Source organism: Sorghum bicolor, chromosome 1, assembly GCF_000003195.3.
Source record: "Sorghum bicolor cultivar BTx623 chromosome 1, Sorghum_bicolor_NCBIv3, whole genome shotgun sequence".
NCBI lineage: Eukaryota > Viridiplantae > Streptophyta > Magnoliopsida > Poales > Poaceae > Sorghum > Sorghum bicolor.
In genome coordinates, this window is record NC_012870.2 from 79606599 (window position 1) to 79746966 (window position 140368).

General features: G+C 43.0%; 15 protein-coding genes, 1 long non-coding RNA gene and 1 pseudogene across 29 annotated transcripts; 8 read left to right on the forward strand and 9 right to left on the reverse strand.

Moving 5' to 3' along the window:
• LOC8059482 (serine/arginine-rich splicing factor RS31) lies at positions 15499-21084 on the forward strand. 3 transcript variants are annotated; one of them, XM_021447457.1, is made up of 6 exons: positions 15499-15649; positions 15771-15977; positions 18900-19012; positions 19131-19360; positions 20144-20495; positions 20684-21084. In XM_021447457.1, exons 2-5 carry the CDS (start codon positions 15872-15874, stop codon positions 20493-20495), a joined length of 801 nt encoding a protein of 266 aa, XP_021303132.1. In that variant the 5' UTR covers positions 15499-15649; positions 15771-15871; the 3' UTR covers positions 20684-21084. The 3 variants fall into 3 exon arrangements, with proteins under 3 accessions (XP_021303132.1, XP_021303143.1, XP_002465986.1); XM_021447468.1 differs by having other exon boundaries at positions 15536-15649; positions 15774-15977; XM_002465941.2 differs by lacking the exon at positions 15499-15649 and having other exon boundaries at positions 15657-15977.
• On the forward strand, positions 21326-23858 carry LOC8059483 (pentatricopeptide repeat-containing protein At3g53170). 2 transcript variants are annotated; one of them, XM_021447452.1, is made up of 4 exons: positions 21326-21835; positions 21942-22548; positions 22639-23039; positions 23128-23858. In XM_021447452.1, the coding sequence occupies exons 1-4, from the start codon at positions 21503-21505 to the stop codon at positions 23155-23157; spliced, it is 1371 nt and encodes a 456-aa protein (XP_021303127.1). In that variant the 5' UTR covers positions 21326-21502; the 3' UTR covers positions 23158-23858. The 2 variants fall into 2 exon arrangements, with proteins under 2 accessions (XP_021303127.1, XP_021303123.1); XM_021447448.1 differs by having other exon boundaries at positions 21331-21835; positions 21942-23039.
• On the reverse strand, positions 24099-26140 carry LOC8059484. Its single transcript, XM_002468604.2, has one exon. It carries the CDS (start codon positions 25993-25995, stop codon positions 24481-24483), a length of 1515 nt encoding a protein of 504 aa, XP_002468649.1. The 5' UTR covers positions 25996-26140; the 3' UTR covers positions 24099-24480.
• Positions 36603-41814, forward strand: LOC8078003 (bifunctional fucokinase/fucose pyrophosphorylase). The gene is made up of 7 exons (XM_002465943.2): positions 36603-37077; positions 37184-37466; positions 37574-37944; positions 38612-38738; positions 38922-39914; positions 40106-40800; positions 41163-41814. Exons 1-7 carry the CDS (start codon positions 36760-36762, stop codon positions 41559-41561), a joined length of 3186 nt encoding a protein of 1061 aa, XP_002465988.1. The 5' UTR covers positions 36603-36759; the 3' UTR covers positions 41562-41814.
• LOC8059485 (early nodulin-like protein 1) lies at positions 42727-43944 on the reverse strand. The gene is made up of 2 exons (XM_002468605.2): positions 43485-43944; positions 42727-43408 (listed from the first exon to the last, which is right to left on the reverse strand). Exons 1-2 carry the CDS (start codon positions 43681-43683, stop codon positions 43005-43007), a joined length of 603 nt encoding a protein of 200 aa, XP_002468650.1. The 5' UTR covers positions 43684-43944; the 3' UTR covers positions 42727-43004.
• Positions 45843-46955, forward strand: LOC8078004 (mitochondrial import inner membrane translocase subunit TIM23-2). The gene has a single exon (XM_002465944.2). It carries the CDS (start codon positions 45951-45953, stop codon positions 46542-46544), a length of 594 nt encoding a protein of 197 aa, XP_002465989.1. The 5' UTR covers positions 45843-45950; the 3' UTR covers positions 46545-46955.
• Positions 49386-52970, reverse strand: LOC110430271 (molybdate-anion transporter-like). Of its 2 annotated transcripts, none has more exons than XM_021447650.1 (8): positions 52622-52970; positions 52360-52504; positions 52073-52241; positions 50803-51073; positions 50458-50720; positions 50154-50369; positions 49925-50039; positions 49386-49797 (listed from the first exon to the last, which is right to left on the reverse strand). In XM_021447650.1, the coding sequence occupies exons 1-8, from the start codon at positions 52770-52772 to the stop codon at positions 49757-49759; spliced, it is 1371 nt and encodes a 456-aa protein (XP_021303325.1). In that variant the 5' UTR covers positions 52773-52970; the 3' UTR covers positions 49386-49756. The 2 variants fall into 2 exon arrangements, with proteins under 2 accessions (XP_021303325.1, XP_021303322.1); XM_021447647.1 differs by having other exon boundaries at positions 49386-49800.
• Positions 57724-59354, reverse strand: LOC8059486 (annotated as a pseudogene).
• Positions 59051-61212, forward strand: LOC8078005 (mitochondrial import inner membrane translocase subunit Tim9). The gene is made up of 3 exons (XM_002465945.2): positions 59051-59209; positions 59327-59447; positions 60713-61212. The coding sequence occupies exons 2-3, from the start codon at positions 59353-59355 to the stop codon at positions 60897-60899; spliced, it is 282 nt and encodes a 93-aa protein (XP_002465990.1). The 5' UTR covers positions 59051-59209; positions 59327-59352; the 3' UTR covers positions 60900-61212.
• LOC8059487 (AAA-ATPase At2g46620) lies at positions 66452-68695 on the forward strand. Its single transcript, XM_002465946.2, has one exon. It carries the CDS (start codon positions 67025-67027, stop codon positions 68600-68602), a length of 1578 nt encoding a protein of 525 aa, XP_002465991.1. The 5' UTR covers positions 66452-67024; the 3' UTR covers positions 68603-68695.
• Positions 71572-80001, reverse strand: LOC110430056 (serine/threonine-protein kinase OSR1-like). Of its 2 annotated transcripts, none has more exons than XM_021446921.1 (22): positions 79622-80001; positions 78740-78994; positions 78547-78671; positions 78397-78441; positions 77922-78003; positions 77345-77413; positions 77086-77256; positions 76934-76999; positions 76023-76091; positions 75850-75918; positions 75328-75386; positions 74883-75161; positions 74430-74632; positions 74203-74297; positions 74085-74129; positions 73933-73992; positions 73629-73730; positions 73498-73549; positions 73381-73421; positions 73224-73288; positions 72537-72588; positions 71572-72222 (listed from the first exon to the last, which is right to left on the reverse strand). In XM_021446921.1, exons 1-22 carry the CDS (start codon positions 79829-79831, stop codon positions 72145-72147), a joined length of 2292 nt encoding a protein of 763 aa, XP_021302596.1. In that variant the 5' UTR covers positions 79832-80001; the 3' UTR covers positions 71572-72144. The 2 variants fall into 2 exon arrangements, with proteins under 2 accessions (XP_021302596.1, XP_021302598.1); XM_021446923.1 differs by having other exon boundaries at positions 73381-73418; positions 79622-79831.
• Positions 88563-90734, forward strand: LOC8059488 (probable RNA-binding protein EIF1AD). The gene is made up of 4 exons (XM_002465947.2): positions 88563-88841; positions 88933-89008; positions 89103-89229; positions 90322-90734. The coding sequence occupies exons 1-4, from the start codon at positions 88725-88727 to the stop codon at positions 90506-90508; spliced, it is 507 nt and encodes a 168-aa protein (XP_002465992.1). The 5' UTR covers positions 88563-88724; the 3' UTR covers positions 90509-90734.
• On the reverse strand, positions 92308-93525 carry LOC8059489. The gene has a single exon (XM_002468607.2). It carries the CDS (start codon positions 93298-93300, stop codon positions 92536-92538), a length of 765 nt encoding a protein of 254 aa, XP_002468652.1. The 5' UTR covers positions 93301-93525; the 3' UTR covers positions 92308-92535.
• LOC8078006 (kinesin-like protein KIN-14E) lies at positions 94177-101109 on the reverse strand. The gene is made up of 22 exons (XM_021456294.1): positions 100693-101109; positions 99424-99722; positions 99160-99331; positions 99031-99089; positions 98775-98952; positions 98583-98692; positions 98405-98504; positions 98240-98326; positions 97957-98133; positions 97313-97583; positions 97069-97230; positions 96758-96973; positions 96636-96673; positions 96364-96527; positions 96140-96265; positions 95907-96032; positions 95718-95789; positions 95568-95630; positions 95423-95485; positions 95210-95272; positions 95043-95105; positions 94177-94938 (listed from the first exon to the last, which is right to left on the reverse strand). The coding sequence occupies exons 1-22, from the start codon at positions 100943-100945 to the stop codon at positions 94405-94407; spliced, it is 3396 nt and encodes a 1131-aa protein (XP_021311969.1). The 5' UTR covers positions 100946-101109; the 3' UTR covers positions 94177-94404.
• LOC8059490 lies at positions 102775-110963 on the forward strand. Of its 9 annotated transcripts, XM_021451080.1 has the most exons (12): positions 106049-106279; positions 106375-106489; positions 106578-106749; positions 106859-107008; positions 107635-107855; positions 107949-108075; positions 108163-108261; positions 108345-108607; positions 108695-108907; positions 109000-109092; positions 110079-110180; positions 110265-110963. In XM_021451080.1, the coding sequence occupies exons 4-12, from the start codon at positions 106903-106905 to the stop codon at positions 110655-110657; spliced, it is 1617 nt and encodes a 538-aa protein (XP_021306755.1). In that variant the 5' UTR covers positions 106049-106279; positions 106375-106489; positions 106578-106749; positions 106859-106902; the 3' UTR covers positions 110658-110963. The 9 variants fall into 9 exon arrangements, 4 of the variants coding, with proteins under 4 accessions (XP_021306757.1, XP_021306755.1, XP_021306754.1 ...); XM_021451079.1 differs by having other exon boundaries at positions 106578-107008; XM_021451081.1 differs by having other exon boundaries at positions 106578-107008; positions 107635-107831.
• Positions 115714-116749, reverse strand: LOC8059491. Its single transcript, XM_021462776.1, has one exon. It carries the CDS (start codon positions 116559-116561, stop codon positions 115968-115970), a length of 594 nt encoding a protein of 197 aa, XP_021318451.1. The 5' UTR covers positions 116562-116749; the 3' UTR covers positions 115714-115967.
• LOC110434672 lies at positions 120437-121260 on the reverse strand. Its single transcript, XR_002452293.1, has 3 exons — positions 121085-121260; positions 120966-121005; positions 120437-120636 (listed from the first exon to the last, which is right to left on the reverse strand). It is a non-coding gene; the product is annotated as an uncharacterized LOC110434672 (long non-coding RNA).

Sequence of the window (140368 nt, forward strand, 5' to 3'; positions counted from 1 at the left end):
GAGCATGAGCTTGGCATTTCTCGAGACACGCCAGCCCTGTTGGACGGACTCCTTGCTCTGGCTGAGAATGAAGCGCAGATGGATTTGTTCCTTTCGTCAAGTGAGACAGTGAGGATACGAATCATCCAGAAGCTCGCCAGCAACCCTCCGCCGGTGGACCCCTAGAACACCTTCCATCTAATGCATGTAGCAATGGTGCCGTAGTTCCACTGACAGTAGTTGCACTGACAGTGTAGAACCTTTTGCTGGAGATACGTTCCAGCTGCTTTTGGTTGTGATGTATGCTGTAGTGCGTACGTGTGTGTGGTTTTATTTCTTTCTTTTGAAGAACTCTGAACTCTATGTTGTGATTGATTTGGAAAGACCTTTGAATGTACTAATTTGTTTGATCACCAATCTTTGTTGCATTATGAATGTGTATGTGGTACTATGGTACTTTTGGGGCATTCTGATAACCTTGATTGTGTTGTACCATATGCTGACTACTTTGTGGTGTAATTGTGGCAGGCTAAGAATTCTTGGTACCATGCACGAAGGGAGGAGTTGCTGCAGTAGTTGGAGAAGGAAGAAGATGAGTTGCTGGATGAGATGATGGAAGATGCTGAGGAGGATGAGTTCATCTTCGGTATGTACCAATATACAATGCACATTGACAAGTACATGTGTAGAGCTGACTATAGAGTTCCTAAAATGAGTGGCATTGAATGGGTTCATGCTAAGACGGCCAGTGAGAAGTCATGTTACAACATGTTTAGAATGACCCCTACAATGTTCTTTACCTTGCATGAGCTTTTATGTGATAAGTACGGTCTCAAATCAACTACCAAGTCGACTTCTTTTGAGGCTCTAGGCATGTTCTTATGGATGGTTGGGGCACCACAGTCTGTTAGGCAAGCTGAGGACAGATTTGAGAGGTCTTTGGGGACTGTGTCAAAAATGTTCAACAGAGTCTTGAATAGCCTTGTGCAGCTAGCAGCAGACATCATTAAGCCAGTTGACCCAGAGTTTAGAACACTGCATCCAAGGCTTAGAAATCCTAGGTTTTATCCACATTTCAAGGACTGCATAGGGGCTATAGATGGGACTCATGTCCAATGTGTAGTGCCAAATGACATGTTTGTTCAGCACTTGTGCCGCAAGGGGATCACCACACAAAATGTCATGGCTTGTTGTGACTTCGACATGAGATTCACCTTTGTGAATGCTGGTTGGCCTGGATCTGTTCATGACATGAGAGTGTTCAATGACTCGACAACAACATATAGTGCTGTGTTCCCACATCCACCTCAAGGTACTGACTAATTGATACAGATGACTGATTGTAACAGTTGATGACATTATGGCTAACTGGTTGTTTGTGGATGCAGGGAAATACTATCTCGTGGACTCGGGCTATGCGAACAAGCAGGGGTACCTAGCTCCTTACAAAGGTAACAAGTACCATCTGCAGGAGTTCCGTGACGGGCCCGAGCCACAAGGTAAAGAGGAAATCTTCAATTATGCGCACTCTAGCCTTAGAAATGTTATTGAGCGGGCATTTGGAGTTTTGAACATGAAGTGGCGCATGTTGCAAAAGATCCCTCCATACGCACCTCACAAGCAATCCAAAATCATTGTTGCATGTATGGCACTGCATAATTTTATGAGAAGCAGTGGCATAGCAGATAAGCACTTCCATAGGTGTGACAATAATGAGAACTATGTGCCGCGAGAAGCGTATGAGAATCAGCCACCTCCTGAGGTTGTGGAAGATGGTCCAAACCTGATGGCTGCATTCCGTGACTCGCTTGCTTATGCTATGTCAACTGGTTCGTAAAAGTGTTGTGATTCTTCACAGGTTTGTTTATTTGATTCCTGCGGTTTGTGAGTATTTTTTTACGACAGTTTTGAATTCATGCGAGTATCTGTGAATGTTTGAGGACATATATGAGTTGTGATGTTTACTGTAACATTGTTGAGCCCATTATGTGGTTGTAATAGCAAATAAATGTTGTAATAGGATGAATACAGTTTTATTGTAATAAAGTGTGTATGAACAGTGCCTCTGATTTTGTGTGTACTTGATCCTATGCATGTTGTGCATGGTGGCCAAGCAGCATTAACGGCATGCTGCATGTGCATGGGGTTGCATGGCAACCATTTAATGCAGTTGCATGACTTGCAGTTTTGCAAAAAATTTTGGTAAGTAAACAGCAAAAGCAAAATACAAAATGTCAGTATTTTGGTGTGCTGAACATTCTGTTTGGGATTTTGCAATTTTGCAAAATAGTTCAGGAACTAAACAAGGCCTATGCAGAAACTTGTGTAAATCCTAGGAAAATAATCATAGATCCAAAGAGTGTGAAATTGATTTTTTTAGATCCATAACTTAATTCTCTACCCATGGAAAATATGTTTGCATATGTACTCGAGCTAGAGTTTCTTTATTTATTATAATGTGCAAAATTTGATAAATGGAAATAAATTTCCTAGGGCTCTACAAATTGCAACACCTATTTTATTGGATCTGTTGTGATGTGGTGGCAACACCAATTTTATTGGATCTGTTGTGATGTGGCCTTACCTTGAGAAATGCATATGCACAACCATCTTTGCGTTATAATGATTCATATGCTTTAGTTGCCTTATACAGTGAAAAATATTAAATTTTTATAGACATTAAATACTATCTTTGCATTATGTCCTATTGAATAGTTTGACAGAGGACCACATGTAGTCCTGTACCTATGGCTATCATGATCTGGGGTTCTCCAGCCTCGGCCTCTGTTTCGTCTCCGAATACTACTATTTCTAGCAGTTTTCAGACATATTAGTGTGGCAAACAAAAGACCATTCTACACTCAAATAATTTAGGTTCCACCATTTAATCATGTACGTTAAGCCATGGTTCTCTGGTTTCAGCGAGCTGCATTTAATGTCAACTAAACCGACTCAAACAATTACCATGCGCCAAAGTACTACTCTCTGTAAGAAATTAAATGGGCTCGTGGACCACGGAAGTTCCGAGGAGAAATTAAATGGGCTGGTGGACCGAGTATGCTAGTAGAAATAGCATTATTTGTGGACAAAATTTTCTCCTAGAAATAGCAGTATTTAGAGACGGAGGGTACAACGCAATGGAGCTATGAATTGGATTTCTAGGTTTAGTGGAGGCTTTGTAAACCTATGTTGATTGGACTATAAAATTTGAAGTTTGCCCTTAGCTCATAATTTATATATCATGTGGTGCTGTTATGCATTATCTTCACTATTTCGGTCTGTCGTTTTGACTAGCCTCCCTAGTAGCTTAGAATTCCTGTTATCTAGATGTTGCTTAATCTCGTTTCAATAAAAGCCGAGTAATGTTGTTTTTGAAAACAGAGTGAAAGAGCTGAAGCTAGATAGCTGCATTAAAACGGATTGGTATGCTGTGCATGATTAATTCTGGAAAAAATCCATAGGACCTGTGTACCCTCTTCCAAGTTTATAGTGTCTTTTTTTGACATAGAGTTTGGATACAGTTACTAACATGTGACATCTGGTTCCTTCAAGCAAACAATGAATTAAGTAGTCCTATTATATTTAAAGTTAAATTTTACTCCAATCTAAAAAGAAAGTTTCTGTAAATGTATCATTCACCTCATAAAAGTTTAAGCTTCTTAATTCCGAGACTAGATGACTTGTGTGTAAAGTGTAAATACTAAAATATATGACTATCACTCTTTCAAGTTCATTGAACTCACCACAAATATCACGGTTGAAGTTGTTTAGTTCTCAATGACTTTCTTTGATTTGTTGTAGCAGCCAATTTTTTTCTGAGATTTAACAAACTAAAAAGTTTAGTCTTGATATCAGATTTTGATCACATGGAGCGATCTGATCTCTATTTTTAATTTCCTTTGTCACAACCACCCGACAACCATGGATGCCTGCCCCTGCGCAGGGCTCTCGCACAAAGACCTTTGCGCAGCACCAGTGGCAGGGGTTATGGCACCTGGCACCCTACGCGTGGCTCCTCAGCTTGACTGGCCACCATCGTCTGCCTTGACGAGCCCCCCCCCCCCCCCCCCCGTGCGGCTAGCCGTCACTCCTAAACGCGGCAGAAGTGCATAATTTGCCCATTGGCGAACAATTCCAGCCATGCTGAGCTGCTGCTTTGATTCAATCAATAATATCAGGCTGACTGAAAACAATTTTCACTGTAGTTTTTGATCTTAGTTGAGTCAATGAAATCAAGTTCACTAAAACAAATATCATTTTTAGTCAATGTTTAGAGACCGATATCAGGGTACATCAAATGTTTAGATGAGCTAAATTTCTGAAACAATGTTCTGATGATATGAGGTTTGAACATCCGAAACCTTTTCAAGATACGGTTGTTATATCTAACCATTAGCAAACTGCACTTCGTCAATAGTAGCACACTTTTGTTTTATACTCATATATATCGACCACATTTTCTAAAACAAATGTTTTGAGCTTTTTATGCTCTTACTTGTATATAACGTTTTCTGTTATCATTCAGCCTGAATGTTATTCAATAGTGCTAAAACATATGTTGATCTCTTCACATTGAGACAATTTGTAGTTTCCACCTTGATACAACATACAAGGTCTGCACTAGGTTACCTCAATGGCTTCCCACTGGGCAAGCTCAAGGTGGCGCGGCAACGCCGCGCAAGTTTTCTAGTATGTATACTATATGTCTACTTTAAACCCCGGCCGGCCGCCCGTTCGCGAAAAAAAAACTATATGTCTACTTTAAATAAATTATTTGTCAAATAGTATCTCATCTGGATTTAATCGATCTACCAAAGGAGTGGATATATATATGTATGTATGCCTTGAGACCCTAGCTTAAAGAATTGTACATTTGAATCGCATTCCTGATTCTAATGAAGCTACTATAAACTGAAACATTCGCATTATTAGTTACTTGCATTTGTTATTGTTGTCCAAGGCCAGTAAACAAAACTTGATGTCTGTTCCAGGTTGTATACCTAACTACTAACAGTATAGTACTCCCCAGATAAGTAACCTAGCCAATTCAACTAACGCATGCAGCTGGTGCTTCCACAAATTTTATCCTATCTCCCTCCAACGCGTACGGCGTCCTGTCTTATAGCTAGCCAGTATAGTTTGCCGGTGAGTAGAGAGCGAGGCTGCACACATCTCTTTGTCATCGATCAGCTGTTATTTGCTAAGAAAAATGGGCATGTTGATACGAGATCTTGTGTAGATACAACTAGCTAGGTATAAGTACCCAAGAATACCCATTGCCAATATATATTCAGCATCAGGCTAGCTGGCAGCCTAATTAATTTGCTAGCTGCTATTTATATGACGTACGGCGGTGTTAGTCGGTAAGCAGCACTGTCAGTTGCTCTGGCTCTTTCTTTCAATAAGGGCCCGGCGAGATTGATAGCGAGGCTCGCTTGCATTGCATTGTTAGTTAGTAGGTGTTATTTAGGAGGACGCTAACATTGATGATTAATTTGTAGAGCTCATATATATATATATATATATATATATATATAGGCAGATCACTGACTGATTAATGCGATAATTAAGCAGCAAGCATTAGCTAAGGCATGACCACATGAGAGTCACATGGAGCCAAATATATAAACTGTTCTCTTCTTTCTCAGCTGGGGCGCGCGCACCCACACAGCTGAAAGCTGCTGATTGATCAAACAAGCTAGAAATAAAGCTGATAGAAATTCAGGTTGGTGGGATTGGATATGAAATGCGTGCCACGCATAGCTGGACGTACTACCTCTGCCCTGGTGTTGTTCAAGCTGGTATTTTCTTTTTCTTTTCTTTTTTTGAAAAGTATGTGTTTGCTCTAGGTAGCTAGTTGCCATGGTGAGCTGAGATACATGTGGCACTGCGACTCTTGCTGTCACTCGTATATAGTAGAATGTGCAGGTTCTGTTCCATCGCATCGTGCATAGTACGATTAATCAAACATAGGCCTTGTTTAGATGTGATTTCGCTACCGTAGCACTTTCGTTTGTTTGTGGTAAATATTGTCCAATCATAGACTAACTAAGGTCAAAAGATTCGTCTCGCGATTTACAGTCAAACTGTATGATTAGTTTTTATTTTCGTCTATATTTAATACTTCATGCATGTGCCGCAAGATTCGATGTGACAGAAAATTTTGAAAATTCGAGATGAACTAAACAAGGCCATAGTATGTAATAATATTCGTAGAGCATCAGAGAGTCAAATTCAACTGTATATGAAAGATTAACAGATTGCAGCAAGGGCCGGGTCAGCCGGGGTGAAATTAAAGAAGAGAGACGATTTGTTGGATCCGGAAATTAAGAAGAGAACACAAGATGAAAAATACAATGATCGAGTATACGATCGTCGATGCATCTATGCAGGATGTGGTACATGCATGATCGATCGATGATCCTGTTGCCCTTGTGACGAGACAAGCACCTGCGTCTGCGTGTGTCATTGATCTCCTGAACGAAGAATATATATATATATTGCCTGGTTAATATATGCTCTCTTGCTACTAACTAAATTTTAATTATTTTAGTAGCTAAAGTTCTAAACACACTAATTAAAAAAGCTAAAATAATTTAATTTCACTAGTCATTCGAAAATAGATAAAATTATTTTAGCTAGCTAAAATTTAACAAGTAGAACTAATAGAGACCACAATGTTGAATTGACTAACGCCTTGTTTAGTTGGCAAAAATTTGGGTTTTTGGCTACTGTAGCATTTTCGTTTTTATTTGACAAATATTATCCAATCATAGAGTAACTAGGCTCAAAAGATTTATCTCACAAATTACAGGTAAACTGTGCAGTTAGTTTTTATTTTCGTCTATATTTAATGCTCCATGCATACGACCAAAGATTCGATGTGACGGGGAATCTTGAAAATTTTTGCGAACTATAACTTGGGGTCAAGAGCGAGGGGCTCGCGGCCGGACACACGGTGGAGCTAGATGACCACCGGGGGGGATACCGTGTCGACGAGGGCATGATGACCAAGCAAGAGCAACGACACGCCTGCTACTACGACCTGCATGCGTGCTTTCGTTGCCGAAACCATCGTACGCTCGCGCTGATGGGGTCTGATGCATGATGTGTGCTGGTGCGCTGCGCTGCGCGCGCGCGTCCACGCGCACTAGCATGCCGCGTGGTGGTGGTCCATTCATGCATGGTCGTGGTCAGCCACGGCCGATCGCTCTCGCAGAGTCGCAGCGAGTCTCGATCGGTAGCACTCGCTGTGGACTCGCGGGTGCGGTTTGGTTTTGGTCAGCGGTCACCGGTCAGCCGCGGTCGTCCGGGCTGTCCGGCTCCGGCCGGCCAAGCTCGTGCCTAGGAGGGTTAGGTTATTAGGCCACCAATTATCTACAGTAAGGCCTTGTTTAGATCCAAAAACTTTTTGAATTTTGACACTGTAGCAATTTTGTTTTTATTTGACAAACATTATCCAATCATAGAGCAACTAGGCTTAAAAGATTCGTCTCGTGATTTACAGGTAAACTATGCAATTAGTTATCTTTTTTATCTATATTTAGTGTTCCATGCATGTGCTACAAGATTCGATGTGATGGGGAATCTTGTAATGCCTTGTTTAGTTCCAAAAAATTTTGCAAAACAGGTACTGTAGCACTTTCGTTTGTTTGTGACAAATATTGTCCAATCATGGACTAACGAGATTCAAAAGATTCATCTCATCAATTCCGACCAAACTATGCAATTAGTTTTTATTTTCGTCTATATTTAATACTCCATGCATGCATCTAAAGATTCGATGTGACGGAAAATCTGAAAAATTTTGTAAAATTTTTTGGGAACTAAACAAGGTCTAAAGTTTTGGGGTTTTGGGTGTAGGCCTAAGTACACCGCTCCTACTAGCTACCTACCTGCGGACCGGCCGGATCGCATGCAGTCTCTCACTGATGCATACCACCACCCCCCGCATGCAGCTGGCCGGCCGGCCGTCTTTCACCGTACCATCCATCCATGCATGGAGAGAAAGCAAGCGCAACCAGAGGCAGCTAGGTAGCTACGCCATGCACGCGACTGGATGGCCTGCTTGTTTCGTGCCCGTGCGACACGAGCTTTCATGTGGTCACATCCGCCATCCGCTCTACCTGCTACACAATATATCCGTATGGAGTAGCTCTGCCGTAGTACGTACGTGTTCGTCCGCGAGCTGATCAGGCCACTGCAGCAGACATCGTCGTCACCACGTTGCTAGCTTTAGCTTTAGTACAGCTTAGCTGGAGATTCTTCTCGATCACTTCGCCTTTCCATGGCGTCTCTCTGGCCATCCACCCAACATATGCATGCTGGGCAAAAGTACGTAGCTACAACAAGACGACTTAGGGGTCAAATGCATAGTATGACCGACCGATCCGCCACTGCTAATCCTATCCTTGCCTATACATGCATGTAGGAGTAGGATCTATATCTATCTATTGATACGTTTAATCAACTTTGGCTTCATGCTTGATATGGCTTCACTTTTATACTATAGCATCGATCTCCATCGATTTTAAGCAATTCATATGCTTGCATGACACTACGGCCCATTTTAACGCGGCTCCACTTCACTGAGCTAGGCCATTTTTTTAGATTTAGCTTCACAAATAGCTCCATTTGTGAAAGTTGAAGCCGTTTCAATGAACCATTTAGCAAAACAATTTGACACGTAGAATTCTTTTAAAATATGTTGTTAGGGCACTCCTAATACCGAAATCACTCTAGTTTCTATGCACATTAGTTGTATTGTCACCTAAGCGTTTTGTTGATGTGGCAAGATAATTATCGAGGATAGAGAGCAAAAATCGTAGAAACCGAGTCTAAGTTAAAAATCATGTCTACACAAAAACCAAGACATGAAAAGATGTGTTTGGTAGAGATTGGTTAGAGAATCTATATGATTGGATAAAAAATTGTTTTGTAAAAACTATCCATTAAGACTATGTTTCTATATGCAGTGTCTATAGAAAATAATAGATATAGAAATTATATGTAGTTTGTACCCCTTATAGAACTCCATGTATGACCTATCCGAACGAATTGAAGTCGGATGAAGTTAATATTTTTTTGGCTCTGTGTCCCACCTCTAACAACTGTGAGAGCACAGTTTAAGGGGTTTTCTAAATGAAGCTGTTTTGTTTTATTCTATTTGGTATAAAATGGTTCTGAAGCTGAAGCTGTGTCAACGAGACATATTGATAGCTAGTACTACTTGTCTGTTTATTTGTATACATGTGCAGCAACGGCAATTCAGGAGGCACAAGCAGGAAGCAGGAAAAGCGCAAGCGCGCGCGTTTACATCATGCAAGACGACAGCTAACTTTGAAGTCGCCGCGTGCGCGCGAGATATGGTCGTTTGAAAAGGCGTTGTAGACATGGTGTGAAACCACTGCTCTTCTTTGGAAGCACGCAGGTGGTTAGCTACCTGTTTCCTCTAGCTCCCTCTCACTGCTGCTGTTTGGTCATCAGACTTTTGTTTGAGCTTTGACAAAACAGATTAACAGTCGAATGTAGTAGGAGTAGCTAGGAGCTCTAGCATGCATGATGCATGCGGCCAAAGACAGTACCCAGGATTAGAGGGATCTTACGATCAATGATCAGTGATGTGATTTGACCGCAAGCTGCTCTGCTCCCCCTCTCCCCTAGCTCCCAATAATACACATACTCCTACAGGTTATATACTAATTAAATTAATAATTATAGCACTAGTAGCACGCAGCAGCTATGATCATGCATGCGGTCAGCAGCAGACCAGCAGGACGGCAAGCCTTCGTCATCGATTATTCAACAGTAGCCCTGAATCCTGATGATGCATGGCTGCATTTGACTCATCTGAATAATAATCCAGCAGAGGATAGCGCGGCTGCTTAATTCCGGCGACGTATATATATACATTTTGTTCCATCTGCGCGTCTCGTCTGCCTGCTGCAATTTCATATACATATATGGTACGCTACGGTAGTTAACGACACATGAGAAGCATAATTAGCCTTTTTAACCAACCAAACAATTGTGTCTGAGAAACTTCCTGCACCTAGTAGCTAGCTATAGCTATATATATAGATAGGTCTCCTGTGTCAACAGTTACAGTAAAAAAACGTGCACCTTGATTATTATTCGTGTCGTCACCGCGGATCGGATGTTGATTTGGGTTACAAATTTTTTTGCAAAATAAGAATATTAGCATTTTCGTTTGTATTTGATAAATATTATCTAATTATGGACTAACTAGGATCAAAAGATTTGTCTCGTCAATTCCGACCAAACTGTGCAATTAGTTTTTATTTTTATCTATATTTAATACTATATGCATACGTTTAAAGATTTGATGTGACGAGAAATCTGAAAAATTTTGTAAAATTTTTGGGTAACTAAACAAGGCCTTGATCTTTCTTTGAGCACACATTAGCCTACTTCTTGGTATGGTTTCCTGCTTTCCCACCGGAAGTATCCGAGCCAGACTATTCTGCCAAATTAATACTAGCTAACGACAAACTGATTTCTGGGGTTGACTACACACACATCTCCCTTCTTTTGTGTCGTTTCTCCCATGCACTTTTGTATAGTAAATTAATTAAGAAGCTTTGACGATGATATACAGCGGTAGCGCTATCATATGCCGCGCGCATCCTAAACTATACTTCCAATCTTCCATATGTGCCATGCTCTGACGATTCAGTTGCAAACGTACGTACACTAGCTGGCTATAGTACTTGTTCTCCCCCAAACGGCAAACAGAATTTGATCAGCACATGACATTCTTCATTCACCTCCATGTGTGAAAACAGTTCTTTAATTTAATTTTAATTTGCCACGATTTATATTAGGCCATTCATGATGCTAGGTTTATTGCACTGTTTCAAAGAGCAAGACATGGGTGATGAAAATATTAAATACCGAATAGTAAACAGTTTTATTTCACAGCTTCATTGGCTTATGAAGTTAAAGGTTAAATGGTGTTACTGTTAGAGAAATGCTCATACCTCACAGTGGAGTTTCACTTAGTTTCCAACACGTGATGATGCATGGTGCAAAACGCTCCTAATCGAGTTTCATTCTGTTTCCAAAATGTTAGAAACGTGTGTGTTAGGTGTTTTGTCTAGATGAAACTCAACTTCTCTCTCCTTATAATTTATTTATGTGCCACATGGTCATTTTTAGTGACATACCACTGCATTAAATAGGAACAAAACTCGTACAGGCATTGTCATAGGCCTAAATTAAATTGACCGATCTGGAGTACCACCTTATTTTTAGAGTTGTGTTAAATCAAACTTCTTTTTAAGGTTGACCCAACTTATAGGAAAAATGCAAAGATTTAGGGTGCCAAATTGGTATCATTAGATACAATCGTAAAAATATTTATATAATATATTTATTTGGTTTCATAAATATTCATATTATTTTCTATATATAAATTTGACCAAACATAAATAAAGTTTATCTTAAAACTACATTAGGAATTGATTTATTCATGGAGGGAGTAAATCATACCATGTGAAAGATTGTACTGGTGCCACCTAATTAATAGAGAGACATGTAAAAACACACGCTCTCAGTAATCACCGGCATTCACGTTTCTAATGAGGTGGGTCCTGGTACTTTTGTCTGCGAGATTAATTATTCCCTAGCTCATGGAGCAGTCATACGATGCATAGTACAGTACTAGCTATGTTTTTTCCCCAAGAAAATAAAACACTCCTAATCAGGCCTTGTTTAGATGCAAAAAAATTGAAGTTTGATACTGTAGCATTTTCATTTGTATTTGACGAACATTGTCCAACCATGGACTAACTAGGATCAAAAGATTCGTCTCATGATTTACAGATAAACTATGTAATTAGTTATTTTTTATCTATATTTAATACTTAATGCATGTGCCCAAAGATTCGTTATGATGGAGAATCTTGTAAAGATTTGAAATTTTGGGTGCATCTAAACAAGGCCTCAGTAGTGCCTTGCACCCTAATCAAGGTAGTGTGGCACAAGGTAGTGTCATGTTAACTAGAGTGTGAGCGAGATAATTAATTAATTAGGAACAAACCAGGTTTGTGATGTAACATGGCACCTTCCTTGGCCGGTGAAATTAGCTTAATAACTAAGCTTTGCAGCAGGGAATATAAAATAGTAACGAGATGTGCTAGCTAATAATGCTAAAGAAAAGTTTGGGTGGTGGGAACACAAGTACAGAATCGTCGTTAGCTTTGGTTCCCAAACAAAACAATATTAATTACAAACGCAAGTGCTGCAAGAGTGGCTTTCGGTTCCTCGGATCATTAAAGAAGTCGCTTAGGAGCTACTCCCTCCGTCCACGAAAGAGTCAATTTCTAGAGTTGTCCTAAGTCAAACTTTTTAAACTTTGACCAAATTTCTAGAAAAAAATACTAAGATTTATAGTATCAAATTAGTATTATTAGATTCATCATAGAATATATTTTCATATAATGTGTATTTTATATTATAGATGTTGTTACTCTTTTCTATAAAGTTAGTCAAACTTTAAAAAGTTTGACTGGCACGGATTCTAGGAATTGATTCTTTCGGGGACGGAGGGAGTATAAGCAGCTGACAGCTGGCGGTACTATACTAGGAGGCACAGTACTACTGTAGTACGTAGTGATCGATGCCGATGATCTGCTGTTATCATGGGCAAGCACATGCATGAGTTTAGCAGCTAGCGCTAGCTGCTAATCACATGCATTATACTGAGGCCTCTTGTTAAATAACAAAGCTAATAAGAGAATCACTCTCGCTATACGCGGAAGCTAGTAGGGAAGGAGATGGAGCTCATGTTGATGTGTTGCTTGTAGCATCTGCTGCCACATGCCATGCGTTTTTTATTTATCGCCGCGCAGTACGGGACGGCGAGCTCTCTCTCTCTCCTGCATCTGCATCTGCAATTCTGCATGAATGTGGGTTGTTGCATTGCTGCATTGCAGGGTGTAGAACTGTAGACCACCAATTACTGCACATGCGACCCTTGTATTATTGGGGGTAATCAGGGATACGTACACGTGTACTCTCCTGGTTGGGGGATCTGCAAGAGATTATTGAGCTGCGTGCCTGAATATGCATCTTCGTCTCGATCCCAAGCTTGTACTACTACAGTATACGTGGAATCATGTTTGTATCCTGCTGGCTGCTACCTGGGCCTTGTTTAGTTGTGGAAAATTTTTGGATTTTGCCACTGTAGCACTTTCGTTTGTTTGTGACAAATATTATCTAATCATAGACTAACTAGGATCAAAAGATTCGTCTCGTGATTTACAGGTAAACTACGTAATTAGTTTTTGTTTTCGTCTATATTTAATGCTTCATGCATGTGCCGTAAGATTCGATGTGATGGAGAATCTTGAAAATTTTTGGGAACTAAACAAGTCTACCGCCTTGTTTTTAGATGAAAAAAAAACCTAAAACTTTACAAGATTCTCCGTCACATCGAATCTTGCGGCATATACATGAAACATTAAATATAGATAAAAAAATAACCAATTGCACAGTTTACCTGTAAATCACGAGACAAATCTTTTAAGTCTAATTACTTCATGGTTGGACAATGTTGTCAAATAAAAACGAAAATACTATAGTGTTAAAATTCAAAAAAAATTTGGATCTAAACAAGACCTACATCATGTAGCTAACAAACACACTGTCGCTCACTTGCATCGATCTTGTATATATGGCTGCTCACTCTATAGGATGAGCGCAGCAGACCGGCCGACGATCGATCAAACACGTTGGAGCTATCATCGAGGCCCCAGCAGCATGCAGTACTGTTGCTGCGACTGTTCACTGCTCCCATGTGCCTAATGCCGTAAATTCGTTCTCTCGTGGAGGGCAGGCCATCGATCCATCATCTCATGCAACTGCATGCTGCATGGCAGTATAGCTACTGGTATAGCTGCATGCACTTCCTGCTAGGTGCATGCACGACCGCGGCGTGTTTCCTGAACTCCCTGGGTTTTCAGCTCATCTGGTTGCAGGGACACAAAGATGAGCTAATTAAGCTAGGATCAGAAGACGATATATCCATCTTGATCTGTGTGTGGCGCCTGTGGACAAGCATGCATGCCCATGCCCTAGCAAATCATTTTTCTTTCCTTTTCTCGTGCACATTTTAATTTGTTCGTTGTTAAGACAACATCACGTAGTCTTATGATTATCTGGTTATATAAAAAATACAAATTATCTTTTACGACTTGATATTTTAATTATACTAATTAGCTGTATAGGATTATTATCTGAAAAATCCAAGAATCTGAAAGACTTGAAATATAGTCTCTCTCTCTCTCTCTCTCTCTCTCTCTCTGAACAGATGCAATTAAGCTCCGGCCGCAAGGCGCCGGTGGTGGTGGATTATTGGTACACCAGTACACTACAGCACGACCACACGCACGCTGGGAGACGTACGTACGGTGGATCCTTGTTATGTTAGGACGACAGACTGACAGGTGTTACAAGCTAGCACAATGCAAATGCTCTTTCGATCGTCTTCCTTTACACCAGCCTCATCAACTGCCGACGATCCTACTACTCGCTACCTGCTCAGACACCTCGATACTATCATGCATTTGCATGCATGGATCATCTTTATTTATTCTTATATTATATTACTACTACCGTACCGTACCTAATAAGCAGGCGGGATGGATACACACAGTACTCGCAGTACCCAGTGAGCCAGCTACTACGCAGTGGCGACGAAATTGGAGCGACGTGCAACCTTTTTCAGGTGTCACGAATTGTTTAGCCCAAGTCCGGGCACATGTGTGTCCGCCCACCACGTACTACTACTAGACTAGATACCACTCCCACACCGTACCAGATGACGATCAATCATGCATGCAGAGATGATCATGCACACTGATGCAGCGCGTGGAGAAAAAAAATCATGCACTCTGTGTGAGTGTGTGGCCTTGGTCTAACTAGCTAGTTTGGAATATTTCTACAGTAGTTATTATTTGAAGAATATTTGAAGGTGAGGACAAGTGCTAGCAGCTAGGAGTAGCTAGGTTGTACGTAGGCCGCGGCCGGTGACTCCATCATCGTCTTTCAGTTCAAGCTTGGAAATTGGAACCACTTCCGAGTTCCAACACTCGGCACCTAGCTACAATGTGCTGTGCATGCATGCCCATACAAACGCAAGAACAAACAATCAAACCCTAATAATAAATATAATGATTTTTTTCTGGGTGAATGAAAGGGAAAAAACCGTGGGTAATTGCTGGGGATTGATGCTTATACAATTGAGAGTGCATATGCAGTAGCAAATAATCAGCAGAAATAGAGTTTTACAGAAAAACAAACAAACAAATAAATAAATAGTAAATATTGATTGATGAAAAGATGTCTGGAGGTGCCGGAAAGATTGGGTTTGGGCTGGTTCAAGATCTTGAATTTGGCCCAGATCCTACCGAGCTGCAAGGCCCGGCAGACATGGGCCCTATAAACCCGGGGACAGTAACCTGAGCCAGACGGGCCTGTTTCCCTCGCTCACATCACAATCCCATCGCTGCCAAGTTAATTTTTCACCGCTGCTTCTACCGTCGCGTCGTCCCTTCCGACCGCTCGCTCCCTGGCCCTGCGCCCCTGTCTCTCCCTCCCCCTAGGGTTTTTACCGCACCCGCTTCCGACCCGTCGGCGTCAGCCGCAGGTCGGTGCTCATCGCCCTTCCGAACCTGACGCTTTCCCGGTGTTCTCGATTCCTCTCCATTGGAGTTATTAGTCCTCTCGATCGATTGATTACCCGGGGGGCGCCCTTTCGATTTTTGCAGCGGTAGCGTAGCCGGGCTGCAAGGGGACAACGAGGGTTTTGGGACGGACGGCGGGAGATTCAAAGTGCTGTCACGAAGGAGGCAGCGGAGAGCCGGAGACCATGAGGCCGGTGTTCTGCGGCAACTTCGACCACGACACCCGCCAGTATGACCTCGAGCGCCTCTTCTCCAAGTACGGCTCCATCAGCCGGATCGACATGAAGACAGGTACTCGATCTCTCTTCTTTACTTGCCTGGCGCTTAAATTCAATAGAGAGGGAATGCCGCTTGTGTCTGATAATAATCAATGTACTAATTCTGCATGTCCTGAATCCAATCCAATGCTAAATGCAGTACCTGGAGCCTGGAGCGATAGTTTTTTTTTTGTGTGTGTGTTTTTTAGTGCGCTATGAATATCTGTATCCTACCAGCACCCCCAGCTAGTCTTAACCAATCTGTCCGCACTTGCACGGCAGTATAAGGGGAATGCAGCATGTCTGGTCATCAATGCAAATGCCTATTTAATGAAATCCTAATTCTGCTTGTCCTGAATCTAATCTGAAATGCTGAACCTGGAGTCAGGAGCACTAGTTTGTATTTGTGTTAATGAGTGTGCTGTGAACATTTGTATGCTAGTAGAATCCCCCAGCCAGTATTGCGCTAGATCTTGCTTGTCCTGAATCTAATCATAAATGCAAAACCTGGAGTGAGGAGCAATAATTTGTATTGAGAAAATTTGTTCTATGCCGTTCAAACTTGTACTTGTGTCTTATGTGCCGTTGAAAAATATGAGTTTCCTTCTATGCCATGGCTTTTAAATTTTGCCGTTGCCATTAAATTCTGTCCAAATTCTCAGTTACTGCATCTGCATGCCTGTTTATTTCCTCCGTGTAACTTCCGTGCCCGTACGCTGCACGTGTTCCTTCAAGAAAAAAAAAACTAGCCATCCATTCACATGCCCGGGGCTCCTATGCCGCACCCATAGGCCTCCCGCTCCACACCGCTGTAACCCTCCCGCGCCGTGCGCCCACGAATTACCACACCACGTTTGGCCAATGGAATTAATCTACTTGCTTGTCTATACAGCTACTTGAACACTGACAGCGGCAGCATGCACCCTGCTGCATGCGCAGTCATGCCGGCGCTGCTGCTGTTGCCATTGCCAGCCACTTCTTCGTGGTTGCTCTGTACCAGGTTGAATAAACTCGTGCAGGAACTACGAGTGTGGTGTGGGAATGGGATGAAGCGGTGCTGGTGCTGGTGCCCGGTGTCCTGCACATGTGCCCGCACGTCATCCCTCTCGGTCTGCGACCAACAGGGCCTGCAAGGAGGCAGGAGCGGCCTGCTGCGACTACTAGGACGAGGCAGACGGCGCTTTCCGGCACTTCTATGCCTGGCTGTGGTAGAACCCGTGGAGGTAGAGGCATACAGAGCGGGCGCCAGAGGGGTTGAGGGAGACGAAGATAGTGTCCACCTGTAAGGGCCCTCTTCCTTGGGGCTGGTTGGTGGCGGCGGCTAGGGTTGCAGGGGATGATGGCGTCGGGCTAGGGGGGAGTGGGCGGCGGCAGGGGGCGCAGAGAGAGAGAGAGAGAGAGGAGATAGGAAAGCCTGAGGCTATTCTTTTCTTGCCTTCGGATGGTTACAATGCTCCTATATTTAATTATTTATAGTCCTGGATAGACTTGCATCTCAAGTAAATTACTATCAAATCCCATCTAATATTATTTCCTAGGTTGATCCTTTTTCTATTCTTTAATATATTCTAGATTCTCCGAGATGTGGGTGTTGGCGGCGTGGCGGTTGGCCACCCCACCCCTGGGCGCACCCCTCTAGAGGCGCGGTTGGCAAGGGTGTGGCCGGCTTGGACCCCTCCTGGGCCTGTAGCACCTCCTGGGCCTTCCATTAGGTGTATGACACCACTGGCTGGTCACGCGTTCGATTTGCCGGTCGCGCACGCACCATCATGTGGGCTACCTCCGTTGGCCTCATGTTCACCGCCAACATGCACACGCCACGCTTTTGAGCACACCGGTTGCCTCTCCTCACCACACGCCCACACACGCACACCGCGCATGCCACCACTGCAGTCCACCTCTTTTCCCTGCACGTTGGCCACCCACCTGCGCGCGCATGGCACCACCGCTGATCACCTCACGTCCTCACCTCTCCCATGCATTCGCCGGCTGGCCCGCTTTGCCGGCGTGCTGCTCAGTGCTTAGCGTCCACCTCCAACATTCTAGGCTGGAACAGGCCACAGTGCTCCCCCACTTAACGGTATCTATTGCACATAAGGTGTTTGTGCTATTGCTCTGGGGGAGACTCAACAGTGAGGACAGGGTTTTAACAGAAATTTGGTAATAGTGGCACACAGGAGAAGCAAAATTAGATACTGATGGCAATGAAGGGAATGCATAATTTTCAGTGGCATTGAAGGGCTTATAAATTCCAGTGGCATTGAAGAAATTTTCCCCGGAACCCGACGGAGGTGGCACCCATGGCGGTGGCAGCTTGGTCGACGGCGGCATCTACGACAATGGTGGCAGCTTGGCCGACGGCGGCATCTACGACAACGACAAGCAGTGCACCGCTGCAGTAGCCAGTGTTTCTGCAGCCGGCGGCATCGTCGCTGCAGGCTGCGCACCTGCCGTCCAGCAGCAGCCTGGAGTAGAGACGAGACGGAGGGAGGGGCTGGGTCGTCGTTATCAGTATTCAGTGGGGGTCACACGGCGGTGTGGCCCTATGGCTGAGAGCCGCAAAGATGACGGCTCCGATTAGGTGATTACGCAGGGATGGCAGGGGTATCAATTTTGTATGGTAGTGTATCCGATTACATGGGACCTGATTACGGTGAAGGTGGAAACAGACGTGATTTTACGTAATCGCTTAACACCGTAAATAGATTATGTTACATGGAACCGACCCAAACACTTTCTTATATGGTACATGTGCATAGTGCAGTTATCTCCTTGGTCCTTGCTATACCACAACACCTAATCATCCAGTGCACATGTTTTCATGGGGCATGTGCATGTTTGCAAATTTGTTTTGTTTTTTTTACTTTTTATTGTGTTATGTACTAGTAGTTGTGGTGGGGCCAAGGGAAATCCTGGAAGTCACTTCTCAATTTCTCTTTCAATATATCTGTTGTAGGCTATGCTTTCATTTACTTTGAAGATGAGCGTGATGCAGAGGATGCTATAAGGCGCCTCGACAACGTGTCTTTTGGTTATGACAGGCGCAAACTCTCTGTAGAATGGTCCAGGGTAATTTCTTGTCTATGGCTCTATGCCTGGATATATATTTTTGTCACTTCCATTTTCTTTATGAGCAACATTTCGTAAATTTATTATTCGCAACCATTCATTTCTTTGATTTGTTCAGCAAGTTGAACCAGTGCCAAAGAGCCGTGATAGACCTACTGGGGATGTAAAGCCAACGAGAACCCTCTTTGTTATCAATTTTGACCCCATGCGCACTAAGGTTCAAGATATCGAGAGGCATTTCGAACCTTACGGCAAGATTGCCAACATTCGCATTCGAAGGAACTTTGCGTTCGTACAGTATGAGACACAAGAGGAAGCTAGTGCTGCTGTCAAGAACACTGACAAGAGGTATTATTATCTTACCACTAGGCATCCTTCTGTCGTTAGTGTGTTGTTGAGTTGCTGCTGCTCCCAGTCCCATGACAATTATGTTTCATGCCTCACATGTATCTGCTTCTGCTTCTAGATTATAACCAGGCATTCTTTATTTCTTTTCTTTTCAATATAACAGATTGTATCCCTTGCTCCTGGAAATGTTTTACTTACCTTTGATGATGGTTTATTGGTTTCTTATGCGTAAATACCACATTAAGTTATGCACTTACCTTAATGGTTTCTTACTTAGTTGTTTGACAGATCTGATTTATTTAGTAAGTTAGGTTAGTGTCAACATGGAAGTGATAAATACATAGCATCGGCCTATGCCCTGCAGGATATCTGCATTTGTGGCCATCTTGAAGTGATATTGTTCTTCTTTTGCATCTTTTCACTCGATTCTGATAGCCATTTGAGATATTGCACATGAGTTGTTTCCTTTTAATGGAATTCAGTTTGTAGGGTCTAAGATTTCTAGAAGTTTTCACAGAAGTGCCTCCATTTTGTTTCTTTTGTCTCACGTCAGCAGTAAGATAGATTTAGTAGACATAGTGTTTCTTTCAGGAATATTCTGCTTTTTGTCCCTATAGTTATGGTTACTTCCCTAGCTTGATATATCTAAAATTGACTAGTACCAAATTTTTTAAGTGGCGCCTTGTCATGAATTCCTTGCCACAAGAGTTTAGCTGAACTGATTTTATTTACATTTAAAAGAATTCTCCTAATTGGGTGTTATTCGTTTTTGGTTGTCCACAGCACCATATTGGACAGGGTAGTGACTGTTGAATATGCCTTCCGGGATGATGACAGCGAGAGAGATGACAGATACGGCAGCCCCAAGCGAGGTGCTTATGACAGGCGTCGTGGTAACCCCTACTTGCGCTCACCTAGCCCAAGGTACCGAAGGGAGTACAGTCCAGATTATGATCGGCGTGGGCGTTATCCTGGGTATGATCGCCGTGACGGAGCAATGTATGAAAGGCGAAGCCCTGTATATGATCGCTACAATAGGGGCAGAAGCCCTGTATATGATCGCTACAACAGGGGCAGAAGCCCTGTTTATGATGGCTATGATAGGAGAGGAAGCCCTGGCTATGATCAATATTAGGTAAGCAAATTCCATGAAGTTATACGCTTTAATTGCAGAGTTAATATGCCGAAAGGCGAAGTAAAATGTGTTTGGTTTCAGTGGCATAACTTGAAAAGCGCATACTTCTTATCAGCTTGCTACATCTGATTCTCAATCATCTTTGAATTTTGCTTATAATTATAACCAGTGCTTGAAATCTTTTGTAGTCTGTGAGATTCGGAAGAACCTGTAAGAGGAAGAAGTGGTAAGCAACATGATTTTGCCATGCCAAGTATACCTGGATCAGCCGTGGTGTCGTGAGTGGTGTGGTGAAAGAGTTACTGTTCCAAGTATATCCGAGTGTTGTCATGTAACGTGATGCTGGTTTCCTGGTTCCCGTTGTTGATTGCAACAAAATCCCGCATCTCAAAGAAATTGGATGCATGGATTGCTTGCCATTGCCACCTTGGCTGCTTTTAAGTATAACCTGTGCTGCTGAAACTTGAAATGTAATGGTAGTCGACTGACTTATACACCGAACTTTTGCATTCCCAGTTTTTAGGGAATCCCCAGTTTTTAGGCTTGTGAACTGTTAACTAGTGGCGGGCATTCAGCTGTGTTCAGCGTACTCCTATTTTGGTTTTGTTTAGTTTCTTCCCCGTCACATCAAATTTTACACACATGTATGGAGCATTAAATATAAATAAAAACAAAAACTAATTATACAGTTTATCTATAATTTGTGAGATGAATCTTTTGAGCTTAGTTAGTTTGTGATTGAACAATATTTGTCAAATAAAAATGAAAGTGCTACGTTACCCGAAAACATAAAATTTTGGAACTGAACAAGGCCTTTGTAGAATGAGATTTGAATATTTGATGCCCAAACCAAACAAGTACGGAGAGTTAACATTTTGCGCGTAGAGCTTCGATCTGACGGCACACATCTCTCCGGCGTCCAGCAAATCCACGGTCCTGCTGAATTTGGCGTCGCGCCGGCGTCCGACCCTTATCGCCGTTTCGTTCGCGCACGTCAAGCTAGCGCCATGATGAACCTGCAGACGCCGCTCCCGCCCACCAGCTCGCCGGCCCCGGCTCCCCGCGCCAGCCGTGCGCCTGTCGTGCCTGCTGCCCGACGCGGCACCGGCCGCCGGCGTCAGCGGCGGAAACCGTCTTCGTCCCCGTCCACCCGCGTCGGCGAGGCCGAGCACGAGCAGCCGGACGCCCTCGCCCGCATCCTCCGCACCGAGGCCGCCGTCTCGGGCGTCTCCCGCAAGGCCGCGGCCGCGCGGCAGCAGTCCACAAACCTCTGGCCCCGCGCCGTCCTCGAGGCCCTCGACTCCGCCGTCGCCGCATGCCGCTGGGAGTCTGCCCTCGAGGTCCCCTCCTTCCCTGCGCTTTTCCCCCCCTTCTTCCCCGCGGAGGATCTTCTTCTCTCCTCTCCTCAACGATGCTTACCGTGTCTCTTGCTTTGCTTGCCGCTAGATCTTCGAGCTGCTGCGGAAGCAGCACTGGTACGAGCCGAGGTCGCAGACCTACGCGCGGCTGCTGATGATGCTCGGCAAGTGCCGGCAGCCCGGTCCCGCCGCCGCCCTCTTCAAGGCGATGCTCTCGGAGCGGCTCCGGCCGACGGCGGACGTGTACACGGCGCTCGTCGGCGCGTACGGCTACAGCGGCTTGCTGGACGAGGCGCTGGCTGCCGTCGAGCAGATGAAAGGCGCCGCCGACTGCAAGCCGGACGGGTACACCTTCTCCGTCCTCATCAATTGCTGCGCCAAGTCGCGCCGCTTCGATCTGATCCCTGCTGTTCTCGACGAGATGTCATACCTGGGGATCGAGTGCAATTCGGTTATCCACAACGCGATAATTGATGGGTACGGCAAGGCTGCCATGTTTGAGGAGATGGAGGGTGCGCTCTCCGCCATGCTTGAGAGTGGGAGCAATGTGCCGGACATTTACACCATGAACTCTGTCATCGGGGCATATGGCAACCATGGAAGAACAGATGAAATGGAGAAGAGTTACAGTGAGTTTCAGCTGATGGGTGTTGAACCAGATACCAAGACGTTCAACATCATGATCAAGTCCTACGGTAAGGCTGGCATGTATGACAAGATGATGTCGATATTCAGATACATGAAGAAACGGTTCTTCTCACCGACTGCGGTTACCTTCAACACAGTGATAGAGTGTTTTGGACGTGCTGGAAACATAGAAAAGATGGAGTACTATTTCCGGCTTATGAAGATTCAGGGTGTCAAACCCAACCCCATCACCTACTGCTCGCTAGTTAACGGGTACAGTAAAGCTGGGCTACTTGACAAGGTTCCAGGGATTATTCGACAGACCGAGAACACCAATGTTGTCTTAGATACTCCATTCTTCAACTGTGTGATAAGCGCATATGCGAAGTCTGGAGATATCAAAATCATGGAGGAGATGCTGCAGCTTATGAAGGAGAAGAAATGCAAGCCTGACAAAATAACTTATGCCACCATGATTCAGGCGTACACTGCACAGGGGATGGATGAAGCTGCTAGATTGCTGGAGATGGAAGCTGAAAGATTTGATAAAAGGTTGCTGGTAAGTTCCTTTCAAGTTTGACTGTGTTTTTAAGAGCTCATACTGATTATCCCATGTTGATTCACTAGTTATCATGTCCTTGGATCAGGGACCAGTTTCTGAGGTTGATGGCGAATAATGCATACAATAACTCCTCTGTGGACTAGTACTAATCCAAGGATGGAGAAAGATGTTGCGGTGCAAGAGGTGCTATGGGAGAACATAGCTGGGAATCCACAACAGGATCTGACCAAAAGGGTCGTGCCAATTGGATGCAGTCATGCAGACGGCAATGAAACCAGAAGTCCAAAACCCTTTCTAAATTCCTGTCCTGATAATTAGTTCTTTGGTCAGATAATCCATCTGTTTGGGGCTCATATTTAGGGTCGCCGAATTCGGTCACTATGTTGTCAGTTGTCACCAAGGCGACACATGCCGCTGTGCTGATCGCCCGACTCTTCTCGACATATTGGCATATTGCAAGTTGTAGCAGCTTCCAAGTGGGACTGACGAGGCTGGGGATCCTGAGAGCCTGAAGCGGCATGGATGACACTCAGATCATGAATAAATCGCGGAGGAGGCACTCGCAGGTCACGGGAGTTGCGTTGCAGACTTCGGTTGCTGATGAAGTGGTAAAACCGTAAAACCCTGCAAGGATCTCAGTTTGGAGTCATCACATTTGTCCATACTCACTGAAGGTGCTGATGAAGTGGTAAAACCCTGCAAAATGTAGTGTGCGCACAACCTTATGCGCTTTCAGCTTCATCAGGCTGTAAAAAAAAGGATGCATTCTTGTACGTTGTTGATCCATTATGTATTCAGATTTGTTTTTCACGTTTACTTTGGCCTTGTTTAGTTCGTAAAAAATTTCAAGATTTCCCGTCACATCGAATCTTTGGTCGCGTGTATAGAACATTAAATATAAACAAAAATAAAAACTAATTGCATAATTTACATGTAATTTGTGAGATGAATCTTTTGAAATTAGTTACTCCGTGGACAATGTTTGTCAAATAAAAACGAAAGTGGTACAGTAACTAAAAACCAAAATTTTTGCGAACTAAACAAGGCTTTGCAATGTAAAATAAGCAGAGTTCAAGCCATCTGATCAATGCATATTAACATGAACAGAGCAATGAAGTTGACATGGCCAGAGCCAGAGAAATCCCTGAACTAAACCTGGTCATTCCATCCAGGTTTATGAGTTTATTATCCCTCTGTACTCAAACCAATAACTTAAAACGAAAAGGGGAACATATATAAATAATAAATGTAGAAAAGGAAAAAAGAAAAATCACAGCTTGTCTCCCTTCTTCTTTTACTTTTATATCCTCCTTTTCTTCCTAAATTCTGGGCCTTCTTACACTCACGCCATTGGGCTTCCGCCATATTGGGATTTCCTTTCAGAAAAGTCCCTCCCAAATTCTGATCTAGCCATGTTTCCCGAGAGGAGATGAGCAGCTCAGCTCTTCTTCCACTCCTCGGCGGCGCCGTCGGTGCCCGCGAGGTAGGCCTTCTTCCTCCTCTCGGCGCGCGCGCAGGCGCAGACGATCGCAAAGCAGGCCGCGTACACGGCGTAGACACGCCAGTTGGCACGGGGCGCCTCCCCCGCCGCGGCGCGGTGGAAGACAGCGGCGTAGTAGTGCAGGCCGACGGCGAGGCCCACCACCATCTGCGCGAGGCCGAGCGCCTTGGCGGCGTCCCCATTGCCGTCGTCCTCGGGGGAGGCGGCGCCGGAGAAGACGGCGACGAGGTCCACCATCTGTAGCACGAGGTAGCCCATGAAGCCGAGGGACTGCGCGGCCTGCGTCCAGGCGTAGGCGGCCGGGGAGGCCGCGTGGAAGAAGCGCAGTGGCTCCAGCCCCGTGGCGGCCGCGGCGAGCGCGAGCGTGGCGAAGTAGATGGCGAGGTACGCCTGCGCCAGCAGCAGCGCACGGTGGAGGAGAGGCAGGTACGGGCCCATGCGCCGCACCAGCGCGGTGAGCATGAAGAGCGGCAGCAGGAGCACCGCCACCGACGCCGCGGAGGCGGCCACTGCCGCCCACCGGCCGCCAAGGATCGGGCGCACGCCGTCGGCGATCCCGGCGTTCGCCGCTGACAGGTACGCCTTGGAGTGGTGCGAGAGGCGCGCCAGGTCGGGCATCAGCGTCTCCTGCAGCCGACTGGGCAGGTCCCGGAACTCGGAGATGAGGTCGTCCGTGCCCTCCTCCGCCTCCTTGGCGAACACCACGTCCTCCTCAACCTCCACCTCCGCCGTTTCCGTCGCCGCCGACTCCTCCTTGCTCACGACGGTGGCATTCACCTTCGGCTTCGCGTCGGCAACCACCTGCGCCGCCTTCTTGCCGGATTTGACCGGCTTGGCACCGGCATCCGCGGTCGAATTGGCCGCTGCCGGTTTCTTCGCCTTCCCAGCCACGGCGGCAACCTCAGATTTGGCGCCCGTCTTGGGTGGCTTTACCGCCTTGGCGCCCGTCTTGGAAACCTTGGCAGGCTTGGTTGAATCGGCGCCCTTGGCCTTGGCACCAGCAGCCGCCGCCGCAGCCTTGTCCGGCTTCGGGACCTTGGCCTTATCCGCCTTTTCCGCCTTAGGGACCTTGGGGGCCTTGGAGACCTTGGCAATGGCGGCATCCCCACCCGCAGCCGCTTTGCCAGCAGGCTTCTTGGTGGTCCCTTTCGCCGCGGCGGCAGCGGCTGACTCTGGCTTCTTAGCCTTGGCAACCTTGGTCTGGTTCTTGGAAGCGGCGTCGCCGGCGAGCAGCTTCTTCTTGGTCTTCCCTGCCGCGGCCGTCTTGGCCGGCTTGGCGGCGGGCACCTCCTCGCCGTCGTCGTCCGCCAGCAGCGCCTTGCGGCCGCCGGAGACCTTGGGCTTGGGCTTTGGCTTCCCCGGCTCGGCGGAGGAGCAGAGCGCGACGTGGGAGCAGAGAAGCGCGAGCAGCAGGAGCAGCACCAGCACGGGCCGGCGCGGCGAAGGCGCCATTTTTGCTTTTGGGCAGGCACAGGCTGGCAGGCGGCGGGGACTTTGGGGGTGAAGAGAAAGAGAGGGAGAGTGCGGCGGCGCGGCGGTGGATCCGGAGTCCGGAGCCCGGACGGACGGGGCGGCGGCTTGCTATATATGGAGAATCGGGGCGGAAGTGTGTGCGACAGAGTGAGTGAGGAGTGAGTGAGTGGGAGGCGAACCACACCACCGGCAGGGGAGAAGAGGGATGGTCTTGGTTTGGTCCAGTTCCAGTCCCTCCCACTCCCACCCAGCCCAGCAGCTGGTAGCGTGAGTGGGAGGCGAACCACAGCACCGACGGCAAGGGAGACGATCTGGTGGTACAGCTGGTACAAAACACGTTCACGTGGTGCGTCTCCGTCTGCCATCGGCAAATGTCAAGCGGCCAAACTCTACCGTACCGCCCCGCGTATCCGTAGGGTACTAGCGTGGTAGGAGTAGGACGACGGGGGTTGAAAAATTGATTTAACTCAGGTCTTGTTTAGGCATTGTTTACTTCCACCAAAAAAAACCCAAAATTTTTCAAGATTTCCTGTCACAGCAAATCTCTAGACATATGCATGGAGTATTAAATATAGACAAAAATAAAAACTAATTGCACAGTTTGGTCGAAATTGACGAGACGAATCTTTTGAACCTAGTTAGTCCATAATTAGACAATAATTACCACAAACAAACGAAAGTGCTATCGTGTCACGAAATTTTTTCCTTCGCGAAGTAAACAAGGCCTTAGTTACTCTCAAAAAAAATTCCCGTCACATAAAAATATTATATATATAGATAAAAAATAATTATACAGTTTATTTTTAATTTGTGAGATGAATCTTTTGAGTCTAATTAGTTTATAATTAGACAATAATTGTTAAATATAAATGAAAGTGTTATAGTATCAAAATAATTTATAAATTATGAAATAAATAAATAAATATTAAAGTATACTTGATGATAAAATAAGTCATAACAAAATAGATCATATTTAGACAAAAAAGTTTGAATAAAATGGATGGCCAAATAAGATATCTAAAAGTAAAAAAACGACACTTTTTTTTAGGACAGAGCAAGTATATTGTTAGATAATAGACTTTTTTTTGCGAACAGATAATAGACAAAATATAAATTAATTAAATTTTTCTCTAATAAATTGTACTACTTATAAATTAGCCTTTATTAGTTTTTGTCAGATCATAATTAGTTAATGTTTTGTATCTTCAATAGGCCCTCATGTCTGTACTAACATGGTGTAATTTTAGAAGTACATTTTCATTTATGTTCCTTTGAAACAAAGGATCAGAAGAACCTATTATATTTCTATGGATTCCTATTTCCTAAGCGGTGTATAAAGCCACAAAAAATTTGGGGAAAAACTAACATCAGGTTTGACCTCATAGAAACTTTTCTTTTATGTGTAACCCTCTCTTGAAATTCCTGTATTTTTTATATCTAAAGATCACAATAAAAACGTTTCTACATTTTTAATTGGTAAGATACATGTGAAATCCTGTGCCTTTTCTAATCCATGTGTTTGAAAATCCTGCATTCCAAAAAGTCCTCGACAACGGTACTAGCAGTAGAAAATGGGAGATACTAATAGACAATTTATCACTAGCTAAAGAGGTACTCCCTCCGTCCTCGAAAGAATCAATTCCTAGGATCCGTATCAGTCAAACTTTTTAAAGTTTGACTAACTTTATAGAAAAGAGTAACAACATCTATAATATAAAATACATATTATATGAAAATATATTCTATGATGAATCTAATAATACTAATTTGATACTATAAATCTTAGCATTTTTTTCTAGAAATTTGGTCAAAGTCTAAAAAGTTTGACTTAGGACAACTCTAGAAATTGACTCTTTCGTGGACGGAGGGAGTACCGTTACGAATAGATAGCTCGTGGTCCACAACAATCATATCTGGTGGTTGATTGGTGATGATGGGATACATACATACATATATGTTGATTGGTAGTGACGCTGGTGATGGTATACACCATCAAGCCAGAGGCGGAGATGTGGGCGCAAGCCGGTGCGACTCTATCATGGAGTCTAAAATTATTTATTACCTCGAATAATGTGGATTTGAAGTCTAAATAAGACTTGGAATTTTATTTTTTCTACCTCTTTCTTCAATAAATATGCTGTCACATCAGTAAAATACCATAAATAATATGTACTCCCTCCGTACCTCAATTTGTTGACGTTCTGAGAGGAAGGTGCGTTTGCGTTTTAGTTGACGTCCTGGCTGGCTGCCGATGAGTGAAGAATGACCCGCTGCCCGCTTAGCTAAAAGCACAACGACCTGGCCATCCTAGCATTGCCTCAATTGTTGTATACAAAATACCCGCAGCCCTATTTAATAGGGATAAACATGGAAGAATAGCCTCTAATTAATGACTCCTTGGTAAACACAATCATATCTTAAACGTCAACTAATTCAGGTATGGAGGTAGTAATTAATTGTCTTGGACTCTGTGATAGAGTCTTGCATTGGAAGTGCCCTTAGTGAGTAGTAGCTTAGAACATCATGTAATCTAGGGAGGGTTGAGGCTTAGGCCTTGTTTAGTTCACCCCAAAAACCAAAAGTTTTCAAGATTCACTACCACATCGAATCTTTCGACACATGCATGAAGCATTAAATATAGACGAAAATAAAAACTAATTGCACAGTTTAACTGTAAATCACGAGACGAATCTTTTGATCCTAGTTAGTCCGTGATTGAACAATATTTGCCACAAACAAACGAAAGTGCTACAGTAACGAAATTCAAAATCTTTTCGCATCTAAACAAGGCCTTATATGTAATTCAATCTTGCCCCCTAGAGCGCCTAAAGGGCATGGTGTAAACAATTCTCCCTTTCTTAAATACAAATACGTGAAGATCTTTTGCGTGACCGAGAAAAAAAATGCTAGTGGTGATATACATATTTAGAGTACCATTACACGACTATACAAATAGTTAACAAGTCCTGGTCACGGCTTCAATTTGGCTTCAGTTTGGCTTCAGCTTCATGTTGTATTGTTTGAAGCAGCTAAATGCTGAAGCCAATGAAACTAAAAGAAACTACCTTCACAACTTCACAAGCTTGATGTTTATTTGAAAATATTTAATACTCCGTGCATGTGCCGCAAGATTTAATGTGATGAGGAATTTTGAAAAGTTTTTAGCTTTTTGGTGAAATTAAACAAGGCCTATATATTGTTTCTTTTCATTCTTCATTCTCTTTTCCACACCGACTAGTTGGACAAATTTCAAACTTCAAATGTTGCAGCGGCCGGTTAATTGCGACAATTTTGTACCTAGGCTCCATTTCGTTTTCCTTGCTAAATTTTAGCTACCTAATATTATTTTAGCTACTCTTAAATAATTAATAGAATTAAACTATTTTAGCTTTTTTTTAATCAATGTGTTTGGAACTTTAGCTACTAATAACTAAAATTTAGTAAAGGGAACAAACAGGCCCCTGGTGAAGCAGCAGATAATTGAATTCGTGCTGCTGCAAGATGTCCGAGGAAACGAAGGACAATCAGTGGTGAAGCAAGGCCTTAGTTCATCCTCAAAATCAAAAAGTTTTCAAGATTCTCTGTCACATCAAATCTTGTGACACATGCATGAAACATTAAATATAGACGAAAACAAAAACTAATTACACAGTTTAGCTGTAAATCACGAGACGAATCTTTTAATCCTAGTTAGTCTATGATTGGATAATATTTGTCACAAACAAACGAAAGTGCTATAGTATCGAAAACTTTTCACTTTTCGAAAATAAACGAGGCCCAAGGAAAAAAGACAGGCTATAACCATGAAGTGTAATGGTTGGCACCTACAAAATCAGCGTCACAAAGGAGTAGGCACCCACTCTCACATACTCCCTCCGTCCCAAAATAAGTGTCGTTTTCGCTTCCCGAGAAATAACTTTAACTAAATGTATAGTAAAAAATATTAATATTTATAGAACATAATTAGTATCATTGGAAAGATCTTTAAGTCAAGTTTTTTAACAAATTTATTTCGAGATATACATATTGCATGTATTTTCTACAAATTGAGTCAAACTTGTGGCACAAAAACCTAAAACGACACTCTTTTTAGGGCCTGTTTAGATTGGGGATGAAAATTTTTTGGGTGTCACATTGAATGTGTCGGAAGGATGTCGGGAGGGTTTTTTAAGAAACTAATAAAAAACAAATTACATAACTCGTCAGGAAACTGCAAGACAAATTTATTAAGCATAATTAATCTTCATTAGCATATGTGGGTTACTGTAGCACTTAAGGCTAATCATGGAGTAACTAGGCTTAAAAGATTCGTCTCGCGATTCTCAACTTAACTGTGTAATTAGTTTATTTTTTTATCTACATTTAATGTTCTATGCATGTGTCCAAAGATTCGATGAGATAGATGAAAATTTTTTGGGTGTGGAACTAAACAGGCCCTTAGGACGGAGGGAGTAGTCACATGGAAATGCAATGGCAATTTAGCCCAAACAGACCACGTGTCTCCGGTGCTAGGAGAAGCTCGGTCAGCCCCGGCCCTGAGTTTTTAGGCCCGGGCCCTTTATAATCTCGTAAATTAACAGTAATTATCGTAAGTTAAAGTAGCTACAGAATAAATTATTTTATAGTCAGCTATAGAGTAATAGTTCTATATATAAGTATTTACGAGTATCTATATATAAGTATTTATACCGTAGGTTGAGTACTGAGCAGAAAAATACTACACCTAAAACTACAAAATACTAAGCAATACTAAGACGAAAATTCTAAACGATATTGAATTCTGTTCAGTATAACAGTTCGGCGTAGAATAGTATTCTACACCTAGATGTAAAATGACACTTATATATAGATACTCATAAATACTTAACTATGCATGTAAAAAGCAATATTCATATGCAATAATTCATAAATGTATAAATACCTTAAAAATCATTGCAGGGTTGCATACTTCTAAAGGTGGGGGCCTATCTAAAGGAGGACCAAGGCGGCCACCCCGCTTGCCCGTGTCCTGGGGCCGAGCCTGAGCTCGGTGACATATCTCATCATTTGTTATAACACACAAAATTTGAGCAAAAAACAAAGTCTAACAACAACACAAGATCCCCAAGCATAGCCTGTTGTCTTCCCTCCTGGCCATATATAAATTATGAATTTTGTGACAAGACAAGCACACCATAAAACGAGAAGTTTTAACCAATGCTATCATTTGTTGTCTCTAGAGAAATAGTCCAGAGGCATGAGACCAACAGAAACTGAAACATACCCGGCCGGCATGAGTCATATTTTTGTGGCATTTTCCTATGGCGTCTATACTATAGTACTGGACATGCATTGCCTCATCACCTGACGTCACCGCCCCCGACACAACACACCCATAAGTCCAGAGACGAGGCCATCGCCCCACCCCGCTGAAAGCATTCCGTCGAGCACCGGTCGTGCCACAAAGCTGCCGTGCCGTGCGTGTCCATCTGCTGCATATATACTGCTATCCCACTACGGAACATCCAGACTACAAGAGTGTCATCAGTTGGACCTGCAAAAGAGAAGAGCATCGAGGACTCGAGGGCTCGAGGCGAGGTAGATGGAGTCTGGAGTAATGGCAGGGCAGGGTGTCGGTGACGGATCGGGCGGACGGATGCCGGCGTGCCGCTGCAGCCTGCAGTACCGCCGCCCAGGCCCAGAAGAGAAAGCGCGTGGGTTTCGGCTGCCCCCACGTACGGTGGCGACTGGCGACAAGCCGACGACGGACGCTGCTTCGTCGCGTCCGGACTCCGGACGTGCGCCCGTGAACAACAGCGGCAGCGCCACCATCCCTTCCCTTCCATGCGAATCTTTTCCTCGCCGACTCGACGTCGATTCGGGCAATAAAACCAACGACGTTGTCACGTGGCTCCCACGCGTTGAGAGTATGGCCTTGTTTAGTTCGCAAAAATTTTCAAGATTTTCCGTCACATCGAATCTTTGGTCGCATGCATGGAGTATTAAATATAAATAAAAATAAAAACTAATTGCACAGTTTACTTGTAATTTGTGAGATGAATCTTTTGAGCCTAGTTACTCTATGATTGGACAATGTTTGTCAAATAAAAACGAAAGTGCTACAGTAGGCAAAAACCAAAGTTTTTGCCAACTAAACAAGGCCTATATTGACCGCTGTCGATCGTGTTTGGTGGATGGTGGCGCGGGTCACGAAGCACTGACGACTCGCCCGCCCCGCGGTGAATTTTTGTCGTTGGTGCTGTGCTAGTGGTAGTGCCACACCACACGCGCGTCTTTGGTTGGCCTGTCTTTTTGCTAATGGCGGTTGCCCAGATTTCGGGCCGATCACCAGCGGTGAAACATCCGTCAACTCTAGAAATATATATATTTTTTCAATTCAATCGCACTAGCTTCAAATTACTAACTCCCTTCGTATAAAAAAATTAAAGTCGTTTTAGGGGTTAGATGTTGATTTCACATGCATTAGTAAAAGTGTGTTTGGACGAAGATTACACACGAACGTTTCTTATCCCATCGCCGAGTACCAGGAGGTTAACATATAATCACACCAATTGCGCCCTCGCTTGCCGTTCAGTGTGCATGCAGCCATCTGCGCCAACGCGAGCGTCTGGAAAAAATAGGGGGAAAATCACGCTACACACAGTGCTGAGGGATCAAACCATGCCCACTTGCTTCCAGCCTCACCACGCTAACCAGTCGTGCTGTGAATATTTAACATAATTACTCCTTAGTATGCCAAATTATGTCTAAAATGACTTTATTTTTTTAGTATAGAGGGATTATATGATGTATTGTTAGAAACCGTTTGGATACATATAGTTAATTACTAGCTGGGCCAAAATTTAGCTCGGATTAGCTATAGTTGTCTAGCTAAGGCCTTGTTTAATTTAGAATTTTTTTTGGTTTTAGGTATTGTAGTATTTGGCAATTCATCTCGCGATTATAGACAAACTGTGCAATTAGTTTTATTTTTGTCTATATTTAATCCTCCATGTATGTGTCGTAAGATTTGATGAAAAATCTTGAAAATTTTTTAGTTTTTGGGTAAGTGTCTGCCTATTAGTTCTCTTGTTTAGATGCACTAGAGCTAGTTTTAATTTATTTTTAGCCAGCTCCCAATTAACTCTCGTAACATGTCCATCGTCAAGACAAGTGTCCCACTTAGGCACCTTAGTTTTTTGTTTGAGGACGAAATAGGAAATAAGTAGAACATTTTATTTCTTTTCGGTGGTTCGGTAGGAGATATACTCTACTTGTCAGTAACCATCCCAGCTTTACTATTCTCCAACCAAATATAAATTAGAGACATGTCCATCTCCTTATCAAGGACGGGACCATCTGGCCTGTGTTGAAACCAAATTAATGTGATCCGGCGGACATTCATGCTCTGCAGTTAGAGCACATGCACGCATGATCCAAGCCTAAAGTTGATCACAAATTGAATGGACAAGCCAATAACAACGAAGGAGTACGTTGAGACTTGAGAGGCAGCTACTTGCTAATGAGGCCAACACGTCCTGTTCCTTTGTCGTCCTCAGCCGGCCGGTTGGCCCAAGATAGCACTAGGATCCAACGTACTCCAACACCACCTTTCTCTCTGTCGTTGCAGTCTCATGCAAAACGCACCGCACCGTAGAGCCCTAGACAAAGACGAGGCAGGCAAGCCAGCGAACTTGGAAAGGTGACCGTACGTGCGCGCCAACCGGTTACCGTCATACTCATTTGTGATGTGCATATCCGTACGTACGTAAGTTTTTAATATACCGCTCGGTTCTAAATTACTTAGAGAGTCATTTTTAAAAAAATTTGACCAAAATTATAGAAAGATATACTAAAATTTGTAACATAAAATGGATACTATGAAAATATAATTAGAGAAAAATCTAATAATACTTAGTTGATATCATAATTATTATTATCTTATTATACAAATTTGATCAAACCTGAGATGTTTTGACTCTCCAAGATTCTTGGAATGACTTATAATTTAGAATGAAGAGGTAGATACGATCGACTCATCCCTGTACCAGTCTATTCTTTTTCTTTTACAACAGTGCCATTCTATTATTTGAACAAAGCACATGAATAATTGTGGGTTCAACTAATAATAATAAATAAATAGATATAGGTCGCCAATAATACAGATTTACAGAGTAATTTAGGGGAGCACGTAGGACTGCACGACGATGCATCCTGCGGTTGAGGGCTGAGCTGCCTGTCACCGTACCGCAGGGTTTCGTAGGCCTTGTTTAGTTCACCACGTCGAATCTTATGACACATGCATGAAACATTAAATATAAACGAAAACAAAAACTAAGTATACAGTTTAGCTGGAAATCACGAGACGAATCTTTTGATTCTAGTTAGTCCATGGTTGGATAATATTTGTCACAAACAAACGAAAGTGCTACAGTACCGAAAACTTTTCACTTTTCGGAACTAAACAAGACCGTAATTGCTCGGAGTAGTAAACGGGGTCCATGTCAATTACTCCTTCCGTCCCAAAAAGAGTATCGTTTTAGAATTTCAGACATCTTATTTGATCATCCGTCTTATTCAAAATTTTTACATAAATATTATATATTTTGTTAAGATCTATTTTACCATCAGAGATGCTTTACTAATGATTTATTTATTTTATAATTTACATAAAATTTTTGAATAAGACGAACGGTCAAACACGATTTCTAAAAGTCAAAAACGTCACTCTTTTTGGGACGGAGGGAGTAGGCCTTGTTTAGTTCCGAAAAATTTTGCAAAATCGATACCGTAGCACTTTCGTTTGTATTTGACAAATATTGTCCAATCATAGATTAACTAGGCTCAAAAGATTCGTTTCGTCAATTCCGACCAAACTGTGCAATTAGTTTTTATTTTCGTCTATATTTAATACTCCATGCATACGTCTAAAGATTCGATGTGACGGAGAATGTGAAAAATTTTGCAAATTTTTCTTGGAACTAAACAAGACCTTACTCGATTCAGACGCGGTACACCTTGCACTAATGAAATCTGGTGCGCCACAAGCCCACAACTACGAGATGAGCTACAGTAGCTACTTGTACCAGGAGTACCGTACCTGATCGAGTACAGACGTGTCGCGGACGCGAACCCCTGTTCGACTCATATACTCCCTTCCTATATGGTATTTAGAAGTCGTTTAGGATAATTTTTATAGTATTTAAAAGTTATTTAGAATAGCAATATAATTATTTTTTAAGATAAATCTATTCATATAATTTTTATATTTACAAAATTCAACAATTTAAAAATTATTAATAATTTATATTTCTAATATTTAATCAAAATCTTATTCACTTTACGGAAGGAGTACTGTTTTGTGGCCAACGGCTGTGGGATCAAACCAGGCTGAAGGTTCTAGCTTTGCTGAAGGCCGTAGGCCGTAGCAGTCGGTCTGTTTGGCTGCAAGGCTCCCGGAAAGCAGACAACCAAGACGGCATTTTTGTTGTCCAAAATTAGACATTTGGGATGTTCCCTGAGCCAGGCAAAGCGATGAAGTACGTCCGGCCGGCAATTTACATTTAGCTTAGGGATTGATAATTAGTGAGTTGGCCTTCTCTCTCTTTTTGTTAGTTGTCTGTGCACGTTTAGGTCAGAAAATGCCTTTTCAATATACCATATCTTAATAAAAGCGATTGAAATTACAATAAAAATTTTCATTATAAAAAATGCTCCCTCCATCCACAAAAGAATATAATTATAAGATTTATAACGGTCAAATAGTTTAAATTTGAGTGAGTTTATAGTAAATATAATTAACGTTCATGTCTCTAAATTTATTTATTATAAAAATATATTTTATAACTAATCTAGTGGTGTTTATTTCGTATCATGAATGTTAGTATATTTTTGTACAACTTTAATCAAAATTTAAATTGGTTGTTTTTTTGAAAAACAAAAATTGTATTTTTTGTGGATAGAGTGAGTATGTATTTACATGGACATGCTCCAAATTTCTTTAGCTCTGCCCCTAGAACAGCAAGTGCGGATTAGTGAGTGGCCGGCCTTGTTTAGTTCCGAAAATATTTTGGATTTCGGTATTATAGCATTTTTGTTTTTATTTGACAAATATTATCTAATCATGGAAGATTCATCTCGTGATTTATAGGTAAACTGTGCAATTAATTTTTATTTTTGTCTATATCTAATGCTCCATGCATTTACCGTAAGATTCGATGTGATAGGAAATCTTAAAAAGTTTTTGGTTTTTGGATGAACTAAACAAGGCCACTATCTCTCCTCTGCAAACTGCATGACCTGCCGCCGAGCTGATGAACCTTCACCATGGGCTTTGATCCACGGCTCCTGTTGGCCACAAAATAGTGTTGTATCAGCCGAGTATCTTGATGCTTTTTTTCTTCTAAAGTGCAGGGGTACAACATTGGCCTTTTTTTTTTTGTGGTGCATCGGTGCTCTCACAAAACAACGGACATAATGAGCAAATGGAGATTGGAATTTTTGCAGTAACATCACCAGCTTGTATAGCCTTCTTTCCCTTTGCTGTGCCACTTGAAGATGCACGGAGAATACAGAGGCTTGGGCAAGGCAACTCCTTGACGGTGTCACACACACTACTGAATGCCAGGCTTGCCACCAGCTTCCGCACGCAGTCAATTCTTCATCAGTTAGAGGGGGAAAAGAAAAACAAACAGCCAGTGGCTACTACGCCCCAGGCTGCTGCCCGATCCGAGTCCGAGGGCCGAAGGCGCGGCAGGCGAGGCGATGGACGCGCGCCCGCGACGGCGGAGGCCGCGCACGGCGGAGGAGGCGGCGGCGACGCTGCGGAAGGCGTGGTGCCGGCTGCGGCTGTCCGCGCGCGACCCGGCACGCGTGCCGCCCTGGGACGCCGTCGTGCTCACGGCCGCCAGCCCCCAGCAGGCCGCGCTCTACAACCGCCAGCTCGAGCGCGCCCGCGCCCTCGGCCGCTTTCCCGCATCCACCGCGGCCATCGCCGTCCCTGACCCAGACGGCGCTCGCATCGGCTCCGGCGCCGCCACGCTCCACGCCGTCGCCGCCCTCGCCCGCCAACTCGCCGCCCAGGTCACGACCCACCTACCCTCTGCCCTACCTACTATCGCTACCTTGCTTTACTCTACTCGACCCGTGGTTCTGATGGCGTATTGGGATGTCGGGATTTTCTTCGCAGGCTTCCAAGGAAGAGATCGGCGAATTCCTTCTCGAAGCAGCAAATGGTGGTTCGGGGGATGAGGCCGCGATCGCCGCGGCATCGAGCATCATGGCGAAGAAGCACGTGCTCTTGCTTCACGCCGGGGGCGACAGCAAGAGGGTTCCCTGGGCGAACCCCATGGGGAAGGCGTTTCTCCCTCTGCCTTACTTGGCCGGAGACAATCCCGATGGACCTGTTCCGCTTTTGTTCGATCACATTCTTGCCATCTCCTCCAGTGCAAGGCAAGCTTTCAACAACCAAGGTTGTAGCTCAGACAAAATTCACAGATTAGCGCACTTATATATAGTAATGTCTGAAAGAAGGGACCCTCGCTTTTATTTCCATTTCTAATTGCCCGTGGATGACCAGGAGGGATCTTCATAATGACCGGGGATGTTCTCCCGTGCTTTGATGCCTCCAACCTATATCTTCCTGACGATGCTGCTTGTATTGTGACGGTGCCCACCACTCTGGATGTGGCTGCTAATCATGGAGTGGTTGTAGCATCAAAGGACGGTGGGATTGATCAGGAGACCTATTCGCTATGTTTGGTTGATGATCTCCTGCAGAAGCCGACAGTGAGCGAGCTTGTAGAGGGCCATGCCATCCTAGATGATGGGAGAGCATTGCTTGACACAGGAATAATAGCAGCAAGGGGTAAAGCGTGGCAGGACCTTGTTACCCTTGCACTCTCATCTAGCCATACTGTGATTAAGGAGCTCATGACTAGTAACAAAGAGGCAAGCTACCATTTCCAGCATTTGAGCTATAACATTTAACAAACATTATTAATTTCCTGTCTCATAGTTTCTTAAGATGCTTTTGGATGTTGCCAAGCAGGTGATTTCATTTCTTTTGAAACCATGCTCACTAAATTAACAAAATATTATTATTCTGCAAAAAATATTTACTGTATTTTAGCAATTAGAACTTGGATCTTTGACACCTTGTTGAAGGAATGATTACTGTGAATGCTCAATTCCTGTCCAGGATGCTCCTGATTGTACATTCTGAATAGCTTTCTAACCCTTAATCCGTAATTTGATACCAACACTATGTTTCAGTTTCTACTTTCTACTTTGATATGCTAGTAACTAAACAAGTTAGGTGATAGAAACTGAATATATAGTTAGGTGATAGAAACTGAATATATATTCTTGATCAGATACAGTTCTTTTGTCCTTAAGAAATTGCTAGTATTCACTCTTTGTTCCATGTTGAAAGTGGATTTACAGAACTTCATTAATCTATCTTCTAGTAACATATTTAATTTAGACTTGAAATGTCATAAGTGTGTTCCAAACTCCACTCCTTATGCTCCATTGCTTCCTGCTAGGCATATTTCTCTAATTGCATATGCATCTTTTGAGCTTTCGATTTGTGATCATGCTTGCCAATATACTGCAGCTCAGCTTGTATGAGGATCTTGTGGCGGCATGGGTACCAGCCAAGCATGAATGGTTGCGAAACCGTCCATTGGGGAAGGAACTGATTTCTGCTTTAGGAAAACAAAGGATTTTCAGCTTTTGTTCATGTATGTTCCTACTGATCATTCAGTTATCATTGCTTTGGGCTAGTGCATTATCCTGGTTTTCTATCTAGAGGTTATGCCTTTAAGTTTTTTTTTTTTCCTGATCAGGTGTGAGATATTATTCCTATCATCTTTCGTGTCAGTTGCCCAGTTCAAATGCTTAATTCGGATGGTTTACCTTTTCAGATAACTTCTCATTTTTACATTTTGGCACATCCGTGGAGGTTCTTGATCACCTGGCGGGTTCCTATTCTGGACTTGTAGGTCGAAGGCATATGTGCTCACTACCAGAGACCACTGCTTGTGATATTGCAGCGACAGCTATTATTTTGTCTACCAAGATTTCTTCTGGGGTCTCAATAGGAGAGGATTCATTGGTTTATGATTCAGTACTTTGCGGTAGAATACGGATTGGCTCACAATGTATTGTTGTCACGGTGAATATACGTGAGTTTCATAGTAGCACTTGTTTCACATTACCTGATCGACATTGCCTCTGGGAAGTACCTTTGGTAAACTCTGCAGAAAGAGTTTTGGTTTACTGTGGTCTTCACGATAATCCAAAAGTTTCTATTAAGATGGATGGGACATTCTGTGGCAAGCCATGGATAAATGTCTTGGAAGATCTTAGAATCCAGGTTGTGGATCTGTGGGATTCAACCAGCCAGGACAAATGCTTATGGACTGCAAAGCTTTTTCCTGTCATGTCTCTCCCAGAAATGCTTAATGTTGGCATGTGGCTTATGGGATCAGTATGTGACCCAGATGGGAAAATAGCTTCCTTGTGGAGAAAATCACAGAGGATCAGCTTGGACGAGCTGCATCGTGCTATTGATTACAGACAACTTTGCACCGATTCGAGCAAGCATCAGGCAGATCTTGCAGCTGACATAGCCAAGGCTTGCATGAACTATGGCTTACTTGGGCGTAATCTGTTTCAACTTTGTGAGGAAATGTTACAAAAGGATACATGTTTAGCGGTCTATGAAGAATTACTTTCGTTTTTTCCAAGTCACAGGGATCAGTATCCTGGGGTTCTTCCTCAGAGCAGAGAATATCAGGTCAAGATGGATCTGCTTAGAGCTTCTGGAGATCTTTCCACTGCATGTATGGTGGAAGAGAAAGTGTGGGCTTCCATAGCAAGCGAAACTGCGTCGGCAATAAAATATGGATCGAAAGGTGTGTATTAGTCATCACAACATTTAGTCATTTACAATAACTAAAGACCTTGCATTTCCAAAACTAACTGCTGTGCTTATAGTGACTTTACTCAAAATTCCATGGTTCCGCCACGAGCTAATTGCGGTCGTTTTTTACCATTTGAACCATCGATATTGCTATTAGACAGTTAACAGATTTCATTCTTTTAGAGCCATCGAGTGGCAAGATGTCTTCAAACCATGGAAACTTGCATCCCAGGAAGGCTGTTGTAGAATTACCAGTCCGTGTGGATTTTGTTGGGGGTTGGAGTGATACACCTCCGTGGAGCTTGGAGCGTCCAGGTTGTGTTTTGAATATGGCAATATGCTTGCAAGGAAGCCTTCCAGTTGGTGCTATGATAGAGACAACAGAAGACCACCTTGGAGTAAGAATCGAAGATGATGCTGGTAGAAATGTTTATATTGATAATCTGTCATGTATTTCTCCTCCATTCAAAGAAAGTGATCCATTCCGTCTTGTTAAGTCTGCTCTTATTGTTACTGGAATCCTTGGCCACAAGATATTGTCAAAATCAGGTCTGAACATTAGGACATGGGCAAATGTTCCTCGTGGAAGTGGGCTGGGAACTTCTAGCATATTAGCTGCTGCTGTTGTTAAGGGACTATTTCAAGTAATGGAAGACGATGAAAGTGATGATAATGTTGCTAGAGCTGTGCTAGTGGTGGAGCAAATAATGGGCACAGGTGGTGGGTGGCAAGACCAAATTGGTGGCCTATATCCTGGGATCAAGTGCGCCCAGAGTTTTCCAGGACAACCATTACGGTTGCAAGTTGTTCCAGTGTTGACCACTCCTCAGTTGATTCAGGAATTAGAAGAACGTCTCCTGGTTGTATTCACTGGCCAAGTAAGTTCATCCTTTCTGCTTGAAGCATAAAATTCCTTTTTTTCTTTTACTCCATTGCTTGTGCCCTTGCATGCACTATGTCTAAAAGCAATGGACTAATAACACACTTGCGATCTTTCTCGATTTTGTACCTAGCATAGTGAGATCCTAGGTATTAGGCATTCACAATTATCATATAATAACATCCCATGACGTTAAATGCCTGAATGTTGAAAACGCAAAACAACATCTTCTTGGTCCAGTTATACTAGATCACAGTGCACCCAACAGTTTTCATTGATGGCCATGCTATCCATGTGCCGGTTATGTTTTGTTTAGCAGTTTTCCACATTGCTGTTCCTCCCTAAAATGAATCTGTACAGGTAAGGCTTGCCCACCAAGTCCTGCAGAAAGTTGTGACCCGGTACCTCCGTCGCGACAATATCTTGATATCTAGCATCAAGAGGCTTGCCGAATTAGCTAAGATCGGGAGAGAAGCCCTGATGAATGGTGAATTGGACGAGCTCGGCGGAATATTGCTGGAGGCCTGGAGGCTGCACCAGGAGCTAGACCCTTTCTGCAGCAACAAGCTCGTGGACAAGCTGTTTGCTTTCGCTGGCCCTTACTGCTGTGGTTACAAGCTGGTCGGAGCCGGTGGCGGTGGCTTTGCGTTGCTGCTTGCCAAGAATGTGAGCTGCGCTAAAGAACTTAGACGGGCACTTGAAGAGTCTGCCACCTTCGATGTGAAGGTGTACGATTGGAACGTCGCCATGCCACGGTGACGAGGTGATGCTAGACAGAAGAGAGCCATGCCACGGTCTTCGTTTTTCCATTCTGGTTGATAGATGCCTCTGCGGAGCCGTATTTTTTCTGCCAGCCAGTAGTGTTTTTCTCACAATAAATCAGCCAACAGTAATTTCAGCTATGACTTTCCAGCCACAATATTGCTAAGTAACGAGTAGGAATATTGTTAAGTAATGTGACCATTGTGGTTTTGAGTTTGCCAACAAATAGTTTTAAGTTTGATCAAACCTACTGGAATCTATGATACTAAACAAATATCATTAGACTAGTTATAAACTACTCCCTCTATCCCAATTTATAAGTCATCCCAAAAATATATGAGAATCAAAGCATCTCAAGTTTGACCGATATTATAGAAAAAATTAGAAAGGTTTATAATATCAAATAGATATTACTGTGAAAATATAATTAATGAAGAACCTAACAATACTTAGATGATATCGTAAATGTTATTATGTTAGTCAAACTTGAGATGCTTTGACTCTTTAAAATTTTTAGAATAACTTTATTTGGGATGGAGGGAGTATATATTTTATAGTAAACATATTTAGAGATATAAATGTTGAATCTATTTTCTTTTTTATAATAGATGCTGTTAGCCTGTTATCATTATTTTGTATAAAGTTGGCCAAACGACTTTAAGGGTGATTTTATGACATGATTATTTTGTGACGGAGGAGCATTCTGCTGTACTGACGATTAAACCGGGCATTCTGCGATGAGCCGATGAGTGCGATCCGTGCTTTCCCCTCGCCTTTTCCAACGCCACAACACGGTCATGCCGTACCCTATTGCTCCCACTGGTTGGTGGCTGAATGCCCAATATCGCTGATCTAATGTTTCCTGAAACAGTTCCCGTTTCGTCCAGGCAGATGGATGGCCGACACGAACACCATGGTACCACGGTACTGTTGCGGATCGATCGCGATACGTGTCAATTCCCGGCCACCCCGTCCTTTTTGTGCACACCGACACGATCCAGCACCTGTTCTAGTGTTCTGTTCATCACGAGTCGTCTCGTCTACCGCCACCGCATGTGGGTTGATCTGCCCCACTAGCTAGTCGATCCATCCGCTAAGCTGATCATGGAGCCAGACGATTCAATTACTTGTCGGCGATGCTGTAACGCAAGGAGATCGATGCTAAAATGATCCGTGTCATCAATTGATTATATTTTACAATGGAATTAATTAAATTAATGGAACAAGATGTAGATACTACAGTAGAAACAAACCAGATTTTTTTTTTTTTGCCTCCGATCAATTCAACCGAAGAAATAACTGCACTCACTTCTCATTCATTCGGCGAAAAATTCAATTCAACCCAAGAAAAAACTGGACTAACTCTCATTCCGCAAAAAGTGGAGATCCCAAAACTACAACGAGGTAGCTAATCAGCTAGCTACACATCAAATGTCATCATCAGTGGAGGAGGATTTGGAGGGCGAAGCAGAGGAGGGCGACGACGGATCCAGCGGCGGCGACGGCGGCGCGGGGCGCGGGCGAGGCGCTGGCGCCCTCTGGCGCGGACGCGGATGCGAACCCGGCGGGCGGGTCGGCGGCGGGTGTGGGCGCGAGCGCGGCGAGGTCGGTGGCGGAGGGCTGGAGGTAGGTGCCGTTGGCCATGGGGACGTCGACCCAGAGCTTCTGGCCCTTGCGGCAGTGACCCGGCGCGCCGCTGGCGTAGTAGGCGCGGCCCGGCGTGGTGAGGTTGAAGAAGGAGTTGCCGTCGGCGAGCCTGGCCACGGGGCGCGACAGGTCGCAGGACGCGAAGGCCTCCGGCGTCACCTGCAGCACCGAGTCCTGGCTCGGCGGGTACAGGAACCCTGCGATGCGAGTGAGTGAGTACGGCGGCGGCGGTGGATGAGATGCATGGGTTGGTTGGTTGGTTGGTTTGCTTACAGATGGAGTCGCCGAGCGCGAAGTGGATGGACTTGGCCCAGCGCTTGTAGACGTCGGGCTTGGACGGCGGCGGCACGCCCCAGGCGTCCAGGTCGCCCACCTTGTACACGGCGCCGGCGGAGCCGCCCACCAGGAGCAGGAGGAGCAGCAGCACCGACGCCGACGCCGATGGCAATGCCGCCCGCGCACGCATCCTCATCCTGTGCTCGTGGGTGGGGTAAGCAGCTGCTTTGCTTCGCGAGCGCCGCTGTCCTCTGGCTGCCGCTGCTGCTTTGCAACGTGCAACCGGAAAACCTCTGCTTGCTTGTGGTTGCGGTGCGGGCTTGTGGGTTGTTTATTTATGAGAGCAGAGCAGAGTGCGTGCAACGGGGATTCGGATTTGGCACCACACCATGGCATGGCATGGCATGGTCCGTGCCCGGTTGTCGCGGCTCGGGCCATGTGTCCGGCCGGAATCTCCGGTGCCTACCGCCGCCGTCTCATTAACCAACGGCTAATCACGTCGACGGACGGCGTGGCGTGGGCTGGTGGGCAGTGGAAAATGGAGGTAGAGGTGGACGTGGGGTGGACTCCAGTCCAGACTCCAGAGGCGGCACGTGGGACTGTAGGGGCGACCACGTGAACAGAAGCCGAGCGGGGCGAGTGGCCGCCGAGTTGGCGAGTTCTTTTCTATCCTCCTTTCCCGGCCGGGGTGGGGGCGGGCGGCTGTGCGGCCTGCCGGTGGAGCTCGTGCAGGCTCAACAGTTGCTCGCTACGATCTCGCGCTGTCCACGTAGAGTTTGGGATTGGAGATGAAATTTTTTTAGGCGTATACGTCGGAAGGATGTCGGAAGAGATTTTTAGAAACTAATAAAAAAATAAATTACATAACTCGTCAGGAAACTGCAAGACAAATCTATTAAGCATAATTAATCTATCATTAGCACATGTGGGTTACTGTAGCACTAAAGGCTAATTATAGACTAACTAGGCTTAAAAAATTCGTCTCGTGATTTTTAACCAAACTGTGTAATTAGTTTATTTTTTTATCTATATTTAATGTTCTATATATGTGTCTAAAGATTCGATGGGATGGATGAAAAATTTTTAGATAGGGAACTAAACAGGGTTGTAGACCAGCAGATGCCACCGACTGCGCGCCAACACGTCCCTCACTCATGTTTTTCAGAGTTTCAGCCCCGGTTCGTGCAACCTCCCGTTCCAGGCGGCCGACTCGTGTGTTGATGGAAGGTGTTAAAGTTTAATGGATATTATAACCTTTTGTTTTATTTAATAATTATAATTAAGTGTCTAATTATAGACTAATTAGGTTTAAAAGATTTGTTTCGTAAATTACTCTCTAGCTGTGTTTTTTTGTTTTATAATATTAGGTCTATATTTAGTGAAAGCGTATGCTATGAAAACCAACTGCAAACTATGCAAACTCTAATTAAGCGCACACGATTTTAATCCGATGGCTTCCGATGAAGGTGGGATAATTAACCACTTAAACCCTCCCACCAATCCAATTTTATTTATTTTTTTCAATTCACCCCCACCATAGAGATTATATTCATGTTTGGATCAGGAGATCATCTCATATTTCGGACGTCATTGGTTGTGACGTTGTGTTAATCTGAACATGCATGGAAAAGTGCTACTTGTCTGAAAAATCACTTGTGAAGACTATCTACTGTTTTGATCAGGAGAAAGCTGCAGTAGAGCTCCAGTAATTTTGCACGGCTGGATCGAACAGTTACATTCTCGGGTTGCATGGTCATTTTCTACGTTTGATGGCAAAGAACATCCGCATATATCGCATCCTGCATAACAGTGTTTGCAATAAGATGCCATTTGCTTCAAAATAACAAAGCTCTCTGGACAGAGTGCCAAAATAACGCGAATCAAAGCAGACTCGGAGGAGACTAGTTTTCTTTTGTTTGTCCGTTAGACTGGCAGCATCCTCGTCCTCGCTCAGCTGGGCCCAAATTAAAACACAGGCCTCCAAACTTCGAAAAACTCGGCCCATAGTCTCGACCCTTCGTCCAAGTTGTAGGTCGGCTCCTCTCAAAAAAAAAAAAAAAGTTGCAGGGCCTTGTTTAGTTCCGAAAAAATTTCGGATTTCGCTACCGTAACACTTTCGTTTTTATTTGACAAATATTATCCAATCATGAACTAACTAGGATCAAAAAATTCGTCTCGCGATTTACAGACAAACTGTGTAATTAGTTTTTGTTTTCGTCTATATTTAATGCTTCATGTATGTGCCGCAAGATTCAATGTGACGGGAAATCTTGAAAACTTTTTTGATTTCAGGGTGAACTAAACAACGCCTAGGTCGGCGGCGCTAAAAAGTATCAGACGCGACGGGGGACCTCTTCGCAAATATAACCCGCACCGAATATACGCGGCGCGGCCAAGCTGCCGTGCGCGACCCAAACCCTCCTCTTGCCTCCCACGCCACCGCCGCCGCCGCCGGATCACGCGATGGCCGACCCGCGGCTGTACCCTACGGGGTCCGGGTCCGACGACCGCCGCGACGCCGCCTACCCCGGCTCCGAGCGCCGCCTCTACAACCCGTACCAGGACCTCAACCTCCCCTACCGGCAGCTCTACGACCTTCCCACCTCCCCGGAGTTCCTCTTCCAGGAGGAGGCCGTCGCGCAGCGCCGGTCCTGGGGCGAGAACCTCACCTACTACACGGGCGTCGGCTACCTCGGCGGCGCCGTGGCCGGGGCCGCGATGGGGCTCCGCGACGCCGCCCGCGGCGCCGAGCCCGGGGAGCCCGCCAAGATCCGGGCCAACCGCGTCCTCAACTCCTGCGGCAGCTCGGGGCGCCGCGTCGGCAACACGCTCGGGGTCATCGGCCTCATGTACGCTGGGATCGAGAGCGCCATGGTCGCCGCGCGAGACCGCGACGACTGGATCAACAGCGTCACGGCCGGGCTCGGCACCGGCGCGCTCTTCCGCGCCGCTAACGGGCCGCGCTCGGCGGTCGTCGCCGGGGCCGTCGGTGGGGTTCTTGCTGGCGCCGCCGCGGCTGCCAAGCAGGTTGGGAAGAGATACGTCCCTGCCCTCTGAATCTGATTCCGGTACTTCCCCCTGCCTTGCCGTGATCAAAGTCAAAATCAATTCGTCGCGTGGATGTCATTTCTTCGTTTTCGTTAATTATTTGGGAAGAGTCTCTTCTCAACATTCCTATATATTGTTGACAGCCATATGCTGGTACTATATATGTCAATGATCTGGTCTCATCAGATCACAAAATTTTTGGTCTGCCTTGCAATGTAACATTAGCTGCTAGCTGGTATCGACACAATAATACTGCTTATTGCATTATGCTGGAGAACCCATGACATTGTGAAATGTAATTTTGAGTGTAGTGTAGTTTTGCTACATTGTCGCTGTTTTCCTATCTCTAAAGATGGAATTCTTCGCCAGCCTGGCATGTTTTGATCTGTCAGTGAATTGTTTTAGAAGACAAATCTTGTACTTCTTGAGTCCATGCATAGTTTGGTACTCCCTCTGATCCAAAAATCGGTCATTTTTACTTTTGTTCTAAGTGAAAGTTCTCTAACTCTGAACGAGTTTTACTTGGAACATGTGCTGACATCTACAACATCAAACAATTTCATTAGATCCGACTTTAAATGCCTTGATGGTCAATTTATCTGATATTGTAGGTGTTAATATATTTTTCTGAAAACTTGGTCAGAGTTATAGAAGTTTGGCTTAAGACAGAACTAAAAAACACACATTTTGGAACAAACGGAATAGTAATTTGTTGAATTCCAATCACAGGATATCATCCAGAAGTGATTCATTTCGATAAATATGATCTTCACTTTTTCATCCTGACCTTTCTAGTTGGACCTGCGCATACAGACTTGGTGTATCCTGGTGCTCTGAATATGATAAAAGTGATGTGATGTTCATAAACAGTTTCATAACATCCTGGTCACAGGATATCATTCAGAAGTGATTCATATTCATAAACATGATCTTCATTTTGCATCCTGACCTTTCTAGTTGGACTTGTGCATACAGCCTTGGTTTATACTGGTGCTCTGAATATGATAAACAGTGACGTGATGTTCATATGGTTTTACAACATAGCGGTCGCAAGATAAAAGTGATTCATATTGAATTATATTGATAAAAATATGATCTTTTATTATTCATTTTGGATCCTGACCATTATTGTGGGACTTGCAAATAAAGCTGTGTAACCTGATGGTCTGAATATAATAAAACAGTGATGTGATTTTGATATGATTTACCAGTATCTGGGTCTTGCTCCAGTTTGAGAAAAGTGTTGGGTTGGACTTGAGTTTGACTTGTGAGGTGCAGCATATGAGCTTTATTTGCACACAATCGTGTATCTTCATGGTCTGAATTATGATAAAACAGTGATGTGATTTTCATATGATTTCTCAGTATCTGGATCTTGCTTCAGTTTGAGAAACCCATTGGGTTGCACCTGAGTTCTGAGGTGCTGTTGCGTATGAGCTTTATTTGCAAATGTCGTGTATCCTGATTGGTCTGAATATGATATAACATTGTGTGATTTTCAATATCTGTGTCTCGGTTCAGTTTAGAAACCCATCTGGGTGGAATTGAGTTGGGTGCTGTTGCATATGAGCTTTCTCTTTAAGTCTCTGCATCAATGTTTAAGGTATCTTCTTGTTCGGTGGTATTATTTGTCCATCTCTTGCCTACCGAAACACTGTTTTATGTTGTATGGCTGCTGCAGCTGCAGGTATCTACCGCTTGCAAAGTTGCAATTGAACACTACTATGTGACTGCCCATGCCTGTCTTCGTTCCTCTGCAGTTCCAACTTTCTGGGTCCAGAATTAGTATTTGATGCGTACAAAACTGAAATGAGCAATAGCTTCATTATTCACTGGACACTGTTTTTCGAAAAAGGACTGGCGTTATGCCAACGGAAAGATGAAATGAGCGATAGCTTTCAGTATTTCAGCGCGGCCAGTTTGTTTTCACCTCGTGTAGATCTATTTTCGAATGGAAATTGGTCTCGGTACGCATGTAAATAATTTTTGTGATCACCAATTCACCATTGCGCCGAGGCAATTTCTTTTTTTTTTCGACAACTAGATACTGCAACTGTGATGGAGCGCGTAATGATTCTTGTAACTGGAGCCATGTCATCAGAATATTTTTTTAAAAAAAATTGAGATGCTTATTGCAAACGAATAATCAGAGCAAAATTACCATATCCTGTGAAATAGCTATCTGTGACCTATATCCGTAGTCTACAACTCCATATGCATTAGGTACACAACTTTTTCAAAGAATATGTGGAGCTTGTTTTTCATTAAGAAGCAATAGTTCTTACAACGACCAAAGAGAATCTACTACTCCTGCCCAAAATAATATTGTTTTAACTTTCTATACTTGTCCCAAAATAGATGTCATTACCAATTTACCATTTCTCAATGCACATTTCTCCTCTTCCGATATATGATATCTCTATCTCACCTTTTTTGATTCCTGTGGTACACCACACCTTTTTCATCTTTCTTCAATCGGTAATCTCCGTGCCTAGAGCTAAACGCCACTTGTTACGCGGCACCTTATCTCTGTCTCTTTCCTTCTCGATTCCTTGGGTGCACCGCACTTTTTTCTTTAATCCCCGTGCCTAGAGCTAAAACAACACTTGTTATGCGACGGCGGGAGTATGAGCAACCTCCTCTCAAATCTCATCGGACAAAGGACTAACTAACCACATTGTAACCATGGGCGAGGGAGCAATGGCCATAAGCGGCGTGAGGCTGTTCATACTGATTTGGCTGGTAAGCTCAAACAAATTGTCATTGGTCATCAAAGCAGCCGCCATAAAGTACGCAATTCAAAGATATCCACACTAGTTCACAACACACTTTTCTCATGCTACATGTACATCAGCCAGAATTGTTATCAAATGCAGTAATATAACACTTTCAAGAATATATATACCGTGTATTGTTTAAACTTTAAAGCCAACATTTTTTCAAAATAATTGCAAGAAACAACAGCGCCAACTCATCTAATCTTCTCGGGACATAGGTATAGTTCAATACTTGCTGAACTATATATTGCCCTGTGGATATAAGCAGACCCGAGGTGCAAACTAACAGCCTGGTCACATCTACACTACAGAAACGAAATTACAAACAAAAACAACTGGACTCTACTACATGGTTCTGACGTCCATCTTATTGCGCAGGTGGTAATGAATTGCAGTATGGATGCCGTCTTCATATCTGATTTGAACGTATGATTCTGTCGACACCTAAGGATTTAGTGGCTCATCTTCCTCGATCATTTCTTGTGCTTCTGCAACGAATGTTACCCTATGGTTAGCATTGAAAATGAACTAGGGCAGTGGAGTTTATCAGAGATAACAATTTAGGCCTTCATTGGCACAGGATTGCTGGAATAGAAGAAATATATCACATACTAGTTGATGATTTGTGTAGATCAGAGACAACCATCAGCCGTCTCTGCAAGATCGCTGCCATGAAGAGGAAGATAGAACACATCCCAAACATGACAGTGATAGGGAATGCATTCACCTGCAAAGACAATGTCCACAGGCAAAGTGTTACTTGTGTGCTGACATTTCTGTATAATTCTTGCCGGCTCAATTGAAGAGACCATAATAGTTGGATGAGGAAATGACTCCTTACATTGTAAAGCACCACACAAACAAATAAGTTGAGTGGTATGCGGAAGAAATTCATGATTGTGCTTCTTGCTTCCTCGGGAATGTACTGAGATCTCATCTTCATGATTGATGGCCAGAATATGCCAACACATGCCTCAAAGGTGCAGAAACCAAGAAGCTGAAGAGAACCTCCAACTGATATGCTGCCTCCTTTCACAGAAGATGTCGGCACTAGGATCTGTTTGGGCATTATCAGCAAATAGACATTAGCAATGTTTCAAAGGCAGAGAATACCCAAGGAGTAGTGACTGACAGCACAATCTTACGTTGGTGACAACAGGGAGGACAAGGGTGACAGCCGATATTGAGAACACAATCTGCATATAACCTTCAACCTTGAGCTTTCGGGCTAATAGACGTGACGCAATGGAGCTACCCAACATAGATGACAACATGAATGTAGCAAATATAAAACCATGAGGAATGTCTTCTTCATTTGGACTCAATGCTGGAGTCCATAGGAAGACAAATGTGTACATCGAGCCCTCAAACAATGACTGTATTGCTCCCAGCAATGCAATCTTCTCATCTGAAGATCCAGCGGACAATGTTAGAATGATTTCATATGTATATCTGGTTCTCTGCAGTCTGATGAGATGGGTTAAGCATACCTGAAGCAATTGCCTTAGCTGCAACCTTGAACTGGGCCATCAGGTCCTTACTTTCAGATGGATCTCCATAGTTTTCACTCCATGAGGACATTATGATAGCCATGCCAATCGCTAGAAAGCATGCAGCCGCATCAAATGGAGCCACAGGACCAAAACCCAAGTTCTCAGCAAGAAGGTTCGCGAATAGCCCAGATACAATGGCAATTAAGCCATTCCCAAGGAAGATGGCTTTGGAGAATGTTATGGACAGCCACTGCGGGTCAAAGCCTCTCTGCAAAAGATCAAAGAAAGGTAAATATTCAGATTCAGTAGCGTAGGGCCTCCCCCCTTGTTCGTGTAAAAAAGAAGGTAAATATTCAGTGTCTGTACAAACCAAAATGTCCATCCCCAGAATTCACAAATGTAAGATCATGTGGTATTACTAAAGATTTTGCCGCAAGTGGAAGAGCATGGCATTTTGTATCACAGGCAGCAGCTACTGCACTAGATCCTTTGGATTCTATTGATAATTTATTATCTGCGAATGAGACTAATGCCGCCAGGACATGGCCGAATAAAAGGACAATTCTCAATAAGACCATCCGTGATGGCTTTTTATTAGGACTGGGCCATGCTTGTTAAATGCTCGTCCTCTTGGCCACGTCAGGTGTCAACCACCTGATCCACCGACACAAGTAGCAGAAATCAAACAAAACATAACATGGTGGATTTCAGCTTGAATCCAGCAAGATTTCCCTCAGTCTTTTCTGATCCTGACAAAGCCACATTTTACTGGGCTTATTAGCAGTGAAACATAACATGGACATCTTTTTATTCTCGAAACTTCAAACTATCATACTACTACGTCCGTTCAATGTTCATTATTTTTAATCGTAAGTCAGTCAGCTCATTATATAAGTGTCCTATTGCATTAGCAGTCAAACATCCAAGATCCAATACACTTAGCTAGCTTCAATGACAAGCATGTGATGAATGAATCTAATCTAAGGGTCCTCCCACTATATTAATTTATTAACGACAAGGATTAGGAAAAGGCATAACTTAAGAGCAACACATTCCAAATACGCGTTAGTCTATGCATCTTCTCCTACGTGGCTTACGGATAGAGGCGCTTGGAAAGGAAACCTTTGAATTAAAGGCAAAGGCAGAGCAGTTCTAAAGCAGCAGTAATTCAGTGATGGAGACAGCAGCGGTAATTCAGCGATGGAGACAAACAGACAGTGATAGGCAGATCTGGGGGGCAACTGGCAAGGCAATGGCGATGGGTTACCTTGTTGTGCTCGGCGACGAGCCAGGACTCGAAGGCGGAGAAGAGTAGGGAGGTGGCGATGCCGCCGAGAATGCGGCCGATCATGAGGACCCTGTACTCGGGGGAGTGCTTGGTGATGCAGCTGAGGATGTAGCTGATGCAGTAGGTGATGCAGGCCCTCTTGCGGCCCCTAGAGGAGGCACACCACAAGCGATTCGTCAGTGAGAAGGCAAGCCACATTGGATTGGGACTGGAATACGGAAAAGAAATCGCGGGGGGAAGACAGGCGGGCGGGCGGGCGGGCGTACTGTTTGTCGGCGAGCGAGCCGACGATGGTGCCGAAGAGCATGGAGGATCCAAAGCCGGCGATGAAGAGGCGGCCGATGTCGCCCTTGTCGAAGCCGTACTGGCTGTAGAGGTAGTACACGTAGGGGCCCTGCAGCCAGTCCCCGGCTGCACGAATCCATCCCATGCCATTGGAGGCAAGGGCAACAAGCAACCATCAGAACCACAACAACATTCGCAGATCTAATCTAAACAAGGGAAGGAGAGGGAACGAGGGGGGCGTACACATCATGAGGGAGTAGACGAGGACGTAGTTGTTCTTGAAGGAGTTGAAGGCGGAGGTGGTGGCGACGCGGTCCTTGCCGCTCTTGCCGAGCTCTAGCCCCGCCACGACGGCGGCTAGCGCGCCGAACACGACGTAGTAGAACACCTCCATGGCCGCGCCCGCGCCGCCGCTCACCGGAGGGAGGGAGACCGGGGGGGAATGGATCGGTGGCGCGGAGCGGTGCGCCTGGCCCTGGTGAATTAGGGGCTCGTCCCCCTCGCGGCGTCGATTTATACGGGCTGGTGGTGCGCCGAGCCGAGCCGAGCCGAGCGCGTCTCGTGTGCAGTGGAGACTGGAGGGGAAGGGGAGAGTGCGGTGCGGTGCGGTGCGGCGTGCGCGTGAAAATTCCTCGTCGGGCAGTGGAGCCACTAGGGGGACTGGACTGAGTGTGCGTGCGCCAAATCTTCGGCCGGGCCGCACCTCACCTGCGCCCGCTGGCTGGCTGCTGCTCGGGGTGGTGGACTGGTGGTGCGCCACCGGGCCACGGCCACCGCCGGGTCCGTGCTGGTGGGGATGGAAATCGAGTTGTTTACTCTTGGCGTGTTCTTGAGGGGTCCAATGGTGGGTGAGATTTTTATCTTGTTGTTTGTTGCAGCAATTTTGCTTTCTTGGGTTTCAGAATTCAATATAGGCCATGTTTAGTTCACCCCGAAATCCAAAAAGTTTTCAAGATTCTCTGTCACATCGAATCTTGCGGTACATGCATGAAGCATTAAATATAGACGAAAACAAAAACTAATCATACAGTTTGACTGTAAATCACGAGACGAATCTTTTGACTCTAGTTAGTCTATGATTGGACAATATTTACCACAAACAAACGAAAGTGCTACAGTTGCGAAAACTTTTCAGTTTTCGGAACTAAACAAGGCCATAGATGTAGTAGTAGAATAGAATTATGGATGTGACGAAACTGGTTGCCTAACCGGCTACTCTACATTAGGGCTACCTAGTGCATCTTTCTCCTACAAATAACTACACATTTGTACCTTAATTGCAACCTCGTGCTGCTGATTTAATAAATTTGCTATTTGTTAAAAAAACTACACAACCCAAAGTTTCAAGGAGTCAACTAGAAATATATAAAGGAGAACTAATACCTATATGATGTGTTAATATGTATTGTTTTTTATAACAAGATATATTTTCGTAAAAATATATTAGAATATGCAGATTTTGATAAAATTTTTGTATAAATCTAGCTTATCTCCTCGAAAATTCAGACGTGTAGTTATTTGAATTTTACAATTCAAATTCAAAATAGGAATTCATAACTCCTCATGTCACAAAAAAAACGTCATTGATGGTGAGATTTGATTTGGAAAAATCTTAAATAATGGTTGTATCTTTTAGTTAGGAGACATGTATGATACACTATTTGCATCGAAAAATACTTGAAAATATTACAAATTCAAAAGTCTTCAAGACTTCATTAGCCCTATATGATAATTATCTGTGATTGAAGGTAGTACAATGCAATGTCATAATGGACGAAACACAAATGCCCGTCGATTTCATTGTAATATGACTAGCTTGTAGGCATAAAAGTGCCAAGAACATTGTTCTCATCTACTCCTTCAGTGCCAAAAAAGTGTTACCAACTAGTAGTTGTTTCATGTTCATCACACTAACTTGTAGCAAGATGGCTCTGATTTAACTCTAGAGTTCTCATAATATTCTCCAACAACCCCAAGATTTTCTCATACGAACCAAATTTTCAAAGTCTAGTAACTATGTAGTTTGGGCTCATAGATATGATGCCCCAAAAGACAAGGATAACATCGTTGCCCCTCCCCCCTTTCACCCTCTCTTCATTTCTTAGTTTTTGCTTGTAGTATTTGCCCTTCATCCTTTACTCTAGACCACCCGTAATGTAAATTCTTTAGCAAGATTTACTCGCCATTTTATAAGCAATTGTGTTCTCCTCATACACTCCCTCGTCTTCTCATATGATGTTCTAAGATTTTCAAGATCTTCTCATATGATGCTCCTAATAAAGTTCAGTCAACCTAGCTAGATTGTCATAGTTTCCCTAAAAAAAGGTCTTCCTCTAACGTCATCTTTGTGCCACTCTTCAACATTTGTTGACTATATAACAGTAAATGGACAATACGATCCCATGCTCCGCATGCCTCATCATGCGTGACTCTATGTGAAATTCGAATGGAGGATTTTCTTAAAAGATATTCTAGACGAATTTAGTGGTCAGATATACAAATCAGATATGGTGAAAGATCGAATACGAAAAATATCTTTTACTCCCTCTTTTTCTCAATCATAAGTCAGCCTTTTTTTGACCATATATCTCTTGCTATATATTTAGATATATATTATGTTTGAACAATTTTGAATATACATGTAAAAAATTTAGAATGACATAATGTTTAGTTGGCACATTTTTTGGATTTTGGGTACTATATCACTTTTGATTGTATTTGGTAATTATTGTCCAATTATGTACTAACTGGGCTCAAAAGATTTGTCTCGCAAATTACAGACAAACTATGTAATTAACTATTTTTTAAATCTATATTAATGCTTCATGCATGTGCCGCAAGATTCGATGTGACGGTAAATCTTAAAAAAATTTGGGAACTAAGGCCTTGTTTAGATGCACTCAAAAACTCAAAAGTTTACAAGATTCTCCATCACATCGAATCTTACGGCACAAGCATTAAATATAAATAAAAAGTAACTAATTACAAAGTTTATCTGTAAATCATGAGACAAATCTTTTAAACCTAATTAGCTCATCATTGGACAATGTTTATCAAATAAAAACAAAAGTATTACGGTGTCAAAATCCAAAAAAAAAACATCTAAACAAGGCCTAAACAGGCCTTAGATATGAAGCGATTGAGTGGCATAACCTTATCAGATGAAAACAGAGTTACTCAAGGGAGTGTCGGCCGAGCAGCCAATGCCAGGACCACGCAATGGGCCGGCGGATCTACCTTGCTTTGATGCTGGCACAGTTGCATGGAGACAAAGGCCCTCGGAACCTTCGATAATTAGACGCGGTCCTGGGCCCATTGACCCATAGCGATAGCGTCACTGACTACTGTTGCATGCTCAGATAAGAACTGCCCACTCGGCTCTTGGATGCTGACTTGATCGAGTGCCTCGTATCTGATATTCATTTGAAAGACAAATGATAATCTGACACAAAAAGGTCTTTAAAAATAAGAGTACATCAAACGCTAGCTAATTTGACTGTCTTCTTTGTTTGGTCATTGATCGTCTGTTGGAGCTTAAAAATCACACTAAAAACTGACATGTCGACGAGTACAATAATTACACAACTACAAAATACAGCAGACCTTGGAATTGGCCGTATCCTATAACTACCCATCGTGTTCGGCCGTAGGCCACATCCACCCACTGCCTGCCCTGCAGCGAAATTCAACCGTGGACTTGGGTTTTGCTTTTGCCCTTTGCCGACTGGTTGACAGGCAGGCAGGCTCACAAGCACTCCTCAGACAGTCGATCTGCAGTGCAGGTCGGCAAGCCGCACTCTGTCCAAGTGAGATCAAGGAACAAAGAACACAAGCTACCGGTTCAACCAACACAACTAATATATACCATAACCCCTGCATTTTCCTGAAAAATGATAGTCTCTTTAGTAGTAATTTAAAATAGCGTAAAATAACACCCTTTCGTGCAAATTCGATCTCTTTTTAGTAACTTATTACTTGGTTTCTTCACTATTATCGAATCTGACCTTATGACCTGAATGCATGTTCTCAAGGGCAGAAAGTTGCACATTAGCCATTAGCTAGGTGCAGTGTAGGTCTCTTTCACAGCAATCCTGTATATGATGTGATGCAAGTATTTTAGAAACTAAAGATGGAAGCAACACGGTGCATAGATTGCACGGACACGGACACAACAATGACACAAAAGCTAAAACGACAATATGGGATTCAACAAATCAATTCTTATGGCAACACAATCCAGCTGATAGTAAAACAATCAAAAGTACTGGATGTTTACGACAGGTTCAATCCCTTCAATATGCCAAGTGTTTCCTTAGAAGATTGGTGCAACTGCAAACCCAAAACTAACGATGCAGCTATATCATAAAAACATCGGCACACACAATTTCTCATTTCTAAACTTCAAACTTTAAAATGTATCGTTTTCATTTGTACAAGAAATGGATTCTCGAATGCATAAAAGAAATGTTGCGAATAAGCCTCCAGCGACGTGTCCTATATGTTAGAAGAAACTGATTCGGCGTGTTTCTAGATCTTCTAACTTTTGGAAAGGAAGACATGAAGATGTTACCTAAGCCTTCTTCATAAGCTTGCAATGGACCAGCCTAGTCACCACAGGAACCAAGAACATTGCCAATGTCCACTTTTGCTAATGCTTGTCCCTCAAAGAGGACATCCCAGATGAAAACAATTTAAAATTAGAGGCATCAAGGTAAACGAGTAGAACGGAAAGGTGGTCATACTAGGTAGACAATGACTCACCTCAAAGTTTGCAATCGACCGGTATATGTTCCAACTTTTCATGTACAGTACCATTCAATAGAAGTTTAGGGTTTTATTAGAGTTTCATGCACATTAAATATGCTGATGTGGCGCTATATTAATGAAGAGAGATGATAAGAGTTTCATGGGAGTAGAGAGAGTTTCCTCCTCATGAAACTCTTATGCACTGTTTCCAAAATATTGATGTGTTGGAAACTGTGACATGAAACTCCCATTGAGGATGGCCTAAGCTTTTGGTATGATTCTCCTAATATTAGAAACTTTCTGTTGAATGGTACATGAAAAGTTGGAACATATAGGGAATAATGGTACAGAAAGCGGATCTCGTGGGTTCTGATGTTTCATTTTCTAAGGGCTTCTAAACTGTGCTGCTACCAGCTATCTAGGATAGAGAACACTGTATAATTAAAACAAAGATGCTTGTATACAGATCTTAAAGAGAATACATGCGGCATCATCGACCATCTGTTTAAGCTAGGAGTCTAGATATACAATGAAGATGTCCAATCTATAGATGCTAAAATAGCTTGCTAGCAAGTTGAACTGACACCTTTTTAAGCATTCTAGGTACTTGAATATACCGACTTGAATCCATGTATGTCAGAAAAAAGGAGTTTAGCGCATCTATACCAACTCCATTTTTCTCAAACAACTCCTCCACGTCCTCCCAGTAGATGATGCTTGTGTTGTTGCGCACAGCCAGCAGTAGTGCCTGGTAAGTGTCTTCATTAGGTACAAGCTGATCATGTGATTTCATCTGGCGATACAACAAGAATGCTCCTTGGAGTTCCCTAATCTTGCAATACCCGTCAATAAGAGTGTTGTACATCTCTGTTGTTGTGACCAACCCAGCTTTGGAAAATGTCTGCAACACCTTTTCTGCACTTGAAACCTTATCAATCCTGCAAAGCTCCTTCAACAAGGTAACACAACCATTATCCGCTGCAGAAACACTGTTCTTTGCAGATTCTTCAATGATGCTCAGTAACTGGTCTTCATTGATTCTACATAGGAACTCCAACAGGCTGCTATGAACGATCTTATGTAATGTCGTCCCTTGTATCAGCATCTCGTGGAATAAAGCTGTAACTTCTCCCAGCCGTTCAGCCGAGCAGAGTTCTGCCATCAGCAAATGGTAGGTGCATTCATCTGGCTTGAAGGTTGAAGCCTGCCTGCTCCATCTGAGCCTTCAACTGGAGTGCAGCCTCCAAATCTCCATTCTCACTCTGTCTTTTCAAGTGACCATTTATCATGACAGTATATGGTCTTGTTTGACAAGTAGAGCTGTTTTTTTAGAAAATAATTTTATAAATAATTTTTTAGATAGCTGAGCTGTTTTGAAATAAGTATTTGGTAAAATAGCTTCACCAACTACTTAATGTATAGTTAAGAGAGAGAAATAAGGGAGAGAGCTGTAATAAGCTATTTTTTTTAGTTTTATCCCAACTCATGACTTTATGAGAGGAGAGGAAAAACAACTTCGTCCATGAAGCTGTTTTGAAAATAAGTATTTAGTAAAATAAAAAAACAGCACTGAAGCACAGAAATTCCGGTCGGAGAAGAGCGAGCAACTCCAACGGCTTGTCTATTTTTATGGTGGAGGCTATTTTAGAATTTACATGATAAAATGTAGATTTCAACGGATGTGCTATTTAGTTTTATAAAAATAAAAAGTTGACTATCCCTAAATTTTCGATGGCCATATATATAGCAACACTGTTGTGGACATTTTTTTTAGAAAAAAGTTTTTTATTTTATAAAATAGATAAATAATAAAATTTCACTACTAATTTTAATTTTAGCAGCAACCCCATCATGTCCGCCCGTGCTTCGTGGTCGGGAGCCCATCATGTCCGCCCGTCCAGATCGCACGGGCCGTGGCGCCATCCAACCCCACGCGGCCCACCTGCAGCGAGCTGTTCTCTCCGTTAAACCCTACCGCTGCTCGCGTCACCATCTCTCCGACTCACCTCTCTGTCCTCTCCCTGTGCAAGCCGTCGCTAGCGCCTGCCGCCGGCGAAGCTTCTGCGGGTCCTCGTCGTCGGCCAGGTAGATCTGCCTGCTCCTTCTCCTTACCCCCTCCGTACTCCCGGTGTGGATCTCGGCTCTCGACGAGTTTCAGGGGGGTGTTCGTAAGATTTGCTAAGATCCGTGGCGGTTTTTTAGGTGCTGGATCCGTGGCAGCGGCGGCCATGGACAAGAGCATGCTCGGCGACCTGGACGGCCTCCCCGAGGAGGACAAGATGCGGATGGCCGGCATGATCGACCAGCTCCAGATCCGCGACAGGTTCGTGCCTTACGAACGCCTTCTGATTCCTGAATCCTGATGTTTACCGGTCCCTGCCAGTCTAGTTTCGGTTAAGTTGAAACAGAACGCGCCCCTGTTGCTCGCGTGTAATAAGATTTGGAAGCGTAAATAGGGCTTTGTGCTCTCCTACCGCTGGTTTTCACTTTTCAGTGAAAAGTATTGCAAGTGATTGGCACACTTGTGCGGCGCACTGCAACATAAGCGTTTCAATAGGTACCCACTAGATTTGTGATATTGCAGTTTGCACCTTGTACGTCGCAAATCATGCGATATGATTTCTTTCGTTGATTGAAATATAAGCATTGGTTTCGTAGGCGTCTGGCTGTGTATGACAAGCTGCTCAGTGATAAATCTTTAGTTTGTCCCAGTATTATCGGAATGAGCAACTGTGGTTGGGAATGGGAAGCCTAGTCGAGTAGTCATGGAAGCTAACTGCTTTCATTAGATTCAGAAGGTGCCAAACCGTCCCGTGAATTGGTGCCCAGAGTTCGTGGACCTAAAATTTTGAATTACTTGGTACCCTTAGCTACTCCGGTTGTAAACAAGGTTCATGTGGGTCAGAATCAATAGTTTCAAGGCTTTATCTCTTTCGTTTGTCTGTGATATCAGTTTTGTATATTCTGTATGCAAAGTTCTGAGTTCTGACACATGGATTTGTTGGTTGGTGGTTCTAGGCTCAAGCCAAAACCTTTTATAGTTTACATTTATTCTAGTTTCCAGCATTTTAGATACTTGGAAAGGGATGGATTTTTTCAAGGTGCAGATGCTGGAGCCAGAAATGCTAGTGTTGATATTTTGTTGTTTAAGGGTAGGAGTAGGACTAGGTGTGTCATAATGCGAAGCTATTCGAAAGTGTGGAGAAATAAGGATGTGATGGTGGAAAAGGATAATATTTCCTGTAGAATTAATGAATGATCCTTGATTTTGATTGTAGCAAATATTGTAATGCTTGACTTAACTTAATTGTTGTTTCCTGCAAACACTGAAATGTGACTTAATTTTAAGTGGTGTTTCCTAGTAAATTTAGTCTTGCCATTTGTCTAAAAACTTCTGCAGATCCTGTTATGCTTGACTTTAATTTCAAGTGGTGTTTCCTCATAAATTTGGATTTACCTTTTTGTCTAATTAATTAAAACCTCCTGCAAATGCCTGATGGTTGGCTTCATTGGTCTTTCATGCCTTGTGCATATATCTGTCAAATTGCATATCAAGAATAATCAAATCTTTGCTCTATCACTTTGCAGTCTAAGAATGTACAATTCCCTGGTGGAGAGGTGCTTCACAGACTGTGTGGACACATTCCGCCGCAAGACCCTGGACAAGCAAGAGGAGTCATGCGTCCGCCGCTGCGCAGAGAAGTTCCTGAAGCACTCCATGAGGGTTGGCATGAGATTCGCCGAGCTTAACCAGGGTGTGGCCACGCCTGACTAATAGTCCCATGCTGGTTTCATTGCACCTGCCAAGTTTCTAACCTTGGGGATTTTGTTAGCACAGATTTGTAATCCAAAAATGATTTCGGCACTTCACTACCTGAGATATGTGACCGACCGAGTTAGGTTGTGTCTTGAACCAAATGCTGGGTATCTGAATAAAATTGCCTTGAGTCGGGTTAGATGCTTCGTATCGTGGACTCGTGGTTGATCATGTATCATTGATAGCTTTTCAGAAGTGTTGTACTTCGATTCATACTTGAACCAGCGGTTTATTTGAGCCAGATAAGTGCATGTTATTGCTTCTACGGTCAGATATTCTTTGTACTGTAGACATCGCGATACAGGATTTGTTAAGGGACCTTTCTTCATTCCGACTCTTGAGACACGTGCTTTCTTCGACAGCAAATAATACAGGGCTACTATGCACATGAGCTAATCAAGCCATTCTCGGTGCAAGTTTCATGTGGTAAATACTTTTGGTTGCCATGTAAAACTGAGAGATGAACTGCAACGAAAGATATTGTTTCGATCATCATTCTAAACCGCGTAACGAAACACTCCACTGCACGAAGAATGTCCTCGTGTCATGAACTGATGCACATGGAATTGGAATTTAGAAGAGCCATGTCATGACATTGTCTGCCTACCCATGCCACTGGAGGTTGAAGATGGTTTGGAGTTTGGTTGGACCAAGGTCACGTTGGCATTTCATGGTTTGGAGCTTCTCCATTGGCATGTGGGCAGTGCGGCATGTCGCTGCTGTCTGTAGCACTGTAGCCTAACCTGCTACTGAAACCGATGCTTGTGTTTGGTTCAGACTTGAGAGCTCACACGGCCTCGTGCCCTCGTCGACGCGTCAGCCGTCAGTACAATGTTTGGTCGAGCATTATATCGTCATATGCCATGATGTATGCAGAGAGCATCTTGAGCTCTCTTTAGCTTGTTTTTGGCTCTTTGATTGATCACTACTGTTGGCATCATAGGAGTCAAGTTCAGTCGTTCGGTGTGGACGACCAAAAATGCTCCCCAACAAAATTCAGCTTTGGTGAGGTTTGGAGATGAAGTGAAGCAAGGTTAGGATAGGAATCAAGTTCAGTTCAGTCATTGTGGACGATCGATGCAGCCTGCTGGTAGGGTAGCGACGGAGCAGCAGCTACTAGCAGCTATTTTTCTCCCAATCACCAAGCACCAAGGCAGCAGTAGGTGAATCTGCCGACGAGAGTGTCAGGCTGCGGTACAGCAGCTGTTTCAGTTGCATGCATCAAGTGATCTGAAGAAGGTTCAGTTCTAAAGCATGCATGCGCTCTCTTCCTCTTCCTTTAGTGACAGACAGTTTCCAGCATCGAATGCTAGGACAGAGTGACAAACTGACAAGAGAAGGCTTGACGTCGATCGAAGCCTTCTATTTATTTTTTTTTTCTGAAAAAAAAAGCTGGCTGATTTCTTAAGATTTAAGTAAGGTTCAGAGATACCCTGCTCATGCTGTTGTTGTTCGAGCGAAGGCGATGGATGTGGCGCTGTCAGCACTCAGCACCCAACTAAAGCACACTGAAATGGATCGAAGCATGATGAAGACAGGCAATTCAGTACCTGTATTGTATAGATGATCTCTGCATCGTCATGGTGCTCATCGAATAAGGTACCATGTCTCGATCGTATGGCGTTTGCAAAGGGATTTCTACTTGACGCTGTGTGCCCTCCCCCTCATGACATGACAGCAACCGCCTCTGCCATCTTGGCGGCAGTTTATTCAGTCAAACCTCGTGCAGAACCTTCTAATCCGTGTTTCTGACCCTGTAATAAAAGCCATTCACTAGATTTGCTTTACGTATTATACTAGTAGTATTATCTGACTGGGGAATTCCAGGCGTGTGTGCTTGAATAGAATTCACAGCGGCCAGATTAGACTTGCTTGTGTCACATTCTGCCTAATTTAATTCCGGAATACGTCCCTGAATATGTTGTCCTATGTCAAACTTTTTATATTGACCAAATTTATGTTAAAAAAAGCATGAATAATGTAAGTCGTTGTGTCTTTTCTAAATATACATAATGTCTCTAGAGAAACAAAAATAACATGCAATTTAAAATAGAGATGATGTATGATTATAATATCAAGTTTGTATTATAATAGTTATGCCCCTCTCTAGAACAAAAGATTTACAAAACACAAGGACACGAAAAACATAGGAATAAAAATGCCTTAACACTTCAAATCCTATAGAAGTTTAGAGCAGAGGAAAGTTCACAAAGATGCCTTTCGAAACAGCGTAGGAAACAAAACAATGAGGTTAGACTGTTAGAGCTTATCAAGTTCCTTTCATAGGAATTTCAAAGAAATTGCAAGGAAACATTCCTTCGTTTCAAAGGGCGTCATAGAAATTGTTACTGTAGAATTTGGATCCTTCACAACTCCTCTATTTTTTGTTCCCTTCAAAGGGGGTATGTTGGCTATAATTATTGACCAATCAACAATCAAAACAAAGATTGTAAAGTCTGAATCTTAATATGCGTACGTTTGCAGCTTATGGACCCGGACCGGAGGGAGTAGCCATTTCCATGCTCCTTGCCAATTGCTACAGCAGCTGGTGTACGTCGTCCCAATCGGGCGGCGCTAAACCAATGCGACGCCGTGGGGGCACGCATCTGCTGCCTCTGCTACTGTGCACCAGCGTTGGCACGCCGCCGCAGCTACGACCCGGCCGTTGGCTTCCCTTCCTCGTGATGATACGGCACGGCGGTAGGCCGGCGCCGACGCCGGCGGGCCATCGATTGTCCTCGGAGATCGACATCGACATCTTCGATGGGACCTCCGATCCGGCCTCGATCGCAATCGCAACGCTGGTGCACACTAGCAGAGGGCAGAGGCTAGTGCGTTGAATGTATGTACAAAAAGAATACACAATTAGTTTAAAACTTAATCAAATTTATATATAAAAAAAATAAAATTTATTATTCAGCGTCATCAGAAGATACAATTAGTTAAAATTTTAGAAATTTGGGATAGTACAAAACAAGAATTATATCTTTTAGTGACGGATCGAGGTGGTAACACGGTAGTGCTCATACCATTTTCATCGGCTAGTCGGCTTGACAAGTGACAGAGAGCTAGCGGGGGTCGAAATGGCATCTCTCCATCATCTAGATGTGCCAATGTCAATGCATTTTTGCATAACAAATATTATTAATTAAAGTCAGCGGCACATTGGAGACCGGAAGACGACTGCTCCTATCCTACCTCTACCTGATGGCCGATGCCAAAAGCCAAAGCGGCTGATTACTCTGAGTAGTACGTACAGTATATCTCAAGCCTGAACGGCATGCATGTCACTCATGTCATAATCAACAAACGGATTCATTCAGTAGTACACTGCTAGTAAAATTAAGACTGTTCCCATCGACGACGGTTCTTGTACAGTGAAGAAGTACTATACAAGAGAATTAAACTCGGTTATGGAATTCCCGGACGCCATCTTCATGTCCTTTCTTCCGGTATCTCCCGCGATGGATTGGCGCAGCTCCAGTACTGCCACCGGCCAGATTAGATACGGTGTGAATTGATGATTCATCCATCAGTCTCTCTGTACCGATGTACTAGTAGTAATAACAACAAACTGCTCTTCTATTTGGGACTGTTATTATATGTATATAACCTGCAGTATGTACTCCCTATACCATTTTGATTTTTTTTTGTATAACCAGTAAATACTCCCTATACCATTTTTTTTTAAAAAAAAAACGGCCTATCGAGGGCCTGGATTGCTAGCTGCTGACAATAAACAAAACAGTCATTTTGACTAGATCGAATGTCAATAGAGAGCTGCGCCGAAATAATGTTGACATATATACAAGTGCCGGTACCGGTAGCAGGTTAATTAGTTGCTGATTAAATTGTGCTGCGACTTAATTTGAGCATGCAATTGCTGTTTGACTTGCACAACCATGGCTAGCTAGCGGCACCTTGTGACCATTGAACGGAGGAAGAGAACGGCTAATACACAAAGATGGAGATGGATAGCAACGGGAGAAGGAAGAATCTGTCATATATACTACTAGTAGTGTGTGGCAGCACCCAGCAGCCAAGCAAGGAAGAGAAGAGGTCTAGCCTGACGACCTGGCCAGGCAGGCTTTGTTTGAACTGATGTCAACCTGGTTCATGTAGAAAAACAACCATGCATATGCATGGCTTGCTTGTTTCAAGTTACACCCTCCACCTCCAGCAAGATGATGTAGCGTTTCAAAATGGAACTTTGACCGATATTTTCAGCTGATATGTCTCTGTGTCTTGTGATGCGCAGAAAAAGTATGATGCAGTGTCATACTTTTCAACGTTAATTTACAAGTATAGTTTTTTGAAACATATAAACTAAACACAGTAAAAAAAATTGCCTACCACAATAATTTTGTCATGCATGGGTTACATTCATACAAGAAATAAAACATCCTAATAATTCGTGACTGGAGAGAGGGAGGAAACAGGATATTTTACCTACCACAAGCCCAAGAGGAACTTTAAGTTCACTATAAATATTGTCCTCTTATAGTCCTATTAGTACTCCCTCTCCGTTTTCATAAAGTTTATAAGTGAATTAGATTTTTACGGCACAATTTTACCACAGTTGCCTTCATATACAGAACCAAAAACAAAAACAGATTCATGATTGGAGGGAGGGAAAAACATATTACTGTTCGCTTGGCTGATAAGTCATGACTGAAAATATTTTCCCTAGATTCACAGATAAGCTCAAGCGAATTATTAGTGCCCCCCTTATTAGTGTCTATAAAAGGTTAAATTTGTCGCATGCATGTAATAATTAAGCACGTAAAGTAAAAAGTGAAAGATACAGGGAAGAACAGACACATTGTGTAGATTGGAACATGAGTCTTGTACTATTGACTAAGACTAAGGCCTCGTTTAGTTCACCTGAAAACCAAAAAGTTTTCAAGATTCCCCGTCACATCGAATCTTATGGCACATGCATGAAACATTAAATATAGACGAAAATAAAAACTAATTACACAGTTTAGCTGGAAATCACGAGACGAATCTTTTAATCCTAGTTAGTCCATGATTGGATAATATTTGTCACAAACAAACCAAAGTGCTACAGTTCCGAAAAGTTTTCACTTTTCGGAACTAAACAAGGCCTAACAGTGTATACTTTTCCATTTTCAAATGGAGCGAGGTGTATAGCTTGGTTATTATCGCACAACATGGAATGGAGGAAACGGGTTTTCCAGCAAAATTCATGGGTTCAAATACACGTATGAGCTAAAGTTCGGGCCACGTGGCGCCGTCCACTGACTAAACACACCCATCACCACCACGTACGGTGCCTTATTTGAATGAACTTCTTGCCTAGCACGTACGTACTGGCAGTTGGTGAGTGGTCGCTTTGCTGGCAAGAGGAGAGGCCAAAATGTTTTGGGGGTTTTTGCTGTCATGGGATTGTTTCCGTCCAACTGTCTTCTCCACACCTGCGGTTAAAAAAAAAAACTCCTCGACGGCTTGAACATTTTTTAGGGAACGTGTCTTAGCACGTGCTCTCTCCATGTTTTTGTCCAGATTCATATAAAAAACGATGTTTTTATTCACAGTAAAAACAACATTTTTATTGAAGTCTTGAACTGCCTCTCTAAAAAAAAACTTGAAGACTTGAACTCAATTTATATTTCTTTGTTAACCAGCTATCATCATAACTTTGAAACTGTAACTGCATCACGGCGAGGTTTGTCTACAGTCGACTTCAAATCTGTCACCGACGGATAAAAAAAATTGTATCTTTTTGTCAATTCTGCGCGAACGGTACGAAATTTGTAAATCAGTTTTCAGCTGTTCCATTTTGGGCCGGTTTCATTCATGGAAGTCTGAAACGCCGGGCCCAATAGTCTGTCTGTGAAGTGAATGAAACGCAGGCTGCTGCGGCTGCCTGCCAAGCCTTTTTTTCTATCCACCTTCTTTGACCGCCATTCCTCTCGTCAAACAGCATTTCCACCCATTTCCTCCATCTTAAAAAGCCCAGCCTCTCTCTTCACATCGGCAACTGTACAGGACGTGGGCGTCCACGAGACCACGACCACGACCACGACACGGACCCGAGCCATCACAGAAAGCAAGCAGCCATGCCACTGCACGCCACGAGCCCCGCCGGCGTGCTCGCGTACGCCGCCCTCGCGCTCGCGGCGCTGCGGCTGCTGCTGTCCTACAAGTCGGCGCTCTACGCGCTGCGCCGCCTGTGGCGGTGCGCCGACGAGTGGGCGCAGGCGTACCAGTACCACGAGGTGCCGCGCTTCGCCGGGGCTGGGTGCGACGGCGCCGAGAACCCGCTGTTCCGCAAGGCCGCCGCTTACGTGGCGGCGCTGCCGTCGCTGGAGGACGCGGACGCCGCGTGCGTGGTGTCCTCGGCGTCCCGGACCAACGGCGGGCTCTCCCTGCAGCTCGGCCCGGGCCACACCGCGCGGGACGCGTTCCTCGGTGCGCGCCTGTCGTGGACCAGCGCGGGCGGCGGACCCGAGCGCCTGGTGCTGCGGGTGCGCCGCCACGACCGCTCCCGCGTGCTAAGACCTTACCTGCAGCACGTGGAGTCCGTGGCCGACGAGATGGAGCAGCGCCGCCGCGAGCTGCGGCTCTTCGCCAACGCCGGCACCGACGCGGACACAGGCGCGCCGCGCTGGGCGTCGGCGCCCTTCACCCACCCGGCCACGCTCGACGACGTAGCCATGGACCCGGACCTCAAGGCCCGCGTCCGCGCCGACCTCGAGAGCTTCCTCAAGGGCCGCGCCTACTACCACCGCCTCGGCCGCGTCTGGCGCCGGAGCTACCTCCTCTACGGCCCGCCGGGCACCGGCAAGTCCACGTTCGCGGCGGCCATGGCCAGGTTCCTGGGCTACGACGTCTACGACGTCGACCTGTCCCGCGCCGTCGCCTCCGGCGACGACCTCCGCGCGCTGCTCCTGCACACCACCCCGCGCTCGCTCGTCCTCGTCGAGGACCTGGACCGGTACCTGCAGGGCGGGGGCGGGGACGGGGAGGCACGCGCGGCCAGGGTGCTGAGCTTCATGGACGGCGTCGCGTCGTGCTGCGGCGAGGAGCGCGTCATGGTGTTCACCATGCGCGGGGGCAAGGACGCCGTCGACGCCGCGGTGCTGCGCCCCGGCCGGCTGGACGTGCACATCCAGTTCACGCTCTGCGACTTCGAGGCGTTCAAGGCGCTGGCCAGCAACTACCTTGGGCTCAAGGACCACAAGCTGTACCCGCAGGTGGAAGAGGGGTTCCACGCCGCCGGCGCCCGCCTCAGCCCCGCCGAGCTCGGCGAGATCATGCTGGCCAACCGCGCGTCCCCGAGCCGCGCGCTCCGCAGCGTGATCACCAAGCTCCAGCACGTCGCGTCCGGGGGCGGCGCGGCGCCGCGGTACCCGTCGCACAGGCGGAACACGAGCTGGTCCGGCGGCGGGCACCAGTGGGAGGACCAGGCCCAGTCGGCGCGCGCCAGCGCGGACTCCGCGCTGGCCGACGACGAGACGGCCGCCGGGGCCCCGCCGACGTGCGGGGTGTTCGGCAAGGAGGCGCCGATGAGGGAGTTCAAGAAGCTGTACGGGCTGATCAAGATCAGGAGCCGGAGGGAGGGGTCGGGCGTCGTGCCACAGGAAGGCGACGCGCACGGGCCGCCGACGCCGGGCAACCACGACAGGGACCGGTGAACGTTGTGGATGGTAGAATTGTAGTGGCCAGCAAAAAGAAAGCTTTTTTATTTCCTTTTTTTCTTGTTATTATTACAGTTTGTTGTTACACTACTCTAGGTGTTAGTGACTGGAAGGAACAACTAGAATTGGAGGAAGATAACAACAATGGAGGATTGTGAGTGATGTACATGAGAGGCATTCTTGTGTGGTCTCAATCTCTAGAAAGCAACCAATTTGCACTGCGTCAGAGTGAATGAAAGACTCAAAAATTAAACAATGGCATAGAATCGGATAAAGTCGATGAAATTCGCATAAAATTTGTGCATGGAAAACTACCATTTGGTAGGGCATCTCACATCCTCTGCATCAAAGATGAAGAAATATCAGTTGAGCTCCAGCATCCAACTGCCAACATCCGGTCCCAAATATCAGTTGGGGAATTGACTCGATCGCAATCGCCGGGAGGCAGTTATTGCTTCGGTCAGAGAGGCCGACGCCTCCGGGCGGCCGCAACTTGCCCGCCCGCCGATCCGACGGCGACGACTCCGCGGCCGTTCGCTTCAGTGCGTTGTCTTTTCTGCAGGGACCAACGCACGCGCGCACCTCGCCGTCGCCGTCGCCGCCACGCCGACCGCTCCCTGCCCGGCGGCACCGCGCGCACGCTGAATCTGAGCTGCATCTGCATGCGTACTCCATTATTGTAGTTTTGAGTGACTGCATGATTGCGCAGCCATCTGCACAAGGATTCCCTTCCCTCCGTGTATTTAGCAAGTTGTTTGTTTATGATTATGATTGCGCATGTAGTATGGGTATGAGCGAAGCAGTTTAGCTGTGTACAGCACGTCTTGAAGCTTGGCTCCTGATCTGGAAAAGCTGGCTGTGCTTGCACCAGCTCAAGAAAGCGATGCAGAGCATGATCTGTATGTCACGTTTACACATGATGACATGAAACGGAAGCCTTTAAATTTTTTTGTCAGCAAGCTGCACTTATACAAAAGTACTCCTACGATTTGGGATTACTCCTACACGATAAACAATCACTGCACTAGATATCACCCGACCAAGTGGCCCTATTGAAATATGTATCTTATTTTTACTAGGTAGTGTCATTGAAATTTGTATGGATCGTTGTATTCTTCAGGGTCTGTTTGGATTCCTGTCTAACAGGTGCATACTTACCTCCATGGCAATTAATAGCTCAACTATTAGCCCTTGTTACATGGTTGTGCTTGTTTAATGGACTAATAACTAGCCAATGGCTTAGCTAATTTTCACCCTACTGTTAGTCATCATGTTTGGATCACCTAAAACTAATTTTTAGCAGCTAACAGTTATCCCCAATATTAACAGGCCCTTAATCCTAAGTATCAATTAGCCCTGTGCTCCAATAGTTACTAGTGTCACCAACTAGCCCCCAATGTTTTAGAGAGATGCAATTCTAGCTTCTACTAAATTTAATAGTACATCTTAACTTCTGACTAAGTATATAAATATATATATATATGATAACAAATAATTACAATTAGATGTATTATGATTTTTTTGCAGTATGTCCATTTAAAGTCATAAATGGTAATAATATTTCTATTACAATAGAGGATCCAATCATATCCTAAATATGGAAATACTAGGACGAAGGTTATTGAAGTACTGCAAGTAGAACGTGAGCCAAAAGCAAAGCATACAGTTCCATACTACTGGCTGCACTAGCCCACATAACCATCCAAGGTAGCCCTTTTGGGGAACAGAAATCACCTTGCGGTGACCATGACCAGACATGGGGGATGGGGGGGGGCGCGCCTGACGGGTCACGAAATTTGAGGCATCCTTTTTCACCGGAGGAAGCCACGCGGTGACCTTTTTTTTGCGTCGTGCTACTGCTACTGCTGTGGATTTCTGAAATCGGCATGGAGACAATCTATCTACTGTAATGAAACCTGAAAAGGCGCGAACGCAAGGATTGCTTGGCAGGCACACCAATCCGATCCTCCGTCGTCGTCTTCTTTCACAGCTTTTCACAAGCTTTTGTCCTCGATGATGATTGCTGCTGGATCCCTCATCCCTGCATGCCTGTTCCTAGCTACAGTACTCGTAGGGTGCACAGCAGTGCAGGAGTACTCCTACGTGATGTCCTGATCAGGATTCAGAAATCAGACCGGGTCAAGGAGCCGGACCATGACGAACATTTTTCTGTTCAAACTCAATTCAATGACATGGATGGGTTTGGACCGGGGTTAGGTGTTGAGAATTGTCGCCTGACCGCTCTCCGGCGTGCTGCACGCGACCATGCCCCCCAGCTGCACGTTGAAGCGTCGGAGGAATAGGTTAGGCCACTAACTATAGCGTCCGTACCCCCTAGACCCCTCCTAATGAATGGCCATGGCCATGGTTTACTACAACTGCTCTGACACAATTACCGGGCCATGGCCATCATGATTCTGACCTCGGTCAAACCAAGGCTGGATTTTTCAACGAAAATTACCAGGGCTATCGTCACAACAAATCTCCGCCAGTCATGGCATCCTAGGATGTTTGCTTGACGACCTGGCCTGGAAGCGATCTACGCATGGGATCGCTACCTGAACCACGTAACCAGTCCCAGACTCACGAGATCACTGCCTCAACCCGCCAAGCTTTTCGGCTGAAATTACTATTCACTGATCTGAAAAGTGGTGGCTGAAATTATTGGTAAAAAAAAATACGGCTAAGCGAATGGGCTAAACTAATACTGATGCTAATATATTCTAAGAAAAAAACACGATTCTATAACTGAAAAGTAGTAGTTAACAAGCTCAAGCGGCCCTACAATAAATATGGACCACCAAACACTCAAAATTGTGGGCTCCGATTGCAGCCTGGTGAGGCATAATTTCCTAAGCAACAAACAGCTCCATGCTTTGTCTCCTCTAGAAGTGTTAGAAATGTTGTTTTTTTAAAAAAAAACTGTACTTGTATTATTATTATTAAAACATCATTAAGAAAGTTACTTAAAATAATCATGGCCTTGATGTCGATCCATAAGGCAGAGTCTAGCTAAGGGTCCCAGCCAAAAAGGCTCGATGTAGGACAGACAATCCCTTGTATACAGTAGCTACACATGCATTCCGCTGTCTATAGACGCGATGCAATTATTTGTTGCAGTCTTTCTGACTTCTGAAGTACAAGTACAATGGTACTATACGTCTAAACTACTACTATATTAGAAGCTGGCGTCCTAGCCATCTTAATAATAGATGCGAATGCGATCAAAACGAAAACACATCGCAAGACGCCTAAAAAACTCACCCAACAAACCAAACTCGAACGCACCGGGTCGAGTGAATATACATAACAGTTCAATCTAAGGCCAACGATGATAAACCCCTTAGAGGCAGAGGTCTCCCCGCTCCTTCAAAACTCACTGCAGGTTCTTCGATTGCGCTCGGAGTTGTCTGGCTCAGCACCAAATGCTCCTTCAAGTCCTTGTACGCAGCCAGTTAATCAGGCCTCACTTGCATGGGCCCGGGACAATGTGGCTTTTAGGCCCCCTCCTAGTAGTATTTAAGGGAGGCTTGACCACATCATGCTTCTTCGTTTTCGTCCTCTCTCATGTCCACGATTTCTTCTTGGCAGTACAGTGCATTTAGCTCTTCTTGCAGCTGGTAGCAAACACAGGGATCATAAGTGAGACAAGCACACAATTGCCTAAATTAATCATTTATTATGGTGTTGAATGCATGTTTTGCGAGCCATTGCAAGGATGCAATATCTTACTAGAATGGGAAAAGGTTCTCTAGAAGCAACTGCAGTCCACAGCAAAATAATACAGTAAAATAACCCAGGGTTTTAAGAGTTATAGTGTTAATAGTTACTATCACTATTTTTTCTTGAGGGGCTATTAAATAATGCAAATAAAATAATATGAACCTACTCTATCTCTATGTGTTTCCGAGTGCCATACAGTCATACAGACCTGAACATGCTTCAGCTTTGTCGCAATTAATTCGTCGGTTAAAGAAATCATCCTGCAATGGGAGAAAACATTACCATCTTTGACCACAAATAATCATTATTCCCTCCATTCCAAATTATAAGATGTTTTGGCTTTTCTAAATACATTACTTTTATTATGTATCTAGACAAAGTGTATATCTAAGTGCATAGCAAAAGCTACACATCTAGAAAAACCAAACATCTTATAGTTTGGAAGGGAGGGATTACTATACAGGAAAAACAATGAAACGACAGAGTTAGTTAAGAAAAAAAATATTAGAGCTTCTAGAGCGTAATAAACTCAAAAACAAGAAAATCCATCGGTCCTATTGGTTGCGTATGATACTTGTCACTATCAAAGTCTCAAATACCTTTGAGGACAAACTTTTTGAGGCAACTTGATCCATTTTGCAATGAGATCAGTTCAAAATACAAGTCCCAATCTATTCAAGTTCACAGGATAACAAATTCAGATGAAATAGAAAATTACCCACTATATCTCAGTTAAATATCAATCAAGATGTCATGAGACATTAACAACAGATACAGATAGAAACATTGAACGAGGCAAAAAAAATTATTGTTCCAAACATGAGAGAGAGATTCAAAATTCAGAATTTGAATTCTTGAAGATGCAATTGCCACCTTATAAACAGAACGGGCCTACCTAGATTGTAACTCAAAAATTTTAACAAGTAACGAGTGTTCTCTCTCAGCAGTAGCAGCTTCAACCTGCCAAATTATTCATGAATAGATTTATAAGATTGCCATCGTTTTTTTTCCCATGAAGGCAAATTCTGATATTAAGCTGACCTTGTACTTACCACTGTATCACTCCCTGTGCTCTGAACTCTTGACTGAGCTGCTGGGTAAAAACAATAGTTTTAATAATAGTTGAAAAAGGAAAAGTGCATTCAGCAGCACAGGAGAAAAAATTGTACCATCGACTCTCTCATTTTGCTGCAAGCTACTTAGTAGGTTCGTAATCAGATCCTGTAGCAAGGAAATTTGAAACCGTTACAAGGCTATAAATAAATGGACATGTTTAAAATAAATTGAGATTGTTGCATACTTGCTGGAATGCAGTCTGCTTCACAAGGTTTTGAAGATGGGGAATCAGAATTGATGTAGATACAGAGCTATTGCAGAGTTCCTTCCGTTGATGATTAGTAGACTGCAAATAACAAAATTCCCAGTGACAAAACTGTGTGCTGTTTCTTGAAGAGCAACGAAGCAGTTTTGCTTCCAGAAATAGAAAAAATCCCAACAACATTGTTCTGAGATAAAAACTCAAAATTTAGCATTTAAATCTGCCAGCACAAAGGGTATTTAGAAGTTTTAGTCTGTAATAAGCACAACTCGAGAAGATAGCTTACCGTTGTCTTATCATTCACTGACCAATCACCAACACTGGCTGATTTTCTCAGTGAAGGCCCCTGAAAGCCCCAGTAATGGTCATGATCAATGGATATATCTGAGTAGAGTGTAACAGTGCCTTATGAACAATGGACCATGGAAAAATTCTTACCTCTTGCAATTTACGTGGGGTACTGCTCCCTGGAATTTCTTGAACCTGTGAAGTAGATTTTAGATTATTTGGCTGAAGTGATCTGCTGATCTTGTTCAGTTAAGGGAGGGCTACCCACCTTTGCAAGATCCACATTCTCAGATGTCACTGAGAAGCGGCCTTTAATTTCCACCATAGTGCGCTTAGGCTTATCACCCAAAGAGCCTACATAGCCTGTAAAAGAGCAATTGGCATAGTAAATAAAGGGCTAGATTTACATTCCAAAAGTCAAGCACATTAACAACAATGTACAGGCAAGCCTATACACAGATAAAAGGAAACAGCAATTGAAGGTTTAAATCCTACCTGCAGATGATCGAATAGGAGCAGAAAGACTATTTGCAGAAGCGCGAGTTGAAAGTGACAGAGGACCACTAAGATTATTCGTTCTTGAAAGAGAAAGACTATTTGCAGAAGCACGAGTTGAAAGTGACAAAGGACCACTAAGATTATTGGCTCTTCTTGTACCATTCTTTTGTTTATCAGATACAGATCGAACTCCAGCATCCCTGCCATGAGAAATATTGATGATAAAGAATCTTTGAATATAGAATGCATAGGCTCATGTCAACTTTTGTTTTTCAAGAACTCAGAAATCAAAATGATGTTTAGTGCCCTTGGACACATGTATCTAAATTCTGCGATGTTTCTTCAGAAGCCAAGAATTATTGAAGAGTTTTTATTAACAGAAGGTAAGTCAGATTAAAGTAAATCAGATAGTTAAAATGGAACATGTTCAGTAAGTTTTGTTAGGCACACCTTTCAATAATGTGGCCCCTTTCAGTCATCGAACTATCATGCGGACCAGATTGCAGAACTGGACCTGAGTATGTCCTTTGTTTTTGTCCGACTTCACTTCTGTAATCTTTCCCATCAGGATCATGCTTCGATGTAGAGGGCAATGAATCATTTTCCGGTCCTGGGTTTTTAGGTCCATCAGCCTTCCTTTCACTATAGGTACTCCCATTGTTGGAAGACAATACTTCGCTTGTTTCGGGGCCATTTGGACATGGATTTGCTGCCGCAGAAGAACGCTTACTGAAACATAACAGAAAACTATAAATGAACTACCCTACGGCAACTGAAATATGCATGGAGGCCCACTCCACAGGTCCCTCTGTATTCAAGGTATCAGTATGGAAAATGAGAAAACAGAAAACTATTGGGAACCAAAGGATGCTAAAACGTTATAGATTCAACCGACCTGCAGTTATTACCATTCGATGGTGTTGGCTTTCCAAAATAACCGTCAGAAGATGTATCCTGGTAATAGCGCATTCAGAAATGACTTGCACATCAACCATATACTTTTCTCTTGCTATAAAAACACACAGAGCAAGCAGATGTCTTTTGCAATTTCAAAATTCAAGTAGTGAAAAACTGTGAAATATAAAACAAAAGGATTGCATATCTTTTTTTCAAGTACCCAGTGGAGTGAATCCAGAAATGCATCCACAGATCTACACAGAGCATTTCGGCCCCGCTTAAACATGTCTTACTGTCTGAATCCAACATATGGTGATCTATTTTCTCCTCTTTTTTGAAAACCACATGGTAACATTTTCCATAGTGAATAGTATATACATATGATAGATGATACTGTTATGTATGATTTGTTCAATCATTCTGTAGCTTTCTTGTGAAGCTTACATCAAATTTATGTCATTATTCCTAGTAGACAGAACTAAGGTATTTCTTAACATAAAGAAAAAGAAGTCAAGCAAACCTTATCAATGTCAGTTATTCTACCAGTGTCATCGTCTTCTTTTATTTCAGGTGGATCATCATCACAAATCTGCAAAGTTATACAGCTTACTTGTAAGGCAAAAACACCGCCAACTTTAACACATACAAGTAAGGTATCGCAGCGATAAAAGATACGAAAACCTAATGCTTTACCAGTGATGCCTGAGCCTTCAGATCCTCAATATCGAAGTTCCATGCACTGACACCTCGTTGGTACTCACTCTGTCACATAAATCATCGAACCTTCAGAAATAGTCGCATAGATGGATTGAAAGATGGAAGTAAATAGTGCGCCTATGCCTATGAAAATACATGATGGTGTGCTAACGAAACAATACAGTAAGGGAAATACATCTTGTGAGTAGTCATGGTATTATCTAAGCAACTAAACAGAATAGTTGATTGTTTATTTATGAAATGAATAGTTGATAGTCCATGTGAGTGTTGTATCCATATACTGGAGTCGCACAGATCTTGCCACCTTGGGTGTCCAAGAGCTTAGCTTTCAGAATCCACCCTTGGTTTGTGCTTTCAAATTTCTGTAGCTCTTAAGAGGTACACATAGTAGGGAATAGAAATGCCTCCCTATAGAATAAAAGAAGTTTGTAGCTTCCTGAAGAGCTATAAAACATGTTTTAGCAGCCATCACTTTAACACAAAGTCCCATCATCTAGCTTAGGTGCCATTGTTTTATAGCATTAATTTTATCCCTAAGAAACTAACATCGTATGGGTTGTGAAATGAGTCTTATTTTGTAGCATGGTTCCTAATTGCTCTCCTCTAGTCCTTGTTCAACAAATAAACATTAGGAAATACTAGCATACTCAGGCATTGACATAAAACTCTCACAATCTAAATTTACTTTTTTCAATAAAGCAACCATTTTGCTCATACATATTCCTACCATATTTTATGAAATTTGCTTTCAAGCTGCATCTTTAATGTTAATATGGTCCAAATAAAATGAAGCATAAGAATCACCAATATGAAGGATGCATCTAGCATGCTTCAGAGAGAAAAAAAAGTTCGAGTAGAAAAAGGAGGCAAAGTACACTTTCACGAACCATAGAAAGTGCTTCTTGTTCTGAAGAAGGCATTCTCTTCAAAGCTAGCTGTGCAGCATCCTTTAACTGGAAATACAGAGTCATTCACTAAGAAACACAATCACAAGCATTGAGAAAAAGAGAAATAAGAAAAAAAATACATAAAAACAAACCTGGAGTGCCTTTACACGGTCCCAAAGAGGGGGCAAATCAGTCAAAATGCTCTTAACAGTTAGCTCCGGAGGTTTTACATTCTTGAAAAAAGAATGCTTAAGTAATTTTTCGGCTGTTGGCCTCTTTGTTTGATCTTTCACCAAGCACATCGCAACCATTTCCTTGAAGGACTGGTCACAACTGAAAAACTTTCATTAGAAGAGCAACTACAATAATCTAACCTAATGCCCAGACTCTGTACAAAAGGACTAGTACTACCTTTGAGAACCTTTTATCACGGTCATAGTCAAGACCTGGAGGAGCATTTTGGAGCGTCATGAGAAGAACCTGAGCCACCAAGGACGTCACCAGTTAATACTGAATTCACACACATGATTAGGTGAACTTCATGAAATGGTTATTGAGCCGGAAAGTTTGTAAAGTTGGATAGCTAACTTCATGGATAAGACTATCTGACACCTATAATAGTTTTACAAGCTGGTGGCAATCAGCAAGTCTAAATAAGTATTCGCAAAAGAATGTGTGCCCATGGGAGAATCTCTAGGTTTTCTCTATATTTCTAGTGTGTCCTGTGAGGATTAATGTAGAGGCTACAAAAAGAGACTCTAATTAGTAATTAGTATGATTGAATAGCAAAATGATTAAGACCACATATGCTTGCACTGTAACTTTAAAAATAAGGTACTTCATGAAATTTCAAATAAGAGAAAACTGATGCAATCAATCATCAAGCATTCACGCTCCCTGGGAACTATTATTACATTGCTCTATTCCATAAGAGAAAAAAGGAAAAAAGATTTAAGATCTTAATTTGTAAAGGCAAATGACCCGTTACCTTCATGGGAGGGTACTTCGAAAAGGGAGCATGTCCATGTGCCAGCTCCAGTGCAGTTATTCCAAATGACCATATATCAGCTCTGTACAAAGGAGTCGATAGCTGTTAGAAGATGTAGCTTACAATAGCAACCAAGAAAATTAAAAGTGAATGTAAAAAAGCTATGATGCGTTAAACAAACATGATTATTACATCAGTACACTCATAAGCAGTATAATTGAAAACCAATAATAGGGAAGTTTTCCCAGGACACTCAAACTAGAACCAACCAGAACCTAGTGACACCCAGTTTCTGGGAAGACGGAAGAGTTCCAACTTGATGATGTGCTGCACTCATATTTGAACACACGACAAGTAAAACCAAATTCCAGTGTAGTATTTGCTCGATCTCAAGTTTATTAAGCAAAGCTAATTGTCAAGCAGAACTGCATGTGCGCATAGAAAACATAAGATAGTATTGATATTCAGCACGCACTTGAAATTATATCCAGTTCCAGGCTGGAGAACTTCTGGAGCCATCCTAAATACCAAGTAAAATAAGAAAAAACATGTCAAACTATGCATAAATAATTAGTTTTTATTGAACCACTAGCAGAAGATATTTATAGAAAAGAAACATAGTTACCAGCATGGTGTTCCAACAAATGTATTCCTAGCCCTTTGCCTATCACCCCTGTCAAACATGCAAGCAGAGACACCAAAGTCCCCAAGCTTGACTACACCAGGATTATCAATAAGGATATTACCTGCCTGCAACAATGATACGTTGAGAAAAAGCACTGTCAAAACTAATCTCAAACGAATCGTACAGAACTAACCTTCACATCACGATGAATATGTCCTTGCCTATGGAGGTAGTCTAGAGCTTTGAGTGTTTCCTTTAGAATAGAGGCGATAACTGGCTCCTCAAAACCATCGGGATATGCAACCTTCATTAGGTGCAAACATGAACCCTCTGACATGAACGGCATTACCACCCAAAGATTATGACCCACAACAAATGAGCAGTAAGACCTGATGACATTAGGGTGATCTATCAAGCTCATAGTTTGAGTCTCCTTTCTTACATCATCCTGCATACAATAGATATATATACTACAGTGAGACATTGATTATAGTGTTCATTTTACAAAGGGGCAGAGCAAGAGAACCAAAATAGGCTTGAAACAGTCCATGTGCTTAGTTATTAATTCTGAACACTGGTTTCATGTACAGGTTCTGGTGATGTTAGGCTAGCTAACACAAGATGCTGCTACGATCCACGCCAAAGGGGTACACTTTTTTTTTCGTAATAAAAGCTACATTAAAAAAGGATATAGCATCTTTGTAGCACAAATAATCGAGATCACTAAGAAGGTAACTGCATCCCATCCTAGAAGCCCCAAGGTAGCTGCAGGCGTAATTGCAAGTGGCCAGCATCAACTGTAGAAGCGAGCCAACTGAGACTCGTAGCAAAACTAAGAATTGAACGGCCAAGTTTCCTGATTATCCCCAACTCCGCTAACTAGTGAAGAGCCCGATTGTTGAGCTAATCGCTTCAGCAAAACAAAAATTCTACAGTTAGATCGATCATTCAACTAATCGCATCAACATCAGGTGCTTCTAATCCACCTCTACATCCATCATCAACAAAAACCAACAATCACTATCGAACCCTAGGAATCGAGCGATGAAGGAATGAAGTTTCCAGAGGAGCTCACGAGGTTACTGTTGACCCGATCGAGATCCAAGCACTTCACAGCGACCGTCCGGCCGGTGGGAATGAACTCCGCGCGGTAGACGACGGCGTTGGCGCCGTAGCCAACTTCCTCCAGCAGCCGGTAGTCGGCGGGAGACACGGTGAACGCCGGCGCCGCCACCCGGGTGGGCGTGGGCGCCGAGGACCGCCGCATGCTCCCGGTCCTCACCATGGTTCCGCGCGGAGCGTGCTCGGCGGCACCGGCACCGAGCTCCGGCGATCGCCGCCGGCGGCGGCTGGGAGCTTGACCCGTGTCGTGTCGCGCGCTGCGCTGGGGACTGGAGAGAGAAGCGAGGGAGAAAGAGGGGGGGAGACTGGGGGAGATGAGTTGAGAGGAGAAAAAGGAGTGGGGATTTTGGGAAAGAAAGAGAGGGGTAATTATTTTGGCCTGACGTGGCCGGCGTGGGACCCGAGAGGCGGGGTCTAATTGGTTGTCTTACCTGCGGTAAATACGATGACGTGTGGGTCCGGACTGGTGGGGTCCACGATGGCAGTCTCAGCGGTGGGTGGTGGCTGTGAAAGATTGGAGTGGCTTGGAGCGGCAGATGCAGCCGACTGTCTGAGAGATCTCCGCCTCCCGATACTGGTCTGTGATCAGGATCCTGTGCGGGGGTGCCTTTCTGTGGCTGAAAATGTTTTCTTTTTCATTATTGTTCTTGGCAAAAGGAAAGGACGCCGAGCTACAAAAATACTCCAAATTTTGTTTTTTTTCAGACGCATAATAAAACTGGCGCATATATTTATATATGCTCATCTGTTCATCGATGTAAATCCACACATACACATCCTATACCCATAATCATCTCCACAAGAGTATACTGATATGTTATTTCTTAAAAAAAATCATATAATACTTGTGTTTCCAGCGAACAATAGCATGTGAAAGTTGGCCAAAGTGGCTATGATTGCAATTGCAATGGCATCAACTTTAGCTAATAATAGCTAGTGGATAGATGAGATATCTGGCAAAGATGTATAGGGATAGAAATCGAGCTACGGGATATTTTTTTTGTTCATTTATCTCTATCGTTCTAGTCTTCCGCGTAGTGACCAAGGAGCAAGCAAAAGCACCCGATTTGTATTTAATTATCATGGGCTGAGCGCATACGAGGAGTCACAAATAAGGAACAGCCAATAAAAAGCAAATAGGCAATAAATACAGGCAAGTGGTAGTCAATAAGCAGTAAATGGACAATAAATATAGGCAAATTCCATGCTAATATGTAGGAGATTTTTGAATACTTTTTGTTAAATAAAGGAGATAAATAAATAGAGGAAGTACAAGGCAAGTACTGAAAGTGTTATTATCGCATAAAGTACCAATTCAAAAAATGATACCGAGTCAAGAAAATAGATATTAGGATATTATTTATAGTAATGTTGAGAGGTAAAACAAAAAAGTGGTTGGCGACGTGACATGATTTCATATTTTTTTTTCCTAGACGCTAACATGTTCCACGATTTAAACATCGCTTTGAATTATGTAATATATTACACATACATTGACCATGTTTGAGTATATCCATCTATTTCTTTTTATTTGTCGCTATGGAAAAATATATTGGTCAAATTTTCTCAACTTTAATTGGGTTTGTAGATAATATTAGCAACATTTATATTTCCAAATAGGTTTATTAGGAAAAAGATTCAACGATCTATCTAAGTATACTAATATATAGCATAAACATGAATATTTTATCATATATATTTGGTCAAAATTAAGTATGTTTGACTTCTCGAAAAAATATTACTAGGTTGTTTGGTCGCTGATTATGTTGTGTCATGATTGAGATGTGGCACTGCCGCAGTTGAGGCGCTCAAAATCGACGCCACAGTGCGGCGAAAATCTAATTGCTTTTCACTAGTATTTGTTGTGGACACTTACGTCTACTCACCAGCCAAATAAAAGCCTAACTTTCTGTGGCACAAAGAGACCCTAGTGTGGTATTTTGTAGCCGGTAACCAAACAGCCTCTAAAAACAACACATAAAAAGGAAGAAAGGGAGGGAGTATGTTCATTGAGGGTTTGGTATTCATATATTTTTTTTTATGATAAAGTGGTCTACGTAGGTAGATGCTCTCTCGATTTGGTCTGGTACGAATGGTCTGTTGTCCACCTCTTCGCCAAGAAAGAGAGACGCCAAGGTGAAAAATGTGCGCAGGATCGAACGGAGCAACAGAAAAAGGCTACAGTGAGTGATTTCCACAGCCAGGAGTAGCATGTGGTGCGCTGCTGGGTGCTGGGACACACGGCTGCCACCAGGTCGCCGTCCAGATTGGATCCAGCAGGCCCCGTCCAGAGCGCTCCGTACCGGCTGCTGCGGGCTGGCTGGCTGGGAGCGAGCCGGACCCAAGTACCACGGCCGGGTACGTACGCTCGTACGAAACGGGGCTCCGCTCTCGGGACCCACCTCCCTCCGGGAGCCTACCGCAGCGCCTCCGTCCGCGCCGTACGATCCGCCGACTGGAGGTGGTTGGGCGCGCGGCCGCTGCCGCCAGCCCGCCACGCACAGGCGCCGGGCAGCGAGCTACTAGCTACTAGCAGTCAGGCAGGCTTGCCCGCGACCTGGCACAAGCACAACGCACACAATTAGGCCTTGTTTGGATGTAGTCGGATTTACATCCATCCACGTGTATTGAGGTGGATTGGTGTGGAACTTGAACTACATTCCACTCCAATCCACACCAACGCACATGGATTGAAGTGAATCCGACAACATCCAAACAAAGCCTTAAGGATCCAACAACGCCGGCGCGGGCGTCGTCGCGTGCGCCGTGCGCGTCCATGACGGGGACTGGAGCGCATGGCCGGCCGGGAGCCTGCATGCCCGTGACCGTGACCACGTCCACGTGCAATGCAAGCGCGCAGGCAGGCCGGCCGGCAGCCAAGCGCGGCGGCGTCACGACGAGTAGCTCCGCGCGGGCGCGCATCCGCCAGGCGCCCGTGATATATGCATGCATGGCGAAACGTGTTGGAGGACGGGACGGAACCGTACGTACGTGTGCATTATTTGGCCACCAGCTAGCCCAGTATACTGCTGCAATACTGCGCACTGCGCTAAACGCTAGAGAGATTCTCATCCTGACGTGTGGGACAGCGAAACCAGTAGTATATCCAAGGCCAGCAAGAGAGAGAGAGAGACACGGTCGGTCACACGGACAAGATCTGGGGCGGAGAAGGTTCATTGTTCAAAACAAGGACGTGCCAACATCGGCACGTACGGGCGGCCGACCATGCTTTTGACGGTTGTGGCAACTGATGCCGTCGCGTCTTTGTCGTGGTAAGTCGCGCACGCATCTCTAGCACTGGCCGACGTCCGATCCATCGATCAGATCCGTTCCGGCCAACTAGATTCGATTGGAAGAAGAGCGGCGTTCGGTTCATCAATTCAACACGGCACTCATGGCCTCATGGCGATCCAACACGCGAAAACACAAAATTACAGTGACGCATCTCCATTTTGAGCTGCCTCGGAATAGAGCCACATGTAAAAAAAAAAACGCACGCGCGTGTGGCGGGCGGTGGGGTCTCCCTGCATTAAAAAATTGTTATATTTTAAATCCGAATTACTCTCTCCGTACTCGAAATTCTTGACGTTTAGGACATGAATTGTGGTAACCAATGAGTGATTAATAAAAAAGTGTTTTTTCTTCTTTGCCCTTATTAAATAGAATTACGGGTATATCATTTTCAAGAAAGCTTTGTAGTTCAGTTGACTAGTGTGTCAAGGTGTCAGCCCTGAGGTCTTGAGTTTTAAAGCCTTGTAGGCACCTTTTTTTTTATGGAGCGCTTTGATTTCTGCATGCAACGGGTGGCGCAACGCATCACCTCGAATGCACGTCAAGCCTGCTGCAGTTAACGCGCGAGTGGAGGGGTAAACATGTCCAAATCTCTCTTGTTACAGTAAAACATCAGCCCTTGTAGAAATAGAGTGGGAGCCCAAAACATCTGCTGTACGGAGAGAGTAATGTTTTGGACATGATTTATAGAGGCACCTGTAAGAATCCAATTTGTAAAGGCAGCAACCGTCTCTACGATTTCTATAAGCAAAAAAACTAAGTCGCCTCTATGGTGTCTTTTTTAGTAGTGGTATATGTATCTGGTTAGATTTCATATGGAGTTGTGTCGGGCAAGTATATTGCATTTGTACTTGGATATGATTAATAAGTAGAGCATAGAGAGCTAGATCATAGGAGCTGGTTTAGGAGGTGTTTGGCACTGTTCCACAAACTTCACCGTAGAGTAGCTCCGTAAAAAACTGGAGTTTCTAGAGTATTTCTTTAGGTGCTCTCACAACTCCACGCTTTTTGCTCGAACTGAGTGCGCGGAGCTAAAACCGTTTGGCTAAAAAACGTGGAGCAAAGCTGAAAAACATGAAGCAAAGCAGTCCCAAACACTCCCTTATTATGCATGAACTCTAGACCACTTTGTGAAAAGTAAAATTTATGATATACGTATACAAGTTGGTTTTTTAAATGTAGAAATCAAGGACGAAGCAATACGTTGGGTTCTAGCAATAATACGATTTAAAAGATCATGAGGTAAGTTTTTGCTTCGACTCCTCTCGTGTAACAACTTTTTTGATAGAGCTAAAGTTGTTTTCAAAATGTTTGGCAAAACCGTTTCAATGCCAGTTTTGTACTGGTGAGGGAAAATTCAAAATAAGCTATTTTTTCGACTCTGACTCCTAGATCTTTGCAAGGAGCTACTCCCTCCATTCCAAATTATAAGTTATTCCAAGAATCTTAGAGAGTCAAATCATTTTTACGTTTGACCAAAATTATAGAGAGAAATACTAAGAATTCTAACGTAAAGTGAGTATACTATGAAAATATAATTAAAAAATATAATAATACTTAGTTGGTGTCATAATAATTATTATTTATCATATAAATTCGGTCAAACTTAAAAAAGTTTGACTCTCCAAAATTCTTGGAATGAGTTACAATTTGGGATGGGGGGAGTATTTTTTAAATGGTTGTCTAGCAAAGCTCTTTGCAAGAAGTTGGAGCCCTGTCATTGCATAGCTATTTTGCTTGTTACCATGTCAAAAGCCTCTATACATTTCGCCTTATTCGTTTGGGCTTATCAGTCGAATTTGCCAGCTATTCAGCAGTGTTTTTCTCTCAGAATAAATCAGTCAAACTTTCTGTCATGGCTTATAAGCCAAACGAAAATAAAGAAGTTTAACTCTCGATCATAAAGCTAGATTAACTTATAATTTAGGACGAAGTGAGTAAAACTTTTACCAACTTTAAGGGGGTGTTTAGTTCAAAAAAAATGCAAAATGCAAAATGTCAACTACTTTGGAACGATAGAATGTAAAATACTAAAATTTTCAGGATCATGTCTAGTTCGTGAGGGCCTCGTGATACTCTTTTGGGTTTTTTTTGCCTCGAGATCAAAATCCAAAATGAATAATAATCATCCTTTTTCTAAAAAAATTGCATGATGCAGAATTCCATTTTGCAAATAATGAACCAAAGCCTTTTTTTTAATACCCCCTAAGTTTAAATATTACGAAGACTCGAGAATTGGCACTTGGCAATTGTCGTTGTTTCGTTTTCGTCTCAGGCCTCGTTTAGATGCGAATTTTTTTTATTCCGCTACTGTAGCACTTTCGTTTGTTTATGGTAAATATTGTTCAATTATAAACTAACCAGGGTCAAAAGATTCGTCTCGTAATTTACAGGCAAACTGTGTAATTAGTTTTTATTTTCGTCTATATTCAATGTTTCATGCATGTGCCGCAAGATTCGATGTGACAGAAAATCTTAAAAACTTTTTGGTTTTTGGGGTGAACTAAACAAGGCCTTAGGCCAGTCTCAATGCATGTTTCATGGGAGTGTCATACACAATAAATAAGGTGCCACATAAGCAAAATTGCTGACTTGGCAGAGTCATTAAATGAAAGAGTTTCATCAGATGAGAGGAGTTTCATCCCCATAAAACTTATATGGCTCGGTTACCTAGTTTATAATCTTGATAACTGTGTCATGAAACTATGTATGAGACTGACATTATAAGATTTGGTATGACATTCACCTCAAATATCAAGCCAGAGTCAGCCTCAACCACGACGAAAATCAAATGATGACGCACGCGATTACGAGCTCGCTAAAATGTCCCATGCATGCCTCACGAAGACCAGTCAATGACAGCACCTACGCCTAATGCGAGTCTTAATACATGTTTCATGAAAATATCATGCACATTAAATAGGGTGCCACATAAGTAAAATTGCTGATTTGTAGGGTCATTAAATGAAGGAGTTTCATGAGATGAGAGAGGAGTTTTATTCCCATAAAATTCATGTGACTCGGTTACCTAGTTTATAGTCTTGATAACTGTGTCATGAAACTATGCATTGAGACTGGCCTAAGGGCACTCACAATGCAGACTCTATCATACTCTAAGGCCATCCTCAATGGGAGTTTCATGTCACAGTTTCCAACACATCAATATTTTGGAAACAGTGTATAGGAGTTTCATGGGGATGAAACTCTCTCTACTCCCATGAAACTCTTATCATCTCTCTCTTCATTAATATAGCGCCACATCAGCATATTTAATGTGCATGAAACTCTAAGAAACCCCATTGAGACTAGCCTAAATAAGACTTGAAGTCTTATTTTTTCTACCTCTTTCTTCAATAAATATAGTGCCACATCAGCAAAATACCATAAATAATATGTAATTAATTGTCTTGGACTCTGTGAGAGAGTCTTGCATTGTGAGTGCCCTAGTAATACAGGCAAGTGTCCCAGCGCGTTCATCCAATTCGAGCTCTGGAAAATACATCTATAACAAAACAAAAGCCAAAACACCCAAAAGTTACGAATTACGTGGTTAAATAGTGCCGGCCAATTGTGTATTTTTGCCTTAACGACGAAAAATGCCCTACCTTTTATATGCAATGATCCACATTTTACTCCGTACAAACCAGCCTTTTTCAGTTCAGGGATCAAAACGTTACCCTAACTTTTATGTGCAACCAAACCAAGCTTTTCTACAACCTATGTGATCGAAGCAACTCAAATATCCCTTCTCATTCTGCTTGGTTGATAAGCTATGACTAAAAGTATTGTTCGTTGATTTGTTAATTCGACAGATAAGCTAAAACGCATAGAGTGGCAACACACACCGCCAATGCAGGGGCAGTTGTCACGAAAGTCAAGGATAAAGCAAGGCGTTAGACACTACAGTCCACGGAGCATTTCCAACAATTTGACAAATGACTTTTCATCCATTATTTTTTAGTAAAAATAAGAAAAACCCTCTTCAACAGTTTAGTATCTCAGTTTTTCATCTTTTCTAACTTGACATATCTCTCTGTCTAGCACGCAAATATACACGCGGCCTCCATGTTTGGCATCGGTCTTTCTTCTCACGTTTAGCGGGTTCTTCGTTTCGTTAGCGGGTTTTGAGGTTTTCAGAAACAAATTCGCCAAACTATTGGAGATAAGATCTTTTTTCCTTCCCGTATTATTTTAGGAGTTGACAAACAACAGGATTTGAAAAACGAATTTTGCCAAACAGTTAGAGATGCTCTAACAAAAATTGACGGAATGAAGGAGTTATTATATCTCATTTGCCAACAATATATTTTTCTCTTTGTTCCATACGCATAAGACATATTTTTTTAAAAACACAGATGCTTTATATGTACCTACTCCCTCGGTCGACAAATAAATGTACATCTCATTTTCTGAGGAGTCAAACTTTTTTAAGTTTGACCAAATATATATAAAGTTATACTAGTATTTATCAGATGTAATATGTATTATTAGAATGAGCATGAAATATACTTTCATAATATACTTATCTGCATATACAAATATTGATATTATTTAATATATTTCTAGTCAAACTTAAAAAAGTTGACTCCTCAGGAAGCGAGACGTGTATTTATTTGTGGACAAAGAGAGTAAGTTCTAATTTTCCTTTTTGCTCTGTCCATTTAATATGTTATTTTTCACTTTGACTTTATCCAAAGCCAAAACTTTCTGACTTTGATTGAAATCACCAACATCTACAATATCAAATGGGTTGTATTAATATGAAGGAATATTAAATGTCTTAATGATGCATTTAGAGGGTATTTAACAGGGTTCTCCTGAGGGGCTCATTCGAAGGAGCCACAATTTGTTGCATATTTAAAATGGCTTCGACTCCTCCGTTTTTTCCAAAAAAAACATTTGCTATGGCTCCTCCGAAGAAGCCAGAGTTGAAGTAGTATCAAACAAGGCCTTATTTGGACATTTTGATTATGACAATGTTCAGATAAACTAATATAAGATCGAATATGTGGAGTACACACAAATTCTACCCCTACATCACTGTAAACGTCGTCAACACTAAAAGCACAAATGTTGTTAGATCCTAAAAATATTCCACATAGAGATGAATCTAGAGCGTGACATGTTACTAAGGGTACTGTGTATGTAGAAGAAACGAGATTAAAAACTCGCCATAACCCCGTGGTAATGTCCCATTTCTCAGGATCAAGTGAACGATGCAAATGCTTGACTGTTCAGTTTGAGTTCCTAAAGATTACTAGTACTATGGAGTAGTAGGCCTAGTTTAGTTCACAAAATTTTTTGTTTTTGGGTACTGTAGCATTTCGTTTTTATTTGACAAACATTGTGCAATCACAGAGTAACTAGGCTCAAAAGATTCATCTTACAAAGTACAGATAAACTGTGTAGTTAGTTTTTATTTTTGTCTATATTTAATGCTCCATGCATGCGACCAAAGATTCGTTGTGACGGGGAATCTTGAAAATTTTTGCGACCTAAACAAGGCCTTAATTGCTTCGGGCCATTTGTGTATTTGGGCCTTTATACGAGTAAAAAGGCCCCAAGCCCAATTTGCATCCACATCACCAGGGAGGCAGGGAAGGCTGGTTGTTCGCCCAAAACCTTACCTGACCCGTGACAGTTTTGCTCCCCTCGCCTCGCCGCCGCCGCTGTTGCCTCCCGTCGTCGCTTCTCTCCGTGTGCTTCGGTACCCGGGAAGCAAGGCCCCGCCTCCCTTGTACCCGTCGAATAAGGGAGAGGAGCAGATGAAGGCGGGGAGGAAGAACCTGCGGCGGGCGTGCGACGAGGGCGCCGCCGTCACGCTCGCCGAGGGCGAGAGCATCATGCAGGTCCTCACGCTGCGCGGCTCCAACGTCATCGAGGTGAGGCGCTTATTGAGATGCTTCCCCGGGCTTCCGGGTTCAGTCGCGCACCGTCTAGATTAGTTTCCTAACCGGCGTGCTTTCTTGGTAGGTGATGGACGGCGAGGGCGTCAAGTCCCTGGCCTTGTTCCCTGCCAAGTTCCAGAAGAGCTTCTGGATCAAGAACGGTGAGTGATTCGTAAAGACTTGATTACTCCTCCTGGTTAGAACTGGCTTTTTTACTCTCTATTCTGAGTCTGTGTGTTCACTCTGAATCCGTAGGGAGTTTCGTTGCTGTGGATGCCAGCGGAAGGGATCAGGCTCTGGAATCGGGTAGCAAGATTGCGTGTGTTGTCTCGCAAGTCCTCTTCCACGAACAAGTTCGGGCTCTGGAGAAGTCTGGTAACTGGTAAGTTTCTGGGTTCTTCTGATGCAATGATGCTGGATAATGACAAGTACTCACAGTTCTGGCTTAAGAGTTTCAGTCGGAAATTAGGATGGTAGGAGTACTGGAGAGGGATCACCGGGGTCAGTGCACTAAAGTTAGCTGACAGTAAATATCGTTCTTGCTATTCTTTCGTTCAATGTGCCACAAACCTGATACATCTTATAATAGGATAACCACTTGACTACTGCAGCTTTATATGTCAATTTGTTTGCCTTAGGCCTGAAGAAAGGTTAACAAAATGCATTTCCTTTTATGCACATGATGAATGATTTCCTTCGTGTTAATTGATCGAGTGTACATGAAAAATAAAAGCAAGAATCAACATGGAATAATTTGCACCCATTGCTTTGGTTGCCTCCTGTTTTGAAGGGTTTTGTTGAGTGGCCAACGATAAGCAAAAACAGTGAAAGACCTAGGTTGAGATAAAACTTTTTTTTTTTGTGTGTGTGTGTGACTGAGGCTGCTGATGGTATATCTCATGTGTAACTCTATCCAAATGGCATTGCACCGCTGATTTACAAAGCGACTGGTTCAATTACTTCTGAAAAGTCATGGCTGAAAATACTGTTTGCTGATTTATCGTGAGAAAAACACCGTTGGCTGGCAGAAAAAGTACGGCTTATAAGATAAGTGAATGGGCTGGAAAATTTATTGCATTGGATCTGGTGTCATGTCATTGGCATTCAACCAAAATTCTGTTTTTACAACAAACCCTCAATATCAATCATCTAATTCTTTGCATCTTGGATATATGATTCACTTGCTTCATAATAAAAGAAAGGGCCACTGAGTAATAAATTTGAACAACATATATAGGTTTTACCTGATCAACTTTCCACTGGAAGAATTATTTTTATATAGCTGAATTTTGTGTTGTATTTTCTATTTTGTAGTAATGGGAGAGAAAAAAAGAATACTAGGACTAGAAATCCTAAGCTGCTAATTGATCTTATAAAATATCAGTCCGTGTACATTTGTCTCAGCATTGCTGAATTTTTCTTAGCTTGACATCCTGAAATTGGTCTTCTGATCAATTCGTCCCTTCTTATATAGGCCAGCTATTTTCAGCTCAACTACAAATGAAGCTTCAGAGGCGGGAACACAAGCACAAACTGCTGCCCAGATTGATGAGGAACCAGATTCTGATGAAGATGACGATCTTCCACCACTAGAAGCAAACACAAACAGGAATAGACCATATGAATTGTATTCTGATTCAGACAGTGGTTCTGATGCTTAAACTAGTTTAGATTGTAGCATGCCATTGATGTTGTAATTTGTGATGAAAAGTACCGAAGGTAATCCTGTGGGTGTTCTCAAAACAACTAAGGTTCGGTTGCCATCCACATACCCGCTTGCTGTGTTTTCTTGTTCATTCACGTTGATGGTTTTCTCTAAAGATGAAGACTGCCTGCACTGTCAAAGATATTTGTGATGTGAATGGAATGACTGAACCTGGAGCTATATATGCCCATGTATGTTAGAATGCTGTTATTCTGCGATGGCATTTGCATTCACTGCTAGTCAGTCAGCTAGATCAAGAAAGAAGTCGAGTTTGCAACGTCCTGTTTGCGATGGCTTGTTTCTCAAACCAGTGTGCCTGAGCCTTTGATGAGTTGCTGTGGTTGCAAGAACCCTGCAAACTTGCCTGCTGACGTACTGAAAAATCATGCACCGTGACGGCGATCGTCGCGGAAAACTCGGATGTTTAGGTCAAAACCAGAGAATATTTTACTGATGAAAAATCTTGCACTGCGACGGCGATCGTCGCGCAAAAGGCGGATGTTTATAGGTCAAAACCAGAGTTTTTTTTCTTTTTTTTTTGTAAGCTTGGAATGCGAAATTGTGGACGGAGGACGGGTCAAAAAAAAAAGTACACGGAAAGTTTCATTTAATTAACCAAAACCAGCGATGATCCTTGGACCAATTCAAGTCTTTTTTTTTGAGCAACTGGACCAATTCAAGTCAGACAGTGGGACTGGTATACGCAGAGGATGAAGAAAGAGTGAATCATCGTTTATTTGATCATGGAAACAAAGAAAAATGTATGATTCCAAAGCATAATGCGAGAGTGGTAGTATTGTTTGCATTGAGAGAGCACCTTTTTTTTTGCGAAGAATTATATTAAATAGTACTAGTTTCTTGACGATGTTGAGATTATGGAAACTATTACTAGTGTCTCGGGTTGGGACTGTCCTTACTGTTGCTTGGCAAGGCTAGGAGCCAGCAAATCAATTCACATTCAAAGAAAAAAAAAATAACGCACGGGCTTCTTGTGGGCTGTTTTTCTTTTTCAGTTTCTTTGAAAATTTCTGTTTTTTTAATTTTCTTTATCTCCCTTTTACTTTTTTATTCTTGTTGATTTCATATCTATTCTCTTCATTAGACACTATCAATGTCTAGTACAACATTTGTTTTAAATAATAGAAATTTCATATCTATTCTCTTCATTGGACATTATTAGCGGTTAGTAAATATATAGTACATTATAAATAAGTAATTGTAATTTTCTATATTTTATTAAGGTTGAATATTTTTCTATTGAAGTTAGAAGCCATTTTCACAAGAACATATATCAATTACACAAACTAGGAAGCTATAACAACAATTTTTCTAAAATAAAAATAATGTTATCTTTGTGACCATTTTCCAAGTGAATATTAAATATTTTTGTGCTAAACGTGAAACAATAGTTTCCCATAAACTAGTAACATTGCTATCATCAATAAAAAAAATAGTATGAACTCATTAAAAAAGGGTACTAACACTTAAACATCTCATGAAAAATTTGAGTCTTCCTAGCACTCTCTTTTCATTCTATAATTTACTAAGTATTTTTGTGCTGTAACAGAGTTAAAGATTAGGTTGCAAAATACTTTTGTGTGTTAGAATAATCACATTTTATCAACCTTAAAGCAATCTGGCTAAGCGAGTAAATTTAATCCGCAAGGCACAAAGACAAAGAGGCACATAAAAATGTCATTTTTAACTTTAGACTTTTTATTTCACTAATCATTTTATTCAAAAATTCTATATAAATAATAAAATAAATAATTTATTATTTCTAATAATAAAGTAAGTTATAACAAAATAAAAAATTGAATAAAATAAACGGTCACCAAGAAGTGCAAAAGTTAAAAATGACGCTTGGGAGGGATACACTCGTGAAGCAGAGTGAAATCTCAAATCTCCGCGAAACCTGTACAGAAATTCCGAAGCTACACCTGAAGCTACAGGCAAAATTTGGTCTGGCCTTGCCGATGGCGTTCACCAGAAGGCGCGCTTCCGCCGGAAGCGCCTGGCCGTGGCGAGGATGCCGACGCCGAGGCACACGGCCCAGACGCCCATCTCCATCGCCCACCTCACCGTCTCCATCTCAACCTCCCCCTCCTCTTCCTCTTCGTGTTTCCACAGCTCGCTGTCGTCCGACGCGTCCCCGATCACCTCCCACCCGTCGTCGTCGTCGTCGCCACAGGCGCCACACTCGCAGCGGCCCCAGCCGCCGAGGTCTGTGGCTTCCTCCGGTATCCCCTCCAGCCTCGTGGCTCCGCACCGCATCCTGCCGCGGCCGGCCGCCCGGGCCTTGTCCCGCATCAGCACGCCGCCCTCCGCGAGCACCACCACCTCCGCCACGCACACGGACACGGACACCGAGCCCGGACCCCGGCGGCACTCCACGCGCCACCCTTCGCCGCCGCCGCCGCCGCGGCGCCGCGTGGAGAAGACGCCCTCCGCCGCGACTTCGTCCCCGGCGAGCACCTCGAAGCGCGCGCCCTCGGCGGCGGCGACGCGGTCAGCGCTCGAGTACGCGTACGCGTCCCCGCTGGCGACCCGGCGTAGCGTGACCTCCGCGGGCGCGGCTGGCGGGAGCGCGCGGCCGTTGAGCCCCAGCGCCGCACCGCCGATTGCCGGGTGGTAGGCGAGCGTGAGCTCCGCGGGCGCCGTGGAGCAGGAAGCGAGGCGGAGGTAGAAGGCGCGGATGTCGAGGCGCGGGGGCGGGGGCGGGAACTGCATCATCGTGGCGCGGCACATCGCTGAACCAAACCGGTCGGTGATCGTCGGCGTGTGCTGCTTGCGGTCTCTGCTGCTCTCTCGGGTTGGATTTCTTCCTCGTGATGATCACCGAGGCAAGGCCGCTTGTGCTGCGGGGCGGGGGCGCTGGGAGCTTTGGTGATAAAGCCGAGCGCGGGGTCGGGAGGCGAGCGGGACGGTCGGGTCGTCCGGTGGGCGCGCGGGGGAGGGTGAGCGCGTGGTTTTCCGCGTGGCGCCCGGGGTTTTTGTGGTGGAATCGGCCGAAACGGGGGCGTGCGGACTGCGGAGCACACGGTTTGCTTTGCGTTGGTTCCCGACTTTGTCTCTGCCTCTCTGTCCCTGGGCTCGGCTCGCTCACGTGGCCACGGCGCGGTGGCCGGCAGCAGCGGGGGCGGCTCGCGTCTTTGGTTGCCTACTACACTAGTTTGTCTTCACCTCGTCGCGTCCTTTTCTGCTGGCCAACGATGCATGGTCGTCCCCTCCCATAAAGTTAGGTCGAGCTGGGGTGTTAGCTGACGTCTGAGCGAGAGTGTGCCGCTGCCGGGACGGGGGCCGGGACAGGTGTGCACCGAGCCTGAAACATGTCACCACTAGGTCCGACTTCGCCTTCGCAGGCGTATGACGGACGGTACCATGGGCGTATGGCCTCCATGCGCGCGTTGCTACCGAAGCGGCCTCGCCGCATGGAGCCAAATACTGTTTTCCCCCGCATTGTTTCGTGTTCCCACCGCTCTCGCAATACCAGCGCAGAGCTTCCGTCCACGTACTCCACCAACACATGCGGACATGTCACTACTTGACTATCCCAAGTCCCAAGACTTGTTCAGTGCGTGCAGCGACAAACAGTCCAAGACCCAAGGGAATGAAAACTCAACAGCATATAGTAACACGACTTGCTCCAGAAAAAATGATACTAGTATGCAGCTAATTCTGCCGTTTTCTGTTGAATCTGCAAACACCGTAAGTACACAATCTCCGTAACAGGCTAAATAATTCACTGCAAGTACGTATGCACTAGGTGGGACTCAGCCAAAAGTTGAGCCATCTAAAACCCCCGTACAATACAAGAACAGCACGGGCACTCTACTCACTCTACGTCATCATCTACCTAACCCACCCTCTGGTCTTGTTCCCGCCTGGTTGCTGCTGCTTGGTGACTCTGGAGCTCGGAGCCGCCTTGTTCGTAGCAGCGGCAGCCGCCCTCGACGACGCCGTCGACCTTACCAAATTCTTCACCTGAGGAGGAGGTTCGGTCGACTTCCTCTTGAGCCTCGCCTCACGCTCGGCCGGCAGGCTCCTCTTCCTCGCAGTGTTCTGGCCACCTGGGGCGACGCCATTGTTCTCTTGCTGGCCGCCGCCGATGGATGCGTTCCTCGCGTCTCCTTTCCTCTTCTTCTCGTTGCCCGCTTGAGGAGCATCAGGAGGAAGTGAAGGCCTCTCAGCGTGAGGCTGCTGCTTGTTCAGGGCGTCTGAGCTCCTCAGGATGCGGTTCTCCTTCTCGCTCAATGCTTCATCCCTGGGAAACGGCAGCGGCGGCGGCAGCGGCAGCTTCACGTTTACAGGAGTCGCGACGACGGTGGACTCCACTGACATCATGTTTGTGTCCTGCTCTTTGGTCTTGCTTTCAAGATCTCTTAGCTGAAATATGGAGACGCCAAGCTCCGGGTTATGTTACTTCCCCCAACATGCTTGAATAAATGCAGTACTGAATACAATGTAGCAGCTCTGAGAAAGGAGGCTACCTTAATCTGAAGCATTGACTCGGTTCTCTGTGTTTCCAACAGCTCATGTCCTATTTCTCTTGCCTGCATTTTTTGGGGCATAAGAAGATCAACTACCTTGTCTGGAAGACTGGAAACATGCAATAAAATCAATGATAGATAGCATAACATCAATGAAGATCAACTACCTTTAGTTCCGCGACTGATCGCTGGTGTTCTTGTTCCTTTAACTTGAGCTCCAGCTCCTTGATCTAAGAAAAGAAAAGAAAAACTTCATGAAACAAACTCAAACCTGTTGACAAATCGCAATATCATTTCCCTTTTGAAATAGAAGACAGGAAATTGATCCCAGAGTTTATAACACAGTAGAATTGAAGAAATCACATCATTCAAGGAGTCACCTTTAGTTCTGCAACAGATCGTTGGTGTTCTTGTTCCTTCAGCCTGAGCTCCAGCTCTTTGATCTGACAAAACAAATAATAACAATAGTAATGATAAGACCAATTCATATACCAGATTCAAAGATAACATCTTCATAGAACTTACACTTAATTCCACAACTGATCGGTCATGTTCTTGTTCCTTCAACTTGACCTCCAACTCTTTGATCTGAGAAAAGAAAAGAAAAGAAAAAAAATCATAAAACCCAGTCCGAGCATGCTTCTAAATGCCATTGAAAATTACTTGTAAAATTACCGTTTTCTTGAGAAGTGCAACCTCAGATTCTGATTGGTGTGGCTGTCTAAGCTTGCATTCTAAGTCCACAATCTGAAAACAGATGAACATGGGAACATACAAATTTCAAGTCTCCTAATTAAGAATCTGTAAAAACACTAACTATTCATGCTCCTAGCATGCAAATAGTAGTAACTACTTTCAACGTACCTTCTGCTGAAGAGCAGTACACATTTCTTCTTTCTCTTTTAGTTTTCCAGAAAGCTGATGCTGCTGTTTCTCTGATGCAATTTGTGAATGTGCCTTGGAATCTAACTGGCCCTCAAGCTCTTTTACCTAACATATTTTTCGAAAAGGCTGTCAGGCACAAGTGAAAAACAATATAACCAAGAAACACTATAAGGACCAACTCTTCAAATATTACCCTCATCAATTATATGTACCTTTTCTTGCAAGTTTTTGCAAAGTTGCTCTTTCCCTTTGGCTTTGGTCTCCAAATTCTGTAAGTTTTCCTCTAGCTTTCTCAAAGAATCATCCTTAAGTCTGAGTTCTTGCTTAGCTCTTTCAAGCTGACATTCATTCAGCAGGAAAAATGTAAGTATATCAATAGGCCAGCTTCAAGACAATCCTGAAAGTTAACTTAGGAAGATGCACAACTAAAACCCACCATCTGTTTGGTCTTTTGAAGTTCAACAGTATCAACCTGCTTCTTTGCTGGTCCCAATTCAATACGCCGAACACGGCTGGCAAAGTTTAATGAACTCAAGGTTTCTGAAACATCATTATTGGATGGGCTAATTTGCACAAACATTAATGCTTTTGAGTCTCCTCCTATTATCAATGTCAAAACCACAAATAAAATTAATCATCTGGCCAAGTGAGGAAAAAGTTAGACATAATCATGGTAATAGTTTTCCCTGAGCAAGCAGATCATCTTACCTAGAGAATCTTGCAGCAAGTGTGTCAATTTGGAATTTCTGACCAGATAAGGCACATAAATAGTAAGTGATAGAACAAAGGAGTTAAATAGTTACATATGCAGTTATATGAATGCCACAAACCTGTAGGGTATATGGCTGTTTTTTGTAGCAAGAGCTGAAATGACATCACCCAATGCAGAAAGTGATCTGTTAATATTTTGTGCTTCCTTAAGTCGTTCGCCTTGCACATCAGTCTTGGCTAAACGCTCACTTCCAGCCAAATCTACAAGCCAAAGCTTACTACTTGTACATTCTCCAGTAAGCAGGTTCTTAGCCCTCACCATGATGCATAGCATGCTGAAGAAAAGTTATAAAGATTAAAAGAACCATTTGGACAACAAGCAATCAGCTCACGAATAAAAAAGGATACTATAATGAAAACAGTGTCCAACCAGTGGGAGCGACTGCTGTGCTCATTAACATTGTTTGAACCAACAGCCCTTGCATTGCTTCCAGTTTGCAAAACTTTCCAAACCTCATTTATGTTCTCAATTTTGGCCTCCACTAACCCAGGGACATGATTTTGCCCTTCACTGTTTGGCTTGATCTCCAGCCTAAATGCAAAAGAAGAATGTTGAGTTAACACGGGCTCCTACTGTTATAAACAAAAAAACAGGACCTGAAAATAAATTTTACTTTTTAGATGGAGACGTGGCAAGAAGGTCTCTTATCTGTTCATTGTAAACCTCAAGAACACTAACAGATAAGTCATATGTGACACTTTCTTTCCTCTCCTCTGCAATATTGAACAGTTCTTCCAGAGTTCTATAGTTAACACCTCTATTACTCTCAGTTCCTTCCATGGTAAACGTCTTTCCTGTTCCTGTCTGCCCGTAGGCAAAGATGCATACATTATAGCCATCTAACACAGATGTGACCAGTGGAGACGCATCGGCATACACTATATCTGCCCATCAATTCAAGTCGCACATTAGAAAACAGAAGTCATGTAAGATAAGTTGTTTGAACATAATAATTTAGCACTTTTGCTTTTTAGCAAAACATGCACAAGTACCCAGTTAGCAATCTTCTCCTTACAATGTTAAACTCAAATAACTGAATGTGTAGACTATTGTGTCTAACACAGTGACAGTGACAGGACAACAATTGTAAATGCTTTTTAGCTAAACATGGACAAGTACCCAGCTAGCAATCTTGTCTTTATAATGTTAAACTCAAATAACTGAATATGTAGACTATTGTTTCTAACACAGTGACAGGATTACAATTGTAAAATAAACTACAGCTTCATTCAAACATCAAAGTTATGACTAATATACCTTGATCATCCTTTGGCGTGAAGATTCTATCAAACTTAAAGGTCTTTTTAGTTGTTCCGCCATTTGCAATTACAATGTCACCATCACTGGATCCATCGAATTCCACTACACATTTCTGGCCTGATGACACCTCATCTTTGCTTAAGGGTCGGCATCGACAGAAAACCCTAATGTTTCCTGAAACAATTGAGAAGACAAATAGAATGAGAATACGAAATTCATTCTCTCAGGTAAATGTTAAGAGTAAGCACAAAGAACTGGATAAACAAAGGATAATAGATACCTTTTGTCTCCTGAACAATGTTGTGAAGTTTCTTCCTCTTGTCCATCTCTTCATAGTACTTCAATTTTAAATCTTCACACTGTGCAACTGCAATAATTAAACCATACATTGTTTATTTAACAGTTGCAAGGCTGCAGAATGAAACTTCAGAAGTTCAAATTTTACCTAGGGCCTGAACTGCTCCAATCATCTTGCTCAAATCAGGAATTGCATTCGCACAATCATGTGCTTCAAGTGACAACAATGCCTGCTCTTGTTTCATGGCCTGTGGATTAAGGAGTGAAAAAATATTCAAGTTATTCCAGAAGTTGCTATGATAACGCATGCATTAAATCAACTTTACCTTGATTTTCCTTTCCATATTAGATATAGCAGCACTCCACAATTTCTTGTCATTTTCATATTTATGAGAAACATCTCTTAGTTGGTCACTCTCTCTACCAAGAGCTTGCACTGTTGGAAAGTGGATAAAAATTGTGAGCATATGCAACCAATTAGCATGTGAAAAGGATTACTGAACTGGCATAATCCATACCAAGATTCTCCATTTCAGCACCCTTTTGGTGAAGCTCTATTTTAAGTCTGCCAAGCTCCACATTGGTAGTGTCTACAGAAGACCATGCCATAGAACACTCATTGGACTTCATAGTGCATTGGCTGGTGAGCTCCTCAATCTGCTTCTCATACTTTGAGATCAGTTTACTTGTCCTAGTCTGCATGCTCATAGAAAGACCATGCATAAGTATCATAAAATCACATATGAAGTTGCAACATCATGTGAAAGTGCTGACCTGGTCAATATCAGATGAACATCTTTTGCACAAGACATTGTCATCGGTAACTGAGTTTGCTGCCATGAGTGCAAGACCAATATTATCACTCTGAAAAAATAAGTAAATTGCAACAAATCAACTCCTTACCTGATAAAAGTGGCGCTCTGCGAATACAGATCCCACAAACCATGGGTGTTCCTCTTACTCCTTTGAAATTGATCATAACAGCACCATTCATCTCAACAGTAACCCTAATATCACGCACTTGAAGGGCCCTGTTTCCTCCAACTACAGCATACACATCGAGTTGAGACAATACCTGTGGATTCAAAGGTGATCCTTTTTATTAGCTGAACCTGAACAGAAATCATGAGACACAATTATTAAGTTTTAGTAAGTTAGCATATTTGCCTTTTCTTCTTGCACAAGGACATCAAACATGCTAATTCCTTTTGGCCCACATGTGTAAAGAATCTCAGCGAAATGCAGATCTAGAAAATAGGATCCAGGGGCAAGACCATTGAACTTGTAGCTGAAACTGCCATATCTTGCTGAGTGATAAATAAATGGACAATCGCCACCTTCAACTATGCTCTCATTTGTCTCTATCACATCCCCTCCTTCAAAGAATGAATCACCAGAAACCTTCACACAGGGATCACAGCCTTCGATTGCACCACCACCAGCATTAATGAAGAGAACACAGTCATCTGGATCATGACAGGCAACAGAGGAGAGTAAGAGGTTTCTAGAGCTACCAAAACAGAATAAACATCTGACATTGACAGTATTGGTACCAGGAGCAATATCATGTCTATATAAAAGATGATTCTGAATCAACTATATGAAGAAAATTCGTAATTTCATGCAGTTGTGCCACCCAAAATAGTAGGCCACAAAAACCAAATAAGATAGTAATATTTCGTAGTTTGCAGTCTAACGGAATAATTTATTCTGAACAGAAAAGGGCATATAGATATTTTACACAGAAAAAAGTAGCAATCCTACAGTGTAAATGGCTATATGAAAGATGTGGTTCTATGGTAACAAGCCCAGTTTTACTTACGAAAGCTTATTTTTCCTTGTCCAATAGACAATAGTGGAGCAGTACTTTAGGACTGCAAAGCATGTAATCCTAGTTTTTGTACATGACCAAAACTATTTCCCAATGAAAATCTGTTCTTCATTCACTTAGTTGGCGTTAACCAAATCAGGCAAGGACACCGATCAATCGAAAGTAGCTATGTTGACAGGTATTACAATAATAAAACGCAAAATAATTTCTAGATTCTTGATGTAAAGGGAACGCCCACCAGTTTCGTATCAGGGAATGTTTCAAGTAGATTAGGTGCACAACAATGGCACCGCTATTTAGGATTTTTCTGTTCCGTTGGAGAAGATTGATAAACTCCCTGTACAGCACAACACCCCAGGAACGTCTCTAGTTGGAGAATGACACCAGCTCACTTGACAAAACCTGTTGACCCGCTAAATCTGGATAGATCTAGGTCCTAAATCTGTCGGGGGAAGGAACCGATTTGGTGAGGCGTAGTACCTAGGGTTTCTACCCAGCGACCTCCATCAAGTCTCTCCTACAGAGGCCAACACCCGACCTCGAAGAACCCAGGGCAACGAGCTAGAACGCGAGGCGAATTAACAGGAAGGTTTTAGAAACACCACCTGAACGGCAATCAGCCAGACTGAGGCCGGACATGACGACGCGCGGCCCGGGCACGAGGATCATGGACTCCGCCACCTCCCGCGGCGAAGAGGGCGGGGCCGGGGTCGGAGCCGAGGTAGCCTCGTCGTCGCGGCCGGGGCTGGCGCAAGCCACCGCCGGGTCCCGGTGCTTCTCCCCGTCAGCGGTCCACGAGAAGTCCATGGGGTCGCCGCCGCCTCCGTCGCCGGGGAACAGCGCCTCCGTGCCTTCCATTGGGTTGGATCCGAGAGCTTGGGCGAGCTTGGATTCGGGGGGCTTGGAGGAGATGTGCGCGGCTGCTGTCTGGATATGGATTTGAGGGAGAAGCGAAATGCCTTTGGTTGCCCCGCGATTGGAATTTGAACAGCTGGTACTACTGCCGACCGTTGGGAGTCGAGCGCACCCCCGTTTTAGTCGGCTCGCACTTGCCGATCTCATCAGTGGGCTTCTGCTTCTCCTTCTTGGGCCATCGGTGCCGCAGGCCTAGCCACCGGAAGCACTTTGTGGGACAAAGCGTTGTAAGAATCTGCCGTGGTCCTAGATTTAGGACATGTGTGTCCATACAAATGCATGAACACAAAATTTTTTGTCAAAAAAAATGATGCATAAAATTAAGAGGACCAGTTCAAGAGAAATACCGTGTACATAAAATTAGGAGGATTGTAGCTTTCTCAGATATTAGATGTTTGTGTACAGATATGTGTCCTAAATTCATAAAGTTCTCATGCATGTTACTTCTATGGAAAATCACCTACTCATTTTTTTCTCTAATTCCACCACTGCTTCGAGAGTTACACGGTACGACACACGCACATTCACCCTATGAACATTTATATACAAAATCCTATCTCCATGAGCATCGTCAAAGATTAAGCCATCAAATCTCGAGATTAACGAAGTCATCATAGACGCCTCACTATCGACTACCACTAAAATCATGATGCCGTTATAGAGGAGTCAAACTTAGAACCTGAGATGCTATTAAAGCTTTTGTAATTGCTAAGCTACAGACCCTTTCGTACCAGCACTACATAGGTACCCTTTGCACTACATAGGTACCCTTTTAGAAATTCATAAAGTTTTCATACAAGTTAATTCTATGGAAAATCACCTACTCACTTCTTTCTCTAATTCCACCACTGTTTTGAGAATTACACAGTAGGACGAACGTATACTCATCCTATAAACGTACGCACACAAACCTTATAGCTATGAGCATCTTCAAAAATTAAACCATCAAATCTCGAGATTAATAAAGACACCACAGTCGTCTCGCTATGACGTGACGAACATCACCTACCACTAAAAATACAAAATCGTTAAGGGGGTGGGGAGGGTGTTCAAACTTAGAACCTAAAATGCTATTAAAACTCTTATAATCAGGCCCTTTACACCAGCACTACGTAGGTACCATCGTCAGGACGGAGCATAATTGGTAGAGTAGTGATTATGATCACATTATCATTATATACGTATCTTTATAAAAAAAATGCACTAACTCTGCCCGACTGCCCGTAACCTGGTGCGATCTCCCGAGAAGGTGCAAATCAAGACGTATATTAGTATATGCCTCTCCAGCATCATCTCATTCAAATTGAGAGGACACGACGGCGCAAGAGCAAAAGCGTGTCCATCACTAGTTTGAACACTACAAGAAATGGTGCTTTACATGACGTTTTTTGGCGACGTTTTCAAAAATCATCACAGAATTGTACTATCCGTGACGATCCAATCCAATAGTGATTCCACCATGACAGCTGGCTTAGTTTTCGTCATTGATGGACGTCATAGAGTAGTATGACAACTCATTTATAAATCCGCGACGATTGACTTAATTTGGTCATAGATACAACATCCAACATGGCAGTGACGTGGCCGCCATGTCGCTCTTAGGTGGACAGGAATATTAAAAAAATAAGAAAGGTTGGTCCCACATGTCAGTTTGGTTGTTGAGTATAAATAAGAAAGGTGAGACCCACTTACTGGAATGTGCAAAAATTCATGGCCTCCAGGAATCGATCCTGGGACCTTATTACCAAACGAACAAGCGTATACCACTAGGATAGAGTTGTGTTGTTGGTTTCCTGTATCATTAAAATAAGATAAGAAGAGTAACGCTGCCTCATCCTTATTTCGCGCCGCTACTCCGTGCTCGGCCACTCGCTCCTCCGCGCGCGCGCCACCGGACCGCTCGCCGCGCTCGGCTGCTCCGGCGACCTCTGACCTCCCCCACTTCGGCAGGCTCGCCCCTGCCCTCTTCCCCTTCACCTCCCCGTCGCAGCTCGCCCCGGCTCGCTCCTGCACCTGCGGCGCTTCCTCTTGAACTGGCTGTGGCCTGCGGCTCTCCCTCCAGTGCGGAGGAGCCGGCCACCGGCAGCGGCGACGGTGCTCCTTCTGCAGCATATAGGTGAGGAACAGCCTGTCCCGCGGCGGCTTCAAGCAAGGTGAGGAGGCTGAACACCCTAGTCCCTAGATCCACTTTGCAGTCAACTGTTGAAAAATTCTTTGGATTGTACACTAATCTGGGGTGTGGCGTTGCCTTGCCACGCCATGTTGAGGTAGCCAGTGGTATTGGGATTCACGATTTATAGAATCTCATGGGATCCATGATGTTTAGAATTTAATTTGTCCCATGACTAATTAACTTTTTATCAATGAGGAAACGAAATGAAAGAAGCTTCATAGCAATAGTGCAAGCGTAAATATGTTTGATTAGCATGTTCCGTTAGTTCAGTATACTGTCACATGAGAATAGAATTATTTGCATTATGATACTCAATGTGGTTTGCCATTGGCCATGTACAGCCCCTGTATTATTTTTTGCTGTAGGAATCTCATTTGCTAACACTATAAAAGTCGCTTCTTTGATAAGCAAGGGCTCGAAAGCATAACCAAGCAAATAGAAGATCATTTTAGATCATATTCCAACAATTAAAGCTCTAGGTACAGGAAGATAAAAAAAGCATCAGCAAAAAAACCTTTTCCTATTGATGCAACATACCTATCCTTACCTTTTTTCTAGTTCTCTTGATTGTACATTTGGTACATTTAATTTGAGATATATGTTCTGCAATTTTTGTTGTAGATGGATCGAAGTTGGGTGCATGGTGTGCTATTTACACCTCAGTATATTAGTGGTGTGAAATCTTTCATGAACTTCATCAAAGAGAGGTTTAATGAGGCTGAACAAATTCTATGCCCATGTAGCGATTGTTTAAACCATAAATATCTAGACCAAAAGGATGTGGAGAGGCACCTACTGCTCAATGGCATGTCCAGTACATATACAAGGTGGATAAAACATGGAGAGGACAATAATGTCTATGTTTTAGAGGAACCAGTGCCTGAGGATGGAAATAATAATTCTTTGGAGGAACCAGTACATGATGATCCATTGGATGAGATGTTAAGGGACCTCGTCGGCCCCGAACATGTAAATGATGATGGACATGAAGATGGAAACCCATCTAATGGAAACCCATCCAATGAAGCTGCATCACGTTTCAAACATCTAATTGAAGAAGCTAAGCGTGAACTATATCCTGGTTGCACCAATTTTTCAAGGTTGACATTTGTGATCAAGCTGCTGCATGTCAAGTCATACTGTAGGATCACTAACTCGGCATTTTCTATGTTTTTGAAGGTATTGTCAGAAGCTTTCCCACAGTTCAATACTGTTCCAAAATCATATGATGAAGCAAAGAAGATGCTTCGTGAGTTGGGACTTGGCTATGAATCAATTCATGCGTGCCCGAACAATTATGTGCTATTTTGGAAGACACACAAAAAAAGATAACTGTCCAATTTGTGAAGCATCAAGATGGAAAGATCCTGAGAATAAGAAGGTTCCTGCAAAGGTGTTGCGGCATTTCCCATTGAAACCTAGGCTACAAAGGTTGTTTGTTTCGAAGAAATCATCTGAGGAAGTTCAGTGGCATAAGTTGAAGAGGAAACCCAATGAGAAGGAGATGACCCATCCTGCCGATGGAAAGGCATGGGAAGATTTTGACAAATGTTGGCCTGATTTTGCTAAAGATGCACGGAACCTAAGACTTGGACTTGCCACGGATGGTTTCAATCCTTTTGGCAACATGAGTTCATCTTACAGCATGTGGCCTGTTTTTGTGATTCCATACAACTTACCACCTTGGTTGTGCATGCAAGAATCTAATTTCATGATGTCTTTATTGATTCTTGGCCCTCGTTCACCAGGGAAGGCCTTTGATGTTTTCTTGCAACCTCTTGTAGAAGATTTAATTGAATTATGGAAAGGTGTGGATACCTATGATGCTCTCACTGGAAAAGATTTTAACCTTCGTGCTGCTGTGTTGTGGTGTATTCATGACTATCCAGCACTGAGTACTCTATCAGGGCGTACCACTAGTGGTTACTTTACTTGTCTCTATTGTGACAAAAGTCCTCTGTCCTATGCCATAAGGAGCAAGATATGCTATATTGGGCACGACCGGTTCCTTCCACAAGGTCATCGTTTGCGCAAGGCCAGTGATTTTAAGTCTCTCCATGGTACTAGTGCAAAGCCAGGCACTTTCACCACAGAAGAGCTGCTAGAAGAATTAGAAAAAGTTAGAGATGTTAGAGTTGGACAGAAAAGGAAGCGTTCTGGGGACCGTGTGCCAATTTGGGGTAGAAGGGTTTGTTTGTGGGACTTGGAATATTGGCCATCTCTGAAGCTCAGACACAATCTTGATGTGATGCATATTGAAAAAAATGTGTGTGAAAGCTTGCTTGGTACCATTCTTGACATCAAAGGGAAGTCAAAAGACACAACTAATGCAAGGTTAGATCTTGCTGATCTGAAAATTAGGAAGGAGTTGCAATTGCAGCATAATGGAGATGGGTATGAAATGCCTAGAGCTCGATATACGTTGTCCAAGTCAAAGAAGACTCAATTTCTTAATTCCTTGAAGGATACCAAGTTTCCAGACGGGTATGCTTCAAATATACAAAGGTGCTTAACTGCTGATGCAATGAAGTGGCAAGGCCTGAAAACTCATGACTGTCACATTCTGTTGCAAAGGATTATACCTGCTGGGGTGAGAGGGTTGTTGGACGATGATATCTACCAAACAATTGCTGAGTTTGGTAAATTTTTTAGGGAATTGTGTAGCCAAAGACTGAACAAAGATTTGTTGGCTCGAATGAAGACAGAAATACCTATCATATTGTGCAAGCTTGAGAAAATCTTCCCCCTGCTTTTTTTGATGTTATGGTTCACCTTGCTATCCATTTGCCTGATGAGGCCATCCTTCGAGGACCTGTGCAATTTGGTTGGATGTACCCAGTTGAGCGCCGCTTGTATACTCTGAAAAAGTTTGTTAGGAACAAGGCACGTCCTGAAGGCTCAATTGCAGAGGCTTATGTGGCAGATGAAGCCCTCACATTCTGCTCTAGATATATGGAAGATGTGGAGACAAGGTTTAATCGTCTTCCAAGAAATGTTGGATTTTCAGATCAGTCAGCATATACCGTTGATGTTTTTGGGCATGGTGTTAATCTTATAGGTGCATATGATTATTCGTACTCTGAGGAAATTGAGCAGTTGGCTTGGTATGTTCTCAATAATTGTGATCAGGCCGAGAAATACATAATGTATGTCCTAAAATTTCTATCTATGTATTGAACATTCATTTGTTTTTTTTCAGCTGATTTTTTTTGAGTTACAGTAAGTTTCAAGATGACTTAGCAACATCTGGGGTGGCTGCAACAGATCTTGAAAGGAGGACGCAGAATGGTTTTGTGAATTGGTTTAGGAATCATGTTAGTCTCTGAATGGTATCTTATTATTTCTGTCATGTTTTAGTTAATTTTAATTAGGTACTGAGACATTTCCCTTTTCCCTTTTCAGATATGGAGGTTGAGTGAAACAGAGGTGGTTGATGATGATTTGTTTGCCTTAGCTAGTGGCCCTGACATTAGAGTAAGATCATACTCCACATGTGTTGTCAATGGTGTTCGGTTCAACACTGCTGAGCGTGACAAGAACAAGACAACACAAAACTCCGGGTTGACCTGTACAGGTGTATATAAAAATAGGATAATTGATTATTATGGTACACTTAAAGAGATTATTGAGATACTGTACTCCACCAAGGGTGATGGTACAAAACGATCAGCTGTTGTTTTCAGATGTGACTGGTACAAATTGGATGGTAAGCATACCTCATTAAAGGATGATGGTTTCTACAAGAGTATCAATATTAGCAACTTGTGGTGCAAGAAGGATTCTTTTATTTTGGCAAATCAAGCGACACAAGTATTCTATATGCCGGATAATAGGTATGGAAAGAATTGGCGGATTGTCCAAATGTTCAAGCATCGTCATTTGTACAATGTTTCAAACGTAGTTTTCGATGACAAGATGATTTCAAATGAAAAAATTATCAACTACAAAGTTTCAAAACTTTTTAAGATCTACAACTTTCATTTTGACGGTTTTTTCAAACGAGGTTTTTTCATTTTGACGGTTTTTTCAAACGAGGTCATCTGTGAAGGCAATAGTGTGTGGTACAGCCTACGGGACACAGGCAAAAAAAAGCCAAGCGTTCCAGTATATTCAATCCGTTCTCTATATTGCATCTGTGAAGGCAAAAGATATAATCACTTACTTAATTGATTAGCTGTTGGATAAGCTATTTTATAAATGTGTCTGAACTGCTCCTTTTTATTGTGCTTCGAATATGTATGAGATGCTACTTTTCAGAAAACAAAGTAATGAGCGTTTGAACATTGGCCTTGTTGTTGCTGCTTCTTTTTTGTTCCTTGCTGGGTTCAGATAGAGTCTATAGTTATTTACAGTTAACTTTTTTTTGATAATAGAGGCTAGTTGTACAGATTGTTGATATGAGAAAATTGTGCATGATGTTAGTGTGATGAAGTTCTTTTTTTGTTATTTGTCAATGCAGTTGCTGAGGTGACTGAGTACGAAGTTGAAAGGATGAATAATTGTCTGGAGAACTATGAAAAGATGCGAGAGCTAGGACTGGATGTAAGCAATGCCCCTTTTGCAGGCTTTGGAGAGGATGAGCATAATAGTGATGACCATCCAAATGTTGATAACCTGGAACCTGAGAAGGATGACTCTTTGCAGGAGTTGGACAATGTAATTTCTAGATTAATAGCTAAGGTGCTACTTATTCCATACTGCCTTGTCTAAATTTGTGCTTTGCTTCTTAATTGCATCTAATATTTTATCTCCCTTTGTTCTTTGTGGAATAAGTCTTCAAAGAAGGTTACCAAGACAGGTGGTCAGAAGGTGCAGCCTCAGAATCAAGCTGGTACACTCACAAGGTCAAATGCAAAGAAGGCTAGTGCAACTGAAATCTCCAACCAGACTACAGAGGAAGGTTAACCTTGAGTTTCATGAATAAAATTGCACTCAAGTTAAGCAAACAACATTCCATTTGTTCTACTAACTATATCATGCACTGTAGGTGATGCAGCTGAGCAAAATGCCTGCCAGACTGAAGAAGACAATATACAGACTGTGTTGAACCAGGATGGATCCATTGAAAATGGCATGGACTCTGCAGGTGTGTTTTTGTGATCTTTGCACAATGTAAACCTTCCTATACCCAACATAAGACACTAGTGTACTGAAAGATATCATTTGCAGATGACCTTTTTGATGAGGAGGTTAGGATTAGGGGACCTAACATTGGGAAAAAGCTGGATAAGATGACTCGCTCTAAAAGAGGCAAACTTCCTTTGGTTATTGAACCAGGGAAGAAAAGGCCAAGCTCAGTGATGATTGCTGCTAAGTTTGCAAGTGAATGCAACATTGCAGTCAGGGGAGGGGTGCCCATATTTCCAAAGTGGAAGGATTACAAGGAAAAAAGTTCGAGACCTATGATCAAAGCATACATCAATAGTGTTTGTGTAAGTGTTCAAACTTGCCTTTATACTGTCTATTTTCAAATATTACATTGTCTATTCAATATCAAGTACTAACAATGTTAACTGTAGTCCAAGTTTGAAGCGGATAAAGAGTCAGTACATGTGAAAAGAGCATGTGTGGCTATGCTGAAGCAAGCTATTTGCCAGCAGCGCCATAAGCTAAAGATGAAGCATTTTGATCCTTTTCCACTGCATAAGGTGCCCAAGAAATCTCCTGTGCCGTCGATGGATGATGCCCAATGGGATACGCTTGTTGAATACTGGAAAAGTGAGAAAAGAATGGTAAGTTCATGCCACTGAGCAAAATCTGATGTTGATCCCATAATCTGATGTTGATCCCTTATGTGCCTAACATTGCAACTTTGTTTGTGTAGCTGACTTGTGAGAAGAACAAAACCAACAGAAGTAAAGTGCAGTTTCATCAAAAAACTGGTTCTCGCAGCTATGAAATGGAGCTTATAAATTTGGTGAGGACAAATAACTAGCACTTGGCTTAGTAGTGCTTGATTGGTCTATGTTACAAATTGGTTCTTGCGGCTTATGTAGCAGCCTTATCGTTGCGGTTCCTGTGTATGTACGTAGTGCTAGATGCCACATATTTTATTTCCCCCTTAGCTATTTGTCCTTTATAATCATGCTCATTCTGCTGCAAAACATTAGAATTTTCTTTGGGTAGCTGAACACGTGTCTTACTAGAAAAAACAGGGCTTTAAGCATGTAGTCACTACTAGCTGAAACCTTCAATATAGTTGGAATTCAAATAATCACGTGTCTACTAGTTGTTGCGTAGAGAAAGAGAACAAAAAAAGTATTTTACACTACTAGCTTGAGCCTGTACAAGGACCAACACTAACTTAAGTATTTTACTCCTGAATCGCAGACCTGCAATAAACAAAAATTAGCAGCAATTTCAGTTATATATACAGGAGTAGCATCTGCTACAGTAGCTGTTGTCGATAAAGTGGCTGATGCTTCCTAATAAAATCTCAATTGTGCAGTCAATTAGTTTGGGATCAGTAAAGCAAACGTTCAGACAACGTATTTGAGGTTCTTGAGATGGGAGCAGGCCTGTAGGTGCTGGGCAGGGTCGTCGTAGACCTAGTTGGTATGCAGCAGCGCGGACGAGAGTGCAGTAGGGATTCCAGAAGGGGCCTGCTTCCTGCTGCACCTCATAGGAGGCGGTGGTGCCACCTTTTCAGCGACGGGAGGGAGGATGTAGAAACAATTGGTCATAACATGAACTGTGGCTATTTTGTCAGTACATAGCTGTTCTCTTACATCAGATTGTTTTTGCCATTCGGATCTCATCTATGTAACTACCAATTGCCCTTGGTACAAAGAACAAAACATTCATGCACCTTTTGCAAAGCTAACATATGATTTTTCGTATTCTGCATGACACTACAGTAGCACTAAGCTTTTCATATTTTTTCCCTTTTTAATTCATTGTCAGGCAAGCAAGTATCAAGATGAACCACCAAATGCATTTGATAGATTTAAAGACTTGCACTACAGCAAAAAGAAGGGGTTTACTCCTACAGTTCAATCTGCTATTGTAAGTAAAATCAAAATAAGTGTATAATCAAATGATACATTGGATTGAAATGATTATTTATCTATGTATCCCATCTATTGCCAGGTTGAAATGGAGGACAAGATAAATGCTCCTGTACAGGATGGTGAGGAACCTAAGGATGTGGCTGATATTGTCCATGAGGTTCTTGCTCAGAAGACTAAGAAGAACAAGTTTCTGGTAAATGTGGGATTGAAAAGGTCATCAGCTACTGAGGACTACGCCGAAAGTCAGCATGAGTTGCAAGCTGAACTGCTGCAGGAGAAGCAGACCACAAGTGAGCTTAAGGAGGTTGTGAAGGCTCAGCAAATGCAGATGGATGAAATGATGAAGAAGTTCCAGAAAGGTGAAATAGCAAGGGCTAAACAGGATGAGGAGTACAAGAAAAAGCAAGATGAGACAAATGCACTGATTAGGGGTCTCATGTCCATGATCCCAGCAAGTCAACCAACAAGGTAAAGTTGTGTTTGGCTTACCAGCTGCAGCACCGTGGTTTGTCTTTTGAGGGTCCATGGCAACTGGTACTTTTGGTTACTTGACTGGTACTGTTGGTGTGTGAACCTATGCCATGTCGACATGTGTGGTGTGAATTTTTGCAATCTGTTGGCCTATGTGGTGCCTAAACTTTTGGCAATTAATTCTGCAGCTAGTTGACCTCAAATCTGTTTAAATGTAATTGATCTATGATGATGATCGGTGACTTGTATTGGCAATGGGACCACTATCCATATATAAATATATTTATATGTCATTGCTATATTTTCATTGTATCTGTGATGATCAGCAGCTGTGATGATGACCATTTTGATGCGGTGTTGATTTAAAATTTAAATTCGAATATTTTTGGCAAAAAATTAAATTCGAATTTAAATATTTCTGGGAAAAAAAATAAAATTTGAATTTGAATGTTTCTGGAAAAAAATTAAATTCGAATTTTAATATTTTTTGGTAAAAAATAAATCTGAATAGTGGGCCAAATCTTCATTCCATATGGGCTAGCCTAGTAGTATGGCCTCATTAAAAAAAAGAGAAATCAGAAAACATGGGCATAGTGGGCCATAATATGATATGAAGAACAAATGGGCCTCCTCCATAATGGGCTGGTGTAGCCTAGTGCTGACGTGGCAAGGTAGCTGCCACGTCAATTCCGTCATCACCAAATGACGTGGCAAACGATGACGTGGAACAAATCCATGACGTTTAAGTTCATCACTGTAGGCTTTGGCTATTGTTGCTGATCATGTATTCCATGACGGAATGAAGTAGCAATCGGTGACGGCTCTAGTTAGTCCAACAAATTTATGACGTGAGATACATGACATATTTTTTCGATCGTCACGGCAAGTTACTCGTGATGTATTTTTAACTGTTTATGACCAAAGTGATCGTCATGTAAAGCACCATTCCTTGTAGTGGAATGATCGATTTCATCGTATCCACGTCATTGTGGTTGGATCTTGGCCTCTTGGCGGTTTGAGCGTACCCAACCCTATATTTGTCATTGTCAAAAAAAAAGGAAAAAAGTGCACCAATCACGATGAAAAAAATCTTAATTGTCGATCGGATAAGACGCAGCTATCCTAAACTCCTAATCCTACATCCTGTCTCTAGTCGTATAGGGGGAATAAAGCAGCAGTCTATCTATAAACCACTCTTGTCACCATTATTATCATACCTAACTTGATCTCTAATCTCTAGAAAGTGAGAGAGAGATTGTAGCATTGAGATTGTTCTAAGAGTATAGTTGGCCATGCAGCCCGTGGCCCGTTGGCCCGGCCCGCGGCCCGACATTTTGGCCCGGCCCGGGCACGGCACGGCCCGACAACTACTGGGCACGGCACGGCACGGCCCGAGGGACCGGGCACGGCACGGCACGGCCCGAGGGACCGGGCCGTGCCTGGGCCGCCACCGTGGCCCGTGGCACGGCTCAGGCACGGCCCGACGGCCCGGTGCTTAATGGCCCAGTAAAAAATATAGTTTTTTAAATCTAAAAAAGAGAAAATGTAGGTCTGTTAGTCCATCCATCCATCCTGATTGGCCTAATTCTAAACAAAATTGGCCTATTAAGAAATGTAGCCTGCTAATTCTAAAAAAAAAAGAAAATATAGGCTTGCTACTAACCTGGCACGACCTTGGCCCGGTGGCCCGCCGTGCCTTCGGGCCGCCCCGACGGCCCGTGGGCCGTGCCTTGGGCCATACCCCCGGCACGAGGCACGGTGATGGCACGGCCCGGTCGGCACGACGGCACGGCGCGGCCCGAGGTAGGCACGGCACGGCACGGCACGGCACGCCGCGCCGCCGGGCCGGGCCGGCACGGCCCGATGGCCATGTATATCTAAGAGACTATGGTCCCGATGGATAGTTTTTACAGAATAATTTTTTTTGTCTAAACATATTCATTCTCTCTTCATTCTCAACCAATCACATCACTTCATGTCTTAGCTCTCGTGTAGACATAGTTTTTATCTTAGACATGATTTCTATGATTTTTACTCTTTCTTCAATAATTGTTTTGCCACATCAGCAAAACACTCAGATGACAGTATAATTAATATTCATAGAAACTATGATGGTTTCTATATTGGGAGTGCCCTTATCCTAGCTCATATTAATGGAAAAACACGACACCTAGTCCAGTTTATATGACGCAAAGATTATACTTTAATCATTCATCATTTTATATAATATTTATTTATGATTATAATCTTATAATTATTGGATAGTACAGTCGATTATAAATTTGTTAATGCAAGTTTTGAGGCCTAAACTTGTACTCCATCCGTCTCTAAATAACTGTCATTTACATTTTTCGAGAAACAACTTTAATTACATATATATTAAAAAATATTAATATTTATGATATATAATTAGTATATTAGAAAGATCTTTAAATCTAGTTTTTTTAATAAATTTATTTAAAAATATAAATATTATACATATTTTCTACAAATCGAGTCAAACTTATAGCACGTACACCAAAGGCAATAATTAAATAGACGGAGGAAGTATATAATTTAACTGATTTTTTTGGTGAAACTCTGCAAAACTTAACTTCTCCCTCTTGTCATCTCTGAACGGAATACTCCTCTCGTGTACCTTAGTAGAAATGTAAAAAATACAAATCTCTATGCGTGCTTTCGGAAAAAGATGGTCAAGTAATGTACCGTCAATTATGTGCCATACTGAGTACTATCTAGCTATACACGATGTGCAGAGGAGGCGTTCAACACCATGACGAATTGCAATGGTCCATTTCTTAACCCAGTTTAATTAGTACAGAAAAGCAAAGCTTTTTTCTCGAATACGCAAGAAAATTGTGTATCATTGCATTAAGAAGGAAATAGTTTGAGTACAAAAAGATCGGCTTAGCCGGGGGATCTTGAGGCTACATTTTAAAGTAACTCCAAAATTTAAGGACATTCCGCTTCTGCATACTCCCTCCGTCTCAAAAAAAGTGTCGTTTTAGAATTTCAGACATCTTGTTTGATCATCCGTCTTATTCAAAAATTTTACATAAATATTATATATTTTGTTAAGACCTATTTTATCAATAAAGATACTTTACTAATGATTTATTTATTTTATAATTTACATAAATTTTTTAAATAAGACGAATGGTCAAACACGATTTCTAAAAGTCAAAAACGTCACTCTTTTTGGGACGGAAGGAGTATGTGACATGACGTATAAACTCCAAAATGTAGGATAAGTTGGATCGTGTGCCACGCATGTCAGCAGGATGTGCCCATCGAGTTCTAGAAATCTGAGAAACCAAACCAGGGAATATATATCTGGATGTGCACAGGCCGGCTACAGACAATGCGGTTGCTATCGTGCTTCGCACATCGTGTGGTTTTTGATGCAGATGGCAAACTCCTCTTTTTCCTCTGGTAAAAGAGATAGTACCTTGCCATTTTCTACACAAGTCACTGTCCAAGCGTGATACAATACTCCCATCGCCGTAATCCAATCCAATTAACGCCAATAAAAAAAAAGGGGGGGGGGGGGGGGGGGGGAAGAGAGGCTTGATTGCCACAAGCGCAGTACGAACGAGAGAGTACGTACAATATATTACCTTTCCATGTCCATCAACACTGCCGTGGCATTGACTCATCGACAACAAATAAACAGAGTTAGTTTCTCATGAGCCCACAGAAACGGTTACCACGTACTGACGTACGGTGAACAAATGCTACCCCAGAATCTCAACTGGTGGAAGATGAACATGCATGCATTTTTTAAGCAATGTGAAGAGGATAAACATGCATATATATAAGAGATAAACATGCATGATACTCCTGTCCCAGAAATGATATAAGTACCAAATCACTGTTTTTGAGCAAGTTTTATACAGAAAAAAGATATTGCATCCGTTAAAGTTTATCGTCCGCGTTTGGACACATGGATAAACGAAAAATGCTACACTACCGGTTAAACTTTAACAACCTCAACTAAACACCTCCTCAATATAGTATTGCCAATTAATTTTGTTTGAATATATTTTAGAGTACACATAGAATTATATTATCTGGGGCCTCAGCAGAGATTAACCACGCATGCAGCATGCTATCCACCCATCCTACTGAGGCACTGACGTGTGACGAGTCCATGATGAGTGTTGATGAGACATGAGAGGGACAGCCCACACTTCACGAAACGACGAGAGGCAAAAAGGACGGTTGGCGCACTCGACGGCCGGCGGCGGCGGCCTGAATCTGGAGCCTGCCCGTCGGCCTGCCAGTGGAAGCTAGCGGACAATCACGGCATGGCATGCATGGGGATCTGAGCCTGCCTTTTCCCGATCTCAGCTCCGATCTCTGACGAAACCGCAATAGGCCGTCGATCGACAGGTAAAAAAATAATGCAGGCCCGCTGTACGTGCGCGCGCCACCAACCCCACCGCCGCCGCCGCCGCCGCCGCCCGGCCGCCGACGGGAGCAGAGCAGAGAGAGGAATGATGATTGGAATACCCCGACGAGAGCCTATTGGCGTCCATGTTACACCCACGTTCTTCCATGGCTGCCTCTGATTACCCCTGTCAGATCAGAATAACATGGAAAACAATGGCGGGTTGGGAAGGGAACGAACTACACCGCGTCATGCTCATGCTGGTGTGATTGCGAAACAGCCACCCAGCGGCCAGCGCCGCAAGATGCTGCTATATTCTACTCCTAGGATGCTTGATGCAGGTAACTAGGGGCAGCCTGGCTTCAGGCTTCGCATCGTATTATATTGCCCCTCCCGTCCGTGTCAATGCCATGGCTTTTCTTTAGTGCCAGATGAGCGCAACTTGGTAGTATAGTAGACCATCCACTCGATTGCGATTGCGACTGCGATTGTTGTGTGAGGGTCCTGCATTTTTTTTCATCATCTTCATCCTCGTCCTGATCATTGATCTCATTCATCCCGTATCTTTTTGTTTTGAGGGATCCATTGCGTATCTATTGTTAGTCATCAGGTGAATGGGTTGAATCCAGGTGAAAAAAAAAAGTCAGAGGCTTGTGCACAAGAAATAGAAGAGCAGGGATCTTAAACAGATCAATCAGATTGAATGCATTGAATTCAGTTCTTCACTCTTCAGGTGCCGAGGAACATGCATGGACCAAGGAAGGTTTGGGGTTTTGTTACACTGGAGACGAGAGAGAGGCATCTGGCGGCTGAAATGGCCGGGGCTCAAGAAAAAGATCTCTGATCTGCTGATCCATCGCCACCTCGATCGGCTTCTTCTGTTGCCATGGCTGGTCCTGGCCTGTCGCTTGCTTTGCTCATTCAGAGGTCCAGGAACCCGGTCTGCCGGAGCACGGCGTTGCGGACGCGGCGGAGGTCGCGGCCCTTGAGCGTGCGCCCGGCGCCCTCCAGCACGGACGACGACCGCGCGTGGCGCCGCGCCGCGACCACGTGCGGCGGCACCATCTCGTCGCCGTCCTCCTCGTCCTCGTCGGCCCTTCTGCTGCCGCCCCCGCCTCCGCGGCCGTCCTCCCCCGCGCGGCGCTCGCCCGCCGCCTTCCCCGGCCACGGCGCCGGCACCCGCACCGGCGCCGACTGCCTCGGCGCGGCGCTCGGCGCCACCGCCCTCACGGGCACGTGCACTGGCACGGCCACTCCGCCGCCGCCGCCGTTGTCGGCGAGCAGGGACGACAGCCCGAAGCTGTGCGGCACGGCGTGCGCGCGCCGCCTCGCCGCCTGTGGCGCCGACGCCGGCGGGGTGGCCCACCCGTCCTGCTGCCCCCCGCCCGCCGGCCACACGACGTCGCGCTCGTCTAGCTCGAACGGCGCGGCGGCGTCGGGCCCTGCTGACTCCGGCTGCTTCAGGAGGCCCAGGAAGCGGAGCGAGCCCGCGCCCGGCGCCCTCGGCATCGCCATTGGCTGGCGCGCAGCAGCGAATGGAGGCAGCCAAGAGCTCGATCCTTCAGCTGATCCGACGAGGTCGATCGGGCGCGCCGATCGCTCGTGCTCCGGAGGGAGGCTGTGGGGGCGGCTGCGGCTGCGCCCAAATGATGAAGTGGTTGTGTTGGGTTTGGATTGCTGCTTTGGTTTTTGCTTTGCCTATATATATATAGTGGTGGGCTGGAAGAGGACAGAGGAAGGAGAGCGTGACTGTGTGAGTGAGTGGGCAAAGGACGGCGATGACGTGTCATCTGTCATCGCCTGGGCCCACTCGACGAAAGGGTCCAGGGAATCTCCAGGTAGATGCAGTGGGATTCCCGTGCTGATTTCCTGTAGCATAGTATCATCTACCGTAATAATCAGTGTTACTGAATGAAAACTTTGCCCGTGCACGTAGGATTCAGGGCCAGCTTGCAACGAACTAGTATAATTTTTTTTTACAGAAATGGCACGTATACATTTAACAGTAAAATTTTATGCAGTCTAAACGACGAGGGCCTCTTCCGTTTGTTATTATGGCCTTGTTTAGTTCCAAAATTTTTTGCAAAATCGACACTGTAGCACTTTCGTTTGTATTTGACAAATATTGTTCAATCATGGACTAACTAGGCTCAAAAAATTCGTCTCGTCAATTCCGACCAAACTGTACAATTAGCTTTTATTTTTCATCTATATTTAATACTCCATGCATGCGTCTAAAGATTCGATGTGATGGAGAATCTGAAAAATTTTGCAAAATTTTTTGGGAAGTAAACAAGGCCTATAGCTCACTTGCTCCACCGCATGAAGAGATGGCGAAGCTGCTTTTGTCTCGTGTGATACAGTACTTCTCCACGGCATGGAGTAGTATTTGTTTTAGGATCTAACTATGAAATTCCGTTCTATAATAAAAAACTAGGGTTTGAAAAAAAAAAGCACATCATCGTACGTCTTGAATCGACTAGCAGGACTGGATCCATCGAACAAGGTGGGAAACTTGGCGGCAAACTTAGTTGGACGATGGCGACACCTGGTTGGATGGTTGTGAGCTTTTCTTTGTTGAGGTTAATGAGTACTATCACTGCAACCAAATTAAACTAAGTATGTGGAAGAGCAGACAGGCCGTGGTGGCTACATATTAAGATGAGGAATTGGTTGTGGTGACGGCCTGACGGTGAAAGTAGTGGCTGGACCATGGGACGTTCTAAAACATCATGGATGCGATTCAACGTACCTGGCGTTCTTTGAATTCCCTCAACGAGGAGGACCGCAGATTTTGCACGGCAGACACGAAGAAAACGCCTCCTAATGAATTGTCAGAAGGTTCTCAAGGCGTAATAAGAAGCGTGCACGATCTTCTTGAGTCGTAGTAAGGCAGACTGGCAGGGTAGGTAGGTGAGAATGAGAACTTGTGTGGTTTTGGCTATGGCTAGCTGGAACTGCCACGGCGGGTCAGTGAAACTGCACATGCATGGCGGTGCATGCGAAACGGACGGCCAGGACCAGGAGGCGCGCTCCATCATGCCTCTCGTGCATAGGATGCATGGTGGCCGGCCGGTGGTGAGAGTGGGGCGGGCGGACGGCAGCAGATTTCCTGATGCGAGCGACCACCGGCAAGGCAATGCTAGCAACCCCACAGGTGACGAGCGGAGAGGCACTGTGGTGTGGGGCGGCGCGGCAGCAGAGAGCAGAGCAGACAGCCAAACACGCCGGCGCCGCGACGTCGCTCCACTCGCGTCGATTGGCGTCGCGTCGCGTCACGTCTCGCTGTCGGCGGGCCAGGCCAGGCCAGCCCACCCCCAGCCTCTTTTGGGAAAGCACTACCAGTGTGCGTGCGGCCACTGACACGGTGACCGTTCGGCCTCACGGACCAAACTCTGCCTGCGTGCGTTGCATGATTGGGCTGAGCTGAGCCGGCACAGTATGGCACAAAAAGGGCCAGTAGCTGGTAGGGTATGGCCACATTTCGACACCACAACAAGGGCCCGTTTGGATTATCTTACGATTATCTCGGTGGAGCCTCTGTGTTACTATTCTTCACCATTATGCAAACAGTTATCGATCCGGCAGGATTCGAATTATAATAACAGCATATGCTATTATAAAACTAATCTAAAACAACACCCAAATTTAAGTCTAATTTGTCCACTCATACATTAAGATAGACAATCCTAAGTTAACTCTTAAGTTTGCGTATGTACTTATAAACTACCACTTCTGACTTTTTAATCAATATAAACTAAAACCTACCATCAAATCTACATCTAAACTTGTACTGATATTCTAAAAAAAAAATAAATTAGACCTTTTGTATGTTTCTAGATGACCCTGTTTAATTACCACTAATATACAAAATACTAATTTAAAGTAAACATACATGTTGTGCATCACGCAGGTCAAGATGTACTCATTTATTTGTCGTTTTTGGTTTTCGTGCTACAAGTTTGATTCGATTTGTAGAAAATACATGCAACATTTGTATCTCTAAATAAATTTATTAAAAAACTAGTTTCAAAGATCTTTCCAATAATACTAATTATATATTATAAATATTAATATTTTTAATATATATTTTATCAAAGTTATTTCCCGAAAAGCGCAAACGACAGTTATTTTGGGATGGAGGGAGTATCTATGTATGGATAACCAATAAATATATAATTTATTTATGTTTCTGTGACTATATTCCCATATATCAGTCAACACCAGTGAAAATAATTTGTCTAAGTTATTAATTTAAGTTACCTTTACTCCCTCCTCGAAACTTAGTGTTTAGAATTTTTAGGATATTAGATTAGTGCTGAATAAAAGTTACTCTTGTACCCTCTATTTATTGAAAGTGAACAATGCTAATTAAAAACAAGTCCCCTTTAAAAAGAATGCATAGAAGCAGCAAATCGCAATCTCATGCTTATATGGCCCAATCTAATTGTACATAGAGATGTCATGTATGTAGTTGTTTATGATCAAATATCATCTTAGTGTTCAATGAGATGGCATGTACAGATGTCCATCTAAGTGTTCAATCAGATTGAGAACCGATTGAATACCTTTTGCACATAGAGATAGCATGTAGCTGTTTATGATCAAATAAAGATGGAGATGACCCTCCAAATGGATAACCGTGGTTCTTCTTTAGTGTAACTAAATGAAAAAAAATAAAAAAATAAGAAAAGGAGGAATTGTCTATTTAGTTCATTAGAAAAGAACCGCGAGTACACATTTGGAGCTCCGTCCTCATCCTTATGATTGAATATATATGATCTCGGTCCTGGTTTAGTACCAGTAAGATATAGATGGCACGGGAGTGGAAATGAGCGAGCATGGTAGTGAAATGTAGCGAAGATGAGGAGGGCCAAGCAAAGGACGAGAGCATTGAAACTTGCAGGAGCCACTACACCACAGCCCAAATATAGTGTCGCCTGAAGGGTCGTTATAAGCCGTTTCAGCGTCATACGGTCGGTCGTTATAAACTTATAACGACAGATATATCAGCCGTTAATAGTGGCGACGCTATAAACTTTTAACGTCGGACCGACTTTTAACGTCGAACCGTCTGACGTTACGTAAAAGATATAACGACCGACTCTCTGCCATTTTTAATAAACTTATAACGACACATTATCTGATGATATATATTTATAGCGACCCACTGTCCGTCACTATGCATACAAATATTTAGCACATAATATCATGTGTTGTTTATATGTTAACCATACAATCAATAGTGTCGTGTCATACATTCAAACAATATAATACACAGTCATGAAACACATGTAAACTAGACCATAAGCACACAAGTTATATTAAAGCCATCACAATGTGTCATGCCATTTACATACATTTCATGGCATAGAAAAGCTAAGGTAAAATAAGCTTAGCCAAAATGCAAGAGGTATTCGATTCCACAACCCAGGTCTCATAGTTCACTTCCACTCTTTACAAAATGATCCACCTCTAGTAAGTCCAACCCAAGTTTTTATCTATAGCTAAAAAGTCAAAAACACATTGTCATGAGCACTTTGATCCAATCATTGGCTGCATTCTACTTCCAGCTACTTCTTCCCACTACCTGTAAATAAAAGTTGAAGTTCATAAAAAAGAAACACAACCTCAAACTTTGGAACCATTGATAGCCCTCGTAGTCTAGGAAAAAAGAAAAATAAATCTTAGTTGCACATTGGACATTCAGTTAGCTAACATTAATTCAATGTTATCTGAAAAGATGGTTTGAAACAAGCATCCATCTATCTATACACTCATAAAGTATAACAAATAAGAAGCAAATTAGTAGCACCTCTCCCTGATACAACAATAATGTTTCATTCTATGTTTTCTAGGTTGAAGATATGTACAAAGGTTCAACAAGCTGTATGATGGGAAAAATTCAGAATAACACACCTGTTCCATGGGATGGTTTTTTAGGCTTGCATTTCTTGATCTGTTAGACATATCAATGATTAGAAAAATCTAGGCACTCATTACATATGAAAACAACAAAGAATGACAAGTGTAGTTACCCTGTTATATGGCCATGCAATTGACAGGTCCTTAGCATCAGCCATCTCTTGCACACCAGGATACGGGCGAGGTAGCTTTGCATCCCTTTTCATCACAAACCTGATAACAACTTCACAATATTTCCTTCCAAGAGCATGTCCTGCATGCATGGTGCTAGGATTAACTGAAATAACTATTCCCTTGGCCACAGGTTCATCTCTATGGAGTGCATAGAGTATAACTTCTTTGCCAATCTAAAGCAAACAATGTATTTATGAGAATTATATTCATTAAAAAACACCATTTAACTAGAAGCAAAACAAAATGAAAAATGATGAGAACATTACAAGGTCAGCATGTGAGTTGTGATTTGCATCACCATTCCTTGATGGGCCTGCACCATCAGGGCTAGACTGAGAGCACTGAACAATTGGGGCAGTAGGAATGGGACAAGACTGAGGGGGCTGAACAACTATGGTTGTAGGAATGGGGTTAGAGTGAGGGCGATGCATAGATGAGGCTGCAGGAAAGGTGTTGGGCTGCACAAATGGGGAGCTGCCAGACTGGTGGGGCTGCTGGACTGGTGGGGCTGAGTTGGTCCTACGCACAAGCACATACTCATACTCATTAGAGTTATCTGCATAGGCACCATCTTCATGAAATTCAGCATCATCATGTGTCTCGACATAAATTTCTTCACATCTTGGGCTCTAAAAACATAAAAGTGGGGAGTTAGAGCCATTTTTGAGCAAGACAAAAAGAACTTAGAAAAAACTTATGTGAAATCAGAACCGACTTGGGGTGCAGATAGGTGTTTAACATAGTAACAGATGATTTCTATTATGAGCTCATTATGTTGCCACAAAATCAAGGACTGATAATTAAATCAGAGAATGTACAAATAATTTACCTCATGGTGTCGTGAGTTAGAGTCATTCTGGGAGATATTTTCCATACTAGACCTTTCACGCGCCAATTCAGCTTCCAATTCGGCTATGCGTTGTTCTAGAGCTACTTGGTGACTTTCTTTCCTTTTACATTCTAGAACTTGCATTTGAACCCTTGTTGGTGTGTAACCCTTGACTCCTGGTGTACCAACAGTTTGGGGAGTTGGTCCTAGACCCAAAACCCGAACTCGTCTTTTTGGTTCCTTTTTTCCACAGGCAACAGCAAACGCATCGCCTTCTTGGATGGTTCTTTCTGTCAGTTCAGGTTGGGCTTCAATAATTGCCTTAAGTTTATTCTACACAAACAGAATATCATTATTAATATGCCAAAACCTATATTTCAAATGGTGATATTTGTTCAAGGAAAAACTTACGATAACTGGTTCTGCATTCCTCGATGCAATTCCATTTTTTCTTGTATGTGTTTTGATATAGAGTTCGTCTCTTCGAGGAGGGCGCCCTAGTTTAATAGCCTACAAGTGTTTTACTTTTAGTACTTAAGAAATGAAGCACGTTACATATTGAAAAATAGGTATAGTTAACATACTAGTTCATGCCCGTTACAAGCAAAGCTCTTGCTACCCGTTGTATGATGTATGGACAACTTTGCACGGTTTGCTTTGGCAATTTCAGTTTGTGCCTATGATAGATACAGCCATATGAGTAAGATCACCGCAAGCACTAGCAGCAAGCAGCAACCAGCAAGTAGCAAAGATGGTTGTAACCAGAAAATAGAAACTAGGGGTAGTACTTACTTCAGATTCTGGAGATGACCAATGGTTTTTGAGAAAGTTCCAATCATCATCATTCAGTCTTTTGCCTTGTTTTGTCCTTATTTTTTCTTCTGTTATTTCGCCTTTCAAAAACTGTTTCTTCAGGTTTGCTTTAAAATCCTTCCATTTCTTTCCAGCAGTAGTCAAAAACCAGTCAAAGACTTTATCATCTATATCAAAGAATTCCTAGTGTGTAGAGAAAAAGTAGCAAATGAGTTATAATCATGAATTGAGAAAATAATGCAGCCTAGAAATAATACCTTTATGTCTATCCATACTTCATTCTTTATGCCAGGATCAACAAGCCTCCAATCAGCACAGGCAATTGATATTTTCTGTCTCACACGGACCCCAATAGCACCAGAAAACCTCCTAGCATTGTCACCAACGGGCTGACCATGTGCATTGACCATAACTTTGATTTTAGGCATTTCAGGTTTCCTTGCAAAGACTTCATCCAATCTACTGATACCTCTCCCATTCCTCTTCTCTTGTGAATTGCAGTTAAAGTCTGCTATAAATAACTGGAGAAATTAGAAGCAGGCACAATAAAAATCTGCTATAAATAACTTGACAAAATCTGTTGTGATATACAAGACCTTCATTATCACATAAAAAATCTCCAGTTGATTCATATTCCCAATCATCTCCCGATAAACCTTCTATGGCTAAATCTTCTTCAGCTAAATCTTCTTCAACTTGCTCATTCGCATTTATTGCATGCCTTGTTTGTGGCCTTGGCCGTAGATTATGAAAACGGGTTGCATGAACACATGTTTTATGAGTACTCTAAAAGGTAGTAGTAGAACAATTCGTGTAAATATCAGCAATATTAAATGAGCAAATCATTTTAGTAGAACCATTTATATAAGAGATTACCTTTGCTCTTTTCCTAGGTTGTTCTTTGCACGTATTCATAGGAGGGATTCCAAGTGATGCCAGCATCTCGTTGTTGAGTGCAATGTTTTCATCCCTATCCTGCTCATACTCAGTTAGGTGGTCATTGTTACTTCTTCCTCTTGCGCTTGCCATTTGTTTTCCTGAAAAATGACCCAAATATCAGCAATCTATATGTAAGGGATCAATAAAACAATCAATAACAAATATCTGCAATAGGCATCACTTAAACAACACTTACTTTCTAGGCTTTTTAGGCTTTTGGGGAAAAACAAGTGTTCCATCTATATCAGTTCTAACAGAAGGGACCACCCCATTTACAATATCCACGGTCACATTTGCACTTAGATCATATAATGGCCATGCTAATCCATTATTATTATCCATGTGTTCATTCTCTAAATTATCTAAGTCATACACATCTCTTTGTTTTGACTGAACAGCAGCAGCCCACTCATGATCAACTGCTTCAGGAACATAGTATACTTGAATTGCTTGTGATGCTAAAATGAAAGGCTCATCTGATATCTTTTCACCTGTATTGAATAAATGCTTAAAGTTAACAGATGTGACCCCTAAATTATCAGTTTTTACCCACTTGTCCTGCACACGGTTGTCAACCCAATCACACTTGAAAAGAACCACTTTTCCTTTGTGATGATAATTTAGCTCAATAATTTCCTTTATAATTCCATAGTAGACATTTTTTGTTACTGTACTGTCATCATTATTGCCCCTATCAAAGGTTGTTGCCTCAGCGACTACAGCCACCCCACTATTTTGAATAGGTCTTCCCTTATCATAGGATTTTGTGTGGAAACAGAATCCATTAACACTATAGCTACTATACTTGCATACATTCAACATTGGCCCCTTGGCCAAAATTTTTATCTCATCTGGTGCTTCCTCACACATTTCTCCCACCTGTGATTATGAAAGACTGCTATTAAAATGTGTAAAATCTATCACAAACTACAAATCCTAAGTTTTACTTTCACTTACATGCAACCTTAACCACTCATGAAAGGATTCATGACGCATCCGATTGATGTCCCGTTTATTTCGATGGCCAATAGAGGAAAGATATTGATCATGCTTACTGCAAAAGTTATTGTGACTTTAGAATGCAGGGGAATTTGATTATATATGATGCAAGTGGTTTCGCGAACTTACTCTAAGTAAGGCGCAATGTTATCATGGTTGAACAAAACATATCTATGAGCTTGCACCCATGTCTTGTGGTCTAAACTAGATGTGCATTTTCCAGCCAAGCCTTGACCAATGCTACGAAAGAAAGTTGGTGTAATGTCATCTTCTTCTATTCTAGGTTGATGGCTAATTTGTCCCACGCCATGTAGATAGCGAGCACAAAGTGTAAGGCACCCAGTAAAATTAGACCACTCCATAATTGATCCCTCAGGATGACTTTTTGTACGTACAGAACCCTTTAATCTCATGAGAAACCTATAGACATAAATAACAGGCACATTAATTGATAATGGTATATAACTAGTAAGTTTGTATACATATTCAGTAAGACACATGGCCTAAGATATAAGTACCTCTCCACGGGCCACATGCTGCGAAAATGGACTGGACCAGCTATTTTTGCTTGGGTAGGAAGATATACCATCAAGTGTACCATAATGTCGAAGAAAGATGGAAGAAATATAGTCTCAAGCAGGATCAAGGTTTCAGCTATGTCAGCTTGTAGACTATCCATATCACTTATGCGAATGACAGGGGCAGAAAGTTTCTTGAAAAAGTTGGATATACGAATCACTCCAGCACTGACTATTTCTGGCAGTATTTTTCTCACAGCAAGTGGCAGCAAATGTTGTAGAATAATGTTGCTCTCATGACTCTTAAGGCCGAATACCTTCCTCTCATTGACATGTACATTATGTCGTATATCAGATGCATAACCATCAGGAAACTTCACCCCTTTTAGTACTTGGCAAAATAATTTCATCTCATCAGGACTCATTGAGTAGGGTGCTGGTGGTAAATAAAATTGGTCCTCTACTTCAATTGGGTGAAGATCAGTTCTAAGACCTAGAGCTTGAAGATCTAAACGGGAATTCAAATTATCCTTTGACTTCCCAACAGTGCCTAAGAATGTGTTCACTAAACTTTCACTGACATTTTTGCCTATGTGCATAAAGTCAAAATTATGTCGCAACATCAAATCTTTCCAATATGGAAGCTTGAACCAAATAGATCTTCTTTTGAAAATGACTAATGGTTCACCTTCCTTGCGTTTCTTTCTTGCTGGTTTCTTCCCAGATGGATCCTTGCCAAAACTAGTACTAAGGTCTTTAGTGCACTCCAAAATTTCCTCTCCAGAAAGTGGTTTAGGTGCAGGTCTGAACTCAGTTTTACCACCAAATTTATTAGCGTCAAACCTAAATGGATGATTTTCATGCAAGAATCTCCGATGACCCGTATAGCAAGTCTTGGTACCATTACCAAGTCTAATTGAATCAGTAAACAAGTGGCAATTAGGACATGCTGCTTCACCAGATGTGACAGATCCAGACACATATCCTAGACCTGGAAAATCAGTAATAGTCCACAAGACTGCTGCTCGTAACTGGAAGTACTCACCCCTAGAAGCATCATAAGTTCTAACACCATTTTCAAACATATCTAACAAGTCATTGACAAGTGGCTGACAAAAGAGATCAAAATCACCACAAGGAGAATCTTTCCGAGGAGTCAGAAAAGACAAGATGAAATTTGATTGTTTCATGCACATTGAAGGTGGGAAATTGTAGGGTATACAAATACCAGGCCAAATGCTGTAGCTATTATTCATTGTTCTAAATAGATTGAAGCCATCGGTGGCAAATGCAAGACGGATATTACGGCTATCCGCAACAAAGATTGGATGCTTTTTATCGAAGTCCTCCCATAGAGGGGAATCTGCAGGATGCCTTAGGAGCCCATCTTTTTTCCGGCCTTCATCATGCACCTCGTCAAGCTTGCTGTTTTAGAGGACAGAAATAACCTTTGGAGACACTTCTTTATTGGAAAGTAGCGGAGAACCTTCTTGGGAACATTATATACATGTTTCCCGTCTAGAGTCTTTCTTGTTGATTTCCATCGTGAAGCATTACACTTTGGACATGAATTCAAATTTATGTTCTCCTTCCAATAGAGAATGCAATCATTTTCACACACATGAATACTAATATACCCAATTCCTATGGATTTTACTAATTTCTTAGCTTCATAAAAGGTTTTCGCTAGTGTTGAACCATCAGGGAGTGCATCATTGAGTAGGTCTAGCAGCAAGTTAAAAGATTTATCAGGCCATCCTCCAAGGAGTTTGATGTGTAGTAATCTAATAAGAAATCGGAGTTGGGTATATTTCTTGCAAGTAGGGTACAATTCCTTGCTATTTTCTTCGACCAAATTTTGAATGGCAACTAGCTCCTCACAAGGATCTAGAGCAGGACTATTGTCCTCAAAATCACCTCTATCATCTAAGCCACCAGCTAAGTCCCTAAGCAAACCAGAGATGTCATCATCTTCATCAGACTCATCCATAACCTCCACACCATCTCCATCACTATCACAATTCACATGATTCACAGACAAGGTGGGTTCCCCATGTAAATTCCATGTTCTGTACCCTTTTAGAAACCCATCACATATTAAGTGTTCACGGACTTCACTAGCCTCATTCCAAAAAGAGTTGGAGCACTTTCTACAAGGACAAAGTATCTTGCTACCAACAGCTGCATTATTAAATGCAAAAGCTAAGAAACGGTTCACCCCCTGCAAATATGCCTTGCCATGCCTACATGAAAGTTTTATGTTAAAAAGCCACTCTACCTATGTATACTACTTACAGTATTTGTTAAGTTATTGTATTTACCTAGCATCATCATCAATCCATGATTTATCCATGAACCTTTACTAGGGAGAACCAGAACCTGACCAAACACACTAGAAATATAAACACAAGAATAGATCATGGCATCAAATTCAACCACATTGTGCATACATATCGTCAATCACATTCAGCATAAGATTCCATGCAAAGCAAGCAGCAGCAACTATAGTGAAAAGGTAGAGAGCACTTTACCTGATACTCCTCAGTCTAATCCACGAGCTTGGTGAGGAGGGCCTGTAGATGCTGCGACTTTTCTTAGGGCAAAGATCCAAGGAGCTACTTCTTCCTATTATCTGCGATAGATGAAACCATAAATCGATGATTTAGGTAATAAATCTCAAATATGTACAGAAAAAACCAGCTTACATCTTAAAGAACTATTAATGATAATATGGTTTCAAGGTTCAATAAAATAAAAGAGACTTCTTCTCAGGCTTGCATAGGAACAAGGAACTCACATACTATAATTAGCAGCACACATACAACAGGTAAACAAAAATCAAAATACCATTTTATTTGCAGATTGGTCAGATCAAAAAAAACCAAACACATTACTACGACATACTTGATAGCCAGACAATTTTTAAAAAAGAACCAATCCTACGGTGGGTGAAGGAGTTTCATATAAAAGAACCATTCCACAAATCTAACCTGTAGCAGTATAGTTAATCCAAAAATAAACTAAAAAATGTCAAGAAAATTATAGAGCATGGCGTACTAAAATCTGTCTGCATTGCTAGCAAAAGTAAGATTATCAATTAACTAGATCTATCATGTAAGTGACCTAAAACAAATGGATCTACTAATACATCTATAACTACAAATGCTAGTAAAGTTAATCAAGAACAACTCAAATACAAGTGCAGAGGAAGATATTGACTCCCTTATTTAGATCTGGACATGGCCGGCAGGGGGAGATGGGAGGAGCTATGGCTGTGGCCGGCGGTGCAGAGGACATGAACCTGGAATGGCAAGCTACCTGAAAAGGAGTCAATCTGAGGTCGCCGGTGTGGAGCGGGCGAGCCGAGGTCGCCGCTGGGAGGGGCCCAGGACACCGCCAGGAGTGGCTGACCTGCGTAGAAGGCTTGGGGGCCACCGGTGAGGGTGGCCGGCGGCCGGCGGCCGGGCAAGGCCAGCGAGGAGGGCGCTGGGGCAGCTCCGTATGCAGGACCGGTGGTGGCTGTGGGATTTTTTTTCTCGATTGGAGCTGGCGGCGGCGGGGTGCTGTGTGCGTGCGTTGCCCAGGAAAAGGAGAGTGCTGTGCGTGAGGGTGCTGTCCAGGACTAGGAGAGATAATTGGGCTGATGTGGTGTTGTGCCTTGGCGGGCTAGAATGGCGGGCTCCAATTTTTTTTCTGACAAGTGGATCCACGTTAAAAAGTTAGGCGGAAAGTATGCTAATTTGGCGCGATCTATATATGGCGACGAGCAGTGGGTCGTTAAAAATATGAAATAACGACAAACCGTTCAACGTTAAAGTGAAATAGAATTAACGACCGACAGTATGTAGCCAAAACGGGATATAACGACCAACGGTCCGTTAGCAATCTTTAACGTCTAACCTTTCGACGTTAAATCAATATTTTTAACGACCCCTAACTGACGTTAATTTTGGGCTGTGGTGTAGTGAGCATGCGAGGGTGGAGAATGGGAAGAAGAGGCGCAGACAACAGGGTGACCATGGATTTTACAAATCGATAACTGAAAAGGATCGGCAAGGATATGTGTGTGTGCGCGCTTAAGGATTATTACCCGATAGCCTAAGTCCATAGGAGTTAGGATAAGCTGGTAGAGGAGGAAACAAAAAGTGTCATGAAATAGTTACTTATGTATGGTATCCTAATACTCAGCATAAATAAGAATGAAACTGTACATCTCACCATATACTAGCATATAGTATACACGAGGTAACGAGGGGTCTGTTCGGTTTGTTGGTCTCATAGAGCCTGATTAGCAAATGTAGCCTGGGCAGCCTAGGTCTGCTCCTAGGGAGCCAACGGGCGTGTGTTTGGTTGTGTGCAAAGATAAAGATGACTAAGTTGAGTTCTTGTTTGGTTAGTTGTGTTTCTTTGATACAATCATCACACCTGAACAACATCGGTAAGTTTACCCCAAAGAAGTAATTCATCGAACACATTCTTAGCACACACTAGGCACCACTGCCATTGCCATCCGTTCATACTCATCCTCCTCCCATTCGCCTCCACCATGAACACAACATAGCACAAAAGAAGATCCACGACCACCACATCGGGCAGCAGCCGGCCATGCCGCCGCCATTCTCGCCTACCACGGGGACGGTTTCTGTAGCGGGCCAACACGCCACGCCCATCAGCAGCCGCCCGCCGCTGGAGCCACAACAGCAGCAGCAGCATCAGGTGGACGAGCTCGGCGGCGGCTCGGCTTCCGTTGGCAGCAGCTTCATCGTCGACCACGACAGCGCGTCGCCGGGCGACGACGGCGAGCGCAACTCTGACGATGGCGGCGGACGGAAGAGGATTCACATCACGAACACAAGCAAGCCAACAACTCCGACGGAATTGAGGGTGTTGCTTGCTTGTGGTCTTGTGGAGCTCCTGTCTGTGAGAGTGGTGAACCTCGAGCCGCCTTGCATGGACCTCCACTTGGATCTCGCGGGTGAGCACGGCGCAGCCGTCGAGCTTGTCGGGGATGCGGGTGGCCGGTGCGCGGACAAGGACGAGCTTCGCGGACGCGGACATGGACGAGCTTGCCGAGGAAACAGATCGCCGATGAGCGGACACGGAGGAGCGGCATCGACGGTGAGGAGACCTCGATTGCGGGCTTAGCCAAGTCTGGCTCCTAGAAAACGACCAGCCCCTGCGTTTTTCTGGAGGCAGGCTAAGGGGTGGTCGGTGGCTTCATGGAGCCTGGTTTGCACATCTAAACAACTTAAAACAACACTTAAATAACACATGTATCCATAAATTATTTAATTATAGAGTTTCTACTCAAATCATAGCTTTTTTTAACAAATCTTGCCAAATCAAAACATACTTATTACATAGAATGCAGTGTATTTCAATATAAATTTTAGAAGTCACAATACACTCTATTTTAAAGACGAGGGAGTAGACTTTAATTTTCGTTCTCACATCAACGTATGAGCGGCTTTGAAAAAAAATAAAACTACATATGGACTTTGAGTACAATACGTACTCAAATTGTCCTAAATTATAAGGTATTTGACTTTTTTACATTAAGTTTAATCACTCATCTTATTCAGAAATTTATGCAAAATATTAATTCTTTTGTCGTGGCTTGATTTATTAAGAGAAGTTCTTCAAGAATGATTTAAATTTGATTATGTTTGCATATATTTTTTTGAATAAGATGAGTGGTCAAACTTGAGGTCAAAAAAGACGGAGGGAGTATAATATATAAATGAACATTTATTTCTCGTCGCAAAAAGAAAAAGCAGTTACCAAAATGGCCCCTCAAAGGATCGAAGGGCAAAATAATCGCCACGTATGTACGATCTGTATGTATGTAGCTGGTGGCCGGGCCATCTCAAGACATGCATATCATGTCCCTCCGACACTGTTGATGATGACATTGACATGCATGCTCCGTAATTTGCTCACGTACTTTGGCTTATTCTTCAACCTGCAGATCGAGTCTGAGTACAGTGAACAGGCTAAGCTAGCATACATTTCGTTGTTCGAGAAAGAAGAAAAAGAGATCTACAAGGCGGATCGATATGATGCAGAGACAAGAACACCTCACGGTCGGCTGGGGTTCATCTCTGCTTCATCTTCTTTTTGATGCATTATACTTTCTCTTCGTTGTGTTGTACTAGTAATTTTGAAATTAAGCTGCTGCTCGACATTTCTAACTATCAAATATTTAAAAAACTGCATGGAGAAATTTGTATGATTGTAGTGAGTTGGGGGCCTGAAGAACAAGCATCATTGCTCTAGATGGAGTAGTACATATGAATTTAATTACTTGGATCTGTAACACTGCAATCTGCATGCATAAGTGGTGAAGAAGATTTCAGAAGCCATGCTCTTGCTACATAGGCATCTCAACAGAAACAAAAAACAATTGAATGCATGCTTGTACTGCGCTTTGGAACAGAAACAGATGGAAATGGAGAGACACGTGTACAACTCCCATATATTAGTGTGGATCTGTATAAACAACATAAATTCTTTTTTCTTTAGCGAGTATCTGTAGCTCTTCAGCGAGTATGGGTGGAGATGGAGGACGTGGAGTGTTGACTGTTGAGTAGTACACTCGTTCAGGCCTTGTTTAGTTTACCCTGAAAACCAAAAAGTTTTCAAGATTCTCCGTCACATCGAATCTTGTGACACATGCATAAAATATTAAATATAGATGAAAACTAAAACTAATTACACAGTTTAGCTGTAAATCACGAGACGAATCTTTTGATCCTAGTTAGTCCATGATTGGATAATATTTGTCACAAACAAACGAAATTGCTACAGTACCGAAATCTTTTCACTTTTCGGAACTAAACAAGGCCTCATTCGTTGATCAGGGAAAAAGTCATATCACACGCCACACCCACAACTCCCACAGAGAGAGAGAGAGAGAGTCGAGGATTCCAATGACAAGGCAATGATGAACCTTTTGATGAGTCACCCGGCGGCCGGCAGGCATGCGTGCAGCAGTCGAGGAACCAAAGATTCAGACTTCAGAGCGCCATCATTTCCCCAATCTCTCACTTGCTGTGCTGCAGATCCCAACAGATATCAGATGAAGATTGAAGGAATCATTGCACCATATATAATAAGCTCAAGAGACGAACTACAGGGGGAGATGTAAGAAGGAGCATGCATGCAGCAACATGATATCAGTTGAACAAGCGTAGCTACTGCTAAAGTCTGATGGAAACCACACATTGGAACGCATGAAAGTTATCTCTGAGGGGAATGAAGCCTGGTCCGAGGTCCCAGCAAGCAATTGCAGTAGGCTGCTACTACATCCATGCTTGCATGTAGAGAGAGGCCTAGAACCAGACAACATTCCACACAGAGCAATGGCTTCCTTCTCCTTCATTCACCTTGCTCATCTCTCTGTTTTCATCTCATCCCTCCCTCTCCCTCTCTCTGTTTCTAAAGATCTCTCTCTCTCTCTATCTCCCAAGGAATGAAGCCCCGGCCGCGCGCCGGGGTTCCCTGCCTCCTCGCCCAGGCTCCGTACCCACAGGCAGGAGAGAGGAAGAGGACCCCAGCTCTCTGAAATCTGAATCCGGCCGTTTGCGATGCGAGCTGATGCATGCTGTGATATACTCCAGTCCGCCATGATGAGGTGATGATAGCCCGAATGATTAGTCGCCCGCCCACCCCGCCGCCTACAGCCACACCACGCACACCGTAGGCATTGTTTAGTTCACTCTGAAAACTAAAAAATTTTCAAGATTTCCCGTCACATCGAATCTTGTAGCACATGCATAAAACATTAAATATAGATGAAAACAAAAACTAATTACACAGTTTAGCTGTAAATCACGAGACGAATCTTTTGATCCTAGTTAGTCCATGATTGGATAATATTTGTCACAAACAAACGAAAGTGCTACAGTACCGAAACCTTTTCACTTCTGGGAACTAAACAAGGCCTGCACCGCGGAACGTGAGAGCGGAGAGCCGTACCTCGGGCCTTGTGCTCGCACAACCCCCAACAAGCAGGCGGCCGGCTGGCTCACAGACAGGCGGGAGCCACGCTCGCGCATTGATGCTGCTTCGGCTGGGAGCTCTAGCGAGCAGTAATGGCCAAAACCAAACGGGTGGAGGAGCTCAGTACCGTAAATAAATGTAAATAAATGCGTGCATGAGCGCCTCAAGACGCCGTTGAACCCTGTGCTGTGCTGCTTGGCAGTGTGCGCCTGTTCTGTTCGCGTCTCCACCTGCTCGTCATCCTACCTACTCGGCGTAGACGACGACGACGCCGGTCGATCGTGCCACCTGGACGGACTCGTCATGTGATTACTGTTGATAGTAGGTCTGCTGCTTGGGCTCTTTTGATCGGTGGGCCGTCTGGTGTTGCCTTTCCCTCCTCCGCTAGTTATAGAAGGACCCTTGGGGCCGTCTCCCCAGAGAGTGGCCCATAGGAGAGAAGGGATGATGGGCTCTGCGGACTGGCCTTTTGGTCCGTCCTGCTGTTTGGGCCGTAATATAGCATGGGCCATCGATTTTTCCCTCGAGAGAAAGCAAAGTCAAAGGCTGCAGTAGACATCTTCGCTTGCTGACACCTGAGCATACTTAGTTCACCTAAAAAAAAACCAAAAACTTTTCAAAAATTTTCATCATATTAAATTTTGCGGCATATGCATGGAGCACTAAATATAGATGAAAATAAAAACTAATTATATAGTTTTCTTGTAAATCACGAAATGAATCTTTTAAGCCTAGTGCCCTAGTTACTCTATGATTGGACAATGTTTGTCAAATAAAAACGAAAGTATTACACTTCCAAAAACCAAAAAAATTTCGGAACTAAACAAGGCCTTAGTGTGTTGAGTTCCTTATCCCTTTATACAAGCACGGATACGAATACTCGTAATATATACAACAGGTACGCTCATCTTTACGCCTATCTTTATAATCATCTAGCAAAGACTCGGTCGGTAATATCTTGATATATATCGACTCACTCGTTCCAGCAGGTACCTTCGATTGACAGTAAAAAAGAACCTATGCGGACGTTTTCTCCTTTTTTTTCTAAAAAAAAAACTAATGCTAAGGCTAGACTCCTTTAATGAACTACTACTACTCCTGCCACAACGGGAGAAAAATTAAGGGAACTCGATGGGATGAAATCGTAGTACGTCTCATCAACTGCCCCGGCCGGCCGTGCCATGATACCTTTTTACCAAATCGAGGGGTAGTCGTGTTTATAGTCGACCACACTAATTCACGAACGTTCATTTAGAATGAATCTAGCGAACGATTTCCAACCAATTAAACTATCCTTTTTAGGAAAGCACTCAATCTACTATTTTTGGACGAATCTAGAGACACGCAACCCCTAGGCTTCTTTCGGGCGGACGTTGCGTGCACTTTTTTTTTTCTTTTCGTATGCAGCCACACGAGCGACGGTAGTTTTACTTTTGTTTTTTTATAAAACCACATGCATAACTTAGAAAACTGAGTTACACAGTATAACTTTTAAGATTAACTTAGTAGTTCTAAGTTTTACAACATTACCTTTTTCTTTTTGTGTAAAATTTATATTATTAAAACAATTGCACCTTTTTCTTTACGTTTCATCGGCTTTTTTCAAAAAATAATCATCCAGAAACATAGAAAAAAGGATTTTGAAAAGGATGGGGGAGTAAAATAAAAATAACTTTTACACCTTATATTACACAACAACTTCTATATAGATAATGTGAAGCTACATAACAAGTTACATAATAGATTTGCATAACTTATACAACTATGGTATTCAGCATCTATGTATTTTTAATTAGAAGATATGCAAAATATATAATGTGTAAAATAATAAATTCAAATAACAAAGTTGACTAGAGAAACACTTTAGTTAATAGCAAATACTAACATGGTTATCTAATATAATGTGATAACACATGAAACTAAATGAAGTAAGTTTATCAAATAAGTTAAGATGGTATACACATGAAACACAAGTTAGATATATAACTATATACAATAAGTTAATGAAATAAGTTAGTTAGCATTCTTTTATGGATGGAGGTAGTAATTTAGAATAGAGGGAGTATATAAGTTACACAATACGACTTATGTACATAAGTTACCGAAATAATATTTTAGTGTATATACAAAGTTGTGCTTTTATAAAAGTTATTCTACACAAACATAAGTTATACAGTGCAACTTAGCAGAATATGTTAGCAACATAACTTAGCAGAATAAGTTAATAGCATAATTATATGTTATAAGTCAATATACATAAATTGCTACTAAAAATAAAATTCTTCGAAATATATGGAATTGGGGTCTAGTTTTGTTCGTCTTGTCACATTGAACACACCGATGCAGACGGAATTAAAAATAGACACACCGTTTACAAATTATAGTAATTTGAAATAAATGTTTTGTTTTTTACATGATGGCGTAAGGAACAAGGAAAAGAGAATCGGAGGAGGAGAGTAGACGGTTACCTGCATGGATCGTTCGCTACATCTAGAATGGATGAACGTCCGTAGAAATGGATTTGCGGTTTATAGTGTGTGACCGCGATCCGCCGTCAGCGAAAGAGAGATTGAGAAAATAAAAAGGCTATCGGCTCCTCTCCAATCATATCATATAGGAGTACACACGTGGTTCTAGAATATGTGCTGCGGCGGGTTCAATTAGCAAGCACAGGTAGTAGCCTAGCCTATCGTGAACGACATGTATCGCGTCATCAAGGCATGCATGCATGCAAATGCAACAACAACGAACTTGGCAGCGCAGCGTAAAGGCCATCGCTGTCGCCCGCCCGTTCGGTTGCACTGCAGCAGCCGCAGCTGGTAGCTCTCAGTACGGCGACTAGCTCTGCGCTCTCGTACTTTGCTCTGAGCAAACTGTCCGTCCCGCGCAGAGCAGCCTGTGCCTGCCGTGTCCTGCACGCACGGTGACGGTGTGCCGCTGCCAACCAAATGTTACAGCCGCGCGCCATGCGTGCATGCATATGCTAGCTTTCCCGCTGGATTTCTTCTGTTTCTAATAACCGCGCGCACGTCCATGTCCATGACCATCCGCCCCACATGTCGGGTCCCGTATGCGGTGGTGGATCTTCTGTCCATGCGGCATGCATGGCCACCAACCGGAACACGACATGCGCGCGCGTGCATTTACGTGCCGTAGGAACGCCGGAAAGTTTAGTCTTAGCTGTTTAGGTCATCCTAAAAACAAAAAAAATTTTAAGATTCTTCGTCACATCAAATTTTACGGTATATACATAAAGTATTAAATATAGATAAAAACAAAAACTAGTTGTACAATTTGTCTGTAAATCACGAGACAGATTTTTAAGCCTAGTTACTCTGTAATTGGACAATATTTGTCAAATAAAAATAAAAGTAATACAGTGTCAAAATCCAAAAACTTTTGGATCTAAACAAGGCTTAGCCCCCCCCCCCAAATAATTAATAATAACTCACACCACTCACCAGCAATAAATGTCTCTATTTCATCTTCATTTGCCATATATATATAATCATCCCTCCATCCAAGAACAACATATAGCTTGTTTTGTTGCATAATCATCCTGGCCTCTTTTCAAGAATGTAACTAGGCCTTGTTTAGTTCACCCCAAAAACCAAAATCTTTTCAAGATTCTCTGTCACATCAAATCTTACGCCACATGCATAGAGTATTAAATATAGACGAAAATAAAAACTAATTGCACAGTTTAACTGTAAATCACAAGATGAATCTTTTAAACCTAGTTACTCTATGATTGGATAATGTTTGTCAAATAAAAACGAAAGTGCCCTAGTCAGTTTAATTTAGAAGGGAGAATATAACTAGTTTTAGACTTTCTCGGAGATCAAGGAGAGCGATAATGATACTCAATTTAATTTTGCAAACACGCCCGTGCATGCACCGGAAGGTGTTCATTGCCATGGACCCATAGTAGTTACTTTCGTGTGTATATTTCTAGATTTAAGGTGTCACTACGGGACATCCATGGCAAAGGCCTAAAAACACTCGGCAAAGACCGCACGGCAAAATTTTAGCCGGCAAAGCGGTCTTTGCCGAGTGCTATTTTTCGGGCACTTGGCAAAGGCTTTGCGAGTGTCGACATTCGGCAAAGATAAAAACGAAAAAAATCCAAAAAAATCTGAAATAAAAGAGAAAAATATCTTTTTTTTTTGCAGGAGGCCAGCGCCCACCGGTCTCTTCTTGCTAGCCAAGTTCTAGAATTTTTTGCATCCTTTTGCATCTTTGCAGTCTATGGGATGCACCACACTATGACTTATGCTTATATTGTATTTCGGTTCCTCAAATATTATACCAAATTATGTGTAAATTGATTATTTAAGGTCCTAAATGATTTCAAATCAAAAAGTTGTCAACTATAAAATTTCATAACTTTTTAGGATTTACAATTTTTATTTAGGGAGTTTCTCCATCCGAGGTCATTTACAAATTTTGAATTTTAAATTTAAGAAATTCAAATATAGTTTTTGCATGACAAGATGATTCCAAAACAAAAAGTTGTTAACTACAAAGTTTCACAACTTTTTGAGATCTATAAAGTTTATTTATAAAGCTTTTCCATCCGAGGTTGTTTAAAAATTCAAATTTTAAAATTTTCAATTAAAAACGTGATTTTGCATGACAAGATGAACTCAAATCAAAAAGTTATCAAATACAAAATTTCATAACTTCTCAAGATCTACAGAGTTTATTTTAGTTATTTTCTCATATGTTCATCCGACATGGTGATTCTAATATTTTTCTAAAATCTTATATATCTCTCTTGTAGTTTCATAAACTATAAGAGAGAGATGTAAAATTTGAAAAGAAATTTATTTTTGCTTTGTCAAATGAAGAAATGATCAAAATAAATGTTGTAGATCTTGAGAAGTTATACAACTTTGTAGTTAAAAACTTTTTGATTTGAATTTGTTTAGAGCTTCAAAATTCGATTTAAAATTTTCTTTGCCGAGTGTCAAAAGAATACACTCGGTAAAGAGGCTTCTTTGCCGAGTGTCAAAAAAAACACCCGGCAAAGACATTCTTTGCCGAGTGTTTTTTTTACACTCGGCAAAGAATCCTTTACCGAGTGTTTTTCTTTGACACTCGGCAAAGAGTTTCTTTGCCGAGTGCCCGATAATAAACACTCGACAAAGTATTTAACACTCGGCAAATATGCTGATTCCGGTAGTGTGTATATGACCGAACGAAATGTATATAGACAAAGTATATGATCATACTAGACCATCTAGGGTGATATGTATCTTAAGTATGCATGCATACATAGAATATATGGTTATACTTATAATATATAATATAGCAGTGATATTTTAATAATATATTAAAAATATATTTTTTTGAAAAAAATCGCGTGGTAAGATCTAGAGTATCTTAATATGAGTATATAAACATACTCAAATCAATAAACAAGTATGAACATATATATAATGTGGTTTATTGAAGATAAACAAGTATGAACACTAAAGTAATCGGCATCTCTCCTGTCTGATTCGTTAAAAAATAATGCCCGTGTATGTACTCGTGGCCCTCTGTAGGAATTAGAAGTCGTTTTGAACAAGGTTTAAGTCAAACATTAGAAATATAAATCATTAATAATTTCTAAACTGTTGAGTTTGCAAATATGAAAATTATATAAATAGATTTATATTACCTCTAGCGAAGAAATTAAAAGGTCTAGTGCGTGTCACTGCATTTTAAAGGACGAGCTGCATGCATAGACTACTGTCCGAGTGGGTCTGTCGACTTGGACTGCTAGAAACCTAGTAATGGGGTTTCAGCTTATATACTCTGCTGACGATGCATGGCTAATAGTCCCAGCAGACAATCCTGAAACTGTTACATCTCTTTGAGTATGTAATAGCATGCAGTCATTAGTTGCAAGTTGCAACTAGCCATGAGCGAGGTACTGGTCGTACTTGCAAAACCAATTTCTCAGTTAGTACCATCAGTATGCAGATAGCAGGTAGCTAGTTAGCTCATTACCCATAAGTGTGCAGACGGTGATAGATGAATTGTGAGTTGTGATGAAGAAGAAATATACACTGAGTAAGCACTGGCCACTTTGTGTGGAGATGAGCCGGGCGGCCTGGCGGTTGCAACTAACTCTGCTAGCTGCCTCTGCCTGCACTGTATGCAATGGTCATCTGTGTGCGACAGCGAAAAAGTCAGGCTCTGCTTTCACCTATTGTTGTGGGAGGCAAAATAAAGACGATGCATATGGCTTTACATATCATTAGGCAATTCAAGGTCACACATGTGTATATATATATATATATATATATATATATATATATATATATATATATCCAGCTAGCCGCAGCATATATATATACATCGCGTGTGTAACGAATTGAAGAAGAGAGAGATATATGTGAATCGATCTCATGTGTCTGATCACATCGAATTATTAATATATATATATGTCATCAGTCTGATCCGGCAGTTAAACCTGGTGTTAGCTAGCAGATCATATGCTGCTAGAGCTAGCAAGTAGCAACCTCCAGCGCCTGCATGCAGTGATGATGAGGACAGACTGTTATACCTAAGCGCTCACATGATCCGATCCCCCATCCGGTCCTTAAAAAACATATACACGCTAGCAACTTAGCCAGAGTGGTAGTAGAGGTGTATGTAGCAGCAATGCATGCAAAATCCAGCTAGAAACACAAAGACGACCATGCCCATGTGCACGCACGCAAAAGTGTGGAAAAGGAGAAAATAAAGATATACTAGCTAGAAGCATATATACTAGCTGTACTCAAACAAGCTAAGTTTTGTAATGCATCCGCGCGCCTAATAAGTTGATCTGTTAGAAGAGTTGATGCGTGGCGGTGCACACAACTATCTTTTGATATATTTTTTCTTCTTTGATGATCCCCTTTTTCTTGTAAAAAAAAACTAACTTTTGATATACAGCAGATATATATACTCGTATAAGAGTTTTATTCTTTCACGGATGAAGCAAATGCCAGTTGCATTGTTTCGTGTGAAAAAACATCAACTTTATTTGTTATACTTGCATGCATGCAGCATATCAGCATATGCATGCTCCTAGTGCATGTGCTTTGTGGTGAGGGCCATCCCGGCCCGGCCCGGCCCAGCCGGGTGGT

Excerpts from the sequence above, each read along its gene's own strand:
- LOC8059483 (XM_021447448.1), top strand. The coding sequence starts at position 21,503 with ATGATGAACCTGCAGACGCCGCTCCCGCCCACCAGCTCGCCGGCCCCG. Across the intron at positions 21,836-21,941 it reads GCTGGGAGTCTGCCCTCGAG|ATCTTCGAGCTGCTGCGGAA; the intron begins GTCCCCTCCTTC and ends GCTTGCCGCTAG. Across the intron at positions 23,040-23,127 it reads GATTTGATAAAAGGTTGCTG|GGACCAGTTTCTGAGGTTGA; the intron begins GTAAGTTCCTTT and ends TCCTTGGATCAG.
- LOC8059490 (XM_021451079.1), top strand. The coding sequence starts at position 106,903 with ATGATGGTTTCTACAAGAGTATCAATATTAGCAACTTGTGGTGCAAGA. Across the intron at positions 108,908-108,999 it reads GGAAAAGTGAGAAAAGAATG|CTGACTTGTGAGAAGAACAA; the intron begins GTAAGTTCATGC and ends TTGTTTGTGTAG. Across the intron at positions 110,181-110,264 it reads CTACAGTTCAATCTGCTATT|GTTGAAATGGAGGACAAGAT; the intron begins GTAAGTAAAATC and ends ATCTATTGCCAG.
- LOC8059487 (XM_002465946.2), top strand. The coding sequence starts at position 67,025 with ATGCCACTGCACGCCACGAGCCCCGCCGGCGTGCTCGCGTACGCCGCC.
- LOC8078004 (XM_002465944.2), top strand. The coding sequence starts at position 45,951 with ATGGCCGACCCGCGGCTGTACCCTACGGGGTCCGGGTCCGACGACCGC.
- LOC110430056 (XM_021446921.1), bottom strand. The coding sequence starts at position 79,831 with ATGGTGAGGACCGGGAGCATGCGGCGGTCCTCGGCGCCCACGCCCACC. Across the intron at positions 75,162-75,327 it reads TCGAATGGTAATAACTGCAG|TAAGCGTTCTTCTGCGGCAG; the intron begins GTCGGTTGAATC and ends GTTATGTTTCAG. Across the intron at positions 74,633-74,882 it reads AGGGGCCACATTATTGAAAG|GGATGCTGGAGTTCGATCTG; the intron begins GTGTGCCTAACA and ends TTCTCATGGCAG.
- LOC8059491 (XM_021462776.1), bottom strand. The coding sequence starts at position 116,561 with ATGGCGATGCCGAGGGCGCCGGGCGCGGGCTCGCTCCGCTTCCTGGGC.
- LOC8078005 (XM_002465945.2), top strand. The coding sequence starts at position 59,353 with ATGGACAAGAGCATGCTCGGCGACCTGGACGGCCTCCCCGAGGAGGAC. Across the intron at positions 59,448-60,712 it reads CAGCTCCAGATCCGCGACAG|TCTAAGAATGTACAATTCCC; the intron begins GTTCGTGCCTTA and ends ATCACTTTGCAG.
- LOC8059489 (XM_002468607.2), bottom strand. The coding sequence starts at position 93,300 with ATGTGCCGCGCCACGATGATGCAGTTCCCGCCCCCGCCCCCGCGCCTC.
- LOC110430271 (XM_021447647.1), bottom strand. The coding sequence starts at position 52,772 with ATGGAGGTGTTCTACTACGTCGTGTTCGGCGCGCTAGCCGCCGTCGTG. Across the intron at positions 50,040-50,153 it reads TTTGTGTGGTGCTTTACAAT|GTGAATGCATTCCCTATCAC; the intron begins GTAAGGAGTCAT and ends TTGTCTTTGCAG. Across the intron at positions 49,801-49,924 it reads TCTACACAAATCATCAACTA|AAGCACAAGAAATGATCGAG; the intron begins GTATGTGATATA and ends CATTCGTTGCAG.
- LOC8078003 (XM_002465943.2), top strand. The coding sequence starts at position 36,760 with ATGGACGCGCGCCCGCGACGGCGGAGGCCGCGCACGGCGGAGGAGGCG. Across the intron at positions 38,739-38,921 it reads GATTTTCAGCTTTTGTTCAT|ATAACTTCTCATTTTTACAT; the intron begins GTATGTTCCTAC and ends TTACCTTTTCAG. Across the intron at positions 40,801-41,162 it reads TGGTTGTATTCACTGGCCAA|GTAAGGCTTGCCCACCAAGT; the intron begins GTAAGTTCATCC and ends GAATCTGTACAG.
- LOC8059482 (XM_021447457.1), top strand. The coding sequence starts at position 15,872 with ATGAGGCCGGTGTTCTGCGGCAACTTCGACCACGACACCCGCCAGTAT. Across the intron at positions 15,978-18,899 it reads CCGGATCGACATGAAGACAG|GCTATGCTTTCATTTACTTT; the intron begins GTACTCGATCTC and ends TATCTGTTGTAG. Across the intron at positions 19,361-20,143 it reads GTCAAGAACACTGACAAGAG|CACCATATTGGACAGGGTAG; the intron begins GTATTATTATCT and ends GGTTGTCCACAG.
- LOC8059484 (XM_002468604.2), bottom strand. The coding sequence starts at position 25,995 with ATGGCGCCTTCGCCGCGCCGGCCCGTGCTGGTGCTGCTCCTGCTGCTC.
- LOC8078006 (XM_021456294.1), bottom strand. The coding sequence starts at position 100,945 with ATGGAAGGCACGGAGGCGCTGTTCCCCGGCGACGGAGGCGGCGGCGAC. Across the intron at positions 95,790-95,906 it reads GTACTGCTCTTCAGCAGAAG|ATTGTGGACTTAGAATGCAA; the intron begins GTACGTTGAAAG and ends ATCTGTTTTCAG. Across the intron at positions 95,106-95,209 it reads GATCAGTCGCGGAACTAAAG|GCAAGAGAAATAGGACATGA; the intron begins GTAGTTGATCTT and ends CAAAAAATGCAG.
- LOC8059485 (XM_002468605.2), bottom strand. The coding sequence starts at position 43,683 with ATGAGGATGCGTGCGCGGGCGGCATTGCCATCGGCGTCGGCGTCGGTG. Across the intron at positions 43,409-43,484 it reads CGCGCTCGGCGACTCCATCT|GGTTCCTGTACCCGCCGAGC; the intron begins GTAAGCAAACCA and ends CTCGCATCGCAG.
- LOC8059488 (XM_002465947.2), top strand. The coding sequence starts at position 88,725 with ATGAAGGCGGGGAGGAAGAACCTGCGGCGGGCGTGCGACGAGGGCGCC. Across the intron at positions 88,842-88,932 it reads GCGGCTCCAACGTCATCGAG|GTGATGGACGGCGAGGGCGT; the intron begins GTGAGGCGCTTA and ends CTTTCTTGGTAG. Across the intron at positions 89,230-90,321 it reads CTGGAGAAGTCTGGTAACTG|GCCAGCTATTTTCAGCTCAA; the intron begins GTAAGTTTCTGG and ends CTTCTTATATAG.